Genomic DNA, 126,489 nt, shown 5'->3' with positions numbered 1-126,489 from the left:
CTTATAGTAATTGGGGTGGAGTTATTATAGTAGATACAAATTTGATAAAATTCACTAATTTGAATTTTGCGTTTGAATTAAAATTTTAGAATATGATAAAAAATGTTTTTAAGTTATGTGAAATTGAACAAAAATATCTTCAACTAATAATTTAGTCTAGAAATGTCCCTTGACAACAGTTTGGTCCAAAAATACATTTATCGTTAATACTTTGATAAAAAAAAATTGTATTGCTACTGTTGGGACAAAAATACCCTTTTTCTAGTAAGCATATTGTTTCTTTTCTTTTTAAATTCACTAGTATACGTGCCCGCGCGTTGCGCGGTTAGTTGATAAATGTAATCATAAATATTAATTGATTGAGAATTTAAAATTTTAACTTATTATAAGATAATATTATAAGATTTATTTGAGAATGTTAACATTTAGCATTTTAATGTGTTATGATAGAACATTTATATAAATAAATCAATATATAAACTTAGCTCATGTCTAAATTTGACAATAATTATCTTTTATCATTATTTAATTTATTTATTTATTAAAATTATTTAAAAGGATAAATACTACCACCCTATCCATACTATCCTCTTGTTAGAATAATAAAGATATAAGAAAAATTAATAGTTAAATTTAAATAAAATAGAACTAAGAAAAATCATATCATAAGACTAAGAATACAACAAAAAAAAATCACTTGAATATCATAATGTAGGCATGTTATTGGAAACTTTAAATTTTGTCTTTTATTTAAACTAATTTAAAATATATTTAAAACAAATTATTGTCACAAAAAAGTCAGCAGGAATTGAACCTGCACTGACTAAGCTGCGTGGACTTTTTAAACATTTTATTGCATCTATATTATATTTTTAATTAAATATATTATTCTAACTCCAATGAAGCACTTCCTAATGAATATTGATATTTTTTGGTAAATGCATATAGTTATTATTCTATGTTAAATTTGTTTAGCACAATTTAATTTAAATTCATATTGTATTTTACTTTCTCAATTTGGTAAAATTGAATTTCTTTTTATATAAGAACCTCTAATAATGATTAATATTTATTTGATTAACAAATTCTTCCAATAACAATTTGAATATTTTTTTCCCTCTGATCTTATGATTTAAATCATCACAATTTCAACAATATACAACATCAACATTTTAAAAATATTATGTAACCATTTTCCTCTTTCTTTTCATGGCTTCTCCGATTTTTACAATCAAAGAATATTTGTGCAATTTTAATAATAAAATTCCTTATAGTTTTATATTTTATAGTAGAAAAAAATTAAATTTTATAAAATTATAGTATGAACATTGTAAAACAAATAAAGAACATGATCACAATAAAATTCTTAAACGTAAAAATAAAGAACACGATGACAACCAATCAAGCGCTTGAATGTGAAAATTGAGTAATCATGATAATTATATTCTTCATATAAGAGAACATAACTTTTGGTAAAGTTTATAATTTTAAGACAGAAGAAAAGAAGACTTAATTCTTATATGTAAATACAATACTTTGCTTTGTTTTCATAGTTTCTAAGTCCCAGCAAAATAATCTTAATAGAAGCATTATTAACTATTAACTAATAAATATTAAAATAAGACTCCAAAAAAACTTAAACATTAGCCAATTCTTAATAGAAGCAAAAACATAATATGAATTTCAAAGTTATAGATATAAACAAATATTGATAAAATTCTTACCTGTTACCTGCAATTTACAAATAAAAAATTAAAAATTAAAAATCTCTTACATGCAATATTTTTTAGAAAAGATTTACACCTTTAGTATAGCCGATTTCTGGCAAATCACATTTTTCTTTTTGTTCATTCCAATTTTTATTTTTATTTTATTACTTTACGCAATTGAACTTGAAAAGACGAAAAGAAAAAAAGATACATATACGAACATAATATAGTGAAAAATCTTACCAATCATATCTGCTGAGATGTTTGCTAGATATTTAAATTGTGTCAAAAATATTAATCGATAATATTTTTCAAAATTGAAATTATTGTTCCGTATTTTGATTTGAAGAAACAAACAAAACTTACTACAGGGAAGGAATTCAGCGGGTCTTAGATTTATTGTGTTGTAGATTTATTGAGAAATAAAATTGCTTCCATAAATCTACAACACAAAAATACAGTCTTTAAGATGGTGTTTTATAATGATAAGGTTAGTTATTTTTTGAAATTCAATTTATTTATTTTGAAAAGTAACTTTTTTTTTCAAAATTGCAGACTCTTATCTTATGTAAAAAAAAACTGCATTTTTTAAATTTAAAAAAAGTGGAAGAAAACGGGACAATTGGTTTCAACTGTCCTTTTTTAATTTTTATTTTTTTATCTTTTTCTATTTTTTATTTGACTTTTTAAAATGTAAAAAGTGTGGTAACTATTTTGAAAAAAAAAACCGTACTTGTAGTTTTTTTTTCAAAACATTTTAAAATTTAACTTATTTTAAAATTTTAAATTTTATTTTTCAAAATTGAATAATTAAGAAATTTTGTGGTGCTGACACGTGACACTTTTTCTTCTTCTAATATATATATATATATAGATAGATTTTAAATTTATTTTTCAAAATTGAATAATTAAGAAAATTTATGGTATTGACACGTGACACTTTTGATTCTTCTATTATATAGATAGATATAGAATATATTAATAAAGTAGAGCAGTTCTTTGTTTTTTTAAAAAAAAAAATTAAAATTAATAATCACACTCATGTTTTGCAATGTTTATTTTTTGTTTTTCAGATTTAGATAATTAAATTTTTTAGTAACGTGGAGCAGTTCTTTGTTTTTTTAAAAAAAATTAAAATTAATAATCACACTCATGTTTTGCAATGTTTATTTTTCGTTTTTCAGATTCAGATAATTAAATTTTTTAGTTATTATCATATATTAATTTTGAAAATTATAAAATGATTATATCACGTTAATTTTAAGTAATTCATTAATAAATAAATTTAATATTTTAATTTCGAATTTAAGATAATTACAAATAGTTGATTTTATTATTTAATCCTATTACATGTAATTAATAATTTTAAATTATTGAAAAAATCCCGTTTTTTGTTGTGCTGACATGTGTCGCTCTGATTCTAATTATTGACATGTGTCTATATTTATTTATTTAATTATTGATTATTAATTATTTAAAATACTGAAAATTCATGGTGCTGACATGTGTCATTTTTTCTTCTCCTTTTATATATAGATAGATTTAAAACTAAGAGATAAGTGTCAAAAACACCTAAACTCTCTTCTTTTTTTTTTGAGTTTCATACCTAAACTACCGAGAGTGTGAGTTTCATATCTAAATTATCACTTATTAGTTCGAGAAACAATATGCACAAGAAATTCCAAAAGTAGAATTGCCAACATCCAAACTTTCATAATTCAAAGATGCCATGTTTCTCAAGTCAAAAACTAGAACAATTTTATTTTTTTAAAAAAAGAAGTTAAAATTCAACACCTAGAACTGTTTACAACTACAACTGAATTCTTAGTTCCCACTTCCCCGATAACGATATCAAAATTTGATCACGTCCAAAATTCGTCCTAAAAATATAAGTTGCAAATATAATTCAGTTTTGAAGTCTGAAGTCAAATCTCAAAGAGAACTAAGGTTTAGTTATAGTTACTCAATATTGCCAAGAAAATTAGTTTGAACAATTATTTAATTTTAAAGATTAAGTAGGCGTTTGGCCATGCGATACCATATCACGATATGGTATCGTGAGATGGAATCAGCGTTTGGACATGCGATTTTACGTTGATTCCATCTCATGATTCCATATCATGAGAGGTGATACCATATTCTCCAAAAACCATGATATGGAATTATATGGTGATTCCATATCACGATTTGAGATATTTTAATACAATAATTGATCCATGAGTTTATATTTTGTTAAAAACAACCCCACATTTATATCTACTAACCATTTATTTCATATGTAAATAAAATTTATAATCACCTAATTACTTTTTAAAATTTATTATTCTCACCAACATATAGTCACTTTAACTCACATCAACCGATTGTTAAAGTGATGAAATATTTATGGTCTATGAGCATGAAAATACAGTTGCGGATGATATTGACCAACAAATGGCTCAAAGTAACAATGTTGGTTCGTCTTCTCGGTCACATGATCGAGAAATGCAAGTTCAACGTGAGATAATTGTCCGTACTATGTGGGAGGATTATATTAAAGACTAATACACTACAATTTATGTTCAATTTTTTTTTATTAAATTAAAGTTAAATGAAACAATTACTTAAGTGGTAATCAAATAGCTTTGTAATAATTTATTATACGATTTTATAATTTTTTGTTTATTTGATAAGATTGAGTAAACAATTGAGGCTATTTTAATAGTTTTACAACTTATGGGATTTTTATGTTTATGAGAAAATATACAACACAAAAATTCTATATCACATGTCCAAACAAAACTTCAATTTCATCTCATGATACCATATCGCATGGCCAAACGGGCCCTATAAGATTATCATTTTAAACTACCTAAATGTAAATAATAAAGTGGTAAAAATCGGCTTGGGAGTATGTTAGGCATAAAGAACAACCCAGCCAAATTCTCGGGGATTTATGGGTGAAAGGAATGCCTTTCAAGATGAATTTCTTAATGTGGAGATTGTGGAAATTTAAAATTTCGGTGGATGATAGAATTAGAAGATGGGGAGTGGAGGGACCTTCGAGATGCTGGTGTTGCACCAATCCCTCCCAAGAGACTTTGGCCCATGTGTTCCGGCAATCAGAATTTGCTAACAGGACCTGGTCCTACTTTTCTTCTTTTGTAGGTTTGAATATCCAACAACTTAATCTCAGGGAGTGTATTATGCAATGGTGGGGAGCTAATGTGAGACAAGGGATGCAAGCATATTTCAAGGTTATCCCAAGCATTATAATTTGGGAGCTATGGAGAAGAAGGAACACTAGAAAACATGAGGAGCTAAGAACTACATGGCAAAGAAGTATTCACAATATTACAGGGTGCATATTGAGGTTACTAAAGGTCCGAAAGCCAAAGAGGAAGTTTCCCAATACTTGGCCAGAAATAGTGAGAGAGTTACAGGAATACAGAACAGTAATCAAAATCACTAAGGTACAATGGGACATGCCACAAATAGGATGGGTCAAATACAATACTGATGGAGCATCGAGAGGAAATCCAGGGGCTAGTGCTTATGCGTTCTGTCTACGAGATGAAAATGGGGACTTACTATATGCGAAAGGAGAGAAGATAGAAGACACTACAAATACTGAGGCAGAAGCAATAGCTATCTTAGAAGCAGCTAAACATTGCAAGCAAGCAGATAGTCATAGAATAATCATTCAAATAGATTCATTACTACTACAACAAGTATTAATGATGAAATGGGAATGCCCATGGTCTATTTCAGACATGATAGAGCAGGTCAGGGAACTATTGGAAGGCAAAGAGGTCCAGTTTCAACATATAATGAGGGAAGGCAATAAAGTTGCAGATTACATAGCAAATTTAGCATTAGATAAAGGTAATTGCAGTTTTGTTCACTTTCAAGAGATGGAATCAACTGGAAAGAGACTGATTGATGTTGACAAACTACAATGCCCTTACATCAGAATTTCAACATGCAAAGGATAAGGGGTTATGACAGGATAGAAATTAAGTGGTTCACTTTAATATGTACAACATTGTTTGGTACCAAAAAGAGTGAAATATTATCTAGATGGACTGGCAGTAAAAGGATATATTTACAAGGCATGGCTTTCTAGCACAAACAAGAACGAGATGAGCTTACCCAGTGAAAGATGGCGATTTCATTTGACAGAAGCCCTCAAGAAGATACTAAAGGAGTGAAATTCCCATCAACTAGAGAACACAGCTGGAACAAAGAAGAAAGAAGGAGAATTAGAGAAATGATTGAAGAAAAGATGAATTCAAAATAAAGGAGGAAAATGTCACTTCAGATAACCATAGCTTGGCTAGAAGGATCTGAGAGATGCACAAAGACATCATGGTATGAGGGAAGCGGCAGAGGAGCTGTTTTAAGCTCTAGATTAGGACACCATAAAGTTCAGGGTAATTGTACTGGTCAAAGTGTAGTGTTTTTGCTTTGCTTTATTTAAAAAAAAAAAAGCTGTAAAAACGATCAACTTAAGAGAATAATAGGTTGACTTTAAGATTCAGGAGGCCTAGAATTATGATTTCTCCAATTGTCAGATTTCTTCTCGCTACATTAGCTATAATCTCGCCAAACTAATCTCGATCTATCGATCATGAATCTTCTCTTACTATAAATATCTCTCGACCAAGTGCAGTAATTTTCTATCTTCATTCTATCAAATTAACGCAAGCTAATCAAATAATCAATAAATCTATTCACTTAGATCACGTCAAAATTTTGTTATATCTCTAACCTCCACTTTTAAATCTCCATCATTAATCTCTTACTGCTTCGAGAAATAATGTTGCTCAATTAAAACTTAGTCTCAGAGTTTCTCTCAAGAATGCAAGATATAACGACTACGTAAGTTAAACAAATAGAAATAAAAGAATGACTTAATCATATAAAATTAAATCCTACAAATAATTTCATCAAAATTCTAGAGAGAATATTAGCTATTCATAAAAATATGTAAAAGCACAATATTATAAATTTTATAACCAATGATAAAAAATAAAAAAACTCGTTATCGAATCTTTTGAGTTTCGCCTTGCTCCACAGTAACTCCTCGCACTCTCTTAAATCGTGTATTTAAAAAATCTCAAATAAAATAATCGAATCCATGTGGCCACAACGTGACCACGCTATGCACAGACAAATTCTTAGTGACAAATATTTGATTGTTGATATCGTCGATCTTTTGCTTTAATTTATTTTTACTTTGGACAATCATTATGTCCCCCTCTTCCTTTTTTTTCATTTTAATTTATTTGTGCTTCAAATTTTTAATTTTTATATTATTTTATTCATATATATAATAATAAATATAAAATAATATAATCAATACTTAAAGAAAATTAAAAATACTATAATGTAAAGTAAAAAAATGACTAAATATACTAACATCATTATTTAATGATAAATTTAAATTATACAATATAATAAAATTCAAAATAACAGTCAAAATAAATATTGTATTTAAATTAATAATATAATATAATATAATACAATGGATAGCAACCACCCAAGCAATTGGGCCTTTGTTTTAAATATACTTTTACTTTTGAGACTTACGCTCAAAATTCTAAGACTCACGTCCTATAAATCTATGTTTTTATTTGTGTTAGTACGTCCTGTCCTGGAACTCGCCCCAGGGAAAGTCCCAGGTTAACTTTATTCATTTGTGAAAAAAAACAAATGTGGATAATTTCTTACTGGGTGGAGTTTGGGGCTGAGCCAACATACATTCAGGGGGTCATCTGAACCCTCTTTACTGAAAAATATTACTATTTATACATGATTTTTTTTGTTTTATGTTTATGTAGTAAATGTTGAATCCCTTTCGATTAGTTCGTGTGTTTATTTCTTCAAATTTTGAACCTGTTGTTAAAATTCTAGCTCTGCCACTGGGTAGAGCATGACCAGTTCATATATGATATAACTAAAGGGAGAGGGTCTTCAATGTTTTTACTGTAGTAAACTGCCCAAATTATCTGTATTGCAACTATGGTGTTAAAAATGAACGCAAATATGGGTAACTCATCCAATTTTTCTAGTATTTTAAAAGTTCGACTCAAGATAATTTGAATTGGATTTAAGCTCAGCTTATTCAAGTCTTAATTCATTTTAAGAGAATCTTCAATTGAGTCTAATTTAATCTTCAATTTCAACCCGTTAATATAATATATGTTCATATAATGAAGGTATGAATTACTATCTATTTTATATCTTTTAGGATTTATCTATCCATTTGTAACTTTTTACAAAAAAATTATTGACTTGAAATTCAAATTGTGGTTATAAAAGTTAAATAACTATATATTAAAATTATTGAGATTAAGCGGGTCAAATTGGACAGGCAATGACCAAATCTAATTTGAGGAACTTTCGCAAATAGCCACAATAATAAACTTGATTATGTTCTATAGCTATAGTTTGCATATTTATGGGTAGTAGCTACAATTTAAGCTATCTCGTTTGTATAATTCGTCGATTTGTATAAATTTGCAGGTTTATATAATTCGCGGGTACATTTGTATAATTCAGTTATTTTTGTATAAAATCAAAATAACGAATTTATACAATTACAAACATCAGAAGTGTAAACAGTTATACAAATTATATTATACAAATTACGAATTATCCAAAGATATACAAATTATATTATACAAATTCCGAATTATACAAACGTGTGAATTATACAGAACTAAAAAGATGAGCTGCGTAATTATAGCTAAAAGTAGGCCGCAAATTATAATTAAGGCAAACTATAGCTATGTTAAGTAATTAACTATAATATGTTTGCTTATACGCATAATTTTCCCATCTAATTTTGAACCCATTTGAGCCCAACCCCAAAGTAAATTTGAATGACTCAAAACCCAACTTAATTTCTATTTCAACCCATTTTAATATATCTAGTTTCAATCCAACCCACCTATTTAACACCCCTAATTGCGACTAACTACCAACCTGTCAATAATTATTTGAGTGCCTGCTAAAAAGTCATACAAGTAATTAATCATACATTAATAATTTAGTTATATACACGCGTTATATGGTACAAACGTGTGTTTCTTTTTAAATACTTTCTTGTTAAAGTTAATTTATAACTATTTAATTCCCTCATTTAATTGTTGGGTGTTAAATAATTGTAAAATATTAAGAAGAATATAGTAAGAAGGAGAGAGAAGATCTCTTATTTCTGTTGAAAGATAATTTTTTAATGAAGAAAACTCTTTATTCATAGGGAAAAATTGACTTGCTCTTAAATTAAGGTTCCTAACTTTTTCCCCCTAAAAATAGACAATCACTATATTATAACACTCCCCTCAAATGTACGTGTAATGTGTTTCATTAAAATCTTATTAGAAAAAAATTCAATAAAAAAAACTTTAGTGAAAGAAAAACATCAAATAATACGCATTTAGGCTGCCTCGTTAAAAATCTTACAAGGAAAGCTCAATGGGACAAAACCTTCTAAGAAAAAAATGCAGCGCGTATTAACTCCCTTAACAAGAACATCAATCCAAAGACTTGAATCTTCACATTCAAACTTTGTGCACCATCTTCTCGAAAGTTGCAGTTGGTAGAGACTTGGTGAATTGATGAGAGGTTGACGGCGTTGGAATGACAACTCAAAAACCTTTTATTTGATAGGTAATGGACACGTAACTTGATGTGGTGGCATTAGTCGACACATTTGATGCTTTTAACTATGAATACATGCTAGTTCTTAAGAAAAATTAGTATCGCTTAATGTTTTTTCTATTGTGTTAAACAGAAAATCACTCAAAATGGAAAAAGAAGAAAAAAGGAGCTAAGTGAAGGCTAAAATACATCACTGACGTGATTCTTGAGGGACCGTCACACCTCTGATAGGCTGTCAGGTCTAGGATTGGAGGAAATCAGAAACGAAGTCAAAAAAAGGGTTATTGGTGATCCACCTGACGAGCCATCACACCTAAGGGTCTTTTAAAAGCAACTACTGATAAGGCAACTGCGGTACCATCTACAAACCATCACACTTGTGACCGGCCGTTAGGTGAGGCATCAGTTGCATTTCGGAGGGCCGAGTTTTTTATTTTAGAAATACAAATTTTTTGGGACTATAAATAGTATATACTTTACTTCAATTATCATGAGTGACTAAACCATACAACCAAGGATTGTGAAATTCATGATGACTTGACTTAAAAAGGGTGTTTACAAAATAAAACTTGTAATGTGACTATATACTTTATTAGTTCTTTCGTCTTAAACGATTTCTAATGGTTGCAAACATTAAAACCTGCCCTATGTTTGGCTTATTTGACTAAAAAGGTGAAAAACCTAGGAAAAGAGATAATAATGAAGCTTCAAGACTTAGAACTCGTCTAAGGGTTGATGATGTACTGAGATTAACCAACTACGAGCAAATATCATTGATTTGAGGTACACATACTTAGTTTGAGAGGATAAAAGTGACATGCATTTAATTTTGTTGAGAAACGGTTAAATAAAGCATGAAATGGATAAACTGATATAGTAACATTGCAAGTTGACATTCTGTATTAACCTGAAATAAGTCAAATAGTCTTGGTGAACAAAATCTTGATTTCTCTGTATAAAATTCTTAGTTTAAGTTAATATTGTTAAAAGCTACAAGATACTACTTGATACTATGAAGCATTTCAATTCCCCCAAACTTTCTCCTTTTCTTTGGAAATAAGTAACTAGTAGTAAATAGTTGCATACGACTTAGTTCTCGTCTTATTCATATGAGATTTGATCCCAACCTAGTTGAGTTCTATATTTGACAACGAACACGTTGTACTTTTTCATTAGAGGTGTAATGTGGACGTATCATAACTCTTCATATTCTAAGAGATATGCTTATTTGAAATTAACCCAAGTAAAATTCATCCATCAAAACTCAATCTGTAATGAAACTTTTAACTCAACTTTGTACTAAAGGATTCTTATAACCTTAATTCATCTCCAAAACACTTCCTACACTTATGGATTGATCTTAGCACCTATGCACAATTAAAAATCACCCAATATGGGCAGATATGCATACGCAGAAATAACTTAGATTTTTTTGGGTATTACAAATAACTTATAGAAATCCCACTAGGTTAGGAGTCAATTACTTGGATACACACTAGTTTGCATTATTACGAATCTTACCAGATTTTGGTGTGTCTTGATACATGAGGTCAAAATTAAGTTTAATTTATTTTAGATACACTGTATCCAAGTGGATTCACACGTATTCGGGATACATATGCAAATCTCGTTCGCCTCCCTCCCATCTCACTCGCCACTCTCCTATCTCACTCGCGTATCTGGTATCCTAGATACATGTGAATAACACCAGATACATGTATTTGGTGTGTATTTAGTGCGATTCGCATGTATCTGGGATAGAAAATTTCTCTCGCCTCCCTTCTATTCTCGCTCGTCTCTCTCTTTCTATTTCAATGTATCTGTTAGCAAAAATCATGTATATAGGTGTATCTGACTTAAAATCTGGTATGAAATTATTAACTATTGGGATAAAATATAAGGAAAAGGTTCTAATATACCCCTCAACTTTGTCATTTGGAGCTGATATGCCCCTCGTTATGAAAGTGGCTCATATATACCCTTACCGTTATACAAACGGCTCACATATATCCCTACCGTTACAAAATGAGCTCACATATACCCTTCATTTAATGAAAGTGAAAAAATTAGTTTTAAATTTCTATTTTTGACTTTTGATTTTTTTTTAAAAAATCATTTAGGGGCATATATGATTTTTCTAGCAAATTTCAAGGTATGTTATAATTTTTTTCAAACATAAATTATTTTTTGACTTCTTGATTATCATTATTTGAGTTTCTTATTCTTATTTTATTTTTTTCTTTCATTCCGTAGTGTAAAGAAAAAAAATTAAAACTACTTTTTTGTTGCTATATTATAATTTAAAACTATTTTTTCGGATATATTGTAATTTAGTTTTTGTATTTGAAGAAAAAAATTAGGTCATCTATAATAAATTTTACAAGAATATTAGCGAAACTTAAATAAATTTGACCATCAAAATAATAAATCTAAATTAATCATTGAAACGAAAAAAAGTTAAAAAATAATAATATATGTTTGAGGAGGATTAAATATACCCATATGGGATTATATTTTTTTAAAATAATAAAAAAATTAAACTAATTTTTTTTTACTTCTGTTAGAAGAAAAGGGTATATGTGAGCCATTTGTATAACAATAGGGGTATATATGAGCCACTTTCATAACGAGGGGTATATCAGCTCTATATGACAAAGTTGAAGGGTATATCAAACCCTTTTCCCTAAAATATAATTATTCCAAACTATACGAAAAAATAGTAAATATGGTAAGAATGCAGATGTAATTAGGCGGTTTCTCCTAAAATTATAGAGGAACTTACAGAAATGACTATAGTTTAGGTTAATAAAGTTTTTGTAGCTATTATTAAGATAATTACTATTCATAACTAACTTTTAATTGTCTATTTGGTTCTATCTAAATGTATTCTCCATCTTTGGTGGTTCTATACTAGTATACATATGTTATTTTTAGGCAGTTACTCCAAATATAAATACAATATCTAATGAAATGCATAATTATGCAACAGTTTCTTTTTAAAAAGGAAAATTTAGAATATTATCACAATCTTCTATAATCAATGGTACTATGAAATCTCACAATATTGTTTCCATAATAAACAAATGAATTGCACTAAAAAATCTTTTCTTCTTCATTAATTTTGTTGTATCACTAACTATTAGTTGTACGACATTAATACAAAAAATTTTTGGTTATAGATTTTCTTTCACTTGAATACATTGGTACAATATTGATATAGATGCAGTCTGGTGATGAATACACAATAGAAGTACTTAAATACATTGATACAAATATATAATAGTGAATAAAATTCAATCGAATACATGATACAAATGTAAAACAAGGATACATTGATACAAATATATAATAGTGAATAAAAATACAATCGAATACATGATACAAATGTAAAACAAAGATACATTGATACAAATTTCTAACAAGTTTCAAGATACACAATACATTGATACAAAATGAATAACAAGGAATAGATACACTTTGATATATTAATACAAATGTGTAATCAATCAGATACAAAGAAATACATTTGATACAATAATAGTGAAATAAATCACTCAAATCCGAGATATGAATTCCTCGTGATATGTCCAATCTTTCAAACATCACCCATTAATTTATTAACAATTTCATGAATCTGTAATTTGAACTTAAGCTTTAAAGCTTTCTCGGCTGACAATGAAGTTTCCTGAATCATCTAGAGCCAATGATGACGATGCTTTATCGGAGAAAGGGAGAGGAAGTCCAGCGTCATTAAGTTTGAATTTGAAAGAGATCTACAAGAATCATCCATGGAAAAAAAGAAGAAGATAAATAATCATCTATGAAAGAGGAAAAATGTGCTAATTTGGAGTTATACACTAATTTGGAGAGAGAAAACAGGAAAGATAGATAATTGATAAATACAATACCTAGAATTAAGCCTAGAAATATACTAATTTGGAATATACACTTTTATATTGGAAAATAGCTATTAAATGGATATTATAGTTGTGAGTGATAATTTTATTAAACTATAGTTATATATAATAAATACATAGCATATATTGCCTTACTATGTATTTTTTCAAAATTATATGACTTAAATAAAGTCCAAACTACATTTGGATGTTAAGTTGACAAGACGAGTTCAACTCACACTCTTCAAGCCCNTACAAATGTGGTTTTTTTTTTTCTTGGTGGAGTGTGACCAATCATATATGATATAACTAGAGTTAGAGGGCCTTTAATGTTTTTACTGTAATAAGCTGCCCAAATTATCTATGCAACTAACTCCAAACCTGTCAATAATTATTTGAATGCCTGCAAAAAGTCATACTGACAAATAATCACACATTAATAATTTAGCTATATAAACGCGTTATATATGGTACCAACATGTCTTTCCTTTTAAATACTTTCTTGTTAAAGTGGATTTATAACTATTTAATTCCCTCATTTAATTCTTGGAAGCATTTTAAAAAGGCCATATTTTATTTTATATTTTTTGACAATGCAACTCATAATTGCTATTCTTTGGACATGCATAAGGTATCATTTTAGTGTGATACCTCGCAAATCATATCAGATATTTATAAAATAGTAACTTTTTATTTTTTTTAAATATGGAGATCATTGTGATAATTGAAGATTGAATAGTTTTTAAGTAATTGTAGTATTTTTTTCTACTTTAGTATTTATTATTATTCCTATGTTTATCGGTATTGTTATTTTCTTATTATTACTGATTATTTTAAAATCTTAAACGGTCAAATCTTTTGTATTCTGCAAAATAAAAATAAAAATTCTGCTTATAAAAAAATTAAAATTTGTTTTTTGGTGTCATTCTTTAAAATTTTAATCATTGAAACAAACAATTATTATATTAAAGCAGTGAGACATTATTTTGATGTCATTATATCAACTTATTGAATTCTCAAGCCATATTTTTTGTTATTCTAAATTTATATTACATTTTTCATTAAAAATTTACATTTTTTATTTTAGTAAATTTTACCTAAATATATATGTATGATAAACCTTTTGTTTTTGAAAAAAAATTAAGATCTCTTTTTTGAAGTTTGGCTTTAGAGTAGCAGTCTTGTTGAGTCAATCCTCCCCATTAGATAAGCATCATATAATGAATTAAATTAAATTGAAAAAGTATATAGAAATTTTTGAACTTAATTTTTTATTTGAAAAATCACTGACTAAATCAACTCGAGCACCCTGTCTGTTAAAAAAAAAAAATCTTTAATGTATGCATACTATATTTCGACAGGCAATTTTGTTTGCATGTCTTTGGAAATCATTAATTGCGTATTTACTTCAACATTTATTTTATTAACTGTTTATGTAGTAAATTCTAGCCAGTGGACACATTTATATTAAATATATTGCTTTTATTATTGTGATAATTAGGGTAGTTACATACCGTTAAAAATCATAACTGGCTAAATTTTCTTGGTGGTGTTAAATTTAAATAAAATTTAAGTTATACCAAATCAATAAGTAATATTCTTTCTGTTCGTTTTACTTGTCACTTATTTCTAAAATAAATTTGCATTTTTACTTGTCAGTTTTGACATATCAAAAAAATACAATTATTTTTTTCATGTTTTATCCCTATTATTAAATACTATTCTCCATATCATTTTTTCAAGAATCAATACTAAACATTAATTAGTAGGTATAATGTGATTAAATATCTACATCAATAATTGTTTTCTTAATGGGTGTGTCAATTCAAACAATAACAAATAAAAATGAAACATATTTAATTTTATCGGGGAAATTATAATTTCACGTGCCATGTAAACTGGGGAGTAAATCTGCTATAGACACTTGCTACTCCCTCCATCTGAAATTATTTATTGTGATTTTTAAAATGAGTTGTTCAATTTTATTTTATTTTGGTCATTTAGAAGTTCAAGATAAAAATAATTATTTTTTCTCATTTTATTCTTAATAATAATTGTTTATCTACTACTCCCTCCGTCCACAATTAATTGTCATGGTTTCCTTTTTTAGAGTCAAACAATAAGAACTTTGACCAACATTTTACGATGTATATTTTCATCATATTGATATGCAAAAAATTGCAACTTATAGTACTTTTCGTATAGTTTTTGAATATCTAACTTTTTTTAAAAAAAAATATCGAATTAACGTAATCTAATTTAACTTTAAAAATTAGTCAAATTGACTTTCGAAAAGCGCAACATGACAAATAAAAGTGGACAGAGGGAGTATTATAGGTCAGGCCAACTTAATTTTAATGACATAAAAGTATATGAGACAATGACTATTTGGTTCGTTAATTATTGATAAATTCATATTAAACCTTCAATATTCTAAAATATGCATCTTTTCTCCTTTCATATTTATATAGATAATATGTGATATTATTTAGAACTGCAGAATACTTGCACAATTTTAATATAATACATTAATAATGAAATTATTTAGTACTTAATAACTCATTAAATCTGTGAAAAAGTCTGATAGATCAAAAGTTCACATATCAATTAGTTTAACGTTAGATGCAATTAATTATCCTTTTACTTCTTCTCAAATTGAAGATAATTCAAAAATACTCATTCATTGCTAATCAAATACACATTAATGCATATTATTAAAATGTCAACTTAGTAAAATACACCTTAATTAATATTTTTTAAGAGGTGTTATATCAAGAAGCGTCAAGTAATAACTATGAAATGCATTGAGTGAGAGAGTAGAGAAAGACAAAAATATACGCATACACACCTTGAAATATACACACCTTTAATGCATATTATATTGAAATAACTATCATAAAAAATAATATTAAATTTTGTGACAAATTCATTAAAATATTTTCATTTTTATTTCCACGTTTGACATATCAAGAAAAGATGATAATTTTTTTCACGTTTTATCCTCAGCATTAAATTCTTATTTTTCAAATCATTTTTCAAGATATCATTTAATAAGGAGTAGTTTGATAAAATACCTATATCATTAATTATTTTCTTAATGGGTGTGTCAAGTCAAACTGTGACAAGTAAAAGTGAACGGAGGGAGCATTCTACTTACAATGTTAATGAACTTAAAAGAAAAATTATAAATGCTTATATTGAAAAAAACAAATTATATTATAATATAAAAAGGTATTACATATATGTGATATAGCAAGGGTAAAATCGATAATGCACAAGATAACAGGGGGAGTTTGATTATTGTTCAATGTTAAGGGAGGAGTTTGATTTTTAAAACAATGTTGAGGGGTGAAAATGATTTTCACCCTTAAAGAGATGAGTGATTTAGAAAAAACAATTAATACATCTTTAAATTTTAAAATATTTATTGATTATAAATGCACAAAAATTAAACTAATTCAAATATCAAGAAGGTTGGTCCTCATATTTATTTACTAACAAGTACACGCCACATAATATACATTCGTGTGCATTTCTTCCATTTACTTTTTTTTAATGTCGAAATGAGTACAACTTTATAAATCACTCTCTTTATATCAAATATACAATGTAGGTGAATTGGTACATGCAGAATTAGATAACATTCTTTATTATTACTCCTTTTTCTTCTTTTTTTTCTATAATGGAAAATTGCCTCTAAATAGTAAGTGTATGTGACATGTGGTTTTTTTAATTAAAAAATTGTAGATAATTAATATGTAAGATCTTTTTAAAAATATTATTTAATTATACATTGAATTGATTATTATTTTTTTGGTTAGTGTTTGAAATGAGTTTTTTAAGACTAGATCAGCCTTCCAAAGGAAGTATTTTCTTTTTCACAAAACTTTTTAAAAAAGTGAAATATATGTCCAAACATTATTTTAACTTTCAAATAACATTTTTCAACTTTAATTTCAAAATTTTTTTCTTTCAAATTTCAATTAAATTTATATTCAAGCGCCTACTTAGAAAATTTATTTTCGTTTTTCAGTTATTTCTTTTTTTTTTAATTGTAGGGGCTTTTTTTCTCTTCATATTTGGCCATTGATTTTACATTTTGGCTTCTTACTTCTAATAAATTTTTATAACTATTTATGATATAGACAACTACAGAACTAGTATTTAGGGTAAAAATTAAAAATCAGGAATTTTTACTAACCTTTAGGTCTAGTTTAAACCACTAAATCTATAATACAACATTTATGTGCCTGTTTTCCTAGTTATATAAATAAATTTTCAAACATAAATATTGATGAAATTGGAATAGAAATATGGAAAAACTACCTGATTAAACATACATCCATATCATAAATAATTTTTTTTACTATATGTATGTTATATTAACAGAAAATTCTACATATACACATGAGTGAATGACACGTGACATAAGAGGAGTGTTTTTTATTTCACTTAATCAAATAGGGGTATTTTTAAGGCTCTAAATAGTTGGTAGACTAAAATAATAATTCATATCAAATTTAGAGGTGTTTTCAAAATACTTATCTGTATCCAATTTATGATTTCAATTAATTATTTATTATTTCACTATTTATTAATTATATAATAGATTTGGAGTCAGATACATTGAATATATTATTCCTTAACAATAGTCTAAAATAGAGACATATCCACTTAATTATCTCCCTAATTTACTCCTTCACTCCAGATCAATTCACTCTCTCTCCTAATCCTTTCCCTCCCACGTATTTTTTTCCTTTCCTCCCATAAATTCTTAGCCATGGACGCAGAATAGCCCAAGCAACAAGATGCATGACACCCTCTGACTGGAGAGGAGAGAGACGAATGGGGGATGAGGAGAGACAGTGGTTAAAATATGAATTTGATAAAATTTATACATGTATTAAGTTAAGAGTTCATGTATCTGATAAAGTATACGTTTATCTTAGTTAAGATTAAATGTATCTATGGGGAAACTTTTTGATGCTTGAAAAAAGTTGCAAGAAATTTGAAAATTTTGAACTTTTTTAAAGAAGAAATTCAGGGGAGAATGCGTGAATTGCTCCTATTTTGATGTGTTTCAGTTACATTCCATATTTAGATATACATAATTAGATGTATATGTTTAGCATGTATTTGAAATACATATATCTGAACGTGTCAGATATATATATATATATATATTTGAGACCAAAATATGAAAGGAATTGTAATATCAAAAACTTATGAAAAAACGTATAATTAGCCCCTAAACTAGCGAAATTTGTGTTGTTTGTCCAAAAAATATTCTCCTACTATCACGACTTTAGTTCTCAAAAAGTTTGTCAAATACAAATTTAAATAGATCACTTTTATATATTTTTTATTTTATTTTTCATTATGCTTTTTGAGCATATTGGTTATAAGGAAAGGCGTAAGTAGCTAGGCTAAACTTTTTCTTGGCGAAGGTGATTAAATAGGGCATAATACTTTTTAACTTATCAAGAATATTATTTTAGATAAGAAAATATGGAGGCTGAGAATTATGATAGAATGGTGATAGTTGGTCGAGATATGTCCTTATTAATATTGTTAATTAGTACTCTCTCCGTTTCACAAAGAATGCCCCCTTTCCTTTTTAGTCAGTTTTAAAAAAAATGACCTCTTTCCTTTTTTTGGTAACATTTTACTTTTTGCTTTCCACGTGGTATGTTTAAGACCACAAGATTAAGGACAATTTTGTACATTTGACAACTTTAATTTAGAACCACAAGATTCAAAAGTTTTTTTTAATTTCTTACACTTCGTGCCAAGTCAAACCAGACCACTCTTTTTGAAACGGAGGGAGTATTATTTTTCTACTAAGGTAAACTCCAAGTGTTGTAGCTCAATTTGGTCTATATATATATTTTCGCTACTGCTCACATCACTATGATTAATCGGACACAGTATTATTCCTCAATCATCATTTGAAGTTTTGCTAGCGCCTACACTAAGATAAAGGTGGTCCCATGATTTTTCAAATCTCAAATTTGCCGCTGATTTTCAACATGATTCTTTGCAAGTGTATTCACTTAGGTACTTATTTTTTGATACTTGAGTCGAGGGGGTCTATCGAAAACAACTTCTCTATTTTACAAAAGATATATATATATATTATATAATATTATTACTTGTAAGATTACAATGGATCGGTATATTTATTATTGTTGATGTACTATATATACCTTTTCAGCATGTAATTAAGGGTGAATTCTTGAGTTTACGAATTTAGTTTTTATTGGGTATTGAGTTTTAATTATATTTAATATAATTGAAAAAAAATATAAAATATGAACTAAAGTTATTAAGCTCAATTGAACCCATCCATTATATTCCAATCCTGCCCCTATCATACAAATGATTCTTTTTTTGTTACATAAATGTTTAGCTATTAAGATAATTAGTGTTGCATTACCAAAAAGAAAAGAATGTTCAGTAGTTGATAAGTTTTTTGCAATTACAAAAGTACTATGCCTTATGTTTAGAGTTTGTTGGTACAATTTTTCTAAAGATTGATGGTGAAAAAGGAGACCATTTCTTAAAGTTATTGTTCCTTCTGTATGAAAAATCAATTAATTCATAGTACAATGAAGAAAATAAACAAGTGGTTGAGAGGAGAAAAATAAATTTACTGTTTTTTTTAAAAAATAAAATATATATATAGATATATATAACCGGAAAGTAGACTTCATGGTTGAATTTGAATTAAAAAAATTAAGCTCTAGTTAAAGTTTTAAAGACATTTAGCGGAATGATTGGGAGATGTTGGTACGCGACTTAGAGCCCGTTTGGATTGGCTTAAAAAAAGTAGTTTTTAAGTCAAAAATAAAAAGTCAAACTGAAATGACTTTTAGGTCAAAAAATAAAAAGTAGGGGAGACCTACTTTTGGTTTTTAAATTATTTTAAGTCATTTTAAACTTATTTTAAGTCATTTTTTACCTTGCCAAACACTTCCCAACTTATTTTAAGTCATTTTTGACTTATTTTAAATTATTTTTCATATTTGCCAAACACTTCCAGAAGTCAAAAACGGACTTAAAAGTAGATTTGACCAACTTTTAAGCCAATCCAAACACCCTCTTAGTAGGCGATTGGACATGTGATATGAAATCACGTTATGAGATCATTGGATAAAATCAACGTTTGGACATCCGATTTCATGCTGATTTCATCTTATGATTTGAAAATTTCAAATTCAAAAATTGACCCACAAGTTTATCTTTTATAAAAGCAGCCCACATATATATCTACTAACCATTTATTTTATGTAAATAAAATTTATAATTCATATTAATTACTTTTTAAACTATTTATATCTCATAATTCATATAATGATTATCCTCACTAACATTAATTTATTATTATTCAAATAGATTTACTAACCAAATTGACCAACAAATGACTCAAAGTAACAATATAATGTTGGTTCGTCTTCTCAATCGTAGGAACGGGAAATGCAAGTTCAATGTGAGAAGATTGTCCGTATTATATGGTAGAATAATATTAAATACTAGTACACCACAACTTATGTTTAATTTATTTTTTTATTGAATTAAAGTTTGATCAATAAATAATGAATTCTTTTAAGAATAACTTTGTGATAGTGTTATGCGATTTTATAAACTTGTGCTTATTTGGTAGTTGTATAAAGAATTGAGACAATTTTAATAGTTCAACTTTTGGAGCTTTTATGTTTATGAGAAAATATACAACATAAAAAGTTTAAATCACATGTCCAAACAAAACTTCAACTTCATCTCATTATTTCATATCATAAGATGAAATCCCAAATTCTCCAAAAAGTATGATTTGAAAAATTTAAATCATAATTTTCAAATACAAAAAATGACCCACAAGTTTATATTTTGTAAAAACAACCCTTCATTTATATCTACTAACCATTTATTTAATATGTAAATAAAATCTTATTCATATCATTACTTTTTAAACCATTTATATCTCATATAACGATTATTNTCATCTCTCCCAAAATCAAACTCTCTTTTTCTTCCTTTTTTTCTCAATTCTTCTAATAGTTGACAAATCTCCAACGGTATGTTCCTTCATTCTCTCCCAAATCAGCTTAAAACTTGAATTTACTTGTCAAAGCATTCAATTGTAGTTTCAATTTTGAAAAAGCTTGAAGCTTTAGGGCTTGTAATTTCTCTAATTTCATAGTTATGGTTCAAAAAATTTCTTCAATGGAATGCTATTATACCAAAACCCAGTTATTGCTCTTCATTTTTTTTGTCAATTTCATAACCCTAATCAAACACAATAATCAATATCGTTCAAAATCGCTAGTAAAGAACTAAAAGAACTAACCTTTAAGTTGAGAAAACTTCGACCCAACATACAAAAAAAGCTAAACGAATCTTCCCCAACCTTCCCCAAAAAATTTCGATTGGAACGCAATCTCAGATCGAAGAGAATGGGGATGAATTTGGTTAGATCGAAAAAAGGTTAGGGTTTAGAGAAAGAAAGAGGAAAATGAAAAGATTAAAGGAAATTCGTGGGTTCTGGGGTCCAGTCATTATGTGGCAGCGCGTGTAAACAAACATTTAATTATATCTGGTTTATGTGGACACGTCAGCAAATAAGGGTGAGAAAATAAGTTTAAAAAAATGTTCAGGGGGGTAATAGGACCCCTGTAAAGTATGAGTGTGTAGTTGGGAATCCGGCTATAGGTTGGGGGGGCTTTTGGTCATTTTCTCATTTTATATTGCTTATTGGGTAAGATTGTATAAAGAATTGAGACAATTTTAATAGTTTTACAATTTATGAAGCTTTTATGTTTATGAGAAAACATATAACATAAAAAGTCAAAATTGCATGTCCAAACAAAACTTCAACTTTAACTCATAATTTTATATTATGATTTCATATCGCATGATCAAACGGGCCCTTAGATTATCAATTGAATCCTTCTACTCAAATTGAAATGTGTGATGTATATACATATTTAGAGCGTGACTTAGTAATTTTCATTTTACACACACATATGTATATATATAAAAAAAAATCAGTAAAAAATATGAAAAGATAAAAAGAAAAGGGAAGGAAATTATGCAAAAATTCACTCAAATCCATTTCTCAAGTTATGTATGTATTCACACAAGCATGCGTATCATGGCCGACATATGTTCTTCGTGGAATTGAAATTACATTAAAGGCTATTTGGTCATTTTAATATCAAATTATTAAAATGAACTTTTATATATATAGAGAGAGAGTGGGAGAAATTAGGTAAAAAGTATTATAAATTATAATATGATAATTTAAAATATTTTTTAAAACTATATAAAAAATTTATGGTCAAATAAAAATTTAATTTTTCTTGTCGTATTTCATCTGTGACACACAAATTAGGATAAAAAGAGAAATTCTTTTCAATAATTAAAAAGGAGTTTCTAATAATTTATATATTTATAAATTACCTTCAAAATACTATAAATGATAATAATTAATAACTTATAAAAAATATCATGGTCAAAGAAATTTTGTATTGACTCTTGAAATTCTATTTGTGTCACATAAATTGAGATAGATGGAGAACATATATTGGACTCGTGACATAAAAATTACGATCAAAGGAAAATTTGATTGACTCTCCAACATTAATTGAAATAAAGGGAATAAAGACATTTAGAATAATTTAAATGTTCGTAAATTACGTCAAAAAATTATAAATCTTAATAATTAACAATTTAAATTAGTTTTAAAATTATAACTAAAAAAATATTTAATTAACTCTCAAAATTTTATTTATATCATATAAATTGAGATAAAAAAGAATAATATATATTGAACTTGTACTAATATGGATTCCTATATTATCTAATATACACACGGATGTGATGTATGTTTTGTATATTTATATGGCTTAAGCCATCGATAGCCCCTTAAAGTTGTCCGCATAATTCATTTAGACACCTCAACTGAGACTCTTACCTATTAGACACTTTAATATTAACAAATATTTATCTATTGAACATAAAATGACAATTAGCTTTAAAAATATTGTGCGTGTAATTCACACACATTATCTTGACAAAATCACGAATAGAATTATGACACGTGGCACATGGGCCCATAATTTTAATTTTAAAAAATAAAAAATAATTTCCAGCCTTTAATAATATAGAAAAAAATAAATTGATAAAAAAAAATCTCTCCCCGCCACCCCCACCTAACCCCAACCCATCTAACCTATTGCCCTTTCTTCTTCATCTTCTTCTCCGTCATTCCGCCATCAGCATTCACCATTGATTTCTCCGGCGATAACAAAAAAGAAAATGTACGTCTAGCCCCACCTCCAGAGGCATATCCAGGATTTCCACAAGATGGGTGCACAATTACAAAAAAATGTATCTTAAATATAAATTTGATCGGTTTGACTTTTAGGTTTTTAATATAAACCATTAAATTTTAAAAATTATAGGTCCAAAACATATAATGCTACTAGTTTTAAATTTTAATATACACATTTGACTTAATTATATAAAATTTTTACAGTGATAATTATTTTAGGAATTTTCAATGTAACACAATTGAAAATTTTGAAAGATTAAAGGAAAAAAACAAAAGAATAATTAGTTGAAACACCAAAAGTGTAACCAATAACCACTTCGATAGGTGTTAGTAAAAGACAAGATAGATATAAGATTTAAATTTCTATTCTCACTTAGAGGGGTGCACTCAATCATCATCGTATTATTATTTGATACTTTGTTCACACATCTATATTTAAATATTTTATAAAAAATATAACACTACTATATATGATCTAGAGAGGGGAGCATGGGTTCACGTGAACCCACGGCACCCCCTCTAGATACGCCTCTGCCCACCTCATCCCGAATTCACCCACCAAATCCTTTCCTTTTTCTTTTTCTTCGTTATATTCTATTCCTCCGGCGGCTATTGCGATTTTTGTAAAAACAATCGACCTCGAGAAATTATTTCGAAATCGACATATGAAAAAAAAATTTATAACATTTTTAATAAGTTTAATGAATGGTGATGGTTGCTCGATCGGAGTTATTGAAAATAAAGATGCACAAATATTGGTCAACTTTTTAACTCCAATAGTCGATTTTTCTTCTTCTTCTTGCAAATTCAACAGGCAATTTGTTTACAGAAAATGAAAAAAAAATGATCAAAACAAACGGCAGATAAATTTGAAGTTTTTAAAATGGTGGGTTGAAGAAGAAGAAGTCTTGTACATGGGTGTGGGGGTGGGTTTTTTTTAATGATTTAAAAGATTAATGCTTAATTAAATTAATTTTTTATTTATTTAGTCAATGCATACCAAGTGTCAAGAAAGTAGGTACAAATTTATTTATTTTTTTTTAAAAAAATGCATTCACGTGCTCAGCAGCAGTGAGATACACTTGTTTTGCCACACGTTTTGTGTTTAATAGGTACATGTCTTGAACAATTTAGGTGTTCAATAGGTACTAGCCCTAGTTGAGGTGTTTAAATGAATTATGCGGACAACTTTAAGCGGCCACCGATGACTTAAGCCTATTTATATTGATTTTGAATGACTTAAGTCATACGGTGCCCCTTAAAATTGTTTGCCTATTTCACTTGAACACCTCAATTAAGGCTTGTACCTATTGAACACTTTTATTGTTCAAAATAAGTATCTATTAGACACTTTTTGCTGACATGACAAAGAATGTGCAATACACATTTAGGGAGCGCGTGGAGGGATATTTTAACTTTTTTTTTTTTATCTTCTTTTTCCCATGGCCATAACTCTTCCAACACCACGAACGTCCCGCCATTGCCGCTGCCTCCCCCACCATCATCTACCCTTCTCTTCTCTCTATTCTTAAGCCACCTCTCCCTCTCCCTTACCATTGTCGATTTCATCTGGAGAACACCATTACATTTCCTCCTCCATTTTCTTAAAATTTGGTAGTCATTATCATCTTTATTCACCGGAAAAAAAATGATACCCACACTATCACTACTCTATTCCTCCCTCCCTCCCTTTGTTCTTCCTGAAAAATAAATATCTAAACCCAAATGTATCATATTTATTTAAAAATCAGATCTGGAAAAATTAATAGTTGAATTAATTAGAAAAACGACGACCACGATGACGGTGAGTGGACGACGATAGTTTGAATAAAGGAGCTGCACATTTTTTCACCCCTTGACCTTTATGAATCTTTGAACCTGCTCAATGATTAGTTGATTATAAATCTCTCTATATTCCATTAATATATGATTGAAGTTGTGAATGAGTAAAATTATTTAGCTCAACACAGTGAACGAATTGAAGGTCGTTCATGGTTTCAAAATAGATTTTCCTTTTTTTTCCCTCAAAATTCCACATGTATGTCGTTAATTTGCCACATCATCGCGAGTGTATACATACATATAACACTTTTAACTGGTTGTCAAAAAAGTGTCCAATAGATATCAATCTTAATTGAGGTGTTCAAATGAAATATCCAAACAACTTTAAGTGATTCTGTATTGACTTAACCATTTTGAATATTGAGAATTAAGAAAGAAGTAGATTTTCAGTTTTGTTTGTCCGTACAATGTCTTATTGAGGCAATAATTCTTTTCATATTTTTTTTTGGTTGAGAATTTACAAAATGATGAAACAGTTGTGAACATGGCCTTCTCACTTGTCAGTGTTGGTTTTTTTATTGGGTTGAAAATGGATTTTCTTTGTATATTATTTAATTTTTAACATTTAATTTTTGACATGTTTTAAAAAGGATGTGGAATTTCACATATAGTTTATTGTATTACATGCGATGAGAAAGAAATTTAAAATATTGTATTTTATTTGATTTTATGGTTGACAAGCATAACAAATATTATATAAAAATCAAACTCTTAACATATCTCAAATAAGGATCATTTGATTATATAAAAATCAAATTCTTAACATTATTAGATTGATTTTTTCTTCGAAATTCTATAACCTTTTACATTATTAGATGTTTAGTAATAGATTATTTTGTAAATGCTATTAAATTAAATCGAATCTTGTAAAGATAGTTTCAACTAGGAAGGGTAAAATACTAGAGTTAGTTTACGTGGTTATTTAGTTATAATGTAAAAAATAAAATCTTGAGTTCTTAGTGAAACTTTAAGAAAAAATTAGCAGAGGTAGGTCATGATTTTTACTCCTTTAAATAAAATTTTCCATAATAAAATATTTAACACATAACTTATTTCACTTTTTTTTTTTATTTTCTTCGTAAGCGTCATATAATTATTATTTCTTACTAGAATAAAAGAAATATTTGGAGACATTATTAGTCATATGTTTTCTGTTGTTTTTAATTTAAAAAAATCATATTTTCCATTATATCTAATAGCTAGAACTTATTAAATATTTTACTAAAACAAAAAAAAAAATGGTCACTTTCAACAAACTTAAATGACCAAAGCTACTTAGGAGCCAAAAATAAATGTATCCTCAAACATAAAGAGACCATTTTTTTTATTTTCTATTGGTTGAAAGCACAAAGAAATTATTTTTCTTATGTTATAAATAAGGGAAAAAACACTAAAAAGAGAGAAAAATCAATACATAAAAGTGAGACAACTTGTTTAAGTTTTTAGTGCCTCAACCTTTATTTTGTTTCATCCAATAAATTTTGCACTAGTCATTCGTACTGTTAAGTAGTTATAATAAACAATACTAGAGGAGTAATTCTATTTATATAGGCCAGCCTGGAATATACATAAATTGAAATCTCTTTTCTCTATTTAAGAAAAAAATTAATAAATTATTCATTTTATACTCGGTGTTCTATATCTATATTAGGGCATGACTAAATTCGAATTTGTGTAAGGAAATCCCACATTGGGAATAAAACTTTCCCTAGCAAAGACTTTCCACTTTGTATCTGATACCTACATTAGGGTTCCTCTAAATTCGGATTCATATTGGAAAGTCCTACTATTAAAACCTGACTAAATACAAAATCATGTCGGAAAGTCCTATATTGAGAGTATAAGGGCTCTCTTACAAAGGCTTTCTTGATCGGTACCCGTATTGAAACCTAACTAAATGTCTATATTTAGATTCGTACTGGGAAGCTCCATACTGAGGGTAAAACGTTTTCTAACAAAGACGACTCTATACCAGTAAAACTCGAACTCGACCTCAAGATCTTTGATTAAGAATAAAGAGTACTTACCGCTTTATCACAATACTAGTTGATATAATAAAACCATGTAACATCAAGGGAAGGGAAGTAGAGAATACTACTAAGTTAGCTAGGGAGTTGGGTTTGAACCTAATGCAGTTATTCCATTTGTTAGAAAACTTATTATTGTATCATAAATCTGTGTTCATACTGTCTGCTAGCATTTAATTTCTTGGGTGTATTTATACATCAAAGTTAGCTTTCTACTAAATAACAACACAACTTAATCACAAAAAAACATTATATTATATTTTTAAAACTTTTTTTTTTCTCTTTGTAAGCCAAAAGAAAATGGGAAGATCACCATGTTGTGAGAAAGTGGGATTGAAGAAAGGGCCATGGACTCCTGAAGAAGACCAAAAACTCATGGATTACATAGAAAAAAATGGATGTGGTAGCTGGCGTGCTTTGCCAACTAATGCCGGTACGTAATATATACTGACAGTATAAAATTTTAACATGTTATAGCTAGTAATATGTTTTACTTTTCAGGTTTTAATCAATCCTATCTTTTTTTTTATCAACGATGACTACTAATAATTATCTTTTAAGTGATATGTTAGTTTGGAACTTTTTTGCCTTATATATACATACATGAGATGGTTTGATCATATTTGACGTCGAGTGTCAAACTACAAATGTGTTAATTCGTAAGTGTGAAACTATGGTAATTGAAGGTGTTAAAAGGGGGTGCCGTAGACCTAAAATCACATGAAAGAAGTTGTCTTGAAAAATCTATAAGTTCTTAAAATCAATGCAGAATTAGCTTTGAATGAAATGAGACAATAAAGAAAAAAGGATTTTATAGATGATATCTAATATAATTGGAAATAGATTAATTAGTTTTGTTAAAGGACTTCTAATATTATTGTTATTATTATTACAACATATATTTAACTTATTCTTTATCTTATTTTTATTTGATATGATTATTGGATCCCTACACATTTGATCAATGTATATAACACTAGTTGTTATGGAATATAGAAGTTAAACTCTAAAAGTTGGTAATATTATAACTTAACAATCCATTTAATTTGTTCATATCATTTTAAAACTTGGAGTTATTTTGATAGCCTAGAAAAATCTTTATATTATTAGTGTATTTTAACATGTTATAGCAATAACATATTTATTTTTTCAGATTGTCAAAAAAAAATTCTGATGAAAAGTTAGTTAAATTACCTAATAGTTATCTTTTCAGATGACATATGCATGTATAGTGTAAAAATATGTATATTATTTTTTTAGTGCACATAAGTTAAATTCTTAAAAAGTTGTTATTTAATTTTGCATTAATGGAGTTTTGATTTTATATATTGTAGGACTTAAGAGGTGTGGAAAAAGTTGCAGATTAAGATGGATAAATTATTTAAGACCTGATATTAAGAGAGGAAAATTCAGTTTGCAAGAAGAACAAACAATCATTCAACTCCATGCCCTTCTTGGTAACAGGTAAGACGTTAGAAATTTCGTTTAGGGTGTCTAAGATTGAATATATATGTATGAAAAATAATTTTTTGACCTATATATTTGTACAATTTTTTATATACATAGTACTTCCTCCGTCCCATTTTATGTGGCGCTTTTCGAATTTTGAGATTCAAACAAGTCTATCTTTGACCGTAAGTTTTCATAGATCCTTTAACATTTCGAATTATTAATTATTGTGACTTATAATACTTTTTACATAGTTTACAAATATATAAATTTCATTTCAAAAAATTTGAAGATTTCATATGCAAATTTCCGATCAAAGTTAAACTGTTTGACTCTCGAAAAATGAAAAGTGTCACATAAATTGAGACAGAAGGAGTATAATTTTTTGACGAAAGGTGTCTGATTGACCATCCTCCACTATATGTTTCTACGATAACAACCCAACTATTCATGCACAACCATTGAAAGGTTGAGTTATTCTTTAATAATGTTGTCCTATATGTCTCAGATAATTTGACAGATATATGATAATATCATTAAAGAGTCTGAATAATATAGGATTGAATAGTAGTAAACATAATATGGAGCAAAAAGTACTACCTATAATTCTTTCAATACGTCAACAGAATATGTACCTTAATTAATTTGAACTGTTCATTCAACATAAGTGTACATCTATAAAAATGGTCTAACATTGTTTCTCCTACAAACTTTTGCTTTGGATGCTTCCTCTTTTTCTCAAAGTTTTTATATAAAGTGACGGAGTCAGAATTTATAATAAAAATACATTCAACGTTATGTTTTTGGTCTATTATGTTAACATATGGTAACCGATCGATAACTTTCATGACACAAATTTATTACTATATATGAGCTTATAATTATATAGTGTTTATATCGAGTTTAAGTTATATAAACTAATAGATATTTGATCATTTGCACACTCTAATTGGTTATTACTATGTTTTCTAAGTTATCAAATCATGTTTGACATTAAAAGATTTTTTTTACATATCAATTTAACTTGTGTTATGCTATTATCGCATAAATTATTAATTCATTATTTTAACACTAATAGGAAGAAGTAAACATATACTAATATTGATTTGTGATTTTCAATCGTATAGGTGGTCAGCTATAGCGACTCATTTGGTCAACAGAACGGACAATGAAATTAAGAATTACTGGAACACGCACTTGAAGAAAAGATTAACCAAGATGGGCATTGATCCAAATACTCATAAACCAAAATCCAACATCTTTGGTTCCGCAAACCTAAGCCACATGGCTCAGTGGGAAAAGGCTCGTCTAGAAGCTGAAGCTCGACTTGTTCGCGAATCCAAAAAACAACAGCAACAACAACAAATTATTTCGAACAACAACAACAACATTAATAATTATAATAATATCCACTTTGGTCCTAATAATTTGACTACTACTACAAATGCTTTACTACCCCTTCAAACAAAACTACCCTCACCACCTTGTCTTGATGTGCTAAAAGCATGGCAAGGAGGGGCAAATTGGTCAATTATGCCAAAAACTACCAAAGATAATTTTTTTGATAATTCTCCAACATCCACCTCAAATTTATCGTTAATCATGGTACCAAATAATAATAATATTTCAGGAGCTGAATTAGTTGACAATTCATGTTTGATTGGTGCTGGAAGTTTCATGGAGAATAATACTAATGGTATTTCATATTCTAATTATCCAAGTTTGAATAGTCTTCAAGGGTTTACACATTTGGAAAATGTTCTTGGAAGTTGCGAAGAAGAAGACAACAACAACAACGAGAACAATTATTGGAATACTATACTAAAATCTTGTACTTCATTTGTTGATGGTTCATCAGTATTTTAATTAATTAAGTGGTCATATATATTGTAATAGCTAATTAATAAGTTTGATAAGTACATTAATTAGGACTTAAGGAAATTCTACTTTAGACTAGGTTTGTAATCTGAAGAAGAATTAATTGCTTAAGGATTTAGGGCATTAAATATATTGTACTAGCTAGTGGTCTAGTCTAGTCTAGTGTCCTTTAATTTGACAGTTTATTTAACTTGTTAGTTGTCAGTCCCTATCAATTTGAATTTCATGTTTATGTTGGTGATCATTTTCCAAAGATTGTGGATCCATTTATATATATATCTTGTATGTGGGGGAGGGGGGTGGTTATATCATGGGCTCAATGTATCTTGTTTGTGGAACTAAAGATTAAACTTGTCAAGTGGGTCCAATCGATCTGTATTCATTTTGATATTAAATTTAGAACGATATGATCTAAGTGAAAATCAAATCAAAATGGATCGATTGGGTACGGGGTGGTTGAGTGGGGAGAGGTTGTAAGCCTAGGTCTTGGCCCACTGGTGCATCCGCTTTGTAACAAAGAGAAAATTTATCATGATTTAACAATTGAAAACAAATTATTTCACAAAAAAAATATCAGAATACCCTTAAAATATTATTGAAAATAGACTACTTTATCCTTCATTAAATTGTTGTAGTAATTTTATCAACCATCTACTTTTGAAATTATATCTACCCTTACAACTAACAACTCTCCACACAAGTTGCGAATGTGGAAAAATGTTCCAATTGCTTTTTTACTTTCTTGAATATTAATGCTACCAACTTTGATGTCAAATAAAACATAGATTATTTTCACTATTCGAATAATTAGATATTCATCAAGTACTATATAAGAAAAAGTAGTAGAAGTTGCCATTCTTTTCTATATTAATAAAAAAAATCATTTATAATATTTCAATATAATATTTATCAATTTTGAAAGAAAACTTGATAACCTTTTTGGGAGAGGGAAACTCAGCATATGAGAGCTCTTTCATGCAAATATTATATATTTCAACTGAATTATGAAAGGATTATAAAAAAATTTATTATAGGAAAATGAGTTATTTTCGCTTTAAAATATATATTGATAGCACAAATTTCATGATGCAGGACAAATATCTGGGGCGGATTGTAATAAAAATTTGGCTATGCGGAGGTTGGATCTCCTTATAGGTCTGTTCTGCTACCGCATGGTTTGACATCCCTACAAACAGGTGGTTTGGTTTTTTCCTATTGGTTTAAATGTAATACGGATGGATCTAATAGAGGTAATTCAGGGCGGGGTGCAACGGGATTTTGCATCCGAAATAATTATGGGGATTTGAAGACAAGGAAAAATCAGGTGCTTTGGAGGAATTTTATGATACTTTTAGGGAGTTTTTTCGTCATTTTTGGTGCAAACTACTCGATCGAGGTAGATTAAGAATGAAAAGGAACTTGTTTCGTAAGAGAAAAAGACAAGTCATCAACAATCAATTCAAAAATAGAGAATCTGTTGAACGGGACCTATAATGATGCTGCATTCAGGGCTGTGTGAGAGTAATGATTCACACTAAAAGATTTAGAAGAAAAAAATGGCAATCACATGTGGTGTGTTTGGTACTGAGCAAAATATTTTTCATGAAAATATTTTATTGGAAAATAAGTGGTCTTTTTACTTAATTTCTAGTGTTCGGTAAGTAAGCAAAAATAATATCACCATTTTTTTTATATGCAATCTAGCAAAACACTATGTGGACCAAATGGAGTAGGGAGTGGAAGTTCAGGGGTGGTGGGAAAGGATCAGAAAGTCACTTATGAAACTTATTTTCCCTATTTTTTTTATTAGAGAAGTCATTTTCCTCATTTTTCAAGAGTTAGTTTTCCAAAATATTTTGACTAACCAAACATAAAAAAATTGAAAAATATTTTTCAAATTTTTTTATTCCTCCCTGTCATATACTGTAACTGCAATTTTTCTGCAGATTCAAAAGTTGCATATTTTTTCTAATACTTGTCTTTGGCATTGCAAATTTAATATTTGTAGCTCTATACCAAAATTGAACGGACAAAAAAAAAGAGAACCAAAATTGGAGCAATATGTCACGGACTTAGAGTTCGACTAACGCTCCATGCAAAAACTGCAACAATATCTACGTGAAAATTGCAGCATCCAAATAAACAACATAAAAACTGGACAAAAACTGCAACAATAAAGAAACGGCATAAACTACACCCACGGGAGCAAAACAATGTAAAAACTGTACGATAGATAAGCTGGTCCAAAACAGCAGCAAAAAAGGGGACCAAAATTGGAGCAAAACTGGTCCAAAATGTACCATTGAAACCAAATAAAGAGAGCATCCAATTTCACTTCTTCTCTACTACAATCTCTTGGTCACTGCAATAGCGGAAAACTTCCTAATTTTTCCATACGTAAGCATTACTATTTACTATTTTCTCACCAAAATATGACGTCTTTCAGTGGGAAAATAGTAATTTTTTTAGCAATGGGGGAAGTCATACAATTGATCACGAGACCAAAAAAATTGGCAAAATCTAAACCAATATATACATATATTAACAATTTGCTAGCTACATTTTGGGTGGACACCTATTTATATTAATTTATCATATTTTGGGGGGTTTTTGAGTAGCATTTGCAACACTGATTATTGATTCCTAAAACTAGACAATTGCAAACACACAAAGCCAAAGGTCATGGGGTTTCCCTTTACAAAGAATAAAATGTATTTACTAGAAAATCACCTAACTTTATATAGCTAAAAGTTTCAAAATCAATTGAAAGAATTGAAAGGAATGCAAGAAAACGAGCTTCAAAGCTTCAACTACTTTCAATAGTAAGAAGAAGCGCGGATGGCACCAATCCTTCCTTCCTTCTCATGTTGAATCTCAAGAATTACTCATCTCCTAAATGTCCCCGCGACTAAGAAAGGCCACACTTTTTGCCTTTCTCTAAAGAATCTCGACACATGAACGAAAAAATTTAAGCCTTCGGCTTTTTCTTTTTTTTTTATAAAAAAATGCCTGTGCATTAGGCTGTGGAACCGAATATCTATGCAAGTCATGATCTTGGTGGACATGTCTCATCGAACTTCAGTTGAATTATCAAGACCTTCACATGTTGCACTCTCACACAGACACTCATGAGGATTTGCATAAAAGTAATCTTCTTCTTTGGGTTTGTCCTCGATAACTCTTCGATGAGCTGGTTGTCCAATTCTTCCCTCGTGCGACTGTCGCACAGCAGCTGAAAACTCGGCCCATGAAAGGGTCCGGTTGTGATGCAAGTCCAATAACCCTACCAAAGTTTTGCGATCCAATAGGATGGTTTTCTTATAACCATGATACCTGCAACAGATCTATTCAGGAACACGTTCAAGATACACATAAGGAACATATAAACAGAAATAGTAGATCGTATGCACCTACGATGACCTTCGACAAGTCTAGCCATGTTGCCATTATAAGTAGGGATAAATATATTACTAGCATTTGATACTATGAAATCCAGTGCTGCCATTTGAGATGAATGATTCTGGAACTGCTGCAACTCTTCGGGATCAAGCAACATTTCCTTTTTCACCTGTAACATAAACATAAATCGGAGATATATTAATTGGATGTAATGGTCAAAACGATGAAGATAGAATCAGCTAACGGTTTACAGTATTGCATGTGAATTAGCCAAGTTGGAGTTTGCAGCATTAAACACAGTGCATGAAATTCAGAACAATAAACCTACAAATCAAGCAAGCAATTAACTATCCGTCAACCCCAAAATAGCTTGGTCGGTTATATAGATTCTCTGTAATTCATTTCCATTCATCCAAAAATACTCCCTACACCAATATTTTTTATTTCGATGACCGTGGTGTCTAGATTAGCATGCAGCACCTGCTACACCCCATCAGCATAGGTACCGAATAACTCTATCCACTGATGCGTGGACAAACGAGAAGAAAACACCTAGTGTTTTTCGCCTCCACTGGACTTGAACCTGAAACATGATGATTCTCAACTCATTTCATTGACCACTAGGCCGCACCCTTGGGTTCTATTCCCTACACCAATATACAAGTCTCTTACCAAAATAAAAGATTCTTGGCAAACATCAGGCCTGCTATAAGTGTAACAATACAACAACATACCCAGTGAAATCCCACAAAGTTGGTATGGGGAGGATAGACTGTATGCAAACCTTACCACTACCTCGTGGAGGTAGAGAGGCATCAAACCCGAGTAAGAGAAAGAAGAAAACATTGGAAAAAACATACGGTCAATAAGAAACGAAAAGCAATAATAGCAACAAAATAGAGAGATAATTGAAATACAACAAACAACATATAGCAAGAACTAAAACGGTACGACTAGTCCTACAACATGCACTAAACCTTCACAAGGCAAGACAAAACTTTATCCCTACTAACCATCTACCCTAATATGCGACCTCCACTCCTTCCTATCTAAAGTTATAATATGAAACTACGTTGTATCTTGTCTAATCACCTCTCTCCAATATCTTTTCGACCTACCCCTACCCCTCCGCGAACTAGGGTTGTTCAAAACCGAAACCGATAACCCGAACCGAAAAAAAGTTAATGGTTTATCAGTAATGAGTTATTGGGGTTTGAGGTTTTTTCTTAACGAGTTAACCAATAACTCGATAGTAAATAAAATAATTATATTTATACCATTTTGTATATAAAGTCCTTGACTTAGAGATTAGTTTCCTACTTTTATTTTTGGTTGTCTCAAACTCTTGGTTACTCAATGTAAAAGTGTTTGCTTTTGAGCAAAGAACTGTGAACTCATGTGCATGGTTCATTTGGTTTGTCACCTTGTTTCTAAGTGATTTTCAATGATTTTTTTCTGTCAAATCTTAACGGTTAAATCGATAACCGAATTGATAACGATAAATAATCGATAAACCAATAACCGATAAGTCAATATCTTAATGGTTCTATAACAATTTAGCATGTCTACAAACCAATAACCAATAAGTCAAACCGATAAACTTCAAAACCGAACCGACCAATATGCAACCCTACTGCGAACCCTCTACAACCAATCTCTCACACCTCCTCACTAGGGTGTCGGCGCCTCCTCTGTACATGTCCAAACCATCGCAGTCTCGCTTCCCTCATCTTGTCCGCCACAGAGGCCACTCCCACCTTCTCCTGGATAACCTCATTCCAAATCTTGTCACTCCTAGTATGTCCACACATCTATCTCAACATCCTCATCTCCGCAACATGCATCTTCTAAACATATGAGTTCTTGACTGACCAATACTCCATCCCATAAAATAAAACGGTCTAACCATCATTCTGTAGAACTTACTTTTAAGTTTAGGTGGTACTTTCTTATCACAGAGGACTCCAGAGTCAAGACTCCATTTCATCCATGTCGCCCCAATGCTATGTAACAATGCAAATCCTTAATCCTGACTAATTGATATCGCTTATAAGCTTGTTGCAACTCCTGTGGGCACATAGGTTCGAGATATCAAGAAGTATGGGCCTCCTCCTCTATCCTCCCAACTAAAGTACCACAATTTGGCATAACATGGTTCCAACCCATGTCTAACCCACACATCACTTCTTGGGTCTTTGTCGTTGAATAAAAGCCATGTGGTATATCATCTATATGGATATTCTAATTTGCATTGATTCTAATTTGCATTGATTTTGAGATGTAATAAACCTTTTAATGACAACTTCCTTTCATACATTTTTATATCTACCTTGTCTCCAATTACCACTTTTAATCTACACAAACGAGTAAATTGGAGGGTTTATGTAGAACATAGTCTTAATCATCTTAAACTATTTTCTCTTTTTCTTATTGGTGAAACCATTTAGGCTAAAGTCATAAGCGGCCCCTAGAACTTGTCTTCATCTTTCATTTTGACACTTGAACTTGGGCTTGTTCTCATTATACACTTACACTATTCAAAAAATAATCCTATTAAACACTATTATCATAACCAGCCAAAAATATGCAGTGTGAGCAATACACTCGTGGAAGAGGTGGCAAAGTGACCAATTACCAGGGACATGAAATTTCTGCCCAAATTAATTATTAAAAATGAATTATGAAATTTATACCCAAATTAAAGAAAAAGAATTTAGACTTAAACCTAGCAGCCACCACCGCCCTCTCCATCTACCGCCACCATCATCCACAATTTTGACTGTATTCTCCCCCTTACATCTTCCTCCCCATTTCCCATTCAAGTCTGTCTCTTTTGTTTTAGATCTAGTTTTTTTGGGATGAATGCTATTCACATTTCATTTGATGGTAAGAGGCAATTACAGTTAAGCCGTTGGAATTCTAAAGATTCCTGAGGGGAAAATAGATATGTCTCCCGCATTACTGACATGATCATTCGATCTGAATGCTACATGGAGAACATCAACCAGATGACGGACCAGAAAAAGAAAAGAAAGGAGAAGGGTAGTGTCAGGATAAGAAATATTTGCAAGATAGAATGGAGAAGAAGAGAAAAAAATTGACCTAATAATTATCTCTCACGCGCCCCTTTTAGGTGTTTTACCCACACAATGTCATGTCAGCAAAAAGTATTTAATAGGACAATTTTAGTATTGTAAGTGTCTAATAGAAAAACAAGTCCTAGCTCTAGTATCAAAATGAAAGATGCGGACAAATTTAGGGGGTCGCTTAAGACTTTAGCCAAACATTTAACTTTAAATAGACTACTTTCTCTCATCATATCCTCTATGTATGTTACATGCATCCTCTACTGAATGTGATTGTCTTTCATCGTACCCAATCTATCTTTGTAACTGAACACTCATCTTCATATCTATATTTTTATGCATTCAATCTTGTGAATATAGTTATCATGTGAAGATCCTTCTTCTGCTCAGTATATTTTTTTTTTTTGATAAGGTAACTTTATATTCACATCAAAACTCATCAGCAAAGCCTGATGAGGTGGGATTTACAGTCCCCAGGGGGTAATTTCAAAAGCCAAAAACTGGGCAAAACTTTACAATTGAGCTTTAAAATCCACTAAGCTATCTACCTCCCCCACCAAATCCTGTTTACACCAAAAATACAGCAGGCCCAAGCTATTCATCTTGATTTCCTGAGTGCTGTTAAGTTTCCCATCATGTGATCTTTCATTTCTTTCCTTCCACAATGTCCACCAAATGCAGGCTGGGATGCATTTCCACCAGTCCTCTTTGGATCTTCTTCTTCTGCCCACTCCTTCCCACTGTCTCAACAACTCTAAAGTAGTTTTGGGCATTACCCAGTTAATTCCAAGTATACATAAGAACATGTCCCACAGATTTGCAGCTGTTCTGCAGTGTAAGAATAAGTGACTATTAACTTCTGCCTCTTCCCCACACATGAAACACCTTGAGCAAATCTGTATACCTCTTCTTTGTAACACTTCATGAGTTAGACATGCTTTCCTAATTGCCAACCAAATAAAACCTGAGACCTTGTGAGGAACCTTGATTTTCCAGATTAGTTTCCAAGGCCATTCCATTTCCATAGCCTGGTTAGAGTTTAAGCTCCAGTAACAAGACTTCACAGAAAAAATCCCTTTCTTGTGCATTTTCCAGATTGGAGTATCAGGACTTTCAGTGACACCTGGAAAAGCATTTAGTGTGTGTAATAATCCTGCTACTCTATCAACCTCCCAGTCATTTAAAGCCCTCCTAAAGATCAAATCCCAACCTTGAGGGCTCCACACTTGTGCCACAATGTCCATCTGTTGTAGGCTCAATACATAAAGATCTGGGAACATGATCTTCAAATTCTCTTCCCCTAGCCAAAGTTCATTCCAGAAACTGGTTTTCACCCCATTCCCAATCCTAAAGGATAGATTAGGGATAAAGGATGGCCACAGTCTTCTGATTGTCTTCCAGACAGAGCAACCAACGGTACCATTTGCTTCTTCAGTGATCCAATTGTTTTGGAGACCATATTTTTGTGATATGAATCTCCTCCACAAAGCCATATCTTCACTACAGAACCTCCATAGCCATTTTTTCAACAAGCTGATATTTTGCATATTCAACTTCTTTATACCCAAACCACCCTACATTTTGTTGAGTGTCACTACATCCCATTTAACCAGATTATACCCAAGCTTCTCTTTATTTCCTTGCCACAGGAAGACTCTTCTTGATTTGTTGATTTTCTTCTCTATACTTCTTGGTATTGGGAATAGGCTCATCATATAAGTAGGAAGTGCATCCATCACAGATTTGATAAGAGTTATTCTGCCTCCCAAGGATAGATATTGGCTTTTCCACCTTGACAGCTTCTTCTCACATCTTTCCAGTACTTCATTCCAAACTTCCACCTCTTTGTTCTTAGCACCAAGGGGCATTCCAAGGTACTTTGTTGGGAGGGAGGCCACCTGACATCCTAGGTTCTCAGTATAAAAATTCATCAACCATCCTAACAAAATTTCGTCTTTGTTAAGGATCTACTAAGCACAAATTAAAATTGTTTTTTTACCATCATTATCATGTCCCTAAGTCTTGAACTCTATTCTCTATTCCAAAGTTTTGCCATGACTTTTTCATAAAACATTCTAACAAAATTAGTCTTTATGGATCTACTAAGCACAAATTCAAATTGATTCTCTATAATAGTATTATGATGTCCATGAGTGGCTCAAGGGGAGGCTAATGAATTAGAAGCCTTTGCTTTAGGCAACAAAAAAATTGAGTGCCCAAATTTTTTAATAAATTATAAACTTTATGATTTTATTTTTGCTTAAATAATACAAAATTTACATAAAAAAATTGTTATAGATAAAGCTGTCTACTCTTTATAGTAGATATTATTTTAGAAATTTGAATTAAACAACTCACATCTTAACATTAGTATTTAAAATTTTATATAAAATTATCCAACAGATTGTATTGCAAACAAATAACCAACATCTTATTAATCCTTACTAATATAAACTATAAGCAATAAGATTATTAAAATTAAAAACTTTATGTTTTTCAAGAATACTATAATATAAACAAAAAACATGGAGAAAAAATATATGTCTCTTATTAAAAATTGATGTTAAGACTATTAATTTTATTGGGTCACTCTAGATAATGTTTCTAAGTCTAAATTCTATCGCTTCTTCCAAAGTTATATCATATGAATAAATATTTTTTTGTTTTTTTCTTATTAGTGTTTCCTTAATATAGCACTGAATAGGTTGACTAGTGTGATAACTCTATCTCTTTTAAATTTTCAAAACTTTATTGGCATGCCAATTGTATCAGGTTTCCCTAATTATCATATTTTTCTAACTTAACTTTAATACACATAATTCTCTATCGTTACTACGGTTTCAATCTATAGAACAATTTATTAAAATAGAGTTTTCAAATATGTCACAAATTCTATTAAAATTTGCTAGAAATCATTTTTAGTTATAAAATTTTGATTTTCAGAATACCAACGATTACGATTTATATGAGAGCAGGCAATTAGGATGCTAATGAATAATAAGCCGTTTTTTTTTATCAAAATACAGTAAACTGCGACAAATGTTTTCTAATATATTTAATCTTGATATCTATATTCCTAATAGTCCGGCAAAAAAGAAAAGAAAAACAATTAACACTTACGATCTTTGGGAAGGCAGTTTTCAGTGTAGCAAGTCTTCGTTCACTGCTATAAATATCACCCGACGCAATATAAATCTGCATATCCTTTTCAATACCCAATGCTTGTAGAATCAAAGTTGCCTCCTCCGGTGTGAGGGGACACAAGCCTTGAGATCTCTTCTCATCAGATACAATCTCTTTCTCTTTCCACCATGGAAATGCATACCTGAGCAAACAAAGTAAAACAAAACTTTACCACGTAGAAAAAATAAAAATGGGGTGTGTGAATGTCAAACACAAAGAACGGTACAATCAAGAAAATCATGTATATGGGAAAATAACCAATAAAAATTTGAAGTTCTTCAACAATATAGAAACTTTGAAATCGAATTAGGAGGAAAGTCGGAAAATTATGAGCAAACATTGTTATTCATGTTTGCATTTCAATTTAGGTCCGCAACCAACTTGTACCACTAGTTAGTCATCGCACACTACTCATAATCAACTTTACTAGTCTACAACTATCATTATGGTGAAATTCTAGGTGATCGGTTAGTCATCACACACTACTCATAATCAACTTTACTAGTCTACAACTATCACCATGGTGAAATTCTAGGTGATCGGTCCATGTAAATAGTTACAAAAGTAAAAAAAAATAAACTGAAAAATAAGATCAAATATTGATACTAAACGTATTCTTGCACTAAAGAAATTTTTTGGTGTCTTACCACTTGTGTGTGTTTTCGAGAGAACTTTGGAGGTTATCTCTTGGTGTTTTCCTTTTCTTTTGCCTAGGTTAGGCGAGTTGGGTTAGCCACTATTCGACATCCTCTATCAAAGGGATCTTAAAAGAACATAACAAAAATCAAAAAGTTATTCTTCAATGTCACATATATTATCAAGTATCATCATATAAATGCACGATAGGGATGTCTGGGCATGGAAGCCATTCTAAATTAATGTGTGACAAGGAACTGTCTAGATAAACGTCGTAACTTGGAGTTGCTATGAGGAGCCAGAAATTGAATTACCATTACAACATTAACAACAACACTACACCTTAATCCCAAGTAAGTTGAGGTCGACAATCTCATCCTCACTACACATGTCACTCCAATTAAGCTTTTTCCGTACAATATATAAAAACTTAGTTTCTCAAGCATTATAAGTCCTCCACATTTTCCACTCGCATATAAATGATCAATGAGACTAAGAAACTCCTATCAAACATTGGACCCTAAGTAACGTACTAATAAGACTAAAACCTCATTTTTAATTAAGGTGGTGTATGCGCCAGTTTGCGCTATGTCGAGCACTTGTTAAACTTCCCAACACAGGAATCGGGTAACTCCGCCATCAAAGACATAAGCGAGTGGAAAAAGTCATGTAGTGTTTCTTGAAACTGGTACTGGTCTCTAAGGAAAACACACTTTATTGACCATTAGGTCAGATTCTTGGATCCTGACTAAAACTTAATCCCGACTAATTGGTATCACCCATATAGATTTTTTTTTCTTCCGTTGTGTCCTACTTTTTACTAGGTTTAGTGAATTCCAAGAGATCATAGGGTTTTTTTTGGATAACTTCCATGTGATTTTACGTCTCCCTCATCCCAAAGATTGTCAACTGGTAAGAAAGAACAAAAAAAGGTGATGCCATCTATTTTGACCAATTTCTCAAAACATTGGAAATCCAAACCAGCTTAGAGAATCAGTATTGCTATTTATTCCTTAGTTCCGCCACCAAAGAAGGCATCCTTGATGATTTTCATTCCTTCCTTGTCGAGCCACCTCTTTGGCATTCAATGCTTCCGTCTTCTATTTCTATAGCATAGCCATACACACCTCTTTCAATCACTAAGATGAAAATATCAAGCAAAGCATCATCTAAGTATGTCGTCGCCTGTTATTGTTTCGACCCGAGGGAGTTTATTCGACCCATTCCCTAGTCTCCTGCATTGCTCAAGTAAGAATGTGATTTCGTATGGGACCTCTTCCCACTCTTTGTTAACACAATTCTCAAAGTAGAGGAGGAAGGGTGGGCAACAAGAACCACATTTCCTACTAAGATGTCTTCACTCATCATGGTTCCACACCTACGATACCGGTGCTTCTGGAACTCCATGTTGGAGTTGGGACATAAATAAACTACCTCAAGCTACTTTCTCTCATATAATCATCTATGTGTGCTACTTGCACCTTCTGTTGAATGTAGTCCGCACATCCATCTTAACAACTTCATTACTGCGATAGTTACACATCTTATGGATATATGTGGATTTTAGAGGCCCAACATTTCACTTACATGCAACACTGATGGTCCTACAACCATTCGCAAAGACAGATCTTTATGGTCTGAGACGACCCTCTGTTCAAGTACCCCTTCTTCTACTTGAGCCTCGGTAAAGCATTTTTGATCTCTTATCTTTTAATTTCATAAGTACCATTATATCATATAACACAACGATTACACTTCATATTTCAACCAAACTATTTTGAATGTGTTTGTAACATCTTCACCTATCATACCAAATCTCATGAACATCAAGCTTCAATATTTGAATTGTTTGTGATTAAGTATGCAATCCCACCTAATCTCACCTCAATTTCACTCTTTTTATGCAAGTACCCTGCAATTTCACATTCATTTTTACTTCAACTTATCTTAAAACCCTCAGGGGTGGTTTGGTGTGAAGGATAACACCAAATAGTCCTGAGATTAAATTATAGTGCCGCTTAATTTGTTGTTTCGTAGGCAAGTCCGGGATAACTTATTCCGGGATTAATAATTAGTACCGGCATAAGTTATCCTCCCCTTGGGTGGTATAGTAATAGAACAATGACAAAGATATTCTTTTAAACCTTTTTTATACATTACTTTTCACACTCATGAAGGACATTTTCATAAAAAAAATAATTTGTTCTTAAAAATTTATGCAATGCGTATTATTTTGAATACAACAAACCAAACACTCAATAAGAAATAATCCCAACACAACTTATCTCATCGTAACTAATCCCAGCATAACTTGACTCATCATAATTAATCCCATCATAACTTATATTCAAACCAAACGACTCATCAGGGTTAGTTTGGTTCACAGACTAAGTTATCTCGAAATTATAATCCTTGGACTAATTAATCACACCTGGGAGGTAGGATAAAATTACACCAAGTTTGACAAAGAAAGGTGGGCTATCGAAGACTAAGTAACAAAGTATAAATTTAATCTCAAACTTAATACTGGAATAACCTACCTTATCCCATGAACAAATGACCCCTTACTCTCTCAAAGTACTTCCCTATAGTTCAAGCTTTTTTTGACATAGGTAACTGATTCTATTTCTGTAACCCAGGTACTGAAACCATATTTACAAAAGAACTCAAAATCTACTGTCCTATCCTTATAATGAGTCTAAGACATCAATGATAGAGACAATATCATTAGAGTATATCTGGTTACACCAGAAACATAAAGTCAAAATACAATTCATTTTGACTTGTTCTATAGTATTCTCCATATTCTCAAAGACTCTAAGGTTCCTCACCTTCCATATTGTCCACCATATAGCTGCAGGTACAATTCTCCAGTTGTTTCTGTTTTTGGTGTGACTCCTGCTTCTTCCCAACTGTGTAATGTGTAATGCTTCTGTGATTTTCCCTGGCATGGACCAAGATATGTTTTTGAGACATAGGAATAATCTCCATAGTTGACTTGTGACCTTGCAATGTATAAATAAATGAACCACTGTTTCTGCAGTTTCCCCACAGAAAAAACATCTCGAACATAAAGGGATCCCCTTTTTCATCAAGTTATCTTGTGTCAGCACTACTTCCTTAGCCAATAACCAGACAAAGCAAGCTACTTTGTGTGGGATTTTGGCTTTCCAAATGTGTTTCCAAGGCCATCGAAGTATCTGCTGGTTTGGTTGGTTCATCTTCCTGTAGGCTGCATTAACTTTAAAAGTCCCGTTACTGTTTCCCTGCCACTGTAAGATGTCTTGTCCAGCCTTCAAACCACTGAATTGGTCGATGGTGTTGAAGAATTTTGTTACTCTTGGTATTTCCCAATCATTGAGGTGTCTCCTGAACACAAAATTCCACCCTTGAGGTGTCCACAATTCTGTTATTGTGCTCTGTTGATGTAAAACTAAGTTATAAATATTCAGGAATAATGTCTCCATGTTGCCTGCTTCATGCCAATCATCCTTCCAGAAGACACTTTTAACTCCATCTGCCATTTTGACTATGGTATTAACTTTGAATTCATTCCACAAAATTCTGATAGATTTCCATAAGCTAACACCATAAGGAGTAGTGACCTCCTTTGTCATCCAATTATCGTTCTCCTCATATTTAGCTTTAATGACTCTAACCCATAGACTTCGATTTTCATTTGAATATTTCCATAGCCATCTCATTCTTAAAGCTTTACTCAGATTCTTCAGATTTTTGATCCCCAATCCCCCAAATATTTTCTCATTGATCACTACCTTCCATTTGACTAGGTGGTACTATAGTTCAAGCTTTTGATTGACACATTCACTAGTTTTGTCAATAACCATAATATCAACTGCATATAGCATACACCAAGGGACTCCAATATAATGCTAGTTAGCTCATCCATGACCAAGATAAAAAGGTATGTACTCAATGTCGATCCCTAGTGTAAACCCACAGTTATGAGAAATAACTTTGCATCTAATACTACTGCTCTCACACCACTGACAATTCATTCATACATATTCCTTTATGGCATTTATATATTTAGTATGAATTATTTTCTTCTACAATGCTCACCAAATACCCATCAAAGGACTCTTTCTTGGCACTCTATCGTACACTTTCTCTAGGTCACCTGTGTAAATTTTTATTCTTCTGATGATAAATTTCCATCAATGTTCTTAGCAAGAGTATAGCCTTCACGGATGGTGTAGATCTAACAGGAATAAGTCCAAACTGATTTTGGCACTCTTGTAGTATCCCTTGTCTATGTCATATCACTTTTTATGGAGTTTCAAATTAGATAATCATTAGTTTATCCAAAAAGAAAGAAAGATAAAAGCCAATGGACCTAAGTAGGTAAGAGAGGAAACACCTATTTTTTAGACAATCCTTGTGGTGCCAGATTTTACTAATCTGATCATGACTTGAGCATGACCAAATAAATGATGTTACTTGAACATCATCATCTACTAACAATAAATTCAACTAGTATACCTATATAAACGTTACTATCCTAAGCAAAGATACATGAGCGTAATGTAAATACAATATGTTACTTCAATTGGTAATCACCTTAACTGTTTGAGCTCCTCTGCTTCCTCCTCTGTGCAGCCTTCAGTGCAACCAGAGAAAGCCAACATATCCATCTCATACCGTAAATGCAATGCCACAAATGGTCCTCTCTGCTGAAGCATATGGACTAACTTTTGTCCCAATGCCTCAATCTTTTGTGTGAATTTCAGAGCGTGAAAATTGACCTGACATCTAAGTCTCTGAAGCTCAAGAGGGATCCCATTATTTGCTAGCCTAGTATCTGTCCTGTTGAAGTTTATAACCTGATGCTTGCTGAAGAGAGGCAGAATCTGTTAATACATATAAAACGCATTAGAGTAGGATCTTCTACAGTTAAATAACATGTAAATGTTCAGTGTGTGACAGAAGGAATATTCAGTAATCAAGGCTACTGATATTTAATGACTACGAAATCATCATTCGTCGACTACATACTGATTACATGTCTAAGTAGTATATGAATGTACACATAGCAAAAACATCACTTAGTCAAGACTTGTGAATTGAAAGTACTTGTATAGGAGCCTGCTTGGCTTAGCTGATAAGTCGTAGGTGAATTTTGATAAGTAAGCAGTTACAGTTACGTGCTAGAAGTGATAAAACAGAAAATAAGTAGTCAATATACTTGGAAAAAAATGCTGATAAGCTAGTCTTTTGTTAAAATGACTAAAATGCCCTTAAATTTTTACCGATAAAATTTAAATGTATCTTTGCAAAGAAGAGAAACGATAGATATGGGGTGAAGAGGAAGTCCTAGGTTTTGTTTTGGGAAAGGTCTTTTGACAATTAGAAAAAATACTAAGGATAAAATAGTAAAAAAACTTGGTCAAACTAAGAGTGCTTATAAGTTGAAAAGCCATAAGTTGGGGATGACCATCTTACAGCTTATGATTAGTTTTGGCTTATAAGCACTTAGGTATTTACCAAACGTGTAGACAAGCCAAAAATTCCTTATAAATCAGTTTAACCAGCTTGTAAGCTTAGCCAAACACCCTTGGTCTTCTAAATGATGACTAATAATATTGTTGCACAACCATGAAGAACAACTAGTTTGGTCAGGTCAATCATGCATCTACCAGTTAACAATTATATGATAATAATGTACTGTAGAACAAATAGACCAACCTGTTGCAAGTAGTACTTTTCACTTGACCAGCTAACAGGAGGCATTACTATTGGATGGTATCCATAGCTCCTGGCAACCTTCTTTGGCAGTCTCTTTATTATGTTGACTTCATCTCTTAATGAATCAATGAAGTGTCTCACATCAAAAATATCCTCAAAATTGCTGCCAAGATATGCTGCAGTTATTATAAATCACTAAGCAACAGGACAAGGAAACAGCAGTACATAACACCAGAATTACCTAGGATCTGCCCAGAATGATGATTTATCAAGCTCTGGGACAACCAGAGTTAAATTTAAAAGTCTTGCAACAGTCACCATGTCACAAATCTACATTCAAATTGGCTGAATTTATCAGGTTAGGAGTTTGTATCCAAATTTTGTGGGTCTAACTCAATTTGAATGCACTTGTACAATTTCCAACTTCCTCAATGCCAAAAGAGAAAATTGATATACAAAGAGAAAGCGGGAAAAAGACCTACCGCCGCACGCATTTGGTTCAAACCACCATTGCAGGACACTTGAAGAAACCCATTACTTGTATAATTTCCTGCATGGTATGAGAAATTAATGGAGTTATGACTCAAAGTTTTGTATAGTTCCTACTCATTGTAATGTATAGCAGAAGCAGAGTTTGGATTTGCAAAGAAGGATTCAAAGGTTTCCTCTTTTCATAAATGCTACACTTATGAGATGAGTAGTAGCATTTTCATGAAAACATGGTCTGTTGGCGCAGTAGCAAAATAAACTGAGTAAGATAATACACTTCTTCATATTCATTTAATATAACTACTAATGCATTTCTCATCTAGAAAGCATTTCTTTTTTTATACAATTATTCTAGAAAGTATTTCCCGTTCCATCTCCTTGAGGTTGAGAATATTTCATCTGACAGCATCAGTTGACTCAATAAGAACTTCAGAGAAAATACGTGTATACTTCTACAACAGCAAGATAAGATATTTACCCTTGTGGAAGGGTGGAATGGTTTGAGGCTTTTTCACACATTCCAATCGATTTTTTAATTGTGGTATTCGTATTTTACATCAGAAAAGAAGGTGGTAAAAATGAATACTACTGAGGGGTTTAAGAAAGGCATAGTTATTTTAATGAATGCCTTGCACTAAAGAGAGGGCTGATTACAAATAGTTTGAAAATGTAAAAAGGTAGATGCTTACTAGATAAGCAGGGAGCTAATAAAATCTAAAATGTTTTCTATATCATTTCAAGACGGATAATATAGACTGGACTAATTTAGATCCTACACATGTTCTCTACATCCTTCAGAACAACTGTCATTCCCTTCACTCCAGTGTTCAGGAAAGCGAGCGCTTCATCACTTTAAGCAGTGAAGCGAAGCGAAGCAAGGGTTCAACACTTCAGCTGGCTGAAGCGAGGCATGTGAAAAGAAGCGACCGCTTCTGGGTTTGAAGCGCAATGCAACCAGAAGCGGTGAAGCGAGAAAAGCAATGCTTTTATTTTTTCCAAGTAATAAGTGGTCGATTTTAAAGAATAAAAAGAGGCATGACTTACCTAGTTCTTCTTACTACTGCAACTAGCCTAGTATTTTTCTTCTTTTTTCCCACTTTGTTGGTTATTCTGTTTTCCTTTGCCCTGTTTAGCTTTGATTATTTAAATTATACATTGCTGAACTTTTTTTCCTCACAGTGATTAAAATATACATCGCTAAATTGTTTTGTTCTTAACAATGACTAAAATGTTGAATTTTTTCTTAATAGTGATAAAAATATAATGTTGATTAGTTTTCTTAAATCTTATCCGTGATTAAAAATGGCTGACCCAACATGAAAATATGGGAAAAAAGTTAGTAAGACCAATAGGACAGCAATTGTATGTCTGTTTTGTGATAAGACAACTAAAGGGGAACCTTTTTCTAGCTTTTTAATATGAATTTGCTTATATATTTTGTCTATTTATTTTGGTCTTTTTTCTTTTAAATTGTGCTTCACTTCAATGAAGCGAGCGCTTTGCTTAAAGTATGAAGCGGGGTGTTGTCGCTTTTTACCGCTTTGCGCTCCCCTAAACACTGCCTCACTCTACAAATAATCAGGATGATGCACAACCGCATGGCATACTAATATTTTTAAAATTTTCCTCCCTTTCCAGCTTCAGAGGATTTAATTTCAAGTCCTAGTATCACCCACTTAACTTCAAAGAGGTTGAGAAACATTTCCATATCTTCGTTGCAATTGTACAGACACAAGATAAATTATAGACAACCTCCAGCTCTTTTCAACATAAAACATCTGTTACACATTGTATCTAACCCCTTCTAATAAAAGATTATCTTGTGTGCATGCAATTTATTGAGACGAGATCCTTGGGGAACCTTAGTTTTCCAAATCATTGGTCATGGCAACTTTTGCTTATCATTCGCGAGAGCTTAGTCTCCTGATTAAATTGTTGAAATCCCTTTGCAAACCTTCGGCTCTCTCAAGGGTTCTAGTACCTCTCTCTCCATTTTTTTCCTTCTAAGTAGCTGAACAACTGAATAACACTATCAAGAAGTTCCCACTCCTGGCAGTTACTTTTAGGGTTGGCAATGGTGCAGGGTGGGGCGGGTTGCAGCATTTGGGGGCAGTGCAGGTTAGAGCTTTTGCGGGTATGGGCGGTTTCTAATATTTTTTTAAAAAAATCATGCGGATCAGGGGTTTGGGATAAAACTCTTTTAAGCTAAACCTGAAACACTAAAGTGGATTTAAAGAAACTCTTATAATGAATAACTGAAGTAGACAAAACAAAACTAGATGAAATAAGATTAGACAAAATGGAGCATATGTATATTCACCAGATATCTGCGGAGAGAATATGAAGTTCATCAGCTGTCAAATTCAAGAACCAGTCTTTGTGTAACAACTGACTGTTTTCTGTTCTTACACCATTCTATTGTTTCATTTTTTTACAAGCTTTTAATAGGAACAAGAACAATGTATTTACACAAACTAAACAGAATTCACTATCCTAAAACTACCCAAGAATTCACTATCCTAAAACAACTGACTGTTTTCTGTTCTTACACCAGTCTATTGTTTCATTTTTTTTACAAGTTTTTAATAGGAACAACAACAATGTATTTACACAAACTAAACAGAACTCGCTATCCTAAAACTACCCAAGAAGGGAAAAAGAAAAAAAAAAGAATTCTTACAAAAGTATGCAAGTACAGCTTATCACTAGTATGTAGTAGATTACATGGTTGCCTCTCACAGGTACATCATAATTTGGATTGACAAGGACTAATGTATCATGCATCAATGATGCTTTTCTTTGATAGTATAAATTATCAAATTCATTCCATAAAGGCTTTCTTTTTAAAAAAGGAACAGCCAATTATGCAGGGCCGGTTTATGCAGGGTGGGTTTATGTGGGGCAGGGCGGTGGGTTGAAAATAGCAAATTATGCTATGTGAGGCGGGTAGAACTCTTCGCAGGTTTTCCCTGCAACCACACCGCACCGTTTTCCATCCTTAGTTATTTCTAACTCAGAGGAATGAGGATGATATTCAAATCGTTATTTGATATACATCGAGTCATGGTAGCTAAGGCTATTTTAAAATGTGGGGAGAATTATGAAGATCAAATAATATACCAAACACGAATTGAACATATATTTATAATTGGGACAAATTGGATCATACTAAAATAGGGAATATGTGTATAAAACAACATTGTAACTGGTTGGTAATCAAGTTACCTCTTTTCTCCAACATTACACAACATTTGCTCCCTTGCATTATAAGCAATGAAATTATAGTCATATTAGGGGCTTGAGCAATGGATGAACAAATATTACTAACAATACCAATTCTCTTTGTACTGTCAAGGAGAATGTTCTCTTGAACATGCAGGATTGTTAACACACAGTGCCAGACAGCCCCTTAGAATATTTTATTGTAAAAGTAAGTTATTTAGGGTTAGGACATTTCCCTCCACCCACATGACTCCCTTCCCCTTTGGGGCATAGCGTCTTTTTTTGTTTACATCAATATGGCACTGACTATCGGCTGACTCCCTACTAATCCGTTGACTTGTTCTTCAACCTACTAAGCAGAAATTCTATGAGTTAATGGACTATTTAACTTTTTAAAATTACTAGAGTTGATGCTTCATTTTAAAGACTATTACAGCTACAATCACGGGATGGACATGGCACCTGAAATAAGGAAAAACAAGTGTATTTGTCTGAAGCAAACCATATAAGTGTTGTGTAGCAGAATACTGTTTTTTTATGACGTATAAGTGTAGCAGACTACTGTTAAGCCAATTGGCACAAAAAGAAGACATTTGAAATCACATACAAACCACCATGTCTAAAATAATATGCTTTCTTGTATTTCCAAGCTATACGGGTTTTGTTTTCATATCATCAAGTGCGAAAAAGCTACACTAGGAGAACCAACTCTTTTAATTTCTTTACATTTCATTTTTCACTATACTTGGGGACTGAAGTCATCAATATCAAGTGTCTAATTTAGCACACAAAACGCAGCCCAAACTAAAACAGAAATTTTTTTCTTCCCTTCTTTTTTCTTGGGTAAACAACAAAATCAGCAATCTTTCACATTCATTTTACAAGAACAAAAAAATTTAAGCTTGTCTTCTCCTGGAATCTCACTACTATGAAACTATCCACAAACTCAAGGGATTTCCCTTGTCCCCCTAACGACTATGTAACAAACATTTAAACGCCTTCCACGGTAATCCACCAATAAAACTACATATCGACCATTCAATTGATGTCAGCTATATGAAGTAATCAGGGTCCATTTCTCAATTGTACACCAAACTTAATGAATTTATCTATTAAAGTCATTTTTCTTTGTTTTGTATCAACAAAGTCACTTAATCATTCATTTGTTTCTCTAAAAAACGATCACATCGGAAAATTTCAATAAAATCAGCGAAAAACTACCATTAATAAATTTTCTTTATAAAACCACCGGCAAAATTACTCTTTTTCGTACTTCATTAACTAACTCGACAGTAAAGTTGCTGACAACATATTAACTCAAGATTGGGAGCCTTTCACTGATGCCATTGCTAATGCCCCTGATCCCAATCCCCCCTTCAGGCCTTAATGCTCTCTTATTGGCATACATACGTTATGTATGCAGAACACACATACATGTATGTCTTTCTAAAAAAATAGGAAGATAAAGTTCATTTTTCTGCTAGTCTTGTAATTTTGTTCAAGTGGGAAAATATGCTGGTTAATTTGATAAATTTTGAAGATTATCTATTGTTAAATAGAGCCAGAATGGATACAATTATCTATTAAGTGCAATGAAAGAGTAAGCTTTCCGTGGTTTTAAAAAGAGTACGTTATTAATGACAATTTTCCGGTCATTAATCTAACTGTTGGAGAAACAAATGACTAGTTAAGTGACTATTATTACAAAACAAACAAAAGTGACTTTATTGATACGAAACCAACAAAAGTGACTTAATTGCTACAAAACAAATAAAAGTGAATTTACTCAAAGTAACCAAATAAGACAAACTTATTGAGAATCACATAACAACATCAAGATTCAGGCAAATGACTAGTTAAGCGAAAGTGACTTTATTGATACGAAACAAACAAAAGTGACTTTATTGATACAAAACAAATAAAAGTGAATTTACTCAAAAGTAATCACATAACAAATAAAAGACAAACTTGTTGAGAATCACATAACAACATCAAAATTCAAGATTCTGTCAAATACAGACTCACTAGGTGTAGTTGAATGCATAGTCTCATCAACACGAACCGATACTTTAGTTAAACGAGTGAAACCCGAAAGCAAGCGCATATGCCAAAGCTGAACCAAACAGGCCCATACCAAAATGCTAGCAAAAACAGGAATAAACCACAGTTTCAACCTAGTCCTCTGAATCACTACCCCTTGTATAGATTGTTGTACCCTTTCACTCTTCACTTGTACCACACTCTCCATTGTTTTCCCTCCTCCTCTTCTTCACTCCTCATTGCCAACAATTCATTCTAAAAATCACAACTTTACAACATTACAAACATACCCATTTCTCCATATTCAAGAATCTTGTATTATTATTCAAAATGGGAAATATTATTCAACACCCATTATAAAGTTTTGACTTTTAAACCAGAATCAAGAAGGGCATTGGGAAAAATTTAACCCTAGAATTCAAAATGGAAACAAAAGATTCAAAACCCAGTATAAAGATTTGCACTTTGAGGCAGAATCAAAAGAAATAGTAGAAATTTAGAAGATCTATGAAGACGCAAAAGATGAAATTTAATCAAGAACTCAAAGATACTATAATATGAATGTTCCTTCTGATTTTAAGAACAGTTTCTGTAAAAAGTTGTAAAGAAAAAAAAAACTTACATAAATAAATACTTTCTGTTTATATTTATTTATTTGTTTGTTTATTTTTTTTATTGAAGAAATGAAAATCTCAGATTGTGATGAGGAAAGAGAGTATAATTTACCAATTTAATTTTGGAAAAATATGGTTGAATCAATACAAGCAAAAGGCTTTGTGAAAAAATGAAAATTAATAGAATTTCGTTATTTAGTTTATAAATCAAGTCAGTGGGGCGGGTGTCTCAAGAAGCCAATTTAAATTGGGATCAGCACCTACTCTCTTAATTTTGTGTTGGCTTTGTCAATGGTGTGATAACACTATGATATGCTTGTTTTTCTTATTGAATTTCGTTATTTAGTTTATAAATCAAGTATGTCGGACGGGTTTCTCAAGAAGCCAATTTAAATTGGGATCAGCACCTACTCTCTTAATTTTGTGTTGGCTTTGTCAATGGTGTGATAACACTATAATTATTGTTTTTCTCAATAATTATTTATTTTAAACTTTTTGAACGGTATTGAAATAAGGGAGAAGATGAGATAAAATTTCGACAAATGCATACTAATGATGAGGTGTTGCTCTAGTCTTTCTTTTAGCTTCTAGGTTCATAGAAAACAGAATTAAATTTGGATATCAAACAAAATTAATCTTAAACAATAACTGTTAAGTACTGATATTAAAATCTACTCGACTTTAATTAATCTTTGCAACAAAAGCATATCTAAAAATGAAAGTTTATATGCTTTTAATTAATTAGTAGAAGTAACAAAATGGATGAGCATGACTCTTGCATGTGAAATTCTAGGCATGTAAGTGGTTAAGATCATTTAAGAATATGATGTCATAGATGAGATTGCGCCTCCTTTAACTAAAGTTTTAAGTTTATGTGATATTGAACATTCAATGAACCCCTCCTCTCCCTCCCCCGCCAAAAAATGGTAAAGAAATTAGGTTTTTCATGATCGTATCCCATGAAATCATGAAGAATTGTTGCACTTTATGGATCATATGAAATTAATTCAAGAACTTGTTACGATATAAGATTGGATGTGAATTGCATCAAGCAACCCCAAACAAAAAAAATTAAAATTATGTCATATCACAAGAGGATTGGAATTTAAATTCTATATACTTATAGTATAAAAATTATCAAAAATACACATTTAATGATTAGATGATAAAAAAATTACTGCCCTGGTGGATATACATACAGTAATCATAAATATATTACTATATATTTATTTGGTTTTTTTACTAGGGGTGGATGTTGATTCTTTGATTCGGTTTTATTAAACTTCGGTTTGATTATTTAGTTTTTGATTTTGAAAGAGTTTGCATCAAACACCGAACAAAATTAATTTGATTCGTCCAACCAATCACTTTACTCTCTCTCTCTCTCTCTCTCTTCTATTCGATTTCTTTTACTTCAATTCAATTAACTTCAATGTTTTTAAAATAATTTTTTTGGTGCAAATAAAAAATAAAATAAGGACCAAATCAAATATATATATATATATTATATAGCAGAATCATTGACCAGCTGATGTGGCATAACTAAAAAGCCAACATTTCAATTTTCCTCTTTTTCTCATCTTTTTGCATTTTTTACTAATTATTTCTACATAAATTATACTTATTATTAAATGAACCGTAACCGAACCCACAAATGCTCATTTTTCCAAAATGCCTATCCTCATTAACTATACTATTTACTTTTTCAAAACGGCTCCCTTCCACGATCTTCCAATTATTTTGACAATTCAAGTTGTCAGTCATTTCACACATGTACTATATATATGGAAGCATTTTTTTTTCTTTTCAATTATTTAGTCATTTCACACATGTACTATATATGGAAGCATTATTTCCTTTTCAATTATTTTTCATCTAATTAAGTGGATTATGTATATTTATTTGTATAGTTCTTACCATTGTTTATTACAGAGAAAATACATAATTACCCCATTAAAGTAAGATCTGTTTTGTAAAAAGACACTTGAACTTTGTGAAGGTCCTATTACCCCACTAAACTACTTTCAACCAAACTTTTTTTTTTTTAATCAATTTCGGGCCTGGCCCATTTATTTAAATTAAAAAAGGTTTCTAACAATGTGGGAAATACATCATGAATCGGCCAAGTGGCCATAATAAATGAAATACGACTAGCATTATTCTAGTCCCTTCCTGTACTTTCCTCTCACTTTCCTTTTCCAACTTCTGAGCTACTCTAAAAGTCATCTCCATTGCTCCATTCGTTGCTCCATGTGTGCTAAAATTTGCCTCATGCTTCTCATAATTCTTGTGATGCTATAAGTACTCCCACCTTTTACCAAGTTGTCTTCCTTTCATCGTCAATGTTGTTTCTTCCCTGTGGAGTCTTGTATGCCGAGCTACGCACCATGCGCCACCGTGGACAGATCTGCCGACGAGGACCTGGCCGTGTTTCCTCATCAAGTTTTCTGTGTAAGCACGCTTGACTTCCTTTCGTAGCTTCGTCTCCCCTCCATTGATTGAATGGGTCCGTTCTTCTTCTGGGGCTAATGTTCCAGATCTGTGGATTCTTCACCTGAAATGTTGGATTGATCAGTGGTGACTTTATTTTCTGTTACCCTTCTCTTTACCTCCCTGTCGAACATGTCTATTCTGTAAAATGTGCATTTTTATAGCTTAATAGATCTAGCCAACAGTTTGCTGTATATTTTGTGAATCCCTGTTGTAATTATCCCTCTTATGTGCCTAATGATATGATGTGCTCCTTCACCTAATTCCATCAGCAATGGGTCTAGTACTAATTCTAATAGCCGGAATTTGATATTTATCCACGTTCAGAATTCTCCTAGCTGCAACTGGTAGTTGTGTAAATGTAGCAAACTGTAGTTTTCCTTCACTGTTGAATGCTTCATTAGCAATCTTATCTGCAAGTTGATTGCCTTCTCTGAAAATATGAATGAGTTCAACTTTGATCTGCTGCATTAAGATTAGCATATCTTCAATAGCTTCTATTACATCCCAAGGTACCTTCCATTTTCTCCTTAGATACTTGATCACACACAAAGAATCTGATTCCAGAACAATGTTTTGTATGTTATGAATCTGACAGTACTGAAGTTCTTTCCAAATTGTTGTGGTTTCTGCAACAATGTTTGTTGTTATTCCTATGTTATCTGCTTCTGCATATACAAGATCCCCACTAGTGTCCCTTATACAGAAACCATAGGAGCTACAACCAGGATTGCCTCTAGAAGCCCCATCAGTGTTACACTTTAGCTAACCCCTTGTAGGCATTTTCCACCTTACTATCCTGAAGAAAAGTTGCTTCTTATGATTCTGAATTCTGTCCAAGCTATCTACCCACCTCTTAGGAATATCATCCCATCTGGGATATGTACACCTAATTAGCTGATAGATAACCTTTTCACATCTGTCCACTAGCATATGATAAGTGACCTGCTTCCCATTCCTAATCTGATTTCTCCTCTTCCACAACTCCCAAATGAGGATGGCTGGAATGCACCTGAGGATTGCCTTGGCTTTGTCATTCTCCACATCAGCCCACCATTTAATCACCACTGTATATAAGTGATTATTGTCCACCTTGTATCCTGCACATGAAGCAAAGTGCTTCCATAACTTAAAAGCTATGGGAGCTGTTAGAAATAAGTGATCCATGTTCTCCTCACATCCCAAATTGCAACAACAACATTTGGAGACCATGGGGTTTCTACACCTCTTTAGGACATCATCAGTAGGAACTCTACCTTTAAGAGTTCTCCATAGAAAAAAGGAAATCTTATAAGGAGCCCCTTATTCCAAACAAATACAGCCCAATCCTTCTTCTGTTTCCTCTTTCTGATGGTGTGATAGGCAGACTTAGATATGAATATGCCAGCTTGAGACCCAGTCCACCAAGCTCTATCATTGGAATCCCCACTGGGAGGCTTGAAATTGTTAATAATGATCTCCTGCATCTCCACAGACAATGTCCTTCCCACCCTGTCTTCATCCCATCCATACCCATCCCCATCCCCATCCCCATTTACAAAATCTTTGACCTCCACTTTCTCCTCAATAGCCAGCTCCTCTTCAGTAAAATATAAAGCACCAAGATTAGACCAGTTGTCATACCAGAAGCTGGAATTTCCCCCCTTCAATTGCCACCAAATGTAAGGCTCCACCTCCTCCCTGATATTCAACATGCTTCTCCAACAATGAGAAGCAGCAGCTGTCATAACCATCACAGGATGTTGCCTCTTACAGTACTTGTTCCCCATATAAGCACTCCACAATGAGCCTGTAGATGATCTGAAGTTCCACTAAAGCTTTGCATGCATTGCCTTGGGATATATCAAAAATAGATCTAAATCCCAGTCCCCCTTCATCTATTGGATAACACATGTCCTCCCAAGCAACCCAATGCTTCCTTCTTTCCGACCCAGTAGCTCCCCAAAAGAATTTTGCAAAGAGCTGATGCATCCTATTTATAAATCCTTTGGGAGGGGACAATGCTGATAACATGTGAATAGGCATGGATTGCAAAACATGATTAATCAAGATATATTTTCCCCCGTAAGACAGAAACCTATTTTGCCAAGAAAAAATTCCTAGCAATTTTCCTGATTAGGTCCTCAAAGTAAATGCTACATTTCCTCCCATGGAACACCGAACATCCCAAATATGTAAATGGGAAATCACCTTGTCTTATTCCGGTCAGCTTTCTCAGCCTCATAGAAAAAACAAGAGGAGTATTCTCATGCAGATAAAAACAGCTTTTAGCTTTATTGATCAACTGACCAGAGACCTCCTCATAATCCCTTAAAACCCTCATCATCTTTATAATAGATCTCCTTTCCCCAGAACAGAACAGGATGGTATCATCAGCGTATGAAAGGTGATTGATTTTGGGACTCCATTTAGGTAACCCATACCCAATAAAATCTGGGTCATCATACAATTTGTTTAAACCTCTGGACAAAACCTCAACTGCAATTATAAATAAGGTAGGAGATAATGGGTCACCCTGTTTAAGACCTCTAGAAGATTGAAATAGCCCATAGGACTGCCCATTAAGACAAACCGAATACCAATTATTCGAAAGCAACCTTCATACCATATCAATGATGACCTCCGAAAAACCAAACTTTCTCATCACTTTGGTTAGAAAGACCCAAGACACCCTATCATATGCCTTAGTCATGTCAAGCTTTACCACCACAATGGTATTTTTCTTCCTTTTGTTAATATCCCCAATGATTTCCTGAGCAAGTAAAACATTCTCTGTAATGTTCCTCCCTTTTACAAACCCCGTTTGATTAGGAGATATAAGTTTAGGTAAAACCTCCACAATCCTGTCATGCATTACTCTGGAAATAACCTTATTAATAAAACAACTTAGACTAATTGGTCTGAGGTCTGAAAAGGATCTGACCCTCTCTTTTTTAGGCAACAAAACTATATTAGTATGAGATACATACCTCGGCAGACATTGGCCACAAAAGAATGCCTTAACCACATTTACCACATCTGACGAAATAATATCCCAACACTGTTGAAAGAAAAACCCTGTGTACCCATTCGGACCTGCTGCACTTGTCCCATCAAGCTGAAATACTACCCTTTTCACCTCCTTCCCATCGGGCAGCCTGGTTAGTCTGTCATTCTCCTCACTGGTTATTAGTTGTGGAATGTTTTCCACCATTGAAAAATCCCTTTCAAAACTCTCCTCTTGGAACTGGTGTTGAAACACCTTAACAGCTTCCTCCCCCATCTGACCCTTCTCCGAAATAATATTCCCATCTCTGTCTTCTATTTCATCAACCGCCAATTTTCTCCTCTTCCCTTGAACATAAGAATGGAAGAATTTTGTATTTCTATCCCATCAACAAACCATTTCATACCTGCCTTTTGCCTCCAAAAATCTTCTTCCACTTTCAAAAATCTTTTAAGATTCGCTTCCACCCGTCCCAACTCCGATCTATTTTTCGAACTAGGATCAATTTCAAATTGAGCTTCCTTAACTTTAATAACATCCTCAAGCGTAGCAATTTGGAGGAAAATGTTACCATATTCCTTTTTGCTCCACTCCACAAAGCCTTCTTAAGTACCCTCATTTTGGTGTGCAAAATAAAGAATGGACATCCTGAAAAATTAACTTGCCAGCACCTCTCCACCACCTCTTTGAAGCTCTTGTTTTTGCACCAAAAATTAAGAAATTTAAACGGCTTAACTACCCTTTTTGTTACCGTACTGCCTGTAACATGAATAGGGGCATGATCTGACCCTTGCTGGAAAAAATTCTCCACCTCCACCTGGGGAATTAATTGCAGGAACTCCTGATTCACCAGTACCCTATCCAACCTTTCAAAAATGCATGCATCATTAATTCTACCATTCCACCACGTGTATTTACTTCCTGCAAATTTCACTTCTATTAAAGCACACACATTTATACAATTTGCAAAGTCTGTTGCCTCATGTTGTATGAAAGGTAAACCCCCAAGCTTCTCCTCTTCATTCAAAATAACATTAAAATCACCCCCAACCATCCATGGGATTCCTTGACCATTCAAGGACTCCAATTCATCCCATAATTCTAACCTCTCTACTTCGGTACACCTTGCATAAATTGAGGAAATGATGAATTGTTTTCCTCCTGTATTAAACTTCAAAGATAATTGTTGGGGACTATCCAGTAAAACTGAACCATCCCACTCCGCCTTCCAAAAAATCCAAATCTTTCCGGATTGATTTACCAAGGCATTATCAAAACCAAGCAATGTTCTATAATGATGTATCTCTCCAGGACCCTGAAATGGTTCCATAAGAGCAATAAATGAGTATTGATATCTATGATTTAGATCTACCAACCTCCCAAAAGCATTTTGGGTATTAATTGACCTAATGTTCCAAAATAAAGCCTTCCCAATCATTGAGTACTTTTACTGGTCTTACCCTTACTACTCCTTGTTTGTACCTGTAGTGGCACATGAGACTTAACCCCTTTATTGTGTAAAGTATCAACTTGCCGAGGTGAGAGATCCCCAGACTTGCTAGCATTATCAATGTTTTCTGCCATACCATCAGATTCGCCCCTATCAATCCCATCGTCTAGGATCCCTCCAGCACCCTCTTGACTTTCTACTTCATGTGTTGACATTCCCTCATCTGAATCCACGGGTATTGGTTCCTAGGAACCCTATCATTCACAGGTGAATCAGATGTGTCACCCTGACAACTCTGATTAACTGACCTGTCTACATGTCCTTGCTTTCCTTCCTGACCATTGGTACTATTATTCTGTCCCTTGTCTTGCATCAATTCCTTACTATTCTGCCCCATCTCTTGTTGTTTACCATCACCATTCTCAGAAATATTCTCTGAGCCCTTACTTGGAAAAGCACCCTCAACCCAATTCTTGGTGGACTTTATGTTATCTTTGTTTTGTTGCTCCCCAACTGGCTGCCCGTCTATCTCCCCTCCTTCCTGTAAGTTTTCAAATTTGTTTTGGGTAGTCACTACCAAACTTAATACATCATTTTCACTTATTTTTGCACATGTTGTGTTCTCACATTGCAAGAGCGTGTGAGTAGTTTAAAAAACAGCCTCTAACCAATATAAAAAAGTCATGTGGCATTTCAAATTGATTTCTTTTTTTTTTAAAAAATAAAGATCCATCTTCCCCAAATCAATTCAAACTCCATTAACAACTATTGAAGCTTGTTGGAGTGTTTATAGCCAAGTTAGCACTGTAGTATTTCTCGAAGTTTGATTCACTGTCAAAAGACGAGTACTCCGTTAAGTCATCCTCAATTCTGGACTCGTCATTTGCTTATCCTATGTTCTTCGTCATTGCGATGGTACAATTTATCATCGTCGATATTTGATATTTTTGACGGAGATGATGAAAAGATAACAAAAGTGAAAAGAAAAAATGAAGAGAAAGAAAGTCATTGTTAGTCACCATTTTATCTGACGAAAAAAGCATTTTTTGGCGATAATGGCAGATTAATGGTGGTTAGCCATGGTTGCTTCAACCATCTGAGACGAAACGCCTCTTAGTACTAATAGAAGTATTTGTATAGTTCCAAAAATAGAGGAATAGAATAAAATGATGATTGTTTTCTTAAAATTACAATGATAATAGCATAAAAATAATAGATTGATGTTTGTTTACCATTTATAATTGAAGTTAATTGTCTTTTTTTTATTTGATGAAGAAGGTTAGGGAAAGGGGAGAGGTAGATAGAAATGGAGAGGTGTTGGAGGGGGTGGGGGTTACTTTATTTATAATAAAGAAAATTCTTTTTTCATATTTATTTTTTATAATTTATGACATTTAACACGTGGCAATTTGAGATTGGGGCACGAAAATCACATCTTTTCTCACAAATGGGTTTAATAAAAAAATGAGGCAATGTTATTACTTTCAAATTGTTTGGGGGGTGTTAGGACCCCCCCCCCCCCCCCCCCCCCCCCCCCCCCNCCCCCCCCCCCCCCCCCCGCAAAGTTTAAGTGTCTCTTTGCAAAAAGAGTATTAGTTCATGGTGGACTTTATGTATTTTCTCTTTATTACATGTGTTTTTCATTGTATGGATTTCATTTTGATTTGTAATTTCATGATTTTTCTACATTGCTCTGTCTAAATATGTTTATAAATGATCATTTAAAATGATCACCACATATCTTCCCAACTATTACAAACATATTACTGGAGGATTGAATCCAAATGGTGTTAAATTGTGGGGAAAAAATTACTTTTGACGTTCGATGAAATGGTCATAGAAAAATCATGTGAATGGCTTCAAAAAGAATTTGTCGGTTATGCTGCAAAAGTGTATCTTTGTAAGGTATGACTTCTTTGAATTTGATGAAGGAGAAAATTTGAACCTTCCATTTCAAGAATCAAACGTGGTCGTTGAACTTTTGTTACCTTTAAGTTTTACAATAAATTTTTTTCCTGGCTTTATGGTGCGTAATTGATGGATTATAATTTTATTGGTTACTTATTTATTCGTAATATTACTCCTTATTTAAAGAGACATATGTGTTCTTACCTAATAGTTTTCAAATTTCTTAATTATTTATGTCGTGACATTTGATTTTCATGATCGTATTGGAGGTTTGATTAGGAACATGAACGGATGATGGAGCATATTGTCTACTTAAGTGTAAATGCATAAATTTTTAGGTGTTCTTAGTACATGCTTTAGTAGGTCATTTTATTGGTGGTGCAGCTGCTACTTATTTGTGAATATTTGGTGCAGGAAGTTCTAGCATTTTTTCAGAGTGGACGCAAAGCATCTGCTTACGCAATAAAACAAGAATGACAATATTCAATAGATTTTTGCATATTTCACTTATTTTTTATTGCTTTGTTTTATTGTACCATAATTTTTTACCTGTGAGGGTATGTAATAACTTATACTCCTTCCTTTTAATTTGTTTGTCTTATATATTTTTTAATCTATTTCAAAAAATAAATGTCTCTTTCCCTTTTTGGTACATTATATATATCTTTAATTTAAGATTATAAAATTAAAAAAAAATTAACTTTCTTAAATTTCTTATCGAGTCAAAACAAGACAATCAATTTGAAATGGAGGGCATAGAAGAAAGGAAAATATGGAAAGGAGATGCCTTTATATATTAACCTGAAGACATTTCCAAGTCTAATTTTGTGATTAGTTGATGACAAATACATTTGTGTAAAGTTTTTTTTTAGGTTATGAATTTTTCATTAAAAAAATAAAGGTTTTTATAGTGCAAAAAGAAACAGGAAAGAAGAGGAAGTAGAGGACGGTGGAGTTGAAAAAAAGTAGGAAAACATATTAGAATAAGAAAAACATGTTCTTACCTAACTGGGAAGAAGGTGACAAATCTGAAATTAAATTTGTAACTATTTACTTGATGATTCTAACATCATTATTTTGCTAAGAAGGTAAAAGCTTTTATCAATTAATTTTTATCCTTATATTTTATTTATTTTTATTTTGAAAATATTTTCCTTTCTGATTTTAATTTTCATTCTACTAACATGTGTATTCTCATTTTTTAATAAAAAGATTTTGTGTTCTTACCTAATTGGGGAGAAGGTAAAAGGCCTGAATTTTTTTTAAAACTATTTATTGGATGATTCCGACGTCGGTTATTACTAAGAAGGTAAAATAAAATAAATTGTTTTACAAAATATATAATTTATTGTGATAAAAGAATATACTATCCTTATTTTAAAAATATTAAATTTATCAAGTGTTCTTTTCTCTCATCATTTTAAAATACTCCTCCATAGTATAATTTAAATATGTGATAATTTAATTAAAATTGATTGGAGAGGAAATATTGATTCCTTAATGATCGCGCGTAGCATGGCCAAGTTCCCTAGTATTAGATACTAAAAGGTTAAAATATTTAAATGTGATCATTGATCAACAACACCCAATCCTACTCCCAACTCTCATTATATTTTTTGAGAAATGTAACATTCACTTTTGTATATCTACATGTATACTACATCAAAGTGTAGTCCCATCCGAAAAGTTTTACTTACATCAATCCTAAGATCTTCTAGTTGTAGTTAGTCTGTAACATTAAACACATCTTCAATATCTTCTATCACTACTTGCTTACACCAAAAATAGTAAAGCCCTAGGCAATTTGTCTTTATCTTTCAGATATTGTTTTGTTTTCCTGTAGAACATCTTTGATTCATTTCCTTCCAAATTGTCCACCAGATGTAAGCTGGGGCAATCCTCCATCTCTTCTCTTTTTTTCCAGCATTTTCATCCTTGTTTCAGCATTGTAGGACTTCTATAATTCTTCTAAGCTTTGTCCACTTGATCTTCCTCTTGTGGATCAAAATCTGCCACAATTGATTTTTCTATTTGCAGTTTAAAAAGAGATGGTTGATTGTCTCCACCTGTTCTTCACATAGATAACATCTAGAATTTCCTCTTGTTCAAGTTTTCATGTGTTAAGACTGCCTCATTTTCCAAGAGTCATGTGAAGTAATTCACCTTGTAGGGAATTTTTGTTCTCCTGATCATCCTCCAGGGCCATCTTGCATGTTGCACCTTAATAAAACTAATTCTTTGTATACTGATTTTACATTTATCCCCCCCCCCCCCCACCTTTTCTCCCCCTTCCATGCTAGTCTATTTTCCTCTCCAGTCAGATTGATAGCCATATGCATTGTGTCATGAAATCTTAATATGGTTGTCATTTCCCAATCATTTAGGTTCCTTCTCAGAATCAGCTTCCACCCTTGTCTTGTCCATAATTCTGCTACTGCTACTTCTTGTGCTTGGCACTGACAATCTAGTACAAGTAAAGCATGTTTGAGTGTTTCATGTCCACGCCAAATGTCATTCCAAAAAGCTATTTTTTCTCAATTGCCCACTTTGCAACTTGTTCACATTGGTCACCATCTTCGTCATTTATTTGTCCTTCATGCCATATTTTTCTATTATTACTTCCTTTCATAGAGATACTTCTTTTCCATGACCATTTCATCATCAACCTCTTGTTTCGGGTGCTCAACTCTTTGATATTGAGTATATCCCCTCTCTTTCTTACCAGCAATTCCTCCCATTTGACCAAATGGTACTTTATATGATCTTCGCTTCCCTATCATAAAAAGTTCCTCCTAATTGCATCCAACATTTTGGTTACCTTGGCTGGTATAGAGAATAATGACATCATGTTTGAGGAAAGGGCATCCAAGATTTTATTTACTAGTGTTAGTCTGCCACTTGAAGATAAATATTGACACTTTTAGTTTGCAAGCTTCCTTTCACACTTTTCAATTACTCCACTCCATAATTTTTTTTACTTGCTCTGAACCCCCAAAGACATTCTCAAGTAGGTTGTTGGTAATTCACCCACTTTCCCTCACAGCTTGTTAGCTAAGTCTTCAATATTTATCATTGTGTTAATTGGATAGATGAAAATGTTGCTCCAGCTTATGTGCAAAACTGAATTAGCCTCAAAAATATTGAAGATGACCTTTAAAATCAGCATTTGCTCCTCTACTGCATCACAAAATACTAAAGTGTCATCTACATATTGTAGATAGGTAATCTTTAGGTTGTTTCTTGTATTATTCCCCACTTGGAAACCTCTAATCCAACCCTTGACTTTTGCAGTCTGAAATAAGTTGCTTAGTCCTTCTATGGCCAAGATAAAGGGAAAAAGGGGATAAAGGGTCGCCTTGTCTCAGACCTCTGTATGATGAGAGAATAGAGAATTTCACTGAGCTTATGCACTGTCTAATCCATTTTAGCCATTTTGGTCCAAATCCTACCTCTGCAACATATTCATCAGAGAAGTTTCATTTCAAATGACCATATGCCTTCGAGATATCCAGTTAACATAAGATCCATGATTGTTTATCTCTCTCTCTAGAGTTAACACATTCATTAGCTAATAATATTACATCCATAATCTACCTATTCTTGATAAAAAGCCATTTATTGTATTAGCTTATGTATCACTTTCTTCTTTGCAATTATCTTATACACTCCTCCTATTAGACTTATTGGTCTAAAGTCATTTAGTTTCATAACCCTTGTCTTTTTGGGTATCAAGGACATAAAAGTAGCATTTATACTCTTCTCAAATACCTCTTCCTCATAGAAGTTATGAACTACTGCCACCACTTTTTTTTTATGACTTCCCAACACTAGCTAAAAATAGCCATGGAGAAGCCATCTGGGCCAGCGACTTTATCGCCAACACATACTTTGATGCTTTTTCTTATGCTTCAAAAGGGGTCATCGATTTGTTATTTTCATTTTCACCAATCACATGACACTCTCTCATTTCTAATTTTGGCCTCCAATCCTCAATTTTCACATATAACTCCTCATAGTACTTTATGATCTCCTTTTCTATCTTTGTAGCTAGGCTCAGTCACTAACTCATCCCTGACTTTAATCTTATCAATACCGTTAACTCTTTTGTGTGCATTTATTGTTTTGTGGAAGAAGTTTGTATTCCTATCCCTTTGTTTTAGCCAAATTGCCCTAGATCTCTATCTCCATGTTGTTTCCTCTTATTTACAAGTTGCAACTTTCCATTTTCCTAATAAACCATTGTGCTTGTATGAGTTTGTATTCTAGACCCTTTTACTTAACCTTTTGTCAACTGAACCCTTGAATCCATCGAAACTTAATATTTTAAACCCCATTTTGACCCATCATCTCATGTGACATTTTTTTCCAAAGTGTTGTGATACACATATTTTATGCGCGTGAGGTTTTCAAACTAGACAACAAATGTCAATTTTTTACCTAATGAAAGTCATTTTCTTCCTCATTTATACATTCACTATTGTTGAACAAAAAGAAGTCTTTTTGGGCTTTTCTACTCTTCAAATCTTTTCGTCCTAATTTTTTCTCCATTTCGTTTTGGTTGCTGCCTTCCATCTTCTTCAAAGAGTTCACCATTTCTTTAAGAACACAAAATCAAATATTTCTGTCCAAATTTTTCTCCATTTTATTTTGGTTATTGCCTTTCATCTTCTTCAAAGAATTCATACGAACACAAAATTCTATTAAAACAACCCCAACATCTTATTTTAATAACACAAAATCCTATTATGAAACAACTCACCCCAATATCCTATTTTCAAACAACCAAAAACCTATTCCTAAAAAGAAGCTCGATAGAATTGGCGCACATTACGCACCAAGAGTTTCTCTCTCGGCGCACAATAGCTGGCTGCAATTGTGCATCATAAAGTGATGATGGCTNTCCGATCAACCCCCCCCCCCCAAACCAAAACCTTGTCACACCAGCAACTGGAATTCCACAAAAACTTCCCCCGCTCACGCTTTGCAGTTACTTCCCACCGGGGTTTGATGTGATTCTAGAGGAGGAGAAAGATAGTAGCAGTGAGGATGAAATACAGACTATCAAAGAAGGAAGTCAGAATCCAGCGATACGGCGACTACAGTTCTCTGATGCTAAAACCTCGACTCATCCAACAATCGATGCTGCACCCAAACGAGATAATTGGAGTGATGGTAAGACCCTAACATTTGTACCTCCATGTCTGAAAAATGGAACCGTAACAGTAACGATATAGGAGAAAGATATCCAGACTCAGGTGTAGAATTGGAAAACAACTTTAATTGGGTATGTTTTAAGAGATACTCCTTATGAGAAACAGATGGATTAATATGCAACTAAGATTTGACACTTTGTTCTTATGCCTAAGATCCTATTGCACGATGAGAGGTACTGCATCTTCAAGTTTAAATCTGAGGAGGATAAGGAAACTGTAATAAATTTTGGACCCTACTATTTCAGCAATAGGCCTCTATTCCTCAAGCAATGGGTATTTGATTTTGAGTTTGATAAGGACATCCTTAGTGTGGTACCTATATGGATGAAATTTCTGGGTTTACCAGTAGGATATTGGTGTATTGAGTCCCTTAGTGAGATTACTAGTGTAGTTGAAAGGCCAATGCATACTGATCTGGTTACTGCTAATGTGGAAAAGATCTCCTATGCCAGAATTCTGATTGAAGTAGATGTCTTACAGCCATTAACGGAGGTGATAAGTATTGAAACCCCTTAGGACTTTGAGAGCAATAGGTTGAGTATGAATGAATACCAATATATTGTAATAAATGCCTGAGGTATGGACACAATGACTCAGACTGTTGGTATCAACAATAAGAAGATAATGGTGTTAATGTGACTAATGAACCAACAAATATAAAAGAGCCAAAAAAGAGGCAAATCAAGAAGGCTCAACACACCAAAATGGTTTGGCAAGTAGTGGTTAGAAAAGGCAACAATTCTCCTGATGATGTAGGAATACAATAACAATAGTGTAGCCATGAGAATGAAGCACAAGAGTTGAGTAAGGATGAACAATTGGTGATAGTTACGAATGATCAGGAGTATAATCTAGTCCACAGAAGAGAGGGTAAGCAGGCTATGCAAGATAATCCTATGGGTATAGTTGAAAATAATAGTGTTGGCAACTCTATGCCATTCACCCCACCATGATCATTTCAACATGGAATGTACGGGGCCTCAACCAGGCCTATAAGCAGAAAGAGGTTAAACTTTTTCTTGTTAAGAATAAGATTGAAGTGTTTGGGTGCTTAAAGACAAAGGTTAAAGCTCCTAGATCTCAAAGGGTCATGCACAAAATAGCTAGAGGATGGCAGACTTGCAACAATTATGATGAAACACCTAATGGGAGGATTTGGTTGATGTGGCAAAGCCAGTTGAATGTACAAATTGTTGAAATAAGGGATTAATATATTCATTGCATTATTGAGGATCCGAGAATCCAGAGGTTTGTATATTTTACAGTGGTGTTTGCTATGAATGACATACAACTTAAAAATAGGTTATGGAGTGAATTGGGTCAGCTTGATAGACAACTCAAATATCCCTGACTATTGTTTGGGGATTTCAATAGTGTGCTGAACTCAGGGAATAAAATTGGCTCAATTGTTACTACAATTGAGACTCTAGGTTTTTTAGGGTTAATTGACAATATGCAACTTACACCTCTTAGAATTGAAGTACATGATGGCATTATACTTGGTGTAACAAGCAGAGTATAGGAAGTAGGGTATACATCAAGATTGATTGGGCACTCGGAGACATACATTGGTTGCAACAATATGGCCAGGTGGAAGCTGATTTTCTCCACCCATCCATCTCAGACCATTATCCAATTCTTATTAAGTACTGTCAACAACCTAATATGTATCCTAGACCTTTCAATTTTTTCATCAATGTTATGAAGCATCCAGAGTTTAAATCTGTACTTCAACAAGTCTGGGCTACTGAAAATCATGAACAACCTATGGAAAATGTATGGTGGAAATTGAAGAAACTAAAGGCCAAGCTCAAAGACATAAATACTTATATGGCTTTTTATCAGTAACATTTGATCTTAGCAAGAGAAAAGCTAGATATAGTTCAGAGCCAGAGGTAGGGTCAACTGTTAAGGCAAAAGTTGTTTAAGCAGGAGAAGAAGTTATTATAGGATATTGAGAAATGGAGCAAACTGGAGGAACAAGTTATTAGACACAAAGCTAGGGATCTTTGGGTGAAGAGTGGTGATGGAAACTCAAAGTATTTTCATGCGCAATGAAAAATAAGAAGAAGCCAGAACACCATTACTTCTATTTACACTGAGAGAAATATCAAACTGATAGAACCTCGAGCTATTGAAAATGAATTTATTTTTGTTTTCTCAGGTTTGATGGGAGAATGTGCTAATGATCTACCTTGTGTGGACACTATGGTTGTTTGAGCCGGAGTGTGTATTACTGTACAACAACAAAAGAAGCTTATAAGAGAGGTGTCTCAGATGGAGATCATAGATGTTATTAAATCCATCCCCAAGGAAAAATCTCCTGAGGTAGATGAATTCCATATTGAATTTTTCACTAAGAACTGGGAGATTATGAAGGATAAGATTGTATATGCTGTGCAACAATTATTCTATACTGGTACTCTTTCCTGTAATTAATACCACTGCTATCACTCTAATCCCCAAAATTCCATCTCCTACAAAGGTAAAGACTTTAGGCCCATAGCTTGCTGCACAACCCTCTATAAAATCATATCCAAGATATTGACCAGAAGACTTAAGAAAGTGATTGGAGGGCTTGTGGGGTGTTCACAATCTGCATTTGTTGAGGGGGGAGTATCATTGACAATGTCTTGTTTAGTCATGAGATATTCAAATGTTATTCTAGGAAATGAATATCACCTAGGTGTGTTCTTAAAGTTTACTTAAGAAAAACTTATGACACCTTAGAGTGGAGTTTTCTAAAGAAGTTGCTCATTGACATGAGATTTCCTGCGAAATTTATACAATGAATCATGACTTGTGTGTCTACAGTATCCTACTCCTTGATACTTAATTGGGGGGGGGGGGGTTTGACTACACCTTTTAAAGCTAAAAGTGGTATTAGACAAGGGGATTTTATGTCCCTATATCTCTTTGTTTTGGCTATGGAGTATTTGGGAAGAGAGCTGAACCAACTGAGCAGCAACTTCAATTTTCATCCAAGATGTAGGAAATTGAACAATGTTCATATATGCTTTGCAGATGATTTATTGATGTATTGTAGGGCAGACCTTATCTCTGTTAAATTGTTGAATGAAGCTTTCATGAGATTCTCTAAGGCTTTAGGTTTGCAGGCAAATTTGGAGAAGAGTTCATTGTACATAGCTGGAGTTGCTGACCACACCAAAGAAGAACTTCTAAAAGAAATTGGATATGTTGTAGGTGTGCTCCCTTTCAAATACTTGGGAGTCCCTCTAGCATCCAAAAAACTTAGTGTTAATCAGTTTTTACCCATGATAGAGAAAATTACTGCAAAGGTAATATGTTGGTCTACAAAGTTACTTTCATATGCTGGGAGGTTGCAATTGATCAAGTCAGTTTTGTTTGGGGTACAAGCCTATTGGTCTTAGATTTCTTAATTCCCAAGAAAGTTATAAAGAGCATAGAGCAGATCTGTAGAACATTTTTGTGGACTAGATCTGTAACTGTATCCAAGAAAGCCTTAGTGTCTTGGGAAACTGTATGTAAGCCTCATGCAGTTGGTGGCCTTAATATCATGGATCTGTGCCTTTGGAACAGAGCAGCAATACTGAAACAATTGTGGAACATAGCTAGGAGCAAAGAATGTTTATGGATCTGATGGGTACACACTTATTTTATAAGAAGGCAGCACATTGAAATAGTCCAAATACATAAGAGTGCTTCTTGGGTTGTGAGAAAGATCCGGCAGCTATAACCAGGATTATGCAAGGGCAAGTAAGTCATGGTGCTTTGAACAATGCTTTTGCAATAACCTAACTTGGAGAGAAATATTCCACACATATAATGTACAAAGGATTGATGCCCCAATATCCTAAAGTCCATTGGAGGGGTATATCATTACATCCTAGTATTCATCCAAGATTTAAATTTATTGTATGGTTAGCGATACACAAAAGACTGACAACTATGGACAGACTTGTAAAGTTTGGGATCCAAATTCCTCGTGAATGTGCTTATTGTGGATTGATAGATGAAACTTTTAGTCATTTGTACTTTGATTGTCAGATTACCAAGGACTTGTGGAGAAGACTGTGTATATGGCTGGGTTATCCTAGGGTCATTCAAGACTGGGAGATAGAAGTGCGATAGGTTTGTCTAATGGGCAAAAAAAGTCAGGACAAGCTGAAATAGCGTGTAGTGTTTTTGAAATGTTGATGTATATCATCTGGAGGGAACGAAATAGAATCAGATTTCAACACGACAAGGTGAAAGATGAGAATGTATTAAGGGAAATTGTGATGCATATGCATATTAGGGGGCAGAATAGAGCAGTTAGTCTATTACTGCTTGTTTTGTATTTGAACAGTTTGGTTTTGAATGAAATATGCTAGTTAACCCCCAAAAAAAAACCTATTCCTAATTTTTTTTTTATGAAAAGCTAAAAAATTAAAATTGGTCCAAAATTGCAGAGAAAGGAAGAAAAAAAATACGAAAACGTGAATGTGTAAAATCCAAGTGTTGAGTAGTTTGGACGATAAGTGAGAACTAACTATTTTTATCATCGTCATTAATGTTTTGGGTGTTCTAGGGTCATGAATAGGCCGTTGCTACATACTGCTTTTTTCAAATTGAATATCATGTTTTGAGTGGTAGCTCCACCACCATGATGCGGTGGCAGCCGATGTCGGTGTTGTATTTTACTAGTGAGAGCTGAGAGCCATTGGAATAAGAGAAGAGAAAGGAGAGAAATCTGGAAAAAAAAAGTTGAAAGAAAGAAAAAATGATTTCTCAAATAAAATTGGGGAGTTTAATTTAATTTTATCAATTTATTTTCTATGTGGAAATTTAAAATGACGTGGAATGTGACTTTTAGTGGTTGTATTACACACACCATTGATCTTATGAAAAAATGTTTAAAATACTATGTTTCAATGGGTTTGGGGGTTCAATTGACAAAGGGCTGAATATAAGGGTTCATAGTACAAAGTCATACAAGTATAAGTGTCCATTAGATCATTTTGTCTTTCCCTAATAGTGATCAAATGTAATGACCCATAAGGTCATTTTTGTAAAATTGTCATTTTACCCCTCCAGATAGTTACCCCGAGTCATTACTATTTAGTTTGTAAAGTTGGTTTGGAAATATTATTGAAAAGCTATGTTTTATTGGAAGTTTTGAGTTTAAGGATGTCTAAAGTGTTTAAAAGCAGTTTTAAGTATCAATTGGAGTTTTGATTTTCGAAATAGAATTTTGCCAATTTCATCCATTTCAGAATGTGAAATTTAATATAGGAGAGTCATCAGTTTCAGGTTCAAGGTTGTTTTGTGGATTTGAGTCCTTGAGTTGGAAGTTTGGGTGATTTTATACTAAGGGTTGTCTTTGGTCAACGTTCGAAGTTTAGATGCTCGGATCAAATTTTGACAGTTTTATTGAATTCGGGGGATGAGTTTAGGTCTATGAGATGTCCTTGTTGTTTTTTCAAAGGTCCCGAGGTCAATTTGGTCTTTTTAGGTGTTAAGTTAGTTTTGTTGCGACTTTCACAAGTACAGGTCAATGAGTCCTCAAATTCGTATTTTTGATGATTTCATTGAGTCAGAAACATTGAATTTAGTTGGATAACATATCTGGTTTGTGTACTCGGGGTTCCGAATGAATCCAAAGGATCCATATGATGAATTTTATGTCTTGGTGTGTTGCTGGTTTTTGTATTTTGGTGTCTGGTTAGTTGTTCATCACGATCGCGAGGCTATCTCTCACGATCATCTAGGGTTGTTTGTCTGGCCATTACGATCGTGTGCACAGTTATTGCAATGTCGTAAAGTCAGTTTCTTGGTCATCATGATTGCATTGGTTCTAGTTGTGATTGCGATGGTCAACTTTATTAAGTTGACATGTTTACTTATCACAATCGTGATGGTCAACATTATTGAGTTGATTTGTTTACTCATCACAATCGCGATAAGAAGTTGATGCCTAAACAGTTTTTTCTTCCAAAAAAAATTGAGACTTCTTTCTATTTCTCCCATTGTTGAATCCTAGCAGTTCAATTTAGGCGGTTTTTAAAGAGATTTTTGAGTTTCTTTAATTGGTAACAATTGTAGAAATCTAACGTCTATGATTAAAGAAATCAAGGATTGTATTGATGATTATAATATTGAGTTACAAGCTCCTTATATAGTCCTATTCTAGTTATACTAGGAAACCTACTACAACACAATTATTTACATGAGTATTATTGTATTATAACTCAAATACCTTATCCTAGTCGACTCTTGCAATATACAGTAGCTTAGTTGTACATAACTTAGGATTTAGTAGTCTAGTCCTAGTATGACTCTAACTCTAACTCGTCAGCCTGCTTCGATGGACCTGTTCCTTCGACATATTCCATCAGTCTTCAAGCTTCCTTCAAACACTTCCCTTCAAGCTAGTGAGTGGAGGAATTGTAACTCCTAGCTTGCTACGAAAACCAGAGAAAACTTGTTTTGTTAAGGCTTTGGTATGAATATCAGCTAGCTGATCCTTAGACGTCACAAACTGAGTAAGAAGTTGTCCCCTGGCCACTTTCTCACGAATAAAATGATAGTCTATTTCAACATGTTTGGTTCGAGCATGCATAACTGAATTAACCGCCATGTACAAGGCACTCATATTATCACAGTACAGCGTAGGAACAGATCGAAGGAACACTCCAAGGTCATGAAGAAGATACAAAATCCAAGTCATTTCTGCAGCAGTGGAGGCTAGTGCTCTATACTCAGCTTCAGCACTTGATCGGGCTACTGTAGTTTGTTTCTTGGAGGTCCANTGGCCACTTTCTCACGAATAAAATGATAGTCTATTTCAACATGTTTGGTTCGAGCATGCATAACTGAATTAACCGCCATGTACAAGGCACTCATATTATCACAGTACAGCGTAGGAACAGATCGAAGGAACACTCTAAGGTCATGAAGAAGATACAAAATCCAAGTCATTTCTGCAGCAGTGGAGGCTAGTGCTCTATACTCAGCTTCAGCACTTGATCGGGCTACTGTAGTCTGTTTCTTGGAGGTCCAAGAGATACAATTTGCACCTAGGTAGATGCTATAGCCTATAGTTGATCTTCTAGAGGTGGTACAACCACCCCAATCAGCATTTGAGTAGCCATACAACCTACATGGAGACTGTGAAATAATTATGAGTCAAAAGTGTAGAGTACCTTTGATGTACCTGAGAATCCCTTTTACCCCTTGAAGATGTTCAGTGTTTAGGCTTTGCATAAACTGGCTTGCTAAATTCACAGCATGAGTGATATCAGGCCTTGTGAGGGTCAAATACTGAAGGCTCCCTACATTCATTCCGTACAAGGAGGCATCTACAAGACTTCCCACAGCTTCATGCAAACCATGCTTCTAAGCCAAAGGAGTGGCTACAGCCTTGGACAAAGTCATATCTGTCTTGGCCAGCAACTCAGCAGCATACTTGCTTTGATTCAAGTGAATTCCTTATTCAAAATACTTTACCTCAACTCCTAGAAAGAAGTGTAAAGGGCCAAGAGCCTGGTTTGATAGGTTTAGCATGCATCTCTTACACCTTGGTTTCATTTGTAGTAAGGCTGACCCTTCCTTGTTTATTTTGCAAACTCACAAGTTGAAGGAAGCTTGAAGACTGATGGAACATGTCGAAGGAACAGGTCCATCGAAGTAGGCTAACGAGTTAGAGTTAGAGTTATACTATGACTAGACTATTAAATCCTAAGTTATGTACAACTAAGCTACTGCATATTGCAAGAGTCGAGTAGGATAAGGTATTTGAGTTATAATACATTACTACTCATGTAAATAATTGTGTTGTAGTAGGTTTCCTAGTATAACTAGAATAGAACTCTTCTCATATATAAGGAGTTTATAACTCAATATTATAATCATCAATACAATCTTTGATTTCTCTAATCCTAGACGTGAGATTTCTACATGGTATCAAAGCAATAAAGCTTTTCCGCTCTTTAACGTATTAGATCAAAACCAAAACAACCACAAAATCGAACCGCAATGGCCCCTTCTACCAACACTCTTTCGACCTTTTCACTTCATCATCTTATTTCGTCCTGCTCCATTAAACTTAAGACAATGAATTATCTTATATGGAGGACACAAATGTCTCAGTTGATTCAAGTGATGAGATTAACCTACCTCATCATAGAACCACCTAAAGATACTTGTTCCATTGGAAAGAATACTGAGGAAACTGTAGCAGGCGAGAAGGGTGCAGAAGACAACAACATTGTTGATGACTGGGAGGAGAAGGATGTGTTGCTAAGGAGTTGGATCTCAGACACCTTGACAGAAGAAAGCATGTACTTGATCGTAGGCTGCTCAACTGCCAAGGAGATGTGGGAATGCTTGGAAGAAGCTTATCTTCAAGCAACAAAAGATAAGGAGTTCCAGCTCAAACAACAATTGCAAAGTGTGAAGCTAGGAAACCTACTACAACACAATTATTTACATGAGTAGTATTGTATTATAATTCAAATACCTTATCCTAGTCGACTCCTGCAATATACAGTAGCTTAGTTGTACATAACTTAGGATTTAGTAGTCTAGTCCTAGTATGACTCTAACTCTAACTCGTCAGCCTGCTTCGATGAACCTGTTCCTTTGACATGCTCCATCAGTCTTCAAGCTTCCTTCAACAACAATTTCTATCTTCCTATATCTTTTACCCATTAATTATTTTAAGATTTTGAGGATTAAACTTGGGTTTTGAGTCTAAACTTTGAAGGTTTTGTAAAGATTGAAGGTTTTGAATAAAATGGTGTTTTTAGATTAAATTCAATTCCATTTTCAATATGATTTTCATCGGTGGTTTCTAAATGCCTTGGGTAACACATTTTCGTATAAATTTTCAGATTCAAATCTCACTTTTAGAATTGGATCTTTTGGGTCAATTTGACCCCATTTTTCAAAAGTCTTGATATGTGTGTTGTTAGATTCAATTTCTTATTGTGATTACTTATTTGACTAGATTTCATTAATTTGGAGACCCAACAAAAGGAAATGCTCAAGTCCCAGAATGGTTGTTTGATGCAAATGAACTTCTGAACCTTTTGTTAAGTATATAAAATTTCGTATTTCTTTATTGTATGAGTTGGGAGTAATGAGATTTGGTAATGGAATTGACTTGTACATATTTGATAATTATAATTATAATTATGAAAGAGGGTAATAAAAAAGTAATTTGATGATATTGATGAATGTTTTGACTGATTCATTATTGAGGTTGTATCATGATTGTGTTAGTAAGGTCTGTGTATTGATATAAAAATTCATCATATTCTCATGATTTGTATGAACATGTCTATTTGCATTGATTCTAAAATATCGTGATGAGATCTTTTATGATTATGATGTCGAAGGAAAATGGTTCTGACGAGTGAGATATGTTAAAGGAAAATGGTTCTAACGAGTGAGATATGTCAAAGGAAAATGGTTCTGATGGATACATGGATCTTGCAAGTCCCCCATGGGTTATGGCTTGATATTCAGCGGATGTGTATGATAGGACAAATATTTATCACTATATTTGATATTTCATCTTGTTGCATTGCATATCATTAGTATTGTGAACCTTGTGATTATTTGTGTTGGGAATTGTGCTTGGAGCTTATGAACTTTGTGTTGATGACTTGTATGTGTTGAAAGGTTGATATTCATGCTATGTGTTGTATTAATTGTGAACTGCTAGGTTGTGATGATTCTGTGCAAGTTGTAGTCTTGGAGGTTCAGTTGGAATGGTTGGAGTACCCATATTCTATATTGCTTTACTTCGTGTTTAGTGGTCTGCTTGCTCAATACTGTGTTGTTTGGTACTCACTCCTTATTTCTACACTTGTGTAGGTTATGAGCCCGGATTTTCGTGATTATTCTCCCCTTCTTCCTCCGAGGCTTATTGTAGAGAGTTGAGAGGTAGTTGCTTGTTTCTCGACGGAATCTCTTACTCCTTTATATGGAATTGTTCTATTCTAGAAACAATAACATTGAGACTTATATTTACTTCATTTCTATTGTAATACATTAGAGGCTTGTACACATGATAACCAGATTTTAGGGGTTTATTTAAGTTGATTATGATTTCCGCATTTCTTTTTGGTGTTAGACTTTTATTTTTTATCTACTTCCGCATTTATCGTATTATTTGAGTTTTAGACTGACTTATCTTGGTGGGATAAGATGAGTGCCATCATGCCCAATTTTGGGTCATGACATCAGCAATTCAACACTCAACAACTACTAGTTCAAATCCAAATACAATGATCTATAAGACCATATGATGTGCTAAAAAGGAATAAAATAGGGGAGAAAAAGATACAATTTTGTGTTTCAAGATGAAAATGAATGATAATTATACAAAAAACATAAAAGAAGACTTACCAATAATATGTTTTTTAGAAAAAAAGTTAAAATATATATATTATAAAAGTTCAATTCTTCGATGCACTGGAGAATCGCAATCCTACATCGAACACTAAATCAAATCAAAATTTTGAAAAGAGACATCGAAATCAAACCAAAAAGTTGAAGAACCAAATTAGTTTGATTCGGTCCAATTTTTTTTCCGATATTTATGTCTACCCCTACTTTTATGGTAATTATTTAAGTTAATTTATTATTTTTATATTAATGACGCAAAACTAACTTTGAAAGTAGATCACTCTTCACCAATGCTTTCTTTCATAATAAGAAAGAATTGAATTAGCCTCAAAGAATAGAACTGTCGTTCGTAGAAAAATCAAATTGTATTAAAAGAAAAGGGGGATACAAAAAAGTAATAAGATAGGTGCACAAATCGATTAATTGTATCGATCGTATTCTTGAGTTTGAAATGAAAGGAGAAGTAATGTTGTTTAACACGAGAGTTGATTTATTTAAAAACATGAAAGATAGTTTCAAAAGGAAAGATATGCCATAAAGTCCACCTTGTTTTCTGCCCGAAAGAACCACTCACTACTAGTCGGACTAGTAGGGGCCTATTTGGAGACATACTTAATATGGTGTCTTTCGAACCAAACACAATGCTCGTTGGGTTATGGTACATATGGTGAAATTATTGAGGATTTTGGATAGTGTAGAAAAAAATAATAGTGTGGTCAATTGACATGTAATTTTGGCTAAAATATAGGAAATAAATTGAGGAGGAAAAATTTGAGCCACGTAATAACATAAAGACTTAAGAACATAAATAGATGAATAATATTATATTAAAGACATATTGGACCAATAGTAATACGAGAATGACCAAATGTCATCCCTCAATCTATATTTGGATTCTCAACTACGCACTTCAATTTTACGGGTCAACCCTTGAATTGTTTAAAGCTGAAATTATTATCCTCCTAAATGCTTACTTGACAAAGTGAGTGTATTTCACTCTCTTTGAGAGAGTGAGCACCAAAGATAATATTAAAATTTTATTTTAAATTTTTTTTCACTAATGCAAATATTTTAAATCATTTCCTTTTAACTTATGTTTTTCTTCTTCTCCATTTCTTCATAGTAATAACATAGATCAAATTTCTCCATCGTTCACCATCCCTAACATGTCGCCGTCGCTGCCGCCACCATCAACTTTTCTCAAATTATGACATATTTGAAGCAATCATCAATAGTAATATCATGATAAAAGTGTTCAAATTAAAACATGTTTTAAAGTATTTGCACTGTTTAATTTTGATTGATTTACCCAGTAAAACGAAAGTGAAAAAATTGAGAGAAAAATCATTGAAGAAACAAGATTTGCAACAAGTTGTGAAGTTAGGGAGAAAAGATTTGAATCCCCTGCTAATAGATAAGCTAGGTGTTGAGTTTCAAAAAATCCAGATGAAGATCTTAAATAGAAAAAGTTAGATGAAGGAAAAAAAAAATATGCGAATGATGGAGATATGAAACTAATGGGGTTGGAAGCATGAACAATTGAGAAATATTATAAATGAAGAAGATAAAAATGTGCTAGGGTGTTGAATTGTAGTTGTTGAATTAGGGAGGTGATAAAGGTGGAGGTGAAGGTGGTGGCGACGATTTCTCATACGAATTCGAACTGGTAAAAAGAATGGAGCCCGAAAAATTCACCCTGTGAGAAAGATTAAAAAAAATAGAAGAAGACCCCTAATGTATTCCCCAATATTTTTTCCAAATCAAGCTTTCACAAAAAAAAATAATTAGGGTTACAAAAAGGATTGAAGAAGAAAGGATAAAGAAGAGGGAAGAAAAAAAAGTTCTTTAGAAAAAGATTAATGGGTGAAATACACGTATCAAGCGTGTGTTTTTCACCACAAGGCAGATGACTGATAATCACATTTTAAGGGTTATTTATTCCATTTTAAAGTAATTTAAGGGGTAGCAGGACCTCTGTAAAATATAAGTATGTAGTTGAAAATCTGAATATATAATGAGAGGCTATTTAACTATTATCTCATAGTAACAAAGGGCAATATCACAATAACAAAGAACAATATATTTTTTTTCTCAATTATTTACCATGAAGCAAATTTATGAAAATTATTTTGCTAGGCAAAATAGACTAGAATTTATTCTTAATATTTAAACATGAAAGATCCTAATAACATAATTAGAATGTAACATTATTATATTGTTTTGGATAATAAACATTGTAAATAAGTGGTATGTTATCCATGCATTTGATGTTTATAATAAGATTTGAGAAGATAGTAAAGAATAACAAAGTAAAAGCATTTGAAATATGTTTAAAAGAGAGAACAAATTATAATTTTTTCGTATTTTACTCAGCTAGTATTGATATATAGTCAACTAGTTAGGCAATCAATAATATAAATTGAAGTAAATAACAAAAATGTCAAGTGCAGAAAGCAAGTGACACTCAACTTGTATCACTTGAACCTTTTGGGTATCAGCTTCAGAGTCGCTTTTGATGGAAATGCTAACTAAACATGTCTTCTCGAGTCTGGATCCTTCAAGATTGATTGAGTTCCTAAAAAAATTTATCTATTCGAGCATTGCATTCTTCTTTCATTCCGATTCTACCGGCTTATCAAAGCTTAAAGGCCTTCATGAGTTCTCTTGAATCGTCATTTCTAGACCCATTTACATGACTGTCACTATGGTTCTCTGTTCTAATATTGTTAGATAACTCCTTTCGTCGCGTTCTATTCACTTTCCAACATAGCATAATTTTTGGACAAATCAAATCCAACAATCCTAATCATGTTTTGAGCATTATCATTGAGGGTAGGAGTCCTTCCAAAACAATGAGACACCTGTAGAGAAGTACCTTGATCATATGCAATTCGAGTTTCTCTAATTATTGGATCAACTTCATGATTGGTGGGATTATCCAAAAATGCCATTGGTTTGCTCAATATTTTCTAGTGTCATCCATTATATCAATCGACACTTTAGCTTCACAAATATAAAATTGTTAGCAAAGAATGAGTAGAATTAAAATAATATCATAATTGCCTAGCCTTAGGTGGGCGGCAATGTGACTGTCCTTAAAAAAGTACAGTTGAATTTATTACGTGATTTTAAGGACACGTGAATATTGATCTGAAGCAATGAATAGGAATATATCAAAAGTAATTAAATAAGAATATCAATAAATATAACTTGAATAACTTGAATCCAATGATATCTTTTGATGAAGATGTCTTTTGAGTAGATTAGTACTTGAAAAACAATACAAGTCTTGAGAAAAAAAAGTAAATAAGAATATTAATGTTTTTCTAATAGTGTGTAAATCAATTGTTACATTCAGAATTGTATCCTTCGACATGAAGGTTAGACTCCTTTTATAGGGGCCGAGAGTCATTTCCTCTTAATTTACATTAATTGAAAAAAATGATATTAATGCTAAGAAAAAAACAATCGACATTTCCTCCATAGCAAATCTATAACTAATATTATTTGCTTGTCTTTCCTTCGAGTGTTGTATTTTAGTTAGGTCTCATTCTTTCGGAGTGAACATAACTTTTTACCTTCAAAATTTAACTATAACATATCCAATCTCTCACGTGTCTTTAATTAACTTGATAACATACCTTGTCTCTTTTATTTTATGCAATAACATTTGAGAATTGAATTGAATAATAAAAGTAGTTGTAGTCACATCATGTTATTACCACTTCTAATTAAAGAAGAATCAACACTATTAAAAAGTGGAAAAAATAAAAATTGGGAAGTATAGATCATAGAAATACAAAATCCCAGTCTTTTGACTTTCTTCTATATATCTTCCTCCTGTCTTCTTCCCTAAAACAAAGCCCTCTTTGAACTTCAACTTCTCCTTCAATCTAGCAAATTTTTTTCTCTAAATTTTGTCCCTTGTTCTTGTTTTGGTTCAATCCAACAGGAAAATGATGATTTGGAGAAGTAAAACCCTATTTCTTCTTGTAATTTTGGGAATTTTTTTGACCCAAATTGAATCTCTAAGATTTGAACTGGAATCGGGTCATACAAAATGCATAGCTGAAGAAATCAAGGGTCATTCCATGACTGTTGGCAAGTATCACATCGTTAATCCAAATGAAGGTTATCCTTTGCCTGATACCCACAAAGTCACCGTCAGGGTAAATACACTTTTTTTGTTTTGCGCAGATTTATATCAGCTAGGTTACAAATGGGTTTATGCTTATTTTTCAAATTAGCAACTGGGTTTACTTAATTGAAGCTTTATTCGTCAATGGAAACAAACTAGTTCTTCTTATGGTGATCGTCTGCATAGGCTGAGACGCCAGAACCCGGATTTGAAGCTGATGGGTTCTGAATTTTAGTGTTTTTAAGTTATTGAGTTTTAAATTAATAATTTTTCAAATAAATACAGGGTTTGAAAAATGACAATAGTATAATTAGATTAAAAATTATAAAACAATATAAAAGATTTTAAGAGTTTATTTTTGTGTAGTTCTTGATATAAAAATCTTAATTTTAGACTAGTACAAGTTTTTCACCTTTGGATGATAGATGCATTGATGGGGATATGCTAGATTTTGTAAAGCTTCATTTTGATATTATGGTTGGACAAATATTCTGGAGTCAACTGCAAAAATCTTTAACCTAGTTAATTAAGTTCTGTTTGGTTTTTTGTTTTATGTATTTGTAATGTAACAATAGAGGAATGTTGATACATTTAGTCATTTGATCAATCAGTTGACTATATTTCAATCCCAAGTTAGTTGAGATCTGCCATATGAATCCTGTGTAAGTTCTGCTGAATTCAGACCCATCTTATGCCAATACTGTATTATTTGTCCTGATGCATTTGTTCTGATGGTTTCATATGCTCAAAGTTTGAAAATTTGTCCTTGTTCTCCGATATACCTTTGATTATCTGGATTTCTTCTGGTGTTTTGTGCTTTAGGTAACGTCTGCACAAGGGAATAGCCATGCCCATCACTACGCGGAAAATGTTCATGAGGGGCATTTTTCTTTTGAGACTGCGGAAGGTGCAGACTATCACACTTGCTTTACTGCTGCTGATCACAAGCCTCCGGTTAAGTTGACTATTGATTTTGACTGGAAAAGTGGCGTTGCAGCTAAAGATTGGACAAATGTTGCCAAGAAAGCCTCTGTTGAGGTAAGCACTTATTTTTCTTTTAATTTGCGTACCTGTGTAGCTCAATTTCATATTTATCAGGTTCCTTCTCTCTATTTTGTCTGGACAAATGTTGGCAATTGACATCCGTTGACCCCTGTATTCATGTAATATTTAATTTTCTTGAAATGTGTCTGTGTCTCCTTCTGGTTTTGAGAAAATTAATGACTATTTTATAGCAAATAGTGCTGCATACATTCTATAATTCGTAATGTTGAATATACTGTTCAGTGAAAGCTTCTAAATTTCCCTGAACTTTTAATGTTGTCTTGTTTGATAGAAGCATCTTGTTTAGTTTGATCAGTAAGGTATCAGATTTGGGGGGCTCTTTTGTGCTGTTACAAAATTTGTGATTCTTTTTACGGAAAAGGGCCAAACATTCATTTTCTTAACTGATTGCAAAATCCTAGTTAAAAGACAACAATATTGAAGGAATAGAAAGGAATCAGGGTGGGGGTTCATAATCAGGTATTCAGATTTAATTATATGGGTGTGTCGGATCAATTCATATGGGTTGGTTACTTTAATTCACATTGGATTAACACCTGAACCAATCATACACTTCCACATCCCTGAGAATACAACTACTGCTAGTGATGTTGTGAGGCAGCTGGGCGATATCTATATGGTGCAGTGTCGCTAATTTTCTTCTCTGCCAACAGAAGTTAGGCTTAAAATATATTCTACAGAACTGTGCAACTTAGATATCAAGAATGTGATTGGCCAAAAGGTTTTTACTTCTCCATCCCAATTTATGTGATGGTTTTGACTAGGTATGGAGTTTAAGAAGGAAAGACTTTTGAATTTTTTGATCTAAAACAAGCCATAGATATTGTGTGGCTATAGATCATCTCATTAAGGTTAAAATGGAGGTTAAGTTGAATTGTTACTAAATATAGAAATGTGTTATTCTTTTGGGGAGTAATTAAAACTTTTTCACAAGAAAGAGGAAATGAGTTAAAAATATAGAGATCATCACCTAGAGATAATTGGTGAGCTAATAATTGTTGTTTTAATAGCTGTATTCCTTCATCAAAAGAGATATACTTAGATTAGACAATGTCACCTCTTTGAGACTTTGACCATTTATTACTTAATCAGGAAAAAAACCTCGTCGCCTGTTCTAATTTCTCAATAAACTCAATTGAAGTTTCACAGACATCATTGTCCATTGGCAGTTGCTTAATTTAGTTCATCTCAGAATGTGAAGTGTATACTTAAATACCCAAAGTACTTTCTTGTTCTTAGAAAATTTTCAATTATTTATCTATTTCTGATAATGATAACAAGTTCTATAAATAGAATTGACTGCACAAGTTGTGTGGTCAAGCCCAAAATTAGAATTACAAGATGGCTCCTGATACCTCTCTAAATGTAATCTAAAGCATCAAAAATATTGTGTCTCTGCTATATGTTCTTGTTTACATTAAAATTAAAACAGGACTAGATAATTCATTTTGAACTTCTGGATGGAGCTTCCTTTATCTTCAAAGCATCTCTGATTTATTTCTTCCCTTTTGTCCACCAGATGCAAGCTGGGACAATCCTCTATTTCTCTTTCTGTTCGGCAAATCTGCCCTCCCTATCCTAAGTGACTATAGATAGTCTCTGGTGTCAGCTATTTCCCACTTTAAATCTTGAGTTGCTTAGGAAAGTTGGCCACAAATATCTGATGGATTTCCAAAAACTTACGCCATAAAGGGTGGGGACTGGTTTGGTAATCCAATTGGAATCCTCATCATATTTATTTCTGATCACCTCCTTCCATAGAGAATGTTCTTCAGAAGCCATTCTCCACTGCCACTTCATTAACAAACTCTGATTCTGGGTTTTTCGATTGAAAAGACCTAGCATACCTTCCTTTTTGCTCTCAAGGTCTCCCGTCTGATCAGGTATATCTTTTTCGTATCATAAGAAATTTCTTCTTTTAGGCATCTAGTCTCTTGATAACATTAGAGGGGACATGGAACAAGGACTGTCTGGGCATGACATCTAGTAGACTAGTACATTGTTCAACAGGATTAGTCACCCCCCTAGTGACAAGTATTGGCTTTCCCAGTTTGATAGTTTCTTTTCACACTTCTCAAGAATCCTACTCCAGATTCCTATTGATTTCCTTTCATCTTCAATGGCATATCCAAGTATACTGTAGGAAGCTCACTATTTCTTCCCTAGGATTTCAGCCAAGTTATGTAACTAAGGTACTTCATTGACTGGATAAATACAACTCTTGCCCCAATTTGTGTAGCCCAAAAACTGTTTCAAATAGAATAAAGATAACCTTTAGCATTCTGATTTGTTCCTTTTCAGTTTCACAAAAAACAATGTGTCATCAGCATATTGGAGGTGGGCGATTTCCATTATGCCAGCAGAGCAGACTTAGGATTCACTTTGAAACCCCTGATCCATTCCTTACTGGAAGCATACTTGAGATTAAAATCCTCAGCATTTCACTCATTCTTGTAGTCAGTATTCTTTGAGTTTTAAGACCAAATATCAGGAGAAACTTAGAATTAGTATTTTCTTAAGATAAAAGAAATTGTACTCCAATTGTAATGCAGTGTATAAGATAGACTGGATTATCTAAAAGAGTTTGGTGTCTTTAAGGGGGTTATTTGGTCCTTGTGTATTTAATGCTAAAATATTTTAGGGAAACAGCTACAATTTGCAACTTTTGCATCAAGCAACAACACACATGCTTTCATCTAGCAACTCTCAACTCTTATGTTATCATTGAAGAAGTACTCTAAGCATATTCCATTGATCAAGCCTAGGCTTTCTTAAAATAACTCAGTAACATCAAATAGAAACAAAAGAAAAAGGAACATCATTTTTCTCAAATTGATTTATTATTTCCATGCAAAGCGAAGCTCGGTATCTAAGTGGAGAAGGGTAGAGGGGTGGGCCCATTATCTACCGAGTTTAGAAGGTTGTGATTGGTCCAAAGGGCGAGTCACAAACAAATTTCTCGGTTATCAAAAAAAGAAAAGATTTATTAACTAGGTACATTGTTCTTTTTCTTTTGTTTTGTTGGTTCATATGACAAACTCTATCCCTCTAAACATCCCGCTCAAGATCCAACTTCCTTCCTTTTTTCAACTCTTCTCTGTTGCTGACTCGAACTTCCAGCCTCTTGGTTAGATATGCAGGCCCTCTTGGCTAAGCTATTCCTTGCATGTCACTAGGTACCTAACTGTTTTATAATGCACAACGGGGCTATATCGTTTTGCTTAGAGTTTCATGGCTCAGTGTGCAGTTAACTCCTGAATTGTGAGCTTTTTGCTGGCTGGTGGGTAGTTGAAAAAAATCTTAAGCTCCTCAAACACAAGGTTCTGAAATCCATTGATTTTTTAGTTAGCAATACCACTGCATAAAGTTATCTCTGTGTTTCATGTGAAGTGCCATCATTCACTAAAAACATCCCTCTATTACTTTCTTCAACCTTTTAAAGATTTGATTATGTTAAGAACTTCATTCCATCCATCTTGTCCCGAACAACTACAAGTGAAAACTCAATTGAAGTCGTACACGTGATCATCTCTTAAAGCTTGTTTTGTCGGTTTTCTTGCCTTTAGTTACGTTAATCCTCTATTATCTAAAAATTGCTGGCAGAATTGTAATTAGTCATATTCCAACATTTGTGTCGAGGTACATCAACCTTGTTACATGTAGTTCTTGATGACTGCATTTTCTAAAAATGATTTAGACATGCGTAATGATTTTTCATCTTTGCTCTTACTAGGCAATGGAATCAGAACTAAAGCATATGCTTGAGATTGTTCAAGGTGTCCACGATGAAATGTTTTATCTCCGAGAAAGGTGTGTTTAATCTTACCTTATTGTTATCTATCCAAAACTCATGAATCAACACTAAATAATTAACGAGTCGATATGTTGACGTGCCACAGGGAAGAAGAAATGCAGGAACTGAACAGAGATACCAGCTATAAATTGGCTTGGATGACTGGTCTGTCAATTCTTATATGCTTGTCTGTGGCAGGTTTGCAAGTGTGGCACTTGAAGACTTTCTTTGAAAAGAAGAAGCTTATATAAGTTATTCTGATTTCAAAATTCACAGTTTCTGCTGTACAATTTTATTTGGCATACACGACTTAGTCGAAAATTGACTCAAATGTGTAATATTTCTAGACTATTTATTTGTCAATGAAAACTCTTTTAGTTTGATTACTAGTGGCCCTCTCTCCCAACCATCAGAAATAAAGTGCACTGGTTTTGGGTCTTATCAACACAATCCCTGCATTACTATTATTGGATGATTGGTATTTTGTTCTAAAAATTACTTTCTGTTTCAAAATAAGCGGTGTTTTCGATTTGTGCATACCCCTTAAGAAAACTACACACTCCTAGAGAGTCCTAAAGAATACTCCTTCTAATTCATATTACTTGACCCCTATTGATTTGACACATTCATTATGAAAGTTTTAATTAGAGCTAATTTAGAGGTATATTTTACTAAATTAATCACCACAAACAACTTGTAGGCTGCTTCATTCTCTAGTTTCTGCTCAATAATGTGGGTTTGTTTCTGTGTTCCTAGAGGCATGAAAAGCTGCATATGCTATACCAAAAATTATGGAGAGTTGCAAGTTTTTTTCTGATGGATCAATTTTTTTTATGTGATTTCAGTCAAATTAACCGAAAAATTCTACAAAGGATTTTTGTTGAAGAAGATGAAGAATAAGAAATTGTCCAAAGGGTTTCTGGAAAAAAAAAAATCCTCTTCTTCTTTTGGAAATGTTGTCAAATCTAAATGTTTGAAATAAGTCTTTGTTATAGAAGTTAAAAAAAAGAGGAATTTGAGAGTTTTGATTAACTTAGTGTAACTTCTCTTTTGATTTTGGTTGCTTTTGGTCACCATTTGGGTTATGAATGAGTTAAAATTGTGAAAGATGGGTAGTTTTTTTAATTGTGAATAAAAATTAAATTAAATTTGGGTAGGCCGTTAAGATTATGATACTTGTTCGTACGTTTATTCTAAGGGTATATGCATTCCAAAATATTGACGGTAAGGATATATACAATCCAAAAATATAAAGAAGGGTATTAACGTACCATTTATTATAGTTTAGAGGTATATTTGTTCTTTTTTTTCAAAAATTTTTTTCTTGCAAAAATGGACTAGTAAAATAGAATATTTATTTTTGTTATAGGGGTCAAATCAAAATGAAACAAAGGGGGTAAGAATTGTTTTTACTAATTTATTCTTAATTGATGTCTTGAAAAAGAAGTAGCTCTTTAATGATTTTTTGTTATGTAAAATTTTATTTATTTAAACAAGGATAAAATTAGAAAAAAAAAACAAATGTGTTCTCTTAATTATTTTTTATTACATCAGAGGTAGGAATAGAGGCGTATTTAGGATTTTGGCAAGATGAAGCATAATTACGAAAAAATGCATCTTAAATATAAATTTGATCGATTTGACTTTTAGGTTCTTAATATGAACTATTAAATTTTAAAAATTATAGGTCCAAAATATATAATACTATTACTTTTACACCAATCAAAAATATTTATGGCCAGAAAGATCCTCAAGCCTGTAGATCATAATTTACCAAAATGACAAGAATTCAAGAATTGAGATTGAATATTACGACAACAAATAGTGGACTAAAAATAGCATTAGTGCTATGCATGATTATGGAAAGTATCATACTTCTAATGAACATGGGATAACCATTTGACTAATCACTAATCATGACCTCTAGGCTCTAACAACTAATTTCAACTCAAAATCATACACTAATTAATAGTAGATAAGATAGCAATTTAGTGCTACATGCAAGACATGCTAATTATATTATGGCAAATATCAGGGGCAGAGCTACAACCATTCAAGGGTGGTCAGCTGAACAACCTTCACTGGAAAATTATATCATATGGAGGTCAAATTCTGTATTTAAGGAATAAATAATTAATGTTGTACAACCTTGACATAAACTCTTCCGTGGTGCGGCGGTTAAGCGTGTTCATTTCCACCCTAGGTGCGCTGGATCAAATTCCACAGAGCGCACAACATTTTTAGTTTTATTTTGAGAGCAGAACACAACCTCACACACCATTATTATGTTCCTCAAGTTTCTTAATTATTAATATTACAATTTTAATAATATGAGTAACATATATGAATACATTATTTTAATTTTGAATATTTAGATATCATGTAATTCTAATTTTTATCTAGGATATAATGCACTTTCGAATGGGGAAAACAAAAAAGCCAATATTTTACTTTAAAAATTTGTATTTATATATGTTAACAACTTTAAAACCAAAGCTAAAATCAATACATGCGTTTTATCTTCTTCTTTTTTTAAGATATTTTTTTTCTACTGGTGTGATTTATGTTTCGTAAAGGTAGACGCATTTGTTCTATCAATATTTCACTTTAAAAATAATAATCATATATTTTTATCATATAAAATAAATTCATCAAAAAGAAAAATAAAACTCGATTGTTTATATTTGATATTGACAAATGTTGAGATGGTTCATGGTAGAATCCCTAGGTTAAACAAATAACATTCAACTCACTTATTAAAAAAATAATTCTTGAACACCCTTGATGAAATTTTTGGCTCTGCCACTGGTGCCCGCCCCACCCCATTGCCATCCCTTCCCACAATACCCCCTCTAGATACGCCCCTGGGTAGGGAAGTGAAGATGGGCAGGGGATCAAAAAGTAGAGATTGGTGAAAGTTTAGGTGACCAACCAATTGAATTATTAAGATCCCCTAAATAAATAAATGTAATTCTTAATTTTGTGAAACACATCTTATTTTGAAACAAAATGAATAGGTGGATACTTGTTACTCCTTCCCTCCACTCTTACTTATTCAATTTTAGCATATGAAGAAAAAAAATATCTTTTTTACCCTTTAATATTAACTACGCTATTGAAAGTTCATTGAGATTATGCATTTCATTTATTATTTCTGAAGAAATCGATTGTATTACCATCTCTCATAAACACCAAGTACAAAGTCTATTGTGGACAAGTAAAAATGGATGGAAAAAGTATTATACAATGTAAATTTTTTGTATATTCATAAAAGTTATTAGATGAAACTCTTTAATATTTTAACTGAAAAAATTTAGTTATTTTATTCGAGATTACACTAGAAAATTTTAGTTACTTTATTCGAAATCACGCAAGATCCTTTTTCTTACTTGCTTTCATGATCGAGTTAAGAAAAGAAATGACTTGAATGATACGATTCTTCAATCATCCAAGAATGATATAGGCTTCCCGCAAATCGATGATTTGAGATTTTAGCTTCAAATTGAATAATCATTAAATAGAACAATTCAACATGATTTGATTAGGATCAAACTAAACCACAACGCATCATATTATAGATACAGTTTAACATGTCAACTATTAAACAACTTATTAGAAATATAAAACATCTAATTGAAAATGTCACGAAAATCCTCACTCTTTGAAAGTGCCCTCGACATCAAGGAACAAGTATTAAGATGTATGTATGGCTTGTTTAGATCATGAGCTAATACAAAATCAAGAAAACGATTTCCACAATATCAATAATCAGTAAGGGGTTGTTTGTTAGGGAGTATTAGGAGAAATAGTCCATGTATTATGTATAATATTATTTAGTACTATGTTTGGCAGAAATTTTGGGCCTATGTTTAACTAATCCATGAATTAGTTATACACCCTACATGTTATTATAAGATGTATTACTAATACCTTCCATTTGGTGGTATTAGTAATACATAGAATTTGAGATTAATCTATGTAAAGACAAAATTATCCCTCAAATCATTTTATTTATTTTCTTAATTTTATGTTTTATTAATGTACTAGTAAATTTATTTAAATAATTAGCATACAAATTTTATTATTTAGAGAGAGTTGTTTGTTGCTAAATAAGTCCAATACAACTCAATACAATATTGTGAGTTATTCATTTACTAATTGAAAAGACAAATATAACACCAAATAACGTTTGTGATCTTAATTGAATGCATTATTTGTTGATATATATATATATGTGTGTGTGTGTGTGTGTGTGTGTGTGTGTGTGTGAGTTTCTAATTATTTGTATTTTGAATAATTTATAAAAATGGTATACATATTAGAACTACATTTTACAATTTTTATGTGTAAATATAGATGGTTTATTCGATTTTACTATTGTTTACCGTCTTCTTGGTTTTAAAGTAGATAGTATAAATCTTTTAAATTAAAAATTGATGTTTTGTGAGTGACCAATTTATTAAGATGACAATTATCTACCCTCAAATAATTCAAGTGAGAAAATAGCAAACATGGCAACAAAATTATTCTTCTCCTAGCTAGTTAAAAAGGCCATAAAAAAATACTATTGTCCGACAATTATCTACCTTGACCCAATACACGAAATAGAAAATCCTATAATAATTCAAGGGTATAATTTGAAAGTTTTTTTTGTGTGTAGAGTTTTAATTTAAACACAAGATGAGGTGGGAATCAATGAACCAAACACTTAATAAACAATAAACCCTGCATTATTTATCCCTACACTACACATCCCTGCATTACTAATCCCGACATTACTAATCCATGCGTTATTAATCTTTGTACCAAACGATCCCTAAAAGGATAAAATGGAAAAAGAAACTCCATCATTATTTAAAGGAAAAAAAGATGAATATATCCCTGAACTATCAAAAATGATATATGAATACCCTCTATTATATTATTTAGACACTAGTATCCTTGCCATCCAAAAAATGGATCATTTGTGTCCTTCACTCTAACGGTTGGACACGTGTCGTCATCCTATGCATCTACCCGAAATATTCACTAAATTTAAACCCACAAAGAAAATCACCCAAAATTTAAACAATCCACCCTAATAAAATTCACCCGTTACTATCACCTAATAATATACCCAAACAAACCAAAATACCCCAGATTCTCTCTACTCAGTCGCGACAGAAAAATTCGAGCTCGTCGGTGTTCTTCGTAGATTCTTCTTCGATCTTTGCTTCTACTAACAGAATCAACCTCCGATCATAGGTACCATGTTTTCTCCGTCAACTCACATTCTCTTGTACTGTTTATGTTCAATTTTTGATATTTGTCATTTGTAGTGTGTAAGGACGTTGGGGTTGAGTATCGATTTTCACTGATATCGAGAATATTTTTCTAGAATCTGTATTTTATAGTGATTTTTAGGGGTTTGTTCACGTTAATTTTTTAAAAGGGATTATTCTGTTTTTCTAGGGTTTTACTTTGATGTCGTTTTCAAAGATTTGTTAGGGGTTTGTGCACCTTTATGTTTAAGAAATGCTCTTTTTGTTTGTCTTCATACCGTGTTTCAGATTTATTGCTTGTTTACTGCCATTTTTTGAGATTTATTGATTTGTCTATCTTCTTCTTTTGTTGATTTGTCTATTCATCGATTTGTTTTTTTCTTTTTCTTTTGTATACTATCTTATTTATTTATTTATTTATCTTCCTTTTCTTTTGTCTACTATCTCCTTTATTTATTGATTTATTTCTCTTTTTATTTTGTCTACTATCTTCTTTATTTATTGATTTATTTGTTGCTTGTTTGTCTACTTGTTAGGGTTCCCTATTATTTATCGACATCCTGTAAAGTTAGATAGGTCCATAAGAACTAGACAAATTGATTTATATAATTGATATTCTTGTTAGGATTTTCCCCTGATTTTCTTACCATATTTTAAGTTTTTTTTTTCTTTAAAAAAATCAAAATATTATTATAAATGTTTGAACTTTTTCTGAAAGGAAAATATAATTCTCTTCCATATTTGGTTATTCTTTCCTTAGAAGAAAAAATTGGAGATTTGTAAATTGAAGATTCATATCCTCATAGCATAACACAATAATATCCACAATGTAGACATTTAAGAATTTTGTTTATGGGGAGATTTATTCTCTCAATAGTTTTAATATTTTTCTTTTATATTAGTTTCCATACAATAATTTTATGTTGTTAGTTAGTATAAGTTTTTTTAATCTAATTTATCACCGTCTTGTTTTGCAATTGTAGGCTTCAGCATGACGCCCTGATTACCTTCGAATCCAACAAGTGGTATCAGAACACATGGTTTAATGATTTAATTGAACAAAGTTGAAGACTGGTTTAAGTGGTTTCAAATTAATTTGCAACAAACTTGATGATAAACAAGATTTTTGTCCCGCTACATGTGGAGAAGAGATTTAAACCATGTTGACACCCAATTTTGGCCTAACATTTTCAAAATTCGTAACTTTTAAATTTTATTTATTTAATTGTTCAAAATACATTTTTTATAATTTTAAATAAGTTTATCGATAACTATCTTTATTTGTCAAAATTTAGGATTTTTTATCAGTTAATTTTGATTACATTATTTTTTGTCATAGCCGGTTAAATACGTTCAAATATTTGTTCATTTTGATTAAATGGTTATTTCTGTTAAATTGCATTTTTTACATTTTATTACCTACGTTCATTATACTTTTTAATAATAATTTTATTTGTTACATTTGTTAATATTAATTTTGATATTTTGCACAGTTTAGAAATTCATTCGAATATTCATGTATAGATATTTTTAAAGGTTAGTGATTTTGGCGCACGGTTTTAAAAGAATGGTATTGTACTATAAGGTAATTTTTTATTTTCTATATAAACAAAAGCTTATTCATTAGGTCAAGGGTGGTGAATTTTTTTTACAATGGAGTTGGAAATTTTCAAATTTCATTCACAAAAAAGAGGTCTACTATTCATTACTTTTTCGGTCACCACCACCCCGAATTCCGACCAAGCTCCGACAAACCAAAAAACCCATTCATTTCCCCCTTTTTCCGGCAAGAAGCACAACACCATCATCGCTGCAACAACAGCCAAACGATTCCCTTTTCCGGTGACCCAACAACTACCAAACTTGTACCAAAATCACCCATGTCCTTCCTTGCTCAACCCATTTTCCTCTCTTTCTTGTTGCTGCCAGCAAATAGTGGCCGAAAACAAGCTCAGAAAATACCATTTTTTGCACTTGAAATAACCAGCTCGCACAACCAGACCAAAACCCTCTTTGTTTTCGTCCCTTTTCCAGTAAAATAGTCACTGAAAATGACCCCCAAAACCCCTTTCTTCTCCAACCCAACCCCTATCTCCTTTTCTGGCGAAAACGGAACCATCTCTGTTCAACCACCACAGCTCCGTGAGCTCACCTGAAATAGCAACCACAAACCACCATTACTCCACCCACCAAGCTCCAAAAAACGACCCTAAAACCACCGGAAAGAACCACCAAACAACCAACATAAATAGCTCCTAAACCTCATCCATTTTCGACCCAAACCACTGCCAAACAGCCGTTCCTCCATTTCGACACCCAATTTTGATCAACCTTTAGCAATTTCATGAATGTTATTCGATTAAATACATATTTTGAAAATATTATGAGTTAAAAATTTTAATCGATTTCGTCTAAAAAATGATATATTTAGTATGCATGCTTTATAAAATATTATTGTAAATACTATTAAAGTATTTTAAAATTATTAGTAAAACTCAAAATAATTCAAATATTTTAAAATTTAAGTGACTTTAATTATATAAAATATTTATAATATTTGTAGTATTTTAATTGGATAGCATTTCTTTAATTTTCCTCAAAATTGTTTAAATGTTAACCTATTCTATTCTAATTCCTTTCAATTACAACCTCCTTAATTCCAATTGTATTTCAATTCTAGCCAATTTTTATTTCAATTTTGGCCAATTCAAATCAAATCTAATTTGGTGTTAAGATTTCATCTTTTAATTTGGAGCGTCCGTCATTTGAGATTGGATCTCAGCCCCTCATCTCTTGTAAAATTAACGGTTGAGATCGAATCCTCTTATTTCCTATTTTAAAACTAAGCCCAAAAAGGGTTGTTAGGTCGTGCACCTAAAACCTATTTTGTGAAAAACGAGGCGCGATAGAATGACGACTCCACTGGGATATTAGATTCTTACCATTACGTGTTTCATGCTTATATGGGGTTTACTTTATTTGGTCATTTCATTGTTTGTTTGTTTATTATTGTTAAATACTTTCATGCTTAATCACATATCTATTTCCTTATTTGTTGGATTTCTTACATGTTTATATCTGTTTATTTATGTATGTATTTATTTATTTACTGCTTTCTTTAAAATTGTTTATGTGTTATCGGCTTTTCATCTACATGCTAATTGTTACTGCTTTGATAAATTGTCATTCCACTCATACTTCCCCCAATTGGGACCCTCTTCCTTTTTTATATTTTTTATCGTGATGTTGTGACTTTGCACCTCTCACAACTACTCCAATTCTCTTCAAACACCCAATTATAGAGAGTCGGCATTGTGTGGACGGAACAAATAGTTTTACTACCGGAAAACCACGATCCTTCTCGCATAGAATCCCTTTCAAGTCCGTGTCAAGCCAACTCTTAGAAAGTTTACTTAGGTCATACATGCTGCATAAGCCCGAGGTGGTTTGACCCTTGGTATCAATCCGCACAATTAGTAGTCACCCTATCGTCTAAAGGGCCCCAACACCCTTTAGAAGAATTGCATATTTATGTGTCAATGTGATTCAATAATTAAATTAAGCCAAACTTTGCCAAAATGGAGTTCAGAAGTCGTTTGTTGTTTTGTTTGCAGAGTCATGGACACTTTTAACTCCCCAAACCCGCAGATGGTCGTAGAGGTGAACTACAAGCTAAGGAACTGGTGGATTGATATTAAGAGAAACCGCAAAAGAGAGATTCGTCAATTGNCTCGAAAAAGGCTTCACTTGGAAATTTCGGATTTTGATACGGTTGCTCTAAAATTTGGGTTAGACCCATTTCCCACTCAATTTGACCCCCTAAACAAGAATATGAAGTCGAATTTTCGAAAAACAAAACGGATCTTTTTATAAACACTAAATAAGTTTCCGGTAACTTCCGAAGCACATTTTTAAGAACTTTTGGGTCAAATTCAAATATAATCATTTCATTAAGTTCTCGACTCCAAACTCACATGTGAGGCTCTAGTTTCACTCTATCATTTTCCGAGTCGTTACACCACAAAAGAGAGATTCGTCAATTGCTGGGCGGTCTTACCTACCTCATATTTGTCATCCCAAACCCCCACCTGATTTGGGCCTTGTTGGAATTTTGGGACCCTGTGATGATGGTCTTCAAATTTGTGGATTTTGACTTGGCACCAACGATTGAGAAGATAAGTGGTTTCATTGACCTGTCATACCACGAGTGTGAAATGATGGTACCATATAAGCCATCATCAAGGGAGTTCTTAAAAAGTCTGGGAATGAAAGCAAATCCAACCTTGCCTTCTTTAGACCTTGGGTGGATTCATTTTGACTTTCTATATTCACGTTTTGGCCGAGAGGACAATTATTACTCTTTTAGTGATGAGTTTGAGTGCTCCGTCGAGGAATGGGAAACATATCATCTAAACGCCTTTGCCATTGCCCTCTTAGGATCCCTGATTTTTCCTAAAATAGGGGAAAGGATTGACACAAGCTTGAGTTATGTGGTCCAAGATTTAGCTCAACGAGAGGATGAACCTAGGAAAACCCTAGTACCCATGATCTTGCCGGAAATAATGAGGAGTCTGTCAGCATGCGTCGATGGTCGAATGTTTTTCGAAGGATGCAACATTTTGCTGCAATTATGGGCTATTGAACACTTCTACCTACGGTCTGACGTGGTAGACATCTTTCTTGGTTATGGCAACAAGATTGATAATCATCCAAGAAGAATGGTAGCTTTCACCGCCCCTATTGGATTCGTGGACTGGAAGATATTTTTGACAGATCTCGAGAATGGCCGCATCCAATGGAAGCTCCATTGGTTGTCCACCCCTCATGCAATAGTAAGAGGTGATGACCGATACTTCATTGAGCTTATTGGCTTAAAGGGTGTTCAACCATACGCTTCTCTTCGAGTACTTCGTCAATTTGGGCGAACTCAAGTAATACCACTCCGATCTGACATGGAACAGTTTAAGTATGAATTTGGATTAGATAAGCCACAAGTCCACAACATACTCCGAAGATGGGAACGGGTGTTGACCATTCCTATGGGTGCACGGCAAGCCTTATGCACACACGAGTATTACATATGGATCCTAAAAGAGGTTAAAGACAGAGAATTGAGTGGGGAATGATACTATGAGATCACTGATGAAAGGGAAAACATATGGGCACGCAACGTATTGAAGATCGGGCATGAAGTCATTCCCTATACAAGAAGTCAATTGGCGCCAAGCTCTTGGAACCGATATCTTCAAGATTTCAGATTTTAGGATGACTTTCCTATTGTTACCTCGTTCCCTTAGTTTATTTCAGTTTTTCAATTATGATGTATTGTTCGAATTTTATAATAAATAAAGTTGTTTATTTTCTCTAATTTAAACTCTAAATTGGCAAATAAGGCTTGAATTAATTATTGTGCATCGCTTATATGCCATTTTAGGCCTACCTCTGGCTCAACGAGGCTCCTTGCATTTAGGGCGTTTATCTTAAAATAATGTGTTTGTCATCTCAATTTATGTAACACTCTAACTTGGGTTTTCTTTTTCTTTTACTTTTATTTTACCCTTCCCCAATAGTTGATCTATAGACCATGGTTTACCACAGGCAATCAAAAGACGCTCTTCCTTCTCTTCCAAATGAGAACCACAAAGGGAAAACAACTAATGAGAAGGTTATGAGTAAGACTATTGAAAAGAAGTATCCTTCAGACGAGTTGGTCTCAAGCCTGGAAAAGAAAATAAGGGAATTAGAAGAAGAAGTGTCTGATATGCGCGGGTAGGCCAAGTTGTTGCTCTCTGTCAATCCCACTCTGGAGACAAACATAGATAAGCCGCTTATCACAAGTCAAGACACTATCCAAGATAATCCTCCACTCACTCACCCTATTTCTCAAAATCAACCAAGCTCCATTCAAATGCCTCCAAAGAATACCCACTTTTCAAATTACCCATATCCTCCTCAACATCATGCTTTTGCTTCCAGACCTCCATATCTTACTCTGAGTCTGCCGAGTCCTCCCTTACAAGCTCCTCAATATCAAACACCTCTACACCAAGTCCCTTGGTATTGTGCACCGCTCATACCATATCAAATCCCTTCATATCAAATGCCTCCATATCAAAAACCTACTTATCATGTTCACAATGTCAAAACCCTCACTCAAAAACATATTCGCAAAAATCTATTCAATGTTGAGAAGAGGCCCATCAAAATTTACACTCCTTTGACTGAGCCTATAGATCAATTCTATGAAAAGTTGTGGTCTGCTGGTCACATCGCTCCTATCAGTGAAATAAGGATGAATACACGTGCAAGGTGGGTTGAACCCTTTAAGGTTTGTGCTTATCACTCAGGGATGAAAGGACATACCATAGAAGAATGTCGTGATTTGAAAGACAAGATTCAACAATTGATTGATACCAAGATCATATGCTTGGAGGACTTTGCGTCAATGGAACCCCAACAATGAACATGTCGAAGCTTATTCAAAGCAGTTTCCAATAAGGCTTGTGCCATTGAAAGTTCAAGTTTTCTACATTCAGACAAGGAAAGTACCCATGTTAGCATATGGGCAATAAAGTTGGTCAAAATCTATCATTTCAGTATTGCTTAAGGATGCTCTGTTTAATGTCTTATGCTCTTGTGAACTACGTTAGACCTGATTCCCGTTTAAGAGGGGATACGTAGGCGCTCCTATGGAGTTCGGTCTTATCATAATAAAAATTTCATTTTCCCCTTTTGACTGTGTAACTGGAGCAGAATTTTGAGAGGGTCTCAAAATTCCATCAGAAGAACATTTTCTTACAAGTGAGGATACTGGGGCAAAATTTTTGAGAGGAACTCAAAAATTCCTTAAAAAACACTTCTTCTCGTAAATCAGTAACTGGGGCAGAATTTTGAGAGGATCTAAAAAATTCACAGCAATCAAGCTACAATCTACAACTAAAGTCAAAATAGCAGAAGTTTTACACTGGGGCAGAAAATTTTAAGGGGGACCTCAAATATTTTGACAACACTTCAAAGGATATTCGAGCAGACATCAAAGGAGCAAACCGTGCCAAATCAGGGATACAAATCAACCTCCCATTTAACTAACTATTTTTCTTTAAATACAGGAAAAACTGGTACAGATACAAAAGACAACTTCAACATCGCCTGACCACTATTAAGCTCAACGAATTGCCAGTCAAATGGCATATTATCCATTTGACAGGATGAAGGACCAAGTTATTTCGAGCCCGGCAATCGCCAATCAATGGTTCTCTATCTTTCCAATCAGACAAAAGGATCAAACTACTCCATATCAAGCCCGACAAATCAACATTTCAACTGCACCCACTCCTTACAATAGGACGAAAGGTCAAAGCTACAAAATTCTGAACTCGAAATTCGTCAACAAATGACACTCAATCATTCTAAAAGGCGAAGGTCTATGCCCCTTAAACAATAATCGCATGAGCCCGAAAATCATATTGCATTGAGCCCGATATTGCATGTGTCTGAGATTACGTTGTGCCCGAGATTGCATTGTGCTGGAGATTGCATGTGCCCGAGGATTGCATTATTGCATGTGCCTGAGATTGCATGTGCCCGAGATTGCATTGTGCCTGAGATTGCGTGCCCGAGGATTGCATTATTGCATCTGCCTAAGATTGCATGTTCCCGAGATTGCATGTACCCGAGACTACATTGTGCCCGAAAATTGCATGTGCCCGAGGACTACATTATTGCATTATGCCCGAGATTGCATGTGCTCGAGACTGCATTGTTCCAGAAAATTGCATGTGCTCGAAGATTGCATTATTGCATGTGCCTGAGATTGCATTCTGCCCGAAGATTACATGTGCCCGAATTGCATTGTACCCGAAAATTGCATTGTTCTCGAGAATTGCATGTGCCCGAATAAATTCAAATCAATTCGCAAGTATCAACAGATGGCCGAATTACAAATACGATTTCTTTACTCATTACTTATGTTCCTAAGGTGTCATGGTCTAAAGGCGTCATTTTCATAGCCTGCGGACATCATATCATGGCCTAAGGACTTAATGTCTGTTTATCATGATCCAAAGATGTCATAGTCTAAAGGCATCATTTTTATGGCTCACAGACAACATTTTCATGACCTGAGGATATATTTTTGTGTATCATGGCCCTAGACATCATAGCCTAAGACATTATTTTCATAGTCTTAAGGCAAATTCATGATCGATATGGAAAATTGCATCATGTTTACATTTATCGTTTATCTGATATATATTTGCTCTAATCATTTTATTTAGTCATATTACAAGCTACAGATTTGCAGAGACTAACATTTTGCAGATAAGACATTTTTCGCCCCCTCAACTACAATTATCGTGCTTACATCTATCGCAACGAAGGCCCTCTAAATTCTTTCTATTGTATTACTCCTTCTCATCAGATCCTTTGCCCTTAAATCGAAAATATCTCTGTCATGCTTCTCTCGCTACTCTAGTCCTATCCATTCAAGCCAATATCGTTCCCGTTCGAATATCATACCGTGCTTTCAAGTTTTAGGAGTTTCGTTTGCTCCTGAATCTAGAACTACACACAACATGATTTTCGTATAACCAAAGATATGTAGGCGGCTTAATATCAAAGTCTCGGTCGTACCCTTTTCCAATTTTTTATCATTTCAATTGATCCCACTGACATCTCTCGTCGGCCGGACAAAATCGGCTACCAAGTCAACATTGGTTGCCCGACAATTCATTCTTCATTCCCAAGCAACCAAAGGGCAACTGTTGACATCTAATTTTGACCAACCTTTAGCAATTTCAGGAATGCTATTCGATTAAATACATATTTTGAAAATATTATGAGTTAAAAATTTTAATCGATTTCATCTAAAAAATAATATATTTAGTATGCATGATTTATAAAAAATTATTTTAAATACTATTAAAGTATTTTAAAATTATTAGTAAAACTCGAAATAATTCAAATGTTTTAAAAATTTAAGTGACTTTAATTATATAAAATATTTATAATACTTGTAGTATTTTAATTGGATAGCATTTCTTTAATTTTCCTCAAAATTGTTTAAATGTTAGCCTATTCTATTCTAATTCCTTTCAATTACAACCTCCTCAATTCCAATTGTATTTCAATTATAGCCATCTTTCATTTCAATTCTAGCCAATTTTTATTTCAATTTTGGCCAATTCAAATTAAATCCAATATGATGTTAAGATTTCATCTTTTAATCTGGAGCGTCCGTCATTTGAGATTGGATCTCAGCTCCTCATCTCTTGTAAAATTAACGGTTGAAATCGAATCCTCTTATTTCCTATTTTAAAACTAATTCCAAAAAGAGTTGTTAAGTCGTGCACCCAAAGCCTGTTTTGTGAAAAATGGGGCGCGACACTACACCACCAAAATCCATCGGAAAACAACCACAAAAACTAGCAACTAAAGCTCTGAACAGCAACGCGAAACCACCATTCATTTCACTCTTTTTTCCAGCGAGAATCATCACTCAACCTCTAAAACCCCCTGTTTTCCGCAACCAGCAGCTACGGCGAGGAGTTGCAAACTCCGATGAGCCGGAGAAAAGAATAAGAAAACAACACCAAGTCCCTCCCCCTTTCCCTTTCACAATTTTTATGTTGTTTCTGTTTTGCAGATTTCACGTGGCTCCATCTCCGGTGAACCACAAACTCCGGCGAACAATCAATCAAGCTCCGGCTAGGCTCAACAAGCAAAGCAACATCACATTTTCAGATCTGCCAGGAGGAAAGCATAACCCGGTAACCTTTATTAGCGTTGTTTTTGCAATTTGACTTAAGGTGGTATTCATTTCTATTTTTGGAATTGATTTAATTATTTTAAACATTTTGGTGAACAGCATTGTTTTGGGACTTTATTTACTACTTTTGTTGATTATTTAATGCATATTGCTTTAGATGCTACTAGTTTTGTGTTCCAAGTATTATTAATTTAAATTTAGTAAAAATTAAAGGAATCCCATAGTCTAAGATCTAAATTACATTCTCTCCCTAATAATTCCAATATTACAAAAATCCCTTGAAAATTGAGAAAATCGGATACATAGGTACAGTACAGATACATTATAAAATATGCATTGTAACAAAATGTTGTTGCACTAAAAAAGGAACAAATAACGTAAAATTTATTNACAGCAACGCGAAACCACCATTCATTTCACTCTTTTTTCCAGCGAGAATCATCACTCAACCTCTAAAACCCCCTGTTTTCCGCAACCAGCAGCTACGGCGAGGAGTTGCAAACTCCGATGAGCCGGAGAAAAGAATAAGAAAACAACACCAAGTCCCTCCCCCTTTCCCTTTCACAATTTCTATGTTGTTTCTGTTTTGCAGATTTCACGTGGCTCCATCTCCGGTGAACCACAAACTCCGGCGAACAATCAATCAAGCTCCGGCTAGGCTCAACAAGCAAAGCAACATCACATTTTCAGATCTGCCAGGAGGAAAGCATAACCCGGTAACCTTTATTAGCGTTGTTTTTGCAATTTGACTTAAGGTGGTATTCATTTCTATTTTTGGAATTGATTTAATTATTTTAAACATTTTGGTGAACAGCATTGTTTTGGAACTTTATTTACTACTTTTGTTGATTATTTAATGCATATATTGCTTTAGATGCTACTAGTTTTGTGTTCCAAGTATTATTGATTTAAATTTATTCTCATTTTCGATTGTCTTTTTGTAGTTTCTTTGGTTGAATTTGTTACATTTTTTATTGAGTTGATTAAAATTTGTTTATTTCGTTGTCTTATTATTCTGCTTGAAATTAAATTTTCCTCCATTAAAGTTTATCATGTGTTTGCTCCAAATCATATTACTATCCTATTATACTTAAACGTTTGGCTACTTTTAATCACTATTTCTTTTAGAATTAATTGTATGTAGTTGTTTTATTTTTTAGAATTTCCAGCAACTATTTTGGTCACCATTTAAATATTTGTTAATAATATTATTTTGTTTAGTATTATTAGTTAAATTTTGTATGTTACCCTATATTGTTTTTGTTAGCTTCATATGATTGTTGTCTCCAGGTTGCTGCTATTGTTCAATATTATCCAGCTATTATTTGTTTTATACGATATATGCTTTGTCTATTAAGACTGACCAATAAGAAAATCTCTCCGTCAATTTTGGAGGCCTTCCCATTTTAAAAGAGGGAAATTTAGTTTATGTTTGTAGTTTTTATATGTAAAAATTGGCCAATGAAAAAATCTCTTCGTCGATTTTTTGAAGCCTCCTCAATATTAAAGACAGAAATTTAGTTTAAGTTTAAATATTTTGTATGTTAAAATTGGCTGATGAAGAAATTATCGTCAATTTCCAAGGCCTCTCATGTTAATAAGATGGGTTTTTATTTTCAAATTATTATTTAATTCAATAATTTTTATTCATATCTATTTAATACTAACACTTTTACTAAGTGTCTTTACAGGTACCCATAGTTGCTTTCCATTGAAGTTATTCGAACAAAGTTCGAACAATATTTTTGATTCATTATTGTATATTAATTTAGATCGTTTCTTATATTATTGTTTTATTTTATTAATTGTGTATATTGTATGGTTATTATACTTGTATATTATTTTTATCTTTTCCTCAATTTGAAAAAATGAATTCAGTCGGGAATCACATTTGTGGATTTCGAAGGATGCTTAACATCTTCCCTTCGAAATCACTTGAACGCCTTAATTACCTAGAACCTAATGGTTTCGTAGACATTTTTTTAATTGGTTTCCTAGTTTTCCTAAAATTAGGTGGCGACTCCTTTAAAATTTGTTTATTCTTAAAATTATTTTAAAATTGAATCAAATATTTATTTTTTGAGTCATCACGACGTTTCGCCCTATTTGAATAGAGTAGGGATGCAAACAAACCATATTTTCAACATTTATGTTGCTGCACAATTAAAAATAAAATATTTTAAAATCATTTTTAACCCATATATTTTAAACTTTATTTTTAACAATGGCAAGCAACAACGATGAAGACTATGTGAAGAATGAAGATTATCATGCATGTGAAGAAGACGAATCAAGATTTGTTAAGAAAATCCAGTCAAAAGGGGAGATTTGTTAGGATTTTCCCTCGATTTTCTATCATATTTTAAGTTTTATTTATTTTAAGGAAAGTTAAAGTATTACCATAAAGTGTTGAACTTTTCATGAAAGGAAAATATAATTATCTTCCATATTTGGTTATTCTTTCCTTAGAAAAAAATTTGGAGATCTATAAATTGAAGAACTCTATTCTCATAGCATAAGACAATAACATCCACAATGTAAACATTTAAGAGTTTTGTTTATGACGAGATTTAGTTATATTAGTTTTCATATAATAATATTATATTTTTAGTATAAGTTTTTGCCATCTAATTTATCACCGTCTTAATTTACAATTGTAAACTTTCGCATAAAGCCCTGATTACTTTTGAACCCAACAATTCTTGGGGGCCCAACCACTAGAATTTACAAAAAACTGTCAGTTGTTTAATTCTAAGGTTATAGTATGATGCCAAGTTGTTTAATATGAATTAATATGACTTGTTTGACTTAACTTAAATACTTAAGAGTTTATCTCTAGTGGACTACTAACTTAACTTTAATATCACTGCCAATTTTGCCTTCTTTTTCCTAATATGACTAATTAACTAACTTTATGCTTTAATACTTAACTATTTTAGTGCATAATTAACTTAAATACATAATAGTTTAATATGACTTATTTTTTACTTAACTTTAATACTTAACAATTCAATATCATTTTGTTTTTACTCAACAATGTAATATGACTTGTTAACTCTTCCTAGTTTGACTTATCTTTAACACTTAACTTTAATGCTTAACCGTTAGTAAAGTAATTCGAATACTTAACTTTAATGCCACTGTCACTGTCCATTTTTTCTTTTTTTTCCTTGATGTGAGTACTAACTAACTAACTGTATGCTTTAAGACTTAACTATTTCACTTAGCTTATCTGTTTATTAGTATTGTGTAATTAACTCAAATACTTAACAGTGTAATATGTTTTAAGACTTAACTATTTCACTTAACTTATCTAGTGTAATATGACTTATGAACTCTTCCTAGTTTGACTTATCTTAATGCTTAACAATTAGTAAGTAATGTGAATACTTAACATTAATAGACTGCTACTTTTCATATTTTCTTGTTCTTTCCTAATGTGAGTACTAACTAACTAATCTTATGCTTTAAGACTTAACTATTTCACTTAGCTTATGTAGTGTAATATGACTCGTTAACTCTTCCTAGTTTGATTTATCATTAACACTTAATTTTAAATATTTAACAGTTAGTAAAGTAATGTGAATACTTAAACTTTAATATACTGTCACTGCCCATTTTTTCTTCTTTTTTCCTAATGTGAGTATTAACTAACTAACCTTATGCTTTAAGACTTAACTATTTCACTTAGCTTATCTAGTGTAATATGACTTGTTAACTCTTTCTTATTTGACTTATCTTTAACACTTAATCTTAATGCTTAACAATTAATAAAGTAATGTAAATACTTTAATAGATTGCCACAATCCATTTTTTTCTTCTTCTTTTTTCTAATGTGAGTACTAACTAACTAATCTTATGATTAAAGACTTAACTATTTCACTTAGCTTCTCTAGTGTAATGTAACTTGTTAACTCTTCCTTGTTTGACACTTAATCTTAATGCTTAACAATTAGTAAAGTAATGTGAATGCCTAACTTTAATACCACTGTCACTGTCCATTTTTTCTTCTTTTTTTCCTAATGTGAGTACTAGCTAACTAAGTAACTAACCGTATGCTTTAAGACTTAACTATTTCATTTAGCTTATCTATTAATTAGTATTGTGTAATTAACTCAAACACTTAACAATGTAATATGACTTGTTAACTCTTCCTAGACTGTTGACTTATATGTAATAGACCGTCACTGTCCATTTTTTTCTTCTTTTTTCATAATGGGGGTACTAACTAACTAACATTGTGCTTTGAGACTTAACTATTTCACTTAGCTTATATGTTAAGTAGTAGTGAATAATTAACATAATTACTTAACTCTTCCTAAACTGCTGACTTATCTTTAGTGCTATGTAGTAGTAATATGACATGTTAACTCTTCATAGTTTGACTTATATTTAATATTTAACAGTTTATTTAGTAGTAATAATTACTTTGTTTAAATTTTTGTAGGTTATTAAAATGGCTAATGTTACCATATACTTTCATATGGTGGTGAGTGACTTAATAATCCAGAATCACACTATGATGAGAGATGGGTCCATTATTGGAGAAGGTATGATTCTGATCTAATATTTTTTACTGACTTAGTCAATGAGTACACATATAAGTTAGATTTTGTGCAACAACTTATTATACTTGGTCCTTCTGAAAAATATTTTGAAATAGTAGGAGATGAAGGAGTTAGGACATTATCATCTTTTATCTCTTTTGATTATAAATCCATTCATGTGTTTGCTACTGCTGACTATGAATGAGCTATTGATGTACATGATATTGTCATGCATGATGAGTCATTTTTACTTTTACCAATAGTTAATAAAGGCACAAACTGTAGTGAAAGTGAAAGTAATAATAATAGGCACAAATAATGTTTAGCTATTCAGATTATGATATCGATGAGTTGAAAAATTTTGTTACAAAAAAATATGATTGATAGTTTGCAAGATTGTAAAGAGATTGTTAAGGGTCTAACTTTCAGGACATAACAAAAGTAAAATAATTCTGCAAATTTTATGCTATGACTAAGAAGTTAGACCTGATTGTAGTGAAGAGTAATAAAATAAGATTGAGATATAAATGTGGTACTGAAGGTTGTCCATTTGTATGCCCGATTTCAAGGGATTTGGCCACTAATAGGGCTAGTGTCTAAACACTAGTAGATCATATAGAGTGTGAAACAACATATGAAACCTCTTTAATTGATTATACAAAAATAACTCAGTATTTTAAGGAGAAATTGCAAAGTGACCCTAAGTACAAGGTCAAAGAAATAAAGATTGGCTTACATAAAGTGTTTGAGTTAAATGTAAGTAAAGCCAAGTGCAAGATAGCTAAAAGGAGATATTAGAGACTCTGGGTGGTAGCTTTGTAGACTCTTACATGAAACTAAAGGGTTATGATATTGAATTGAGGAGTTGCAATCCAGAGTCTGACATTGTAATTAATTTATATAATAAGACACTATCCAATGAGAACAAAATATTTTTTTGGATGTATATTTGATTCAAGTCAATACAGTTGGATTTTAAGTAGAGTTAACACCATTTATTAGGTTAGATAATACATTCATTAAAACAAAAAGCTAAGAGACAAGTATTGATTGTTATTGGTCAAGACAACATGAACTGTTTTAACCTCTAGCTTGGGCCGTGATAGAAAAAGAGACTAAAAGAATTTGGACATTGTTCATGCAACAATTGCAACATTTACTTGATCTTCAGAATGGTGAAGGTCATTCATATAAGTCCCTTTATTTAATACTATTACTTTATTTAATTTAATTATTTTTATTTGATACTCAAGGATTGCTTGATGCAGTAAGAACAGTTTTACCTAAAGCACATAAAAAATATTGTGCAAGATCTGTTGAGGTAAATTGATGCAAAAGACGAAGTTAAGGTGAGCTGAAAAAATTATTGTGGTGGGATGCATGGTCCTCATTTTCGAAGGAGTTTGAAAACCAACTTCAAGAGATTAAGGAAGTTGATGAGGAGGCTAGACAGAATTTATTGTATAAGTATCCTCCCAAAAGATGATGCAAAGCTTATTTAGATACAATGTGTATATGTTGTGAACAATAACTTTTATAGAGTCCTTCCATACTTGGATACTTGAAGCAACATACAAGCCAATCATTGAAATGTTGGAAGACATCAGGGTCAAAGTAATGGGGAGGTTGGCAACAAAAAGAGACTGTTGTGAGGAAGTCGTAAGATAATGAATTTAGTCCCAAAAGTGAAATGTTGTATAATGAGTATTTGATGATATTTAAAGTTTGTAAGGTGAACGGCAATAGGAAAAATAACTATGAGGTCACTGAAGATGCAGATAGACATATTGTCAATCTAGGAGAGAAAAAGTCCACATATAGGACACGAGATCTCACTGAAATTCTTTGTCCACATGCAATTAAGGCCACGAAGTAGAAGAAAATGAAACCTAGGTCTAAAATTGATTAGTATTACAGTAAGGAGACATTCTGGGTATTTTACAAACACAAGTTACAATGTGTTAAGGGAGAACCATTCTAGAAATTTGATCATTTAATGTCACTGAACCATTTCTAACCACCAAAAATGGTCTAGCTTATCGAAAGATCTAAGGTTCTGAGGGATAAAGAAAAGAATGAAACAATTAAGAGGCAACGAGTGTGGAAGCAATCAAGAAAAGGAAAAGTGATGACATGTAGTACTTGTGGAGAATAAAATCATAATTCAAGAGGTTGTCAAAAGGTAATTTTTATTCAATCTATTTGACAACAAAATCATAATCCAATCCTATTATTTAATTCCTTATTTTATTTTATGAATAAAAATTGCAAAACAGAAAAAATAAGCTATTGGTAGGGGAAGCAAATTGCTAAGTAGGGAAAATAAGCTATTAGGAGAAAGATGAGAACCTAGGAGAGGTTTGATTAATGAAGAGGAACTTTTGAGGAAGACATCAACTTAACAGCCCCCCAACCAACACAAGAAAGTCAACATGAATTTCAGTATGCTTCTAGCAGCTATATTTCAATAGTTGAGGAAGACCCTTGGCTAAGGCTAAGAACAATTTCTGAAGAAGCTTATTTAATAAAACTGAGAAAGATGCTGAACCCGCAAGATCCAATTAGAACTAGAGTAATATGCTTTAGAGGTGACAAATCTGATGTTAATGAACCTACAAATCTCTCCATATTATCAATTGACTTAACTTGAAAGAAAAAAGATGCAATTACTACAAACTAGCTACAAGCATAGATAGTTCAAACGTTAAGGTCAAGAAGGGGATGATGAAACTGTGTTGATGACCTTTTTTGTATAGGCTGGTGCCTTTAATAATGTTAAGGCTAGGCATATGTTTTTGTATAGGCTGGTGACTTTCTTGTATCGGCTAAACTTATGTTTTTGCTAGACTAACTGAAGTGTGACAGATTTAATAGTCTCAACAAGCACCAATATAATACCAGTTATTTAAGTTTCAGAATTATGGCACTATTTTCTATTTATTGAAAGTGCAATTTTAATGTTGACTTATAAGTTTCCTTAAACAGTTTTGGGTCATGTTAATTAGTTTGAGATTAATTATCTGTTGCAAAGAAAAACCAAATCTACAACCTCAAAAATCCCATCTCAGATATAGAAAATTCAACCATTACAATTGACAAATACCAAAATTAATTTGTTCTTACAAAATCCAATTCAAAAGATAAAATTTTGTAATCAAAATACTCATTGCGATCTCAAATCAGTTATTATAAAATTCAATTCAAAAGATAAGATTCTCTAATCAAAATACTCATTGCGATTAAACTAACACTTGCAAATTGCATTGAAGAACATATCTTGCTTACTCTTGAAAATTGCAACCAAAAAAAGGAAATGTTTCTTCCTTACACTTGAAAATTGCAACCAAGAAAAATATACACTTACACAAAACTAGATCACTTGAAAATTGCAACAATAAATAACAAACACAACAAATGACAATATTCACAACATCTTCAAGTTCAACATTTTTGCTTTCAAATTTCTTGATTTGTTCACCTCGAAGTAGTTTATACTCTCTAAATTCTCTAAATTGTCTCTTTCAATCTTAAACGCATTCTACGACTCTCTCAAATTCTCCATTTTCACCGTAGCAACTTCCAATTTAGACTTCAATAAATTTACTTCAACGAAAGCATTTTCCGGAGAACTATATTCTCACTTTTTGCTTTCAAAATAGACAGTTTTCAATATGATGCAGAACCATAGAGAAGAATTCAGATTCATACAAATACAAGTAGAAATTATAAGAATTGACTTTAAATGAAAAACGTACCTTAGGTTTAGAACACCTATGAAATCTTCTTCGGGGTTCAATGAAGTCCTTGAAGTGAAACAATGAACAATTTCACCACCAAAGCAAGTCAGCATCATTGAGTTACTAATTGAATCACAACTAGTTTCAGACGTAGTGTAAGGTCTGATTTAGACATTGTGACAGCTGAAATCACAACTAATATCACAGAAGCAGAGATCGAAGAAGAATCGACGAAGAACACCGACGAGCTAGGATTTGTCTATCGCGAGTTAGTAGAGAGAATTTGGGCAATTTTGATTTGTTTGGATATATTATTAGGTGTTAGTAACGGGTGGGTTAGGGGATTATTTGGGCGGATCTTTTTAATTCTGGGTGGTTTTCTTTGCGGGTTTAAATTTCGTGAATATTTTGGGTAGATGCATAGGATGACAACATGTGTTCAGTCGTTAGAGTGAAGGATACAAACGCTCCATTTTTGGACACCAGGGACACTAGTGTCCAAATAGTATAAAGGTGGGTATTCATATTTCATTTTCGATAGTTCGAGAGTATATTCGTCCTTTTTTTCTTATTTAAAAATGGAGAAGGGCCTAAAATGCCCCTGACTTCAACATTTTGGTTAAAAAATATCCTTATTTCTAACGGCCCGCACTCATAAGGTGGATGAGAGGGCAATAATGTACCAATTTCCATAGTTTAAGGATATTTTAGGCCCTTCTCCATTAAAATAATTTGAAATTACTTAATATATGAACTAATATGATTGACCCAATTTTGGGAGGTTCCACAGTAAAATCACCTCCCCCCTCCTCCCTCTTCACTTCCTCTCCTTTCCACTTTTTTTCCTCTTTGAATATTATTCCACCATTTTAAATTTTAATTTCTTAAAACGAATTATGACAAAACAAGGGAGAAAAAAAAAATAACGAGGACATTCATATAGAAATAATTAGTTCAATAGAAGATAATTTAATAATAATTTTTTCTTTTGTGTGCACCCAAAATTCAAAATACACGAATAGAAGTACTCTTTTCTCATATCCACACCCCTACCCCATTAAGATGATAATATAAATTAAAAGAATATGAACATGTAAGTTTATTTCAAGTCTGAGTCTTTGAGATCCTAATTATGAATAAGAGATTAAAAAGGAACCAAAAAAGGAAATAACCAGACAATTGAATAATTAATAGAAAATTTTATATTAATAAAAAATAATAATATTTTTTAGATGGACATTTAGACACGAATTTTAGATGGACCCCGTTATGAATTTAGTAATAATAAATTGGGTTTTGATTTAAAATAGGTTCATAATTTTTTGAATATTATTTTCAATCGTATCAAGTCAAAATATGAATTATATGTAATTATTATCATTTTTTTTTTTTGAAAAAAGTTTAAATTTGAACCAATCAGATTAAGAAACATAATAAGTAAATATTTAATAATTTTACTTTAAGGGAGTTGTTAAAAATAAGAGCAAATATGAACCAAAAGTTAAATATTTTAAGGATATTTTTGAACCAAAAGATTGACTATTTGAGAGCCAAAAGTTGGATGGGGGATAGTTTATACCAATTCAAATAGTTTAGCGGCATTTTACGCCTTCTCTGTTTAAAAAAATATTTTTAATTTCTTTAGCAAAATTTTCAAACATATAGACTCCCACATAACTTGTTTAAAAGAAAAAAAAAATTTTAAGTCCAAACATGATAATGAACTCATGTTCTAAAAAAAATCTAGGTACTTCGAATTGTTTGTTGACACGATGCTTAATTTTATGTCGATAAGAAAATGAAATTAAATGTCGCACAAAAGAACGTAAAATTATGTGGAGAGTAGTTTCTCCAACCTAAGTCACCAAAGCTTAGTAGAGCCCAAGTGAATCCACTCATTGATCAAGTATCAATCAATCAACAATTCCTCTTCAGCTGGAATTAACAAGATGAAATATTCTGTGATGATTCCAGCAAAAAACTTCGAAAAAAGTCATAAGAAACGAAAGTTCGATAGTCCCCTAAACATCCATTTTAAAACATAATCACAGTGGAGCCACCAAGAGAAGAACAATTGGAATGAAATGAACTCAATGACCAATGTTTCTATCTACAATATCAAATAGGGCATGAAGAATTAGTTACAGAAAAAGCCCTTTCAGACAGCAGCTCGTTGATCCTATATACAAGCACATCAGAAAGGGAGATTCATCAGAATGCATCACTTTAATGTCTGTTCAGTTCTTGCATTTCTGTCATTTAAGTGAAGATGTTCCAATGATTATCTGACGGTAAGCCTAGTTTGATTTTTTCGAGTGTCTTTAGAATCTCTAAGAACGAAGGTCTCTTGTTCACATCTTTAGCCCAGCACTGCTCTACCAACCTGCATGGAATTGGTTGAAGTTAGCAAAAACAGCATCAAGTTCCACTTCAAACTCCATAAGAGTTGTGAGGTCTAACATGCTACGTCTACAACTCTACATAATTCTAAAAGGAGCAATTTTAGACATGTCTATGCTAGTTAGAGCTAAAACCGTTAGAAGTAATTAAACAACAAAGGTGGTTGCCAATAGACTGACTAGGTGATGCATCATATTTTTTGGATGCCACCCTCTTTTTCGATATCATCACAACTATTTTTTCTTTCTTGTCCCTTGAAGCAAATTGTCCCCAATTTGGGGAAGTTCTATGGGCTTACACTCCAATGAACATCTGGAAGGTTGGGACTTATGTTATGCCTAAGCAAAAGCCCAAAAAGTTGGGAATTACGCCTCCCCCCCAACAGCAGCCTCCTTTCTCAATGCTTTTTTGCCCACCTGCCCAGAAACCACCTTTCGAAACACTGCATAAGACTACTGAATTCAAAGTAAATTGGGTTAACCTTTTCATTTTTGGCAGTAGAGGTCAAGTATCAAGTTCCAAACTCTAAAAAAACTTGAATGATGAACGTATCAATCTCCAATGTTTACTTACTCTTTCAATTCTGGGGTCAAACCTTTTACCCTGAACATCGGCCTGTGTCCTTCAGCCACATATTTTGCTGCTTCATATGGTTCATAGTGCGACAGTGGTGGATCACCCTCTAGCATCTGCACCATTGTTCATTATTCATTAATAAGTTTTATTTCGCTCTCCCATTCTGCTAGAAAGCCAGCAAGGATTAATATTACCTCATAAAAGATCATTGCAAAAGAGAAGACGTCAACCTTCTTGTCATATTTCCGGTGTTTGAAAACTTCAGGAGCCATATATCGGTCTATAGATTGATCATATGGAAATAAATTAGAAAGAAATAACACCATTGATTAAAACGTCAATGAATGAAAGGAGGTAAGACAACTGCACTCACAGCTCCCAGTCTCGCCTGTCATTTTATAAACATCATGGGAATTTTGAACCCTTATTAGCTTGCTCAATCCAAAATCTCCAACTTTCAAATGGTCAGCACTGGAGTTGACAAGGAGAACATTCCTGGAAACGTTACCATATTCAGCACTATAGCTAATGGATCGTAAAGATAAAAATAGCATCATGTTATCAGCATCAAATAAGAGTTTCTCCATACACAAATTGCATAGATCAACCAATAATAGAATCATGAAGAGAAGATTAACAGACCTGGGCTTCAAATCTCTGTGGATTACAACATTTGGTTCATTGTGAAGATAAGCCAAGCCTCTGCCGACATAAACATATAGCCTTACGTGAGCAAACTACATATGAAATGCGAAGTGATTTGTATAAAATGTCAGATGGCTACAGTAGTTTCCTTATAAAATGGCATGACAGGATACTTCATCAGATAACCTTATCAGGTCAGAATGAGCTACTCATGATAATGACTGTTTTTTTTACATGCATTTTTCAGCCACCTCCCCCTGTAAAAGCAAAGTAAAAAGCCCAGCTAACTATAAAAAAGATAACTTTTAGACAGAAGCTAAATTGCCAAGCATTCAATTTTTTCTACCTCTTGCGTGATTCCTAAACAGTTGCAAAAAACTGTAAGTTGAATATCCACCAATAAAATGTAAATGCTAGCAAAATGCTATAAAATAGAAAAGATAGAAGCACCAAAAAATTTTCTCTGTTCAGGTTAGTTTTCTGAATGAAACTTTTGATAAATACGAGTTTATTGATGTATGCCAGCATTAGTTTCCAAAATGAATCACCCATCATTTTTTTTTATCAAGTAACAAATTTTATTGACAACAGGCAAGAAAATACCCGTAAGGAGTATTACCAAAAAGTAGAAAACGTTACAAAAGGATATGGTTTTCTACAAATGACACAATCTTCTATCCCTACAGGAACCTCATGGGTGCACCAAAAACAAACTTTCCCATCATATAACCAGGGCATCAGATATACCACTGTCACAAAAGCAGATAGGAAGCTGAAATGATCTGGAGTTCAAGTAAATTAACACTGAAATTTTATAATTCATCAAGATTACCTTGCTATATCCAAAGCAAAATTAACTGCTGTAGATGGACTAAGAGCACCTTTTCCTTTGAGGTACTGATGAAGGTCACCCTAACAACACAATAAATGCATGAAACTTCACAAGTTAGAGAGAAGAATTCAATATCCATTTTACAGAAAGAAAGAGCAATCACATACCCCTCTCAAGTATTCAGTTATTAGCATCAAGGGCTTCTTCTCAGTAACAGCTCCAAGAAATTGCACTACATTTGGATGACGAAGCTTCACCAGCAAATTTACCTCATGTCTGAAATCCTGACTGTATCAAAAGTAAAGCAGTATTATGTTTCAATCCAAAAAGGAATTAAATCAGGTACCAATAAAAAGGAATTAGCATGTAGCAACAATAAATTTTTATAAGGGGGTCTAATTGCATACAAACTTACAGCTATATGAATCCGGGTTAACTGTTAACCTTAATCGAGAAAAACATTGCAAAGAATTAAGAAGGTTCACACCCTATAGTAAGTACATATGTAGTACTTCTTGCTCCACTTTATTTGAAAGTCCTCACAGAAAATAACAGATTTAGGTTAAACTTATTGTTCCAAAGCAACACTACTATTGATTGACTATTAATGATGCCACCATTTTGCAAAGGCCACCAATGTCCTAGGTGCAGAAAGTTCTAATTGTTACTATCTTTTTACTTTTCTGATCAATTGACTAAGCTTCAAAAATCAAACATAATGAAACAAAGCTGTATAGGCCTCCATCCCCATCCCAGAAACAAACCAAAATACAAGACTTGAAAACCTCAACAAACAACCAAGATGGACTTCATACCAGAAAGCACCAACATAACATTGTAATGATAAATCCACTAGATACTTACATCACCAATTGATCATCTGAAAGGTTTGGGAGAATGCGTTTAACAGCTACAGGTGTTCCACGCCAACAAGCTTTTATTATTTCACCAAAAGACCCCTATCAATATTAGCTCTCATTAGCAATGATGAATATTAGATATATAGAACCGTATTCTCATAGTTAGAAGAAACTTGACTCAGAAACAACGTAAGTAAATATATAATTGGTAACATAAAAATAACTAAATGAAAAAAATGGTTTGAGGCAGCACTGGGCAACCAATTGTGAAGATAACCCTGGTGTCTGTGTGTTCTGAGGTGATGATACCAAAATCACAGTTACCAGGGGAATGCAAGAAGCAGAAAACACCTTGAATGCTTCCCCAAACAAAAAAAGTACTGTCTTTCCCTATTTAGGTGAAAGTTCCTAAGGGACATATAAAATGCTCGCTATACTTCAAAACCGGAAAACACTTTTTGCTATATTTAACCAAAGGGCAGCAAAAAAGCACCTAATAATATTCCATACAATTCTCAGAATTTTTCAGAATTCAAAAGCTTCATCATAGGCAAAGTATTTTGAAGCAACTAGGCGGCAAGAAGTTAGCTTATACATCGTGATATAAGATACAGCTGCAATATTCTTTGTGGACAAACGACTTTATCAAAAGAACAAATGGGCATATAGTAGGCATAACATCAGTAAAAAGTGTCATTTAAACGAGACACGACAAATTGTATAAGATTAACCATCATTACGAGAAAATAACTATTTTAATTGACAAGATACTTGGTGGATGGAAGCTATACGAAATCGAACAATATGACTTTGATTCAACCTCTAATAAGTTAATTTACAATCACTATTAATACAACTTGTACCTTCCCAATGATTGCTGAGTTAGAGAAATCCAGCTCAGTAGAATCAATCTCCCAGTCACACTTCTTTGGCAAAGGGGGTGGAACAGCCCTTGGTTCAAAATGGCTCCCATCTTGCCCCTACAGCATTTCCACAAATAATTATATCCCGCTGAAAAGCATATCCCCATATGTCAAAGAATGAGTTTGCAGATTTAACGGGATGAGAAAGCGATTTCCAACATTAAGAGATGCATTCTTTAAAGTGCTGGAAGATGAGATAATGTACAGATAATAAGCACACACATGCGCGCGCGCGCACACACACACACACACACATGAATGTCAGATCTAGCTACAAGTAATCAGAGTCAAACAAATCACTTATTTCCTAAATGTGGGTATTCTTTCACAAACATAGCAAATATCCAGCATATCATACCATGCATATACTTATTCGCCGGGTCATCAAGTAACCTTCACTTCCCTACCATGAGATAAATAAGACAATAATGGTCATACATGTGCATGATATATAGGGTCTTGATAACCTACTACATGAAGGTAGTAGGTTAATACTGTCAGCATTTTCATTTCACTAAAATGTCCTTACTATTTTTGCCCACTCATTAAAAATAGGGGCCTTTACGCCATTGCGTACCAAATTACAAATCCCCCAAAAATTCATTCTCGCCCCAGCATCACCCAAACGTCATCGTCTCTTTTCTTTGCTTTCCTTGTCATCGTCAATGGTGAAGTCACAGCAACAAACATTTGCCTACTGATTTCCTCCCCAAACCCAGAAAATGGGAAGGAGGGGGGGGTTTCAAAAAGTAAACCTTAAATCTATTAAAGTAGATACAACAACATACCAAGTGAAATCTCACAAGGACCCCTCTCACTAATAAAGTTATTATATTCTATTGGGGGCTATTAAGGAAAACGAAAAATGGGGACATTGCTAACCTACTACCTCCATGTTGTAACATCAAAACCAAACCAACAACATACACAGTGTAGTCCCACAAAATAGGTCTGGGAAGGGTAGAGATGACCTTCATTTGTAGGTTAGCATATATATGTGTGTGTGTGTCAATCGTAAACAGCCTCTCTACCTCACAAAGGTAGGGGTAAGGTATGTCTGAATACATGCTACCCTCCTCAAATCCCACAAGTGGGATTACACTGGGTATGTTGTTGTGTGTTGTCAGATACTCAGATCCAGCTTCCAGGTAATCCAAGTCTCACAAATCACTCATGTCCTAAATGTCGGTATTCTTTCAAACATCCAAATATCCAGCATATCATGCCATCTATATACTTAATGGCTGGGGTCATTACATAGCCTTCTTTCCTACCAAAAGATAATTATGGTCATTAATGGTATGACAGGTAAACGAATGCAGAATAAGTGTCGCTGAAAATTATCAATCACGAAGTTAGGAGAACAAATAAAACTATGAAAAAGAATCATTACAAGATTAATTAGTTCATATAGTTTTTGTTAGATGAGCACCTAGACCTTGATGGGAATAGAGGTAGCAGCCAGATAAATGTCATATCAAAAGGCATCTCTGACCGCACCCAAGGGTGTGGCCTAGTGGTCAATCTCTGAGGTCTCAGGTTCAAAACTCAGCGGAGACAAAAAAACACTAGGTGATCCTTCCCATCTGTCCAAGCTTTGGTGGACAGAGTTACCTGGTACCTGTTGCTAGTTGGAGGTGGCAGGTATCCTGTAGAGTTAGTCGAGGTGCGCAAAAGCTGACCCAGACACCACGGTCATAAAAAAAAAAGTATCTCTGACCCTAACACAAGTTGAGAGTTTAGGTGTAGAAAAATCATAAAACTCCACATAACGTAATATATTGATGAGACATCAATTCTATCAAATTTAGCCTAAACATGATAAGCAAAAGAACTCACATAAGATAGGCCACCATATGACTTCAACAGCTCGATCATACCATGTTTCTTAGCTCCTTCTGCATCAGCTAAAGGCTGTAATCAATAATCGCATACCCAGAGAGTGAATCTATTATAGGACCAACAACTTCATAGAAAAATTAGGGTCAACTTATTCATCCACATATACACAAACATATATCTCACGAGAACAGAGAGGTAGGGGAGGGAATTGAAATCAAGGAGCTGGACAACAAAGCAATATCAAGTTTAACTTTTCTCACAAACAAACAATGTGAGTCACATCATGGAAATAATTTTCTCAAAGCTCAACACTCAAGACTAGTAATTTTTGCTTCACTTGGAGCATATTAATATGATATTTTTTTGCGAAGTTTACATAAATATTATTTGATTCATCCAAAAGTAAATTTAAAACTCACTGATTCAGGAAATGGGTTGTTATCTCCTTATATGGTATTAAGCAACCCTCACTTTGTCACTCATGAGCTAGCTAGCTTGCTTTTGAGGTTGAGTTAGGTCCAAGGTCCATTTCTCAACAAGGTATTAACCATACCCATTTATGTTCTTGGTTTACCCAATATGTTATATTGTATCCACATGTCTACCCCTTGGCATGGGGGGTGTTAAGTGCCTCATATTGGTGGATAATTAGCTTTTTATGCTTAATATTGCATAACATGGTATCAAGGCTAGACACATTCATATTTTTGGTTTACCCAATATTAGGCCCCTATACTATATTATCTAGTACCAAATGTCTTGTCCTAGGAGCGTAGGGGGCATTAAGTCTCTCGCATTAATTGAGGGAGTTGGTTATTGTTTCTTCTATTTGGACAATCCTTACTTAATGAGCTAGCTTTCAAGGTTGAACCAGACCCAATGTCTCTTTTTTTTCTTTTTTTTGAAAATGGTAATGGTGTATTCTTCAGCATTAAGGCGATGCTGGTAACCTGCAAACAGAGGGGAACAAAAGAAGAGAAAAATAAAAAAAATAAAAATATTTACAAGGGTAATAATTCTACAATTTGTTCTGTAACCTCTAAACCTTTCTCTTTTTTTCCAAACAGAAATAAATATTCCACTGAATTACAGAAGAACATTTTGGAAGTAAAATAAATTGTGGTGATTATGTTCCTGTACATTGGGAGGAAAAACAATTTTCTTTCAAGATTTAACCAAACACATCTACATGTGACAGTAGTTGGCAGGAGGGTTCAGGTCTGTTCATCAAAAATGTCAAATTGCACACTCAGGATGTTGGTTCATTCAAATCCAGAGCGAATGTTTCTCTCTACGGTCATAAGCCCAACAAACAATTTTAATCAAAATTATATGAGAGGTAGAAGGGTTTGCTATATTTGGGATATCAATGACATCCGTTTTGCTTTTTTGACAATATAATTAAATCCATATTTCCATATCACTCACTAATTTTGGATGACATTGATAAAAATTTCAACAGCCAATAATTGAACTCGTAAGGTCAAAACTTATCACCTCTAGCATCCTAATTCAACTTTAAAGAAAGATTATTGAAAGAGCAAGAACTCTCACCAAAGTTTTCGATATGTTTAATGGTACAAACTACAAAGTAAGCATACTAGCCATGACTCAATGAGGTTTCTTAAGAATAATCCTGCTGACCTGCTTATAAACATACCTAGGGTTGGTCCAAATTTATTGACAATTCATACATTGAAAAGGTTCCGTAAATACCTTATCCTATCTGAACAATTCTAGCAAAATAGATATCAAAAGAAAAATATGTGGGAGGTCGATAGTTCCCCTCTACCCTCTAATTTCCACACTACAGAATAAAAAAAATCCCCTTTTGATTCCGCTTTCCCTCTTTTTCCTAACAAATATATTTCAGAACCAGTTTTCAATAGCATTTTGACCTCTTCTTTATTATCCTTCTAATAACAGGAAAGTTATTTACATGTTTGTGCTTTGTCCGTACATGATTCAAGAAATAACTCAAACAGAGATGTGAAAGGACAAATAACCAAGTCAGACATTTTCTGTTCCTATAAATACTAAAATTTTCAGATATCCATCACTGTTATTTATCAAAAACATTTTATTAACCCATATAGCACATGAATCTCATAGAAAAATCAGACAGTGTGGAGACTGAAATGACTGATCATAGCAACTTGTTGTAAGATGACCTTTGACAGCAACATTGTATAATAGGATGACAAGCTAAAGCCAATTTTTACTTAAGTAACATCAAAGCAAAATAGCAGCAGTCTATTAGAGATCGAGTCTAAACCTCTATGCTGCTATAATTGCGCAGAAGTAGGCATGAACTAAACAAATGCCTGAGTAACCTCAAATTCTTGTAGCTAACCTTTAACAGCTCCATTGTATTATACGATGACGAACTACAGTAATTTATATCATCTTCAGCAACAACAAACAAAACAGAAGCTTTCTGCTAGAGATTGACCCTCTAAGTTATTCTTTTTATCAAATTTTTCAAGTAAGTACGAGAGGCAGAACGTTTGACTAGTGACTTTCAATCACTAAATTGAAAATACAAAAGAACAAGACATCTATGTAGAATCTCTCAGAATCAAGAGCTTTTTTCCCCAGACTCCCAAATAAGGATACATGCCACTTCATCTTTCTTATTTCTCACTTGTTCGTGTAGTTCATTGATGAGCCTTTCCGGTAAGAACATCATATTTCTTCTACTTTAGTACTTTACTCATTCTAGTTTTGATTAAAGGTTTATTTGTGCTGATCTTTTGCTTAACTCCCTACTAGACATTAAGAATCGGTTTAACAATTTAAAAATCCAAGTTTGCACACAAGCCATCATTTTTATTCTTCAGCTTGGTTGCATTTACAACAAAAAATATTTTACGATATTTTAATGAAATCACTTGTGCACACTTGGTAATAGCCTATATTTAAGGCTATAATGAAAGAGTGATCGTAAACATTGCTTATTTATCCTTTATCCTTCCTGTTGATGGGAAACTCAAAATGGCAAAATCCGATATAGCAGCCAAGAATCACAAAATGGATCGAATATTTATGATTTAATGGAATAATCAACATTGGTTATGAAGTTGTTCACGATTGGCAAATCAAAGAATCAGGGATTCCAAAGACTAACAATAAGAATCAAAACAATGGTATAGAGGTATGTGAGTTTTGATAATGAGTTTTGTTTTTGATGACCGTGATGCCCGAACCAGCTTTCGCGCACCTCGACTAATTCCACGAAATACCTACCACCTCCCACCAGCAAAAGATACCAAGTAACTCTGTCCACCAAGGCTGGAACAGATGGGAAGAATCGCCTAGTGTTTTATGTCTTCACTGGGGATTGAACCTGAGGCGTCATGATTCTCAACCACTTCATTTTCCCTTTCTATTGTCAAATTTATTACAAGGACAAAAAAAATTAAGTAACCCTTCAGGGTGGCCCAGTGGTTTGGGCTTGAGACTTCCATGTTGGAGGTCTCAAGTTTGAAACCCCTTGTCAGTAAAAGCAAGGGGTTTGCCTTCTGGGTCGAGTTCGTCGCACCGGCCTTGCCTAGTGCGGGTTACCTCTCCTAAGTGGTTTGCGAGCTATCGCATAAGAGTGGGGGTTTTACCCTGTGCGCACCCAAAGGGTAGCGGCTGCGGGTTTCCCTTGTCATCAAAAAGAAAAAGGACAAAAAAAGTTAAAGTGATTATTCTTTTTTTAAGAAAAAGATAATGAGTTTTTAATTTTTTTTGTCCTTATGATAAATTTGACAATGAAACGGAAAAATGTACATTAATCTAGCAATCTAGCTGAATAATCAGACTTTGAGCAGCAAGAAATACAAAATGCGGAGGAGAGCAAGGTTGTAAGAGCCAAAGAAGAGATGTAATCTAAAATTTAGTTTGAGCTATCTCAATTTAGTATAAACAATCTTTAATTATTGTAGGCTATCTGTTTTTTGTATTTTTATCAATATAATATTGTTTTACACCGTAGGACCTCCTATATTATTGAATTATTGATTTCAATATTGTTATAGATACCGGTAATATGCCGATAGGTGATGGAAATATGTTAGAAGTCTTCAAGAATGTTATAGATTCAAAACAGGATCTAACTAAAATGAATAATGACGTTGATGTTGGATACTTTCTTGAGTTGAAGAAGCAATATTACAAGTTTAGTTGCTTTCACAAAGGGTTATATCATTATGTGTTATTTAGACAAATCGAAAAAAGAAACCAAAACAAGAGTTCTGATTTTTTTGTTGGAAATAAGTCTATACAGTTTGGACTTACAAGGCAAAGCTATTGAGAGTCGTAAAGATTGCTAAGGGAGATGAACCAGAGGGGACCTTGGTAAAATACATTGTAGGTGGCTTATCAGATGTATTTGGGAGACTTGTATCTTGTTCTTTTCACGCTTATTTAATTTTAGCTACTAATTATGGGAACTTGGTAACAATTGTTGTCTTTTTGGTTGAAGATATGGCATGTTAGACAATTGACATATATGAGAAGAATCCTTGGTGTGAGATCAACCGAGCATCCAAGTGCCATTACTAGAATTTTGAGATGGCATTGGAATGTTTTGATTAAGGTGAAGAACAAGGATGAGAATAAGAGTTACATTTCAGAAAAATGAGGTAAAAATTTGTTTAAACTCAGCCTAATTTGCCTGATCCAAAATACAATTAACTGTTACACTACTCCTTGTGTTATCAAGTTATTACTTTGTTTGGTCATTGTAGCTATCAGCAGTTGTGTGTGCCATCTTGCCCATCAATTGTGTTTTTTCGCATCTTTTTCTTGTACTGATATTTAGAAATTGGTTAATACTTTCAAAAGATTTGTTGTTCTTGAGCTGAGGGTCTCCTGGAAACAGCCTCTCTACCTCTACGAGGTAGTGGCAAGGTCTGCGTACAATTTACCCTCCCCAGACCCCACCTAGTGGGATCTCACTGGGCATGTTGTTGTTGTTGGTTAATACTTTCAAAATGTTTTCCAAGGTTAATCTTGCTCGACAATCTTTGCGGTTCACTCAATAACTTTGGCTCGTAAGTCCAATCAAATAGGTTAGTTGCCGACCAAAATGCAAGCTCATTCTTGTTTTTTGGTTCAATTTGTCTAAGTAACGCATAATGGTATAACCTCTATGAGAGCAACTACACCTTCAATATCGCTCTTCAAACTCTAGAAAATCTTCAAAACCAGCTTCATTAATTATTTTAGTTAATAAATCTTGTTTTGAATCTATAATACCTTTGAACACACCTAACAAATTTCCAATCCCACATCTAATAGCCATCTTATCAATATACTGCCGATATCATCAATCACTATATGAAACCGACAATTCAACAAAATAAGAGGTCGTTATGGTCTAAAACAATATCATGTTGAATAGATCGCCTACCATAATTAAAGATCGTTTATCCTAAATTTAGATTGCTCAAACTAAAACTTTTATTACATATCTCTTCTTCAACTCTTCTAACCTCATGTTTCTCCATATTTTGTACCCTTTTCTGCTCAAAGCCTAATACTTCAATTGGATTGACGTACATTCTTCATCTTGATTATCAAATTTTATTATTCTGGATGAAATTTTTTAACACTCATTATCAAAAACTCACATACCTCAATAACACTATATCATTATTGTTATTCATCGCTCGGATCTCTAATTCTCCGACTTCTTCGTCACGAACAACTTCATAACCAATGTTCTCTATTTCATTGAATCACAGATGCTCAATTCATCTCTTCGATTTATGGTCGTCTTCATTAGATTCTACCACTTTGAACTTTCTATTAATGGGAAAAATAAAGAGGAAGGGATCTTTATGATCACCTTTTCCCTATAACATTAGGTATAGGCAGGGGTAGATCTACGTATAAGGTTGGGGGTGCCACGGCACCCAGTGCCTCGATGAAACGGTGTGTGTATATATAAGAAATTGTATATATTTAAATCCTGCCACCCTGAGGAACAAAAGAACGAAAGGTGCTAGTGGCAAACAACGCAATGTACCACCCAAGCGATGAGAGTTCGAACTTGAAGTGCAACACTATTATTTTTGGCTTCCTCTTTTGGTTGCTGCGATTCGCGAAGAAGAGCTTCAACTCTCTTTTTTCCCCAATAATTCTTCTTATACTTCTATTCTTTACTAATTCAAATTGCTTATTTTTTATTTTAATTAATTCTTAACCGTTTTAACTTTCACTTTCACTGAGTATTAATCACTTGATACGAGTGTCACGTGCGTATCTCATATCAATAAATACTATATTTAAAATGTCACATAGTATTATGTTAGAATTTATAAAACTTAAAGGTTATTTTGATCTTTTATTGATGTTTGAGCTATGTGAAGATGACTGAATTGAAGCTATAATTCTTAATCTTTCTCAACTATATATCTACAACACCACATAGAAAATTATATATGAATATAACAATATTAGATGGTTTATACAAGTTCAATTTTTTTAACGTTAAATTTTTATTCCTACAAAAAGAATTGGACAACTTAAATATCTTTAATCTCAAAATATCTAGAAAAAAAAATTACTAACTATGAATATTCGATCAATTTGTCTATACAAATCGACCAAGATAAATAACCCGAATCGTAACCCAAAATTGAAGGAATTGACCCGTTTATTCGATTTAGACAGTGTGGCACCTGGAACCTCCTAATGCTGGATCCGCCTCTTGGTATAGGCGATCACCAAATGCACATAGGCGATCCCCAAAATATAACATAGGCCATTTATAGTGAAAATAAAATTTTCTATAAATGAAGCCAAATGGTGGCTTATGCACAAGAACTGGTCTTTCTATAGTGTGAAAACTTATTTTTGAAGTTCAGTAGGGATTTGGCAAAAGATTAGTTCAAGTAAACCTTCAATAGTTAATTAAAAATAAAATGGGTGGAGCAAAATAAGAAATATGAAATGCACCCAAGGGTGTGGCATAGTGGTCAAGGAAGTGGTTGAGAACCCTTAGGTCTCAGGTTCAAAACTCAGCAGAGACAAAAATCACTAGCTGATCCTTTCCAACTGTCCTAGTGTCGGTAGACAGAGTTACCTGGTGCCGGTCGCTGGTGGGAGGTGAGGTATTCCATGGAATTAGTCGAGGTGGCAAAAGCTGGTCTGGCCAGCACGGTAATAAAAAAAAAAATTAAATTCTTACACAGAAAGACTCGTTAATGGACCGCACGATACAGAGTAAACAATAAGAAGAAGGAGAAAGATGAAGTAGCATGTATTGGTCTGTGATAGTTAAGTGAAAAGGTGTTTGACGCAAGAGATCTTATTTAGGTGTTCTTATTCTTTTGTATTTTTTATTGCCTCTCAAACATCTTCTCTTTCTGACTTGGAAAATATGAAAAAGTTTAATTCAAAAATAAATTAGAGGACTCCTATTCATTTTTTATACAGAAGTCTTTATCAAAAAGTGGATTCAGAATCTTAAACAGAGACAAATTATTTTCTTCTCTGTCTCTACTGAATAGAAACTTTGGTCTTTGTTCCAGCTTCATCAACATTCATGTACAGCAGCAACCCCAAATTATAAACCCTAGCCAACAAAAGTTTTTCAAACCAACATTTCGAAAAAATATCTTACTTCTACTCATCATTTCAAACACAAAAAACACAATTTTCGTACAAATGTGAAGCGGGTGATCGTACCGTATTCCTCCATCGATCCTGAGAATTAACGTCGGCGCCGTACTCTATCAAGCATTTGGCGATATCGATCCAACCATGAAGGGCGGCAACGTGAAGTGGAGTGCGGTTATCGTAATCCCTAGCTTGAACAAGCGTACGGTCTTCTTCTAGAAGTTTCCGGACGGCAGCCTTATCGTTTTGGTGAGCGTGCCATAGAATAAGCGATGTTCGACTAACTCTCGCTTTCTCTTTCTTCTTCTTCTCCTTCTCCGTCGATGATGTCGCCGGTTCTCCGCCGCCGGAACTACCTTCGCTTCCGCTCATTTGTTTTTCTGACCTCTGTGTGAAGTGTGCACACGTAATTTTTTAAAAAAGATTTATTTATTTTATGAACCAAAACTTAATGGACTCCAATAAATCATTTATTTTGATTTTTATATTTTTTTAAATTAAAACAGTTTTAAAAATTTATAACTACAGGTTTTCCTACACTAATATCATTGATGGATAAAATTTTAATTTTAAGTTGTTTGTAATTTTTTACTTCTTCTAGATGATTAGGATAAAATTTAAATATAATGTCAAATGCAACTAAGAAAAATAAAAAAAAAAAGTTTCATAAAATGAGGTTTCGGAAAGGTAGAGTTACGCAAATATTACTTTTATTTAAAATACGATAAATAAATTATTTCCTATAAACTCTCGATAATATATATATATATATATATAAAAGATAATTTGTTCTAGACTTTGAACATGCAGCTTTTGTGCAAGGTAATCTCATGATATACTCAAACACTATAAATGGGTAATAAACATAATATACAATTTAAGTACATAAATAACTTCTATATAACAATAATTT

General features: G+C 32.8%; 6 protein-coding genes across 8 annotated transcripts; 3 read left to right on the top strand and 3 right to left on the bottom strand.

Annotated features, from left to right (window-relative positions):
* Positions 1-27,729: 27,729 nt before the first annotated feature.
* LOC125864264 (transcription factor MYB106-like) lies at positions 27,730-30,811 on the top strand. Its single transcript, XM_049544176.1, has 3 exons — positions 27,730-27,887; positions 28,789-28,918; positions 30,031-30,811. Exons 1-3 carry the CDS (start codon positions 27,755-27,757, stop codon positions 30,767-30,769), a joined length of 1,002 nt encoding a protein of 333 aa, XP_049400133.1. The 5' UTR covers positions 27,730-27,754; the 3' UTR covers positions 30,770-30,811.
* Positions 30,812-33,406: 2,595 nt separating this feature from the next.
* On the bottom strand, positions 33,407-53,057 carry LOC125864060 (rhamnogalacturonan I rhamnosyltransferase 1-like). 3 transcript variants are annotated; one of them, XM_049544004.1, is made up of 8 exons: positions 52,528-53,056; positions 47,274-47,341; positions 47,033-47,121; positions 46,792-46,954; positions 45,667-45,956; positions 40,387-40,591; positions 34,192-34,349; positions 33,407-34,114 (listed from the first exon to the last, which is right to left on the bottom strand). In XM_049544004.1, the coding sequence occupies exons 1-8, from the start codon at positions 52,748-52,750 to the stop codon at positions 33,850-33,852; spliced, it is 1,461 nt and encodes a 486-aa protein (XP_049399961.1). In that variant the 5' UTR covers positions 52,751-53,056; the 3' UTR covers positions 33,407-33,849. The 3 variants fall into 3 exon arrangements, with proteins under 3 accessions (XP_049399961.1, XP_049399967.1, XP_049399975.1); XM_049544010.1 differs by having other exon boundaries at positions 33,832-34,114; positions 34,196-34,349; positions 52,528-53,057; XM_049544018.1 differs by having other exon boundaries at positions 33,832-34,114; positions 34,202-34,349; positions 52,528-53,057.
* Positions 53,058-57,723: 4,666 nt separating this feature from the next.
* LOC125857915 (uncharacterized) lies at positions 57,724-63,895 on the bottom strand. The gene is made up of 8 exons (XM_049537572.1): positions 63,770-63,895; positions 60,399-60,623; positions 60,115-60,327; positions 59,384-59,947; positions 59,039-59,171; positions 58,616-58,979; positions 58,252-58,489; positions 57,724-58,200 (listed from the first exon to the last, which is right to left on the bottom strand). The coding sequence occupies exons 1-8, from the start codon at positions 63,893-63,895 to the stop codon at positions 57,724-57,726; spliced, it is 2,340 nt and encodes a 779-aa protein (XP_049393529.1).
* A 5,585-nt stretch (positions 63,896-69,480) lies between these two features.
* Positions 69,481-70,825, top strand: LOC125857904 (uncharacterized). Its single transcript, XM_049537562.1, has 3 exons — positions 69,481-69,634; positions 70,228-70,502; positions 70,544-70,825. Exons 1-3 carry the CDS (start codon positions 69,481-69,483, stop codon positions 70,823-70,825), a joined length of 711 nt encoding a protein of 236 aa, XP_049393519.1.
* Positions 70,826-81,376: 10,551 nt separating this feature from the next.
* Positions 81,377-86,949, top strand: LOC125864460 (transmembrane emp24 domain-containing protein p24delta7-like). Its single transcript, XM_049544477.1, has 4 exons — positions 81,377-81,749; positions 82,541-82,756; positions 86,517-86,593; positions 86,683-86,949. The coding sequence occupies exons 1-4, from the start codon at positions 81,537-81,539 to the stop codon at positions 86,825-86,827; spliced, it is 651 nt and encodes a 216-aa protein (XP_049400434.1). The 5' UTR covers positions 81,377-81,536; the 3' UTR covers positions 86,828-86,949.
* A 24,947-nt stretch (positions 86,950-111,896) lies between these two features.
* On the bottom strand, positions 111,897-125,969 carry LOC125864181 (integrin-linked protein kinase 1-like). Its single transcript, XM_049544098.1, has 11 exons — positions 125,646-125,969; positions 117,963-118,037; positions 116,064-116,180; positions 115,205-115,299; positions 114,508-114,628; positions 114,341-114,420; positions 113,506-113,565; positions 113,237-113,358; positions 113,058-113,143; positions 112,861-112,976; positions 111,897-112,270 (listed from the first exon to the last, which is right to left on the bottom strand). The coding sequence occupies exons 1-11, from the start codon at positions 125,946-125,948 to the stop codon at positions 112,147-112,149; spliced, it is 1,299 nt and encodes a 432-aa protein (XP_049400055.1). The 5' UTR covers positions 125,949-125,969; the 3' UTR covers positions 111,897-112,146.
* Between the last annotated feature and the right edge of the window lie 520 nt (positions 125,970-126,489).

The sequence above is a fragment of the Solanum stenotomum genome, chromosome 1 (genome assembly GCF_019186545.1).
Source record: "Solanum stenotomum isolate F172 chromosome 1, ASM1918654v1, whole genome shotgun sequence".
Lineage (NCBI taxonomy): Eukaryota > Viridiplantae > Streptophyta > Magnoliopsida > Solanales > Solanaceae > Solanum > Solanum stenotomum.
This window is presented reverse-complemented; position numbering and strand designations above follow the sequence as displayed.

What these genes read in the sequence shown, in the direction of transcription:
- LOC125864264 (XM_049544176.1), top strand. Translation starts at nt 27,755, where the DNA reads ATGGGAAGATCACCATGTTGTGAGAAAGTGGGATTGAAGAAAGGGCCA. An exon ending in TGCTTTGCCAACTAATGCCG is followed by an intron (nt 27,888 to 28,788) that starts GTACGTAATATA and finishes TATATATTGTAG; the next exon opens with GACTTAAGAGGTGTGGAAAA. An exon ending in CATGCCCTTCTTGGTAACAG is followed by an intron (nt 28,919 to 30,030) that starts GTAAGACGTTAG and finishes TCAATCGTATAG; the next exon opens with GTGGTCAGCTATAGCGACTC.
- LOC125857904 (XM_049537562.1), top strand. Translation starts at nt 69,481, where the DNA reads ATGGAGATCATAGATGTTATTAAATCCATCCCCAAGGAAAAATCTCCT. An exon ending in CTATACTGGTACTCTTTCCT is followed by an intron (nt 69,635 to 70,227) that starts GTAATTAATACC and finishes TATGCTTTGCAG; the next exon opens with ATGATTTATTGATGTATTGT. An exon ending in TAGAGAAAATTACTGCAAAG is followed by an intron (nt 70,503 to 70,543) that starts GTAATATGTTGG and finishes ATATGCTGGGAG; the next exon opens with GTTGCAATTGATCAAGTCAG.
- LOC125864181 (XM_049544098.1), bottom strand. Translation starts at nt 125,948, where the DNA reads ATGAGCGGAAGCGAAGGTAGTTCCGGCGGCGGAGAACCGGCGACATCA. An exon ending in TCAGATGATCAATTGGTGAT is followed by an intron (nt 114,629 to 115,204) that starts GTAAGTATCTAG and finishes CTTTTGATACAG; the next exon opens with TCAGGATTTCAGACATGAGG. An exon ending in TAACTGAATACTTGAGAGGG is followed by an intron (nt 114,421 to 114,507) that starts GTATGTGATTGC and finishes TTGTGTTGTTAG; the next exon opens with GGTGACCTTCATCAGTACCT.
- LOC125857915 (XM_049537572.1), bottom strand. Translation starts at nt 63,895, where the DNA reads ATGGAGGATTGCCCCAGCTTACATCTGGTGGACAATTTGGAAGGAAAT. An exon ending in AGTCTCATGTGCCACTACAG is followed by an intron (nt 59,948 to 60,114) that starts GTACAAACAAGG and finishes GAACCATTTCAG; the next exon opens with GGTCCTGGAGAGATACATCA. An exon ending in TTCATGTTACAGGCAGTACG is followed by an intron (nt 59,172 to 59,383) that starts GTAACAAAAAGG and finishes GCTACGCTTGAG; the next exon opens with GATGTTATTAAAGTTAAGGA.
- LOC125864460 (XM_049544477.1), top strand. Translation starts at nt 81,537, where the DNA reads ATGATGATTTGGAGAAGTAAAACCCTATTTCTTCTTGTAATTTTGGGA. An exon ending in CCCACAAAGTCACCGTCAGG is followed by an intron (nt 81,750 to 82,540) that starts GTAAATACACTT and finishes TTTGTGCTTTAG; the next exon opens with GTAACGTCTGCACAAGGGAA. An exon ending in ATGTTTTATCTCCGAGAAAG is followed by an intron (nt 86,594 to 86,682) that starts GTGTGTTTAATC and finishes GACGTGCCACAG; the next exon opens with GGAAGAAGAAATGCAGGAAC.
- LOC125864060 (XM_049544004.1), bottom strand. Translation starts at nt 52,750, where the DNA reads ATGGAGAGTGTGGTACAAGTGAAGAGTGAAAGGGTACAACAATCTATA. An exon ending in TGAACCAAATGCGTGCGGCG is followed by an intron (nt 47,122 to 47,273) that starts GTAGGTCTTTTT and finishes ATTTGAATGTAG; the next exon opens with ATTTGTGACATGGTGACTGT. An exon ending in AAAAGTACTACTTGCAACAG is followed by an intron (nt 45,957 to 46,791) that starts GTTGGTCTATTT and finishes ATGTATTAACAG; the next exon opens with ATTCTGCCTCTCTTCAGCAA.